Source organism: Pagrus major, chromosome 23 (assembly GCF_040436345.1).
Source record: "Pagrus major chromosome 23, Pma_NU_1.0".
NCBI classification, from domain to species: domain Eukaryota; kingdom Metazoa; phylum Chordata; class Actinopteri; order Spariformes; family Sparidae; genus Pagrus; species Pagrus major.
In genome coordinates, this window is record NC_133237.1 from 25065092 (window position 1) to 25198081 (window position 132990).

Sequence of the window (132990 nt, forward strand, 5' to 3'; positions counted from 1 at the left end):
AGATGTTGCCTACGTTGACAATAATGGAGACAGAAGAGACTTTTCCCTTCACAGAAGATAAGAGAGCAACAAATGTGACAAAGCATGCAGACTGAAGCAGAGCTCCTCCTCCTGTCAGTCACTCTCAGTTTCAGTGTTGTATTAAATTGCTCCTCCAGCACCTCCTCTCCTCATCCTCCAAAGCCTCTAATCTGTCAGCAGTAAGCTCACTTTCCAAGTTACAAGGCCATTCTCAGCACACACTGACAACATGCTGGAGACCCTCTGCACTCTCATCACTGCTCTAACATGTAAGGAGGCTGACTTACTGCAGCTTTGACCTCATGTTGGATTCATCAGTCTGTGTTTCTCTTGACTCCATGTCATCTTGTTGTTTCCAGGTGTGAGTGGTGTGACGGTGGTGACACAGAAGCCTCCTGTTGTGACGCTGAGGAGAGGAGAGACAGCCACCATGGACTGTAACCTGGGGACTGTTAATGACCGAGTTGCTCTCTGGTACAAACAGGTTCCAGGAGGAGTTCCTCAGTTTGTTGTATATTTTCATCACAGCTTTAGCTCTCCAACCTATGGTTCTGGTTTCTCCTCTCCAAAGTTCACATCTATTGATCAGTCACAATCAGATTATCGTTTGAGCATCAACACTGTGGAGGAGGGAGACTCAGCAGTCTATTACTGTCAAACATGGGATGACTCTGTTAAGGAGAACGTATCACAGTGATTTACACTGTGACAAAAACCTCCTCACTGATACTTCTGCTTTTTGAGACTCTGACACTTGTCAACTGATCATAGAGCCATCAACCATTGCTCTGTGTAACAACATACACTTTGTTGAATTCCTACATGAATCTTTAATTGTATTTAATTGTACTTTGTACTCATGCTTTATTAAAAGGAAACAAAAAAAGCAATGCACGAGTAAATATGCACCACCTTCATGCATAACATCTGAGATTATTCTATAAAACAACACATTTGCATGAAAATATAATAATATATGTTTTCATACACAGGATGCAATTCATAACAAAAAAAGAAATCAGGTGGTGTCGGGGCCGGAAACATTATTAATCCTGGAAATAAACCACAAACCTCAGTGGGCCTGTATGGACGATGAGCTCCTGTCTTCTTTGACCCTCGTTTAAACTGTCCTACCCTGACAGCTTCTTTGCTCACATGTTAAACTGTCCTAACCTGACAGCTTCTTTGCTCACATGTTAAACTGTCCTAACCTGACAGCTTCTTTGCTCGCATGTTAAACCATCCAAGTCATCTGATTAATTCTCACTTTTAACTAAACAACAATATTTTTCTGACTCTAACAGAGCGGTAGACTAGGTTTCATTACATAAGAGTCTGCTGTCATGATTGACTGTTTCCAGGTATTAGTCAGGCCCCATGTAGTCCCAGGGGAACGGAAATAAGACAAGCATCAGGAATACATTTTGATTACATCTTTAATTTTGTTGCTAACTGTTGTGTAATCACAATACTACACTGGAGGGTGAGCTGTATGGTCATTAATGACACTTCACCACATCACTGAAGTGTCAATAATGACGGTAAAGCTCAAGTGTAACAGTGCTTTATTAATGATGTTTTTCTAATAGATTAATAATAAGTGATTATTAATATTTAGCATGCTTGTTATGTGCACTTTACATCCTGTTTATCATTGTCAACCTGTCAGTGGATCATACACTTCCTGACAGAAAGGAGGCGGCAGGTGAGACCGGAAAAAAGTAATCAAAATGTATGATGTGAAAACTCACATACATGATGTAGTTTATGGGTATAAAGAGTGCTGAGTGTTGAAACTCCTCCTCCTCCTCTTCTCCTCTCCTCAGTGTCTTTATAAGCTTCAGTCTCTCTTCTCCTTACACTCCAACCCTGCTCACCTCTCAGCTGGACAGTAAGGGACGTTTACACCACACACTGACAACATGCTGGGGACCCTCTGCACTCTTATCACTGCTCTAACATGTAAGGAGGCTGACTTACTGCAGCTTTGACCTCATGTTGGATTCATCAGTATGTGTGTTTCTCTTGACTCCATGTCATCTTGTTGTTTCCAGGTGTGAGTGGTGTGACGGTGGTGACACAGAAGCCTCTTGTGACAGTGACCAAAGGAGAGACAGCCACCATGGACTGTAACCTGGGGACTGTTACTGACAAAGCTGTCTGGTACAAACAGGTTCCAGGAGGAGTTCCTCAGTATGTACTGAGGTTTTATCATGGCTGGAGCTCTGTATTTTATGGCTCTGGTTTCTCCTCTCCAAAGTTCACATCTACTCATCAGTCAACATCAGATTATCGTTTGATCATCAACAATGTGGAGGAGGGAGACTCAGCAGTCTATTACTGTCACACATGGGACGATTCTGTTAAAGCAGAAATATCACAGTGATTTACACTGTGACAAAAACCTCCTCACTCAGTACTTCCCCTTTTTGAGTCAGACTATTGCCTGAAACTGAAGATCATCTAAAGCTCTCTGTAACTATGTGCTGTAGCCTAAATGAGTACTGTTTGTTCTACTGCTTGTACAGTGATGCTCAGACTTTAATCCCAATCACCATTACAGGAAGTAGTTTGTCTTACCTATAAAACTGAAAACAGTATTTTCATTCACAGTGACCGCAACATTTTCCTGTATATATATTTTGAATGCCTGTAGTGTATATGATAGAAATGATTAGGGTTTGGTTCTCTGATTGATAGGGATGGTTTGATTGATGGGGTATAAACAGGGGCCAAATGCAGTCCTGACTCTTACTCTTGTGTTCCCCTCTGAAATACTGACACGATTTTGCAAATCATCAGCACTGGGCTGCCTTCCAACTCCTCCAGATCACCCTGAGGATTCACCACAGTCATTGCAAGAGCCTCACACCCCTCTTTAGACTTTCTAATGTACTCCATCAGGGCCTGATACGGAGCTTGTGGCTGCAGCCCTGCACTCCTGGTGTTGAACTCAATGTTGGGTTCTGGTGGTAATATCAAAGCCTTGCAGGGTCCAAAGTTGTGTTCCCTCTCTCCATCACTGTAGGTGTTGTAGAGGTACTGGTTAATCTCCTCTTTGAAGCGTTCCAGGTGGCCATGTGTTCTCTGTGAACTCAGGGGGATGTGATGAATGATGACTGTCACTTGTTTCCTTGCTCTCTTTATGCTCCTCCTTCTGTGTGAACCTGCTTGAGCTTCTTCCTCACATTGTTTTAGAGATTTGCTCAGGTGGACTTTTCCTCCTCCCTCGCTCTCTTGCAGCCCCTTTATTAACTGGCAGAGTCTCGTTTCCTGTCTGATCTGAAAACTGACATTAACTGGATCTTCTGATCTGATTTATGAATACAGTCCAGGTTCTTGTCAAACTGAAGCCACACTCTTCTTGTGGGCAGTTGGATACTTGATGGATGTTCAGGTTTGTCTTGCGGAGTAACTTGCAGTGTGTGGAGGTTTAAGGCATGGTGGGGGGACTCTAGTCAAGGCTCCTCCTGTGTCTCGCCAAGGACAGAGAGTTTTGTAAGCTATGCAAACATGCTTTTACACAGAAAGAAACCCATCATGCACATGTGTGCAAATATGAGCTACTTAAAAAAGTCCTGATCTACAGACTGTTGTTACTAATGTTTGTTTCAGTAAATGTTCATGTCTGTTGCACCTCATCATCAAAGGTGCGAGTTAGCAGCAGGTTCTCATTCGCTGATCTTCATTTCCACACAAACTACATAGATATAGAAATAAAATATAATTATCATAACACAGAAAATTAATGCAATACATGTGTAGTCATAATATGACCAATGAAAATGTTAACAGTGCTGAGTGTTAAAACTCCTCCTCCTCCTCTTCTCCTCTCCTCAGTGTCTTTATAAGCTTCAGTCTCTCTTCTCCTCACACTCCAACCCTGCTCACCTCTCAGCTGGACAGTAAGGGACGTTTACACCACACACTGACAACATGCTGGGGACCCTCTGCACTCTCATCACTGCTCTAACATGTAAGATATTCTTCTCACTCCTTTTACAGCCCATATTTTCACACAGAAACCTTTCACTTATGTATTTTTCTGTGTATGTTGACAGATGTTGATGCAGCCAAAATGGTGACCCAGACGCCTGCTGTCCACACAGTTTCTACAGGACAACAGGTTGTTCTCAGCTGCAACATTGAGAGAGATCATGGACAGTATGTCAGTTGGTATAAACAGGTTCCTGGTGAAGCTCCTCAGTTTGTTCTGAGGTTTTACCATAGTCACAGTTCACCTAACAGCTTTGGAACAGGATTCTCTTCAGACCGATTCGACTCTAAAGCCTCATCAGACATAAATTATCAGTTAATCATTAAGAGGACAGAGACAGGAGACTCTGCTCAGTATCACTGTGCAACATGGGACGACTCTGCCAAGGAGTGGGTATCACAGTGATTTACACTGTGACAAAAACCTCACTGAGACACTCCTGACAGCTTCAATCAATTGTGAACAAAATCAAACACTTCAAATGAGAAAAATTGGAACAAAACATTGAAGGACATGAAATAAAGTCCTCTAAAGAGACAAGAGTGTTTGATTAAAGTCCAGCAGTGTTTGTGAATATAAGCAGACTGATGAAGTGAATGAGACGTGGACAGTGAAAGTTGGTCTCAACAGGATGTTTCACTTCCACTCCCCTCATTAGTGAGAGTCAGGAGGTTTTTGTACAGCCATGTGTACAAACTGAATCACTGTGGTATTCGGACAAGGCACCAAGCTGACTGTGACAAGTAAGTACTTTTAACTCATCATAAAACAGGAGAGATTTGATTGTTTCTCTTGTATATTTAAGTATTTCATGTACTTGTTGATTCTTGTATAAAGTGTGAAACATTTTTAGTGCAGATTAATTGTTTGTAGTTTTAACATCAGCTTTGAAACAGCACCAAGCTGTGCTTTAAAAGACAATGGACAGGTGAACAGCTGATTACAGGATTTTGTCCATAAGTTGTTTTAATTGTTGTGAGATTTAAAGACAGAAGATTATTCTCAATTATTATATTTAAATTTTAGTTCATATATTTTTACATTACGTCTTATTTTAACATTCATTTATTCATTGAGAAATTCAGATTACTACAACGGTTGATTGTTTATCTGGTGAAGGTGAAAATAAAATGAGAATATTTTCTATTTATCTTCAGTCAGTAGGGCAGAGTAAACATTGTTTATTGTGCCTGTTTGAAAATATAGATTATTTAGTGAGACAGTCATCTTTGAATCTGAAGTGATATCTGCTGTAATTTAACACAATGACTGATAATCAGAGATGATATTTAATTACTGTGGTTGAACAGAACTTCTGTATTTAAATTATAATGTTTCATTAGTAATCCTTATATATCTGAGGTCAGGGAGAAACTTGTAGTCTTTCACAGTGTTAAAAATAAACCCTGCTCATGATGTTGATGATTATTTTGACACTAAGTCTGAGAGTGTTTGTTAGTTTTCTCTTTTCTCTGACTTAATTTCTAGTGATGTGATGAATGTCCTTGATGTATTTTCAGGCTCCAGCCTCCCTCCTCCTGTCCTGACAGTCTTCCCTCCGTCCAGAGCTGAGCTCCAGTCCAGCGAAGCCTCTCTGGTCTGTCTGTCCAGTCAGTCTGTGCCTTTTGCAGATGTGAGCTGGTTTGCTGCTGGGAGTCCAGTGAGCAGTGGGATCTCTACCAGCACCGCTGTTCAGCAACCGGACCACACTTTCCAAATCAGCAGCTATCTGGCCATCCAGACGTCAGACTGGAACATGGAGAAGGTTTACACATGTAAAGTGTCTTTGGGCTCCCAGACTGCAGAGAAACACATCAAGAAGTCAGACTGTCCCACTGAAGAACAGTAGAGGAGCACAACGACCATTTCAAATCTGCTTCTTTACTGTTTGTGCTGTTTGCTCATTACAAGGTTCACATGTTAGAAAAGATGTGTCTGCATGCTTGTAATAAATGTTGTGACAGTTAGGTGGAGGTGTTGTATCAGCTTTGCAACTGCTGCATTTTTCAAAACTCATTCAATAAAAAAAACTCAACAAGAACAAGTTTGTAATCATTTGTTTTCCTGAAAACATCATTTAAAGCAGTAATATTCCTTGTGTATTGTAACTTTGGCAAGATTTTATTTTTCTCCTGACGTCCATCTCACAGATTTCTGCTTAAGTCTCACTCATATTTGTATATCTAAATTCAGAAAGCTACATTGTTTTTAAGTAGTAATCTTAAATAAAAGCACAACAGACAGATTAATATTACTCTGCCTGGTTTTAGTTGCTTGCAGACGTTAGAAAAATCAGATAAAATGAGCAAATGAAACTGAGTTTTCATCCTCCGTCAGTGAAGCGTCACCTCTCTGCTCCTTCCCAGGATGCACCTGCAGGCTTCCTCTCCTTATTTATAGCTCCATGTAAATGAAGAGGTCAAGTGTCAGCTCTCTGTAAAGTCAGAGGGAACTGAATTAAATCACATTCATCAGCAAGTGAGCAAAGAAAAAAAAATGTATGACAATAAAAGTCACTCAGTACTTCTCTATTATATTATATATTGCACAGAGCAGTTTTCTGTGATTATTTTGTGCATATGTCTTGTGGTATTTACTGGTTGTGATGGTCAGTGCTCAGATTCATTTCCTTCAATGTTCCTTTAATTGTAAATATTTTACAAATATACTTTACAGATGAGGTCAAGTGTGTGTGTGTGTGTGTGTGTGTGTGTGTGTGCGTGTGTGTGTGTGTGTGTGTGTGACAGAGAGAGAGAGAGAGAGAGTGAGAGAGAGAGAGAGAGAGAGGTGAAATATGTCTCACAGTTGCAAAGAAACAAATAGTATTTGACACTTCTGACCCCTTTTAGCCTCCACTTTGACCCGAACAGTATCCAGTAGTAATATAAACATGCAGGGGGGTGTTGCAAATATGTGAAATGAACCATTTTCATATTATATGTTGATTACACTTATTAAGCCAAGCTGAAGAAGTTTCATACCGAAAAAATACTTTTAACAATTTTTTTAAATTTTTTGACTTTAAAATGGGTCATTTGACCTGCAACATAACAGGGGGGTTAATTTTAAAAATTATTATTAATAATTATTAATTTATATTAACCACACGTGCCCTACCATCAATTCCCAACATCACCAATAATATAACAAGCATATATTCACTTAAATAACACCACAAAACAGAGATGGTCTGTTGTAATGCAGCTTTATTCAGCAGGATAGTTTTCACTATCAAGCAATTTTACATTTTTCAACATCAATTGGTGCTGTGACTAAAATCACTACATCTCAAAGGCTTCATGTTTACTCATCCAATTATTTCTTGCTTTGCAAAGCACAAAGATATAGCTCAAACTATATCTTCAAAATCAAGAACAGACTCAGTCTTGATAGTATCGAATCAATTTATCTTCGGCCACTTCATCTTGGGATCTTTCCCCACTGTTTGCATAACAAGACAGAGAAGGGAGAACAAAAGAGAGGAATCAGTTAGTTAAATTATCAACAGAGGTCGATCAACAGAAAAATATTTTAATAATTGAATAATTCTGCAATAATTTTTGGAGCAAAACTTGACAAAAATTCACTGATTCTAGCTTCTGAAATGTGTCGACTTGCTTCTTTACCCTTTTGTCTGTTTGAAATCAGCAGAAATATTCAGTAATATGTACCGTCTGCAGCGTTTCACTAAAGGGACAAAAAGCAGAAAATAAGATGAATAAACATCAGAATATCATTATCATATTTGAAAATCTTTGGATTTAAAACATTAATGATGCTGTCTTTACTTAGTTTTATGTTTATTATCTGAGGTACCAGGACTAAATAACAGATTTTAGCTAAACACAGAACTAAGTGAAGTTGTATGTAGTAAGTTAGTACAGTCAAGTGTGATTTGTTGATCACAGACTAAAGGAGCCTGATGTTTGTGTAAATCAGAGGTCAATCTGTTAATATCAACTCAGTATGTATGAAAGCTTGTGACTTACTGCAATTGTCCCGCACAAAGCCTGCAGGCTTTCTATACCAAGTTAGAGAAGGGGGAAAGAGAGAGGAATCAGTTAGTCAAATTATCAACAGAGGTCGATCAACAGAATCTTAAATGACAAATATTCTAATAATTTAATGATTTTGTAATCATTTTTGGAGCAAAAACTGACAAAAATTCACTGATTCCAGCTTCTGAAATGTGTCGGCTTGCTTCTTTACCCTCTATTATATTACCGTGAATTTAAATGGGTTGGACAAACTAAGGTACTTGAAGACATCAACTTGGAAACTGGTTAATATTGATGCTTGCTGTGTTTGATAGGTTTGAGGCATTTCACAAAGTCTTTTTATTTCTTTTATTTGTCTGTTTGAAATCAACAGAAAATATTCAGCATTACTTACCTCATGCATCTGGACCCTAAAGGGACAAAAAGCAGAAAATGCGATAAATAAACATTAGTATATTATTATCACATTTAAAAATCTTTGCATTTAGAACATTAATGATGCTCTCTTTACTTAGTTTTAGGTTTATTATCTGAGGTGCCAGGACTAAATAACAGATTTTAGCTAAACACATAAATAAGTGAACTTGTATGTAGTAAGTTAGTACAGTCAAGTGTGTTTTGTTGATCACAGACTAAAAGGAGCCTGCTGTTTGTGTAAAACAGAGGTCAGTCTGTTAACATCAACTCAGTATGTATGAAAGCTTGTGACTTACTGCATCGTCGCGGAGGGACCAAACCTCCCGGACGTGGTCGCTGACTCTCCCCGGGTTCAGCCATGAGGACGACCAGCGTCAACACCAGAAAGATCATAACACACTTCATCCTGAGGAACAAATCACAGTGGCCACATCCAGAATAATTCACTGCTCGTTTGTCAGAACCAAAAAAAAACTGGTGTCACAGACAGCAAAGTGAGCACTGTGAGATCTAGAGGTGATGTGGTGAGCAGTCGTGAGTTACCCATCTCTTTATGAGGATGGAGATGGAGTAATCTTATCCAGTCATTCTGTATTTCTCAATGTGTTTTGCAATTCTCTGTTTGTCCATTGACTGTGATGATGATGAAAGATATGAATAGTGCAATTTCTTTTACAATTTCCCTAACGAGACCACGCCACATTTTAACATTAAGGTAGTTCATTTAAATTGGTAGAAGATTTTGGGAGGATAGGAAAAGGGGGGTCAGGGTTGTTGGATGAAGGAAGGGGGGTTCGAGGTTGGTGGATGAAGGAAAGGAGGTTTGAGTAGCGCTGCGGATTGGCTGGACCGTCTAGGAACCATGGAGGTTGAGACTCAGAATGGGGGTACGTCTCGATGGGCGCACGTCTTGGTTGGTGTGGCTTCATTGTCCCCCCTGTGGTTCCTGTGCTGGAATGGCCTGGGTAACCGGTTCTGGAGGATCTTCTTGCCGTGGGATGGCGATGTCGAAGGCTGGGCTGTTGGTGATCCTGTGAGGGAGGATAGTGGAGAAGGAGAGGGCCTGGGGGGGAGGGTTGTAAGAACTTGAGACGAACGGGAGAGAAATGGTCAGGCTTGCATATATAGATTTTGCAAGTGATTGAATCAGGGTGACGTAGGTGGTTGGGTTAATGCTGCACAGGTGGTTAGGTTGACGAGACGCAGGTGGTTGGATTGATGAGATGCAGGTGGTTTGACTGGCTGGGCCTGGGTGGCAGATCAGCGAGGAGGCGTGGCGTGGTCCAGTTCCTGAACCTTAGTTATAACAACTCCATATCATAAAAATGCGTTGATATGTTGTTGAAAACACAAACAATTATGCTGAATGCATTAAATCTGCATTTTAATTATATTTTGGTACATTTTTAAAATAGTTTTGTTATTTTCAATGACATTATCAGCATATAGATTAATTTGATATCATTTTTTATGTATACTTATATTTTTAATATAAAATAAATACCCTCTGGACAGAAAATGTGCATGTTTTGTGTTTGACCTCACATGTTTCTAATGACAATGCTTGATGTTTCCTAAGACAGGAAGTGATTTATCAGTTTTATCAGCAACTGAAGAACAAACACGGTATTTCAGAACTCAAGGGGAACAAAAGTCAACTTCCTCTTTGTAAAGTTAAGAAATATACAGTATATAAGTTATTAAGCTTCTTGATTGTATGAATTAGATGATTTCTTTGCTCATTTTACATTTTAATAGCTTGAATGTCTTTGTCTCTTTTGGAAAAGGCCAACAGCACGAATGCCATTTACACAGTGATCATCTTGGCTCTTATAAAATTGTTATTTTGACTGTTTTTCTGATGTTTTATAGACCAAATGATTAATCTATTGATGGAGGAAATGCCATACTTGAATCATTTCCAAAGTGCTGCTTTACCAGACACACAAGTACAGTCAGAAACAGAAAGAAATAGGAAGACTGTTCATTTAATGAACTGATCACACCAACACACATTATTTAGATCTACTTAATTTAAACATTTACCTCTGACTTAATAAAAAACAATGTTCTTGATCATCATCACCAATAAATTTACAAGCATGTTCACTTAAATAACACCACAAAACAAAGATGGTCTTTTGTAATGCAGCTTTATTCAGCAGGATAGTTTTCACTATCAAGCAATTTTACATTTTTCAACATCAATTGGAGCTGTGACTAAAATCACTACATCTCAAAGGCGTCATGTTTACTCATCCAATTATTTCTTGCTTTGCAAAGCACAAAGATATAGTTCAAACTATATCTTCAAAATCAAGAACAGACTCTTTCAACAGTTTGCATAACAAGATAGAGAAGGGGGAACAAAAGAGGGAAATCAGTTAGTTAAACTATCAACAGAGGTCAATCAACAGAATCTTAAATGACAAATATTTTAATAATTTAATAATTTTGCAATCATTTTTGGAGCAAAAACTGACAAAAAATCACTGACTCCAGCTTCTGAAATGTGTCGACTTGCTTCTTTACCCTCTATTATATCATCGGGAATTTAAATGGGTTGGACAAAATAAAGTACTTGAAAACATCAACTTGGGATCTGGTTAATACTGATGCTTTCTATGTTTGATAGGTTTGAGGCATTTCACAAGTCTTTTTATTTCTTTTTTATTTGTCTGTTTGAAATCAACAGAAAATATTCAGTAATACTTACGGTGGAAATTGAGGTCCTAAAGGGACAAAAAGATGAAAATTAGATAAATAAACATTAGTATACTATTATAACATTCGAAAATATTTGCATTTAGAACATTAATGACGCTCTCTTTACTTAGTTTGGGTTTATAAGCTGAGATGCCAGGACAGAAAATGTACTTTTTTTTGGTTTGAGCCTCACACGTTTGTAATGACAATGCTTGATGTTTCCAAGACAGGAAGTGATTTATCATTTTTATCAGCAAAAGAAGAACAAGGTATTTCAAAACTCAGGTAAAGAAAAGGTCAACTTTCTCTTTGTTAAGTTAGAAGAAATATACAGTATATAAGTTTATTGTTAAGTCTTGTAACATAACAGTACATTTTGAAATTAAATATAAGCTAGAGACCATCTTGCAATGGCAGGCCCGTAAACATGTTCATATATATATATACACACACATTACACTGATCCGCAACTTAAAATGTGAAAAAGTTAATCACCAACGATGACTTTTGCGGTTTTCTATTTCATAAATTCCACAACCTCACACTATTATAAAGTGGCCAGTTGTGTCATCTAATGTAATGGTAGCACTGCAGCAGCAGTAAACAGATTTAAAGGTCTTATTTGTAAGAAAAGTGGATTTTTGAGTCTCATTCTCAACTTCTCAAATACTGACGCTGGGATTGTAGGTCGAGTTGGCCGCCATCCCAAAGTGTCAGTATTTGATGAGTTGGGAATGAGACTCGAAAAAAACTTTTCTTACAAATAGGACCTTTAAATATTATGATAAAACATATATTCATACTGCTAAAGCTCCTCCATCATTTGATGGTTCCAGCTTCTCAAATGTAGCTAATTTACATATAATTTTTATGTATACTTATACTTTTAACATAAAACAAATACTCTCTGGACAGAAAATGTACTTTTTGTGTTTGAGCCTCATGTGTTTGTAATGACAATGCTTGATGTTTCCTAAGAAAGGAAGTGATTTATCAGTTTTATCAGCAAAAGAAGAACAAACAAGGCATTTCATAACAAATGATGCTATCGTGTTGGCAAAGTCTGCCCACAGACGGACAGACAGACGGACAGACACACATGTTGAAAACAATAACTGCTGTACTTGAGCAGACAGGGATGACTGGAACTGGGTTACACTGACCTGCAACTTCAAATGTGAAACAATCATTCACCAACAATGACTTTTTGGGATTGTAGGTCGGGTTGGCCGCCATCCAAAAGTGTCAGTATTTGAAGAGTTGGGAATGAGATTAAAAAATCTACTTTACTTACAAATAGGACCTTTAATAATAATGATAAAAAAAATGAAATCTTACTGCTTATACTTGTCCCAACATTTGATGCTTCCAGCCTCTCAAATGTAGGGATTTGCTAATTTGTTTTCTCCTTGAATGTCTTTGGCTGTTGGACTGTTGGCCGTATCCAAAAGAGACATTTACACAATGATCATCTTGTTTCTTATGAAATTGTTATTTTGACTGTTTTGATGTTGTTTGATGTTGTTTCTGATGCTTTATAGACCAAATGATTCATCTATTGATGGAGGAAATGCCAGAATTTAATCATTTCCAAAGTGCTGCTTTACCAGAGACACAAGTACATTCAGAAACAGAAAGAAATAGGAAGTGTTCATTTAATAAACTGATCACACCAACACACACATTATTTAGATCTACCCAATATAAACATTTACCTCTGACTTAATAAAAAACAATGTTCTTGATCATCATCACTGTTGGGACCGTCCGTGTGGTTCTGACATCAGATCGGCCCGCGTGTAGCTCAATGCTTAAATGCGGCCTCCTTGCACTAACGAAGCCTGGTAAACAAAGGAAAGTGCACCGATCCTAATGTCCAGTAGGTGGCGCCTGCTTGTCACAGGCCCCCCAGGTTTGAAACTCCCACCTCCCATTGTCTGTGAGCGCACCTGAACATGATGGTTCCACTGTCACCGGAGGAGATAAATACAGCTGCAGGATCATTTTCATCGCAGTCCCAGATGTTACATGTTGCGGGAAGCATCAGCTTTCGTCTGCGCAACTGTACTCAAAGGGAGCACCCAGACGATTGGATTAACCCAATTCTAGACACATGATTCAGCAAAATCATTATCATTTTTGAATTCGTATTCACGCCTGACTTCTCCAAGTCACGTTTCGGCCATTTTTGTAGTCCTTTCAACGGAACACTCCGTCCAAGAGATCGTGACCGCCATATTGGCTCTCCACCATCTTGTCACTTTGACAATGACCACCATCTTGGCTCCTCTTTCTTTTTTCTCTCAGATACACACAACCACACACACACACACACACAAACAAATGTCTGCTGCTATCTGCCCTCTGCTGGTTGTCTGCAGTAAAGCAGACGGTCACTTTGTGGGACCAGAACAAATTGCCACCATATTATCTCAAGTTAAAAAGTGAAAATTCACATTTTTATCACATGTTGTATACATTTAGCAATTTTAGTTAATGACTGAAGAATCAGTTGCACTAAATGATAAAAATGGCCTTTAATATGTCCTGTAATATGTTCTTTGTATGCATTTCTTTCTATATATTTATTACATTGCGTAGCACAATGTGATGACAGTAAAGAAGGGAGCACATACGTTATACCACAGTGTGTTATTCTGTTCAGTGCACACTAGAGAGCAGCACTGGAACACTATTAGAAAAGGCATGCACACAGATTACAGACTCATTTTTCAACTCCTCTCTCTGATCTACAGGATGCACCTGCAGGCCTCCTGTCTTTATTTAGCTCCATGTAAATTAAGAGGTTCAGTATCAGTTCTCTGTAAAACTGTCCCTTGACAGGAAACACACTGATGTTTTAATAAAATGTTTAAGTTAGTCAGTCGGCATATTTCCAGCATGTTAGCTTTATTATTAAAACAGACCTTGTCTTCACACCAGTAATAATCTCACTAAGACTTTTTTACAAATGATACATTTTTGAAAAAGAAATCAGGAAATTGGATTCATACGATTTAAATAAGATCATTTTAGAGACTGTTCACTGAAGTCTTTCTGTCCAAGGTGTTTTAATATGTGCACATGGTACGGGCATCTGGGCGCTAAGTCATAAAAATAGCTGTTCAGAATCAAATATGGCCAGTAAATGAATTTGTAAAGTGCAGAAACAGCTGGGATGTACATATAAAACGCAGGTGAAACAAAAGGCCCAACAAATCGTGCACGAACCTGCTCATCCCATTTTTAAAGAATTCAGCCCCTCGAGCTTTACAGACGCTTTACAGCCACTGCAGCAACACCAACATTTACAAAATGTACTTCACACCAACCACTGCTTCCCTTGATTCATTTATAAACATCAGTCTAACTGGAACCTGTAAAGCTGAAGGCAAAGTTCCACATCAGTGGACACCAGAGATTATTTTCATCATTTGTAGTTTTTAATGTGTTGTTTTTTGTTTTTTTTACTGCAGCTTACATCCTGTAATAAGTGTCTCCTTGTAACTTGTGAAAAACATGTGAATCAGATAAAGATGATTTTTGTATCTCAAGAAAGATTTGACTAGTTTACAAACTTTGATGTCATGAATCCCAGGAACTTTTCAGATCTTAAATTTCATTTATAACATTTTTTGTGGTGTTGAAATAATTTAAATGTGACAAAGCATGCAGACTGAAGCAGAGCTCCTCCTCCTGTCAGTCACTCTCAGTTTCAGTGTCGTATTAAATTGCTCGTCCAGCACCTCCTCTCCTCATCCTCCAAAGCCTCTGATCTGTCAGCAGTAAGCTCACTTTCCAAGTTACAAGGCCATTCTCAGCACACACTGACAACATGCTGGGGACCCTCTGCACTCTCATCACTGCTCTAACATGTAAGGAGGCTGACTTACTGCAGCTTTGACCTCATGTTGGATTCATCAGTCTGTGTGTTTCTCTTGACTCAATGTCATCTTGTTGTTTCCAGGTGTGAGTGGTGTGACGGTGGTGACACAGAAGCCTCCTGTTGTGAGGCTGAGGAGAGGAGAGACAGCCACCATGGACTGTAACCTGGGGACTATTACTGTCAGTGCTGCTCGCTGGTACAAACAGGTTCCTGGAGGAGTTCCTCAGTATGTACTGAGGTTTTATCATGGCTGGAGCTCTGTATATTATGGCTCTGGTTTCTCCTCTCCAAAATTCACATCTACTCATCAGTCACAGTCAGATTATCGTTTGATGATCAACAATGTGGAGGAGGGAGACTCAGCAGTCTATTACTGTCAAACATGGGACAGCTCTGTTAATGAGGTCGTATCACAGTGATTTACACTGTGACAAAAACCTCCTCACTGATACTTCTGCTTTTTCAGACTCTGACACTTGTCAACTGATCATAGAGCCATCAACCATTACTCTGTGTAACAACATACACTTTATTGAATTCCTACATGAATCTTTAATTGTATTCGATTGTATTTTGCACTGATGCTTTATTAATAGAAACAAAAAAAACAATGCACTAGTAAATATGCACCACCTTCACACATAAAATCTGAGCTTATTCTATAAAACAACACATTTACATGAAAATATAATAATATATGTTTTCATACACAGGATGCAATTTTTAACAAAAAAAGAAAAATCAGGTGGTATCGGGGCCGGAAACGTTTTTTAATCATGGAAATAAATCACAAACCTCAGTGGGCCTGTATGGACGATGAGCTCCTGTCTTCTTTGACCCTCTTTTAAACTGTCCTAACCTGACAGCTTCTTTACTCACATGTTAAACTGTCCTAACCTGACAGCTTCTTTGCTCACATGTTAAACTGTCCTAACCTGAAAGCTTCTTTGCTCACATGTTAAACTGTCCTAACCTGACAGCTTCTTTTCTCACATGTTAAACTGTCCTAACCTGACAGCTTCTTTGCTCACGTAAAACCATCCAAGTCACAACACAGCAGTCACTGTTTCCTTCATTTGGCTGATTAATTCTCACTTTAAACTAAACAGCAACATTTTTCTGACTCTAACAGAGCAGTAGACTATGTTTCATTACATAAGAGTCTGCTGTCTTTATTGACTGTTTCCAGGTATTAGTCAGGCCCCATGTAGTCCCAGGGGAATGGAAATAACACAAGCAATAGGAATACATTTTGATTACATCTTTTATTTTGTTGCTAACTGTTGTGTAATCACAATATCACACTGGACGGTGAGCTGTATGGTCATTAATGGCACTTCACCACATCACTGAAGTGTCAATAATGACAGTAAAGCTCACCCTCAAGTGTTATAGTGCTTAATTAATGACGTGTTTCTAATATATTGATAATAAGTGATTATTAATATTTAGCAGGCTTGTTTTGTGCACTCTACATCCTGCTTATCATTGTCCACCTGTCATTGGATCATACACTTCCTGACAGAAAGGAGGCAGCAGGTGAGACTGGAGAGAAGTAATCAAAGTGTATGATGTGAAAACTCACATACATGATGTAGTTTGAGTATAAAGAGTGCTGAGTTTCCACACAAACTACATAGATATAGAAATAAAATATAATTATCATAACACAGAAAATGAATGCAATACATGTGTAGTCATAATATGACCATTGAAAATGTTAACAGTGCTGATTGCTTAAACTCCTCCTCCTCCTCTTCTCCTCTCCTCAGTGTCTTTATAAGCTTCAGTCTCTCTTCTCCTCACACTCCAACCCTGCTCACCTCTCAGCTGGACAGTAAGGGATGTTTACACCACACGCTGACAACATGCTGGGGACCCTCTGCACTCTCATCACTGCTCTAACATGTAAGGAGGCTGACTTACTGCAGCTTTGACCTCATGTTGGATTCATCAGTCTGTGTTTCTCTTGACTCCATGTCATCTTGTTGTTTCCAGGTGTCTGTGGTGTGACGGTGCTGACACAGAAACCTCCTCTCATGACGCTGAGGAGAGGAGAGACAGCCACCATGGACTGTAACCTGGGGACTGTTAATAAATTAATGCTTACTGGTACAAACAGGTTCCAGGAGGAGTTCCTCAATTTGTTTTATATTTACATCGCAGCCATAGCTCTCCAACCTATGGCTCTGGTTTCTCCTCTCCAAAGTTCACATCTACTCATCAGTCAACTACAGATTATCGTTTGATCATTAACAATGTGGAGGAGGGAGACTCAGCAGTATATTGCTGTAAAACAGGGGACAGCTCTGCTAATGAGCACGTATCACAGTGATTTACATTGTGACAAAAACCTCCTCACTGATACTTCTGCTTTTTGACCTACTGATACACATTGATGGAAGTGAAACCATCAGTGAATACTTTATTTTACTTCTCCACTCATATTCTTAAACATCTAAACTCTTCACTTGGATTCTCACACAAATCTTCAGATCTTTCTTAATGGTATTAAAACAAACTATTTCCTGTGTACATGCTGACGTTACAATCTGTTACTCTTTTCTCGGAATCAACTTTACACATAAAAATGAGAGATTTCTTACACTCATCATTAAAGAATCAAGTTATTAAAAGTTTGCTGCAGATTCTCATTTGCTGATTGAAATTCAGATAACATGAAACATCTTAATTGATATAAATCTGGTGCACATGTATTGATGACTGTTGCAAGAACTCTTGGATTAAACTGTAATCTAGTAACATTCATCCTTCTTCACAAACGAGTTCAAAGATCATCTGGTTTCAAGAAGTTTCCGACTCTTAAAGTTTTTTTACGTGAAGCTAAAACTCAGCCAAATGAAAATGTTTCATTCACCTGACGACATGTTGTAGATTCAGTGATTCATGATGTGTTTCCAATAAATGAAACACTGGAGCATCAGTTAATAAGGAGCTCCTTCAGTGATAAACTGATAGAGATGAAAAGTTAAGTAAACTCAACACCCTGCGTATTATAAAACACTCTATACTGTGATTTAGCATGTGACAATATCACAGGTTTACAATAACACTGATGAAAAGAACATCAGCATCAATGTGAAGAAACAAGCTTTTATTTCACAAACTATAAACCCATGAAGGAGCATTTATAGTGCGATCAGTGTTTAATGGAAACAAAGTAAAAAGAAAAATTCATGTGATAACACAACTGGAATTAAGACAATATGATGTGAAAACTCACATACATGATGTAGTTCATGAGTATAAAGAGTGCTGAGTGTTGAAACTCCTCCTCCTCCTCTTCTCCTCTCCTCAGTGTCTTTATAAGCTTCAGTCTCTCTTCTCCTCACACTCCAACCCTGCTCACCTCTCAGCTGGACAGTAAGGGACGTTTACACCACACACTGACAACATGCTGGGGACCCTCTGCACTCTCATCACTGCCCTAACATGTAAGATATTCTTCTCACTACTTTTACAACCCATATTTTCACACAGAAACCTTTCACTCATGTGTTTTTCTGTGTATGTTGACAGATGTTGATGCAGCCAAAGTGGTGACCCAGACTCCTGCTGTCCACACAGTTGCTACAGGACAACAGGTTGTTCTCAACTGCAACATTGAGAGGGATGAACATGTTGTGAGTTGGTATAAACAGGTTCCTGGTGAAGCTCCTCAGTATGTTCTGTACTTTTACCATAGTTACAGTTCACCCACCTTTGGAACAGGATTCTCTTCAGACCGATTCGACTCTAAAGCCTCATCAAACATAAATTATCAGTTCATCATTAAGAGGACAGAGACAGGAGACTCAGCTCAGTATCACTGTGCAACATGGGACAACTCTGCCAATGAGTGGGTATCACAGTGATTTACACTGTGACAAAAACCTCCTCACTGATACTTCTGCTTTTTGAGACTCTGACACTTGTCAACTGATCATAGAGCCATCAACCATTACTCTGTGTAACATACACATATTGAATTCCTACATAAATCTTTAATTGTATTTAATTGTACTTTGCACTCATGCTTTATTAAGAGAAACACAAAAATAATGCACTAGTAAGTATGCACCACCTGCATGCATAATATCTGAGATTATTCTATAAAACAACACGTTTACATGAAAATATAATGATATATGTTTTCATACATACGATGCAATTTGTAACAAAAAAAAAAGAAAAATCAGGTGGTCTCGGGGCAGGAAACATTATTAATTATGAAAATAAATCACAAACCTCAGTGGGCCTATATGGACGATGAGCTCCTGTCTTCTTTGATCCTCTTTCAAACTGTCCTAACATGACAGCTTCTTTACTCACATGTTAAACTGTCCTAACCTGACAGCTTCTTTGCTCACATGTTAAACTGTCCTAACCTGACAGCTTCTTTGCTCACATGTTAAACTGTCCTAAACTGACAGCTTCTTCACTCACATGTTAAACCATCCAAGTCATAACACATCAGTCACTGATTCTGTTTCCTTCATTTGGCTGATTAATTCTCACTTTTAACTAAACAACAACATTTTTCTGACTCTAACAGAGCGGCAGACTAGGTTTCGTTACATAAGAGTCTGCTGTCTTTATTGAATGTTTCCAGGTATTAGTCAGACCCCATGTAGTCCCAGGGGAACAGAAATAACACAAGCAATAGGAATACATTTTGATTACATGTTTTATTTTGTTGCTAACTGTTGTGTATTCACAATATCACACTGGAGGGTGAGCTGTATGGTCATTAATGGCACTTCACCACATCACTGAAGTGTCAATAATGACAGTAAAGCTCACCCTCAAGTGTTACAGTGCTTAATTAATGACGCGTTTCTAATATATTGATAATAAGTGATTATTAATATTTAGCATGCTTGTTATGTGCACTCTACATCCTGTTTATCATTGTCCACCTGTCAGTGGATCATACACTTCCTGACAGAAAGGAGGCAGCAGGTGAGACTGGAGAAAAGTAATCAAAATGTATGACGTAAAAACTCACATACATGATGTAGTTTATGAGTATAAAGAGTGCTGAGTGTTGAAACTCCTCCTCCTCCTCTTCTCCTCTCCTCAGTGTCTTTACAAGCTTCAGTCTCTCTTCTCCTCACACTCCAACCCTGCTCACCTCTCAGCTGGTCAGTAAGGGACGTTTACACCACACACTGACAACATGCTGGGGACCCTCTGCATTCTCATCACTGCTCTAACATGTAAGATATTCTTCTCACTCCTTTTACAGACCATATTTCCACACAGAAACCTTTCACTTGTGTATTTTTCTGTGTATGTTGACAGAAGTTGATGCAGCCAAAGAGGTGACCCAGACACCTGCTGTCCACACAGTTTCTACAGGACAACAGGTTGTTCTCCACTGCAACATTGAGAGGAATGATAGAAATTATGTCAGTTGGTATAAACAGGTTCCTGGTGAGGCTCCTCAGTTTGTTCTGGGATTTCACCATGGTGGATGTTCACCTGACGAATTTGGAACAGGATTCTCCTCATACCGATTTGACTCTAAAGCCTCATCAGACATAAATTATCAGTTCATCATTAAGAGGGCAGAGACAGGAGACTCTGCTCAGTATTACTGTAACACATGGGACAACTCTGCCAAGGAGTGCGTATCACAGTGATTTACACTGTGACAAAAACCTCACTGAGACACTCATGACAGCTTCTATCAATTCTGAACAAAATCAAACACTTCAAATGAGAAAAACTGGAACAAAACATTGAAGGACATGAAATAAAGTCATCTAAAGAGACAAGAGTGTTTGAATAAAGTCCATTCCTGTTTGTGAATATAAGCAGACTGATGAAGTGAATGAGACGTGGACAGTGAAAGTTGTTCTCAACAGGATGTTTCACTTCCACTCCTCTCATTAGTGAGAGTCAGGAGGTTTTTGTACAGCCATGTGTACAAACTGAATCACTGTGGTATTCGGACAAGGCACCAAGCTGATTGTGACAAGTAAGTACTTTTAACTCATCATAAAACAGGAGAGATTTGATTGTTTCTCTTGTATATTTAAGTATTTCATGTACTTGTTAATTCTTGTTTAAAGTGGGAAACATTTTTAGTGCAGATTAATTGTTTGTAGTTTTAACATCAGCTTTGAAACAGCACCAAGCTGTGCTTTAAAAGACAATGGACAGCTGAACAGCTGATTACAGGATTTTGTCCATAAGTTGTTTTAATTGTTGTGGGATTTAAAGACGGAAGATTATTCTCAATTATTATATTTAACTTTTAGTTCATATATTTTTATATGACGTCTTATTGTATCAATAAGAAATTCAGATTACTGCAATGGTTGTTTGTTTATCTGGTGAAGGTGAAAATAAAATGAGAATATTTTCTATTTATCTTCAGTCAGTAGGGCAGAGTAAACATTGTTTATTGTGCCTGTTTGAAAATAGAGATTATTTAGTGAGACAGTCATCTTTGAATATGAAGTGATATCTGCTGTTATTTAACACAATGACTGATAATCAGAGATGATATTTAATTACTGTGGTTGAACAGAACTTCTGTATTTAAATTATAATTTTCATTAGTAATCCTTATATATCTGATGTCAGGGAGAAACTGGTAGTCTTTCAAAATGTAAAAAAAAACAAACTCTGCTCATGATGTTGATGATTATTTTGACACTAAGTCTGAAAGTGTTTGTTAGTTTTCTCTTTTCTCTGACTTAATTTCTAGTGATGTGATGAATGTCCTTGATGTATTTTCAGGCTCCAGCCTCCCTCCTCCTGTCCTGACAGTCTTCCCTCCGTCCAGAGCTGAGCTCCAGTCCAACGAAGCCTCTCTGGTCTGTCTGTCCAGTCAGTCTGTGCCTTTTGCAGACGTGAGCTGGTTTGCTGCTGGGAGTCAAGTGAGCAGTGGGATCTCTACCAGCACCGCTGTTCAGCAACCGGACCACACTTTCCAAATCAGCAGCTATCTGGCCATCCAGACGTCAGACTGGAACATGGAGAAGGTTTACACATGTAAAATGTCTTTGGGCTCCCAGACTGCAGAGAAACACATCAACAAGTCAGACTGTCCCACTGAAGAACAGTAGAGGAGCACAACGACCATTTCAAATCTGCTTCTTTACTGTTTGTGCTGTTTGCTCATTACAAGGTTCACATGTTAGAAAAGATGTGTCTGCATGCTTGTAATAAATGTTGTGACAGTTAGGTGGAGGTGTTGTATCAGCTTTGCAACTGCTGCATTTTTCAAAACTCATTCAATAAAAAAACTCAACAAGAACAAGTTTGTAATCATTTGTTTTTTGCTAAAAACATCATTTAAACCAGTAATATTCCTTGTGTATTGTAACTTTGACAAGATTTTATTTTTCTTCTGCCGTCCATCTGACAGATTTCTGTCTTACTTGTATATGTATATCTAAATTCAGAAAGCTACATTGTTTTAAGTGGTAATCTTAAATAAAAGCACAACAGACAGATTAATATTACTCTGCCTGGTTTTAGTTGCTTACAGACGTTAGAAAAATCAGATAAACGAGCAAATGAAACTGAGTTTTCATCCTCTGTCAGTCAAGCGTCACCTCTCAACTCCTCCCTCTCTTCTTTCCCAGGATGCACCTGCAGGCCTCCTCTCCTTATTTATAGCTCCATGTAAATGAAGAGGTCAAGTGTCAGCTCTCTGTAAAGTCAGAGGGAACTGAATTAAATCACATTCATCAGCAAGTGAGCAAAAAAAACAAATGTATGACAATAAAACTCAGTACTTCTCTATTGTATTATATATTGCACAGAGCAGTTTTCTGTGATTATTTTGTGCAGATGTCTTGTGGTATTTACTGGTTGTGATGGTCAGTGCTCGGATTCATTTCCTTCACTGTTCCTTAAATTGTAAGTATTTTACAAATATACTTTACAGATGAGGTCAAGTGTGTCTGTGTGTGTGTGTGTGTGTGTGTGTGTGTGTGTGACAGAGAGAGAGAGAGAGAGAGAGAGAGAGAGAGAGGTGAAATATGTCTCACAGTTGCAAAGAAACAAATAGTATTTGACACTTCTGACCCCTTTTAGCCTCCACTTTGACCCGAACAGTATCCAGTAGTAATATAAACATGCAGGGGGGTGTTGCAAATATGTGAAATGAACCATTTTCATATTATATGTTGATTACACTTATTAAGCCAAGCTGAAGAAGTTTCATACCGAAAAAATACTTTTAACAATTTTTTAAAATTTTTTGACTTTAAAATGGGTCATTCGACCTGCAACATAACAGGGGGGTTAATTTTAAAAATTATTATCAATAATTATTAATTTATATTAACCACACCTTCCTACCATCAATTCCCAACATCACCAATAATATAACAAGCATATATTCACTTAAATAACACCACAAAACAGAGATGGTCTTTTGTAATGCAGCTTTATTCAGCAGGATAGTTTTCACTATCAAGCAATTTTACATTTTTCAACATCAATTGGAGCTGTGACTAAAATCACTACATCTCAAAGGCTTCATGTTTACTCATCCAATTATTTCTTGCTTTGTAAAGCACAAAGATACAGCTCAAACTATATCTTCAAAATCAAGAACAGACTCAGTCTTGATAGTATCGCCTCAATTTATCTTCGGCCACTTCATCTTGGGATGTTCCCCCCCTGTTTGGATAACAAGTTAGAGAAGGGGGAAAGAGAGAGGAATCAGTTAGTTAAATTATCAACAGAGGTCGATCAACAGAATCTTAAATGACAAATATTTCAATAATAATAATAATGATAATAAATTAAATAAAACAAAAATCTGACAGAAATTCACTGATTGTTTGATAGGTTTGAGGCATTTCACAAAGTCTTTTTATTTCTTTTTTATTTGTCTGTTTGAAATCAACAGAAAATATTCAGTAATACTTACAATTTGTCGCAGTCACTCCCTAAAGGGACAAAAAGCAGAAAATAAGATAAATAAAAATTAGTATATTATTATCATATTTGAAAATCTTTGCATTTAGAACATTAATGATGCTGTCTTTACTTAGTTTTATGTTTATTATCTGAGGTGCCAGGACTAAATAACAGATTTTAGCTAAACACAGAACTAAGTGAAGTTGTATGTAGTAAGTTAGTACAGTCAAGTGTGATTTGTTGATCACAGACTAAAGGAGCCTGCTGTTTGTGTAAATCAGAGGTCAATCTGTTAACATCAACTCAGTATGTGTGAAAGTTTGTGACTTACTGCATCGCCACCGCAAAGAGCTAAGTGGTAGTCTATACCAAGTTAGAGAAGGGGGAAAGAGAGAGGAATCAGTTAGTCAAATTATCAATAGAGGTCGATCAACAGAATCTTAAATGACAAATATTCTAATATATTAATAAGTATGTAATAATTTTTGGAGCAAAACTGACAAAGATTCATTGATTCCAGCTTCTGAAATGTATCGACTTGCTTCTTTACCCGCTATTATATCACCGTGAATTTAAATGGGTTGGACAAAATAAGTTACTTGAAGACATCAACTTGGAAACTAGTTAATACTGATGCTTTCTGTGTTTGATAGGTTTGAGGCATTTCACAAAGTCTTTTTATTTCTTTTATTTGTCTGTTTGAAATCAACAGAAAATATTTAGCATTACTTACTTCGCGCAATCGGACCCTAAAGGGACAAAAAGCAGAAAATAAGATAAATAAACATTAGTATATTATTATCACATTTGAAAATCTTTGGATTTAAAACATTAATGATGCTCTCTTTACTTAGTTTTATGTTTATTATCTGAGGTACCAGGACTAAATAACAGATTTTAGCTAAACACAGAACTAAGTGAAGTTGTATGTAGTAAGTTAGTACAGTCAAGTGTGATTTGTTGATCACAGACTAAAGGAGCCTGCTGTTTGTGTAAAACAGAGGTCAGTCTGTTAACATCAACTCAGTATGTATGAAAGCTTGTGACTTACTGCATTGGGACCAACTCTGACTCTCCCCGGGTTCAGTCATGAGGACGACCAGTGTCAACACCAGAAAGATCATAACACACTTCATCCTGAGGAACAAATCACAGTGGCCACATCCAGAATCATTCACTGCCTTCACTCACCAGTGTCAAAGCTCATCACAACCCATCTAAAAGACTTTGCATTTATTAAAGTAACATCAGGATTAAATTGACTTCTCACCTTTCCACAGCTTGTTTGTCAGAACCAAAAAAAACTGGTGTCACAGACAGCAAAGTGAGCACTGTGAGATCTAGAGGTGATGTGGTGAGCAGTCGTGAGTTACCCGTCTCTTTATAAGGATGGAGATGGAGTAAACTCATCCAGTCATTCTGTATTTCTCAATGTGTTTTGCAATTCACTTTTTTTTCACTGACTGTGATGATGATTAAAGATGAAAACATATATCACATAGTGCAATTTTTTTTCTTTTACAATTTCACTAACGAGACCACGGCACATTTTAACATTAAGGTAGTTCATTTAAATTGGTAGAAGATTTTGGGAGGATAGGAAAAGGGGGGTCACGGTTGTTGGATGAAGGAAAGGAGGTGTGAGTAGGGCTGCGGATTGACTGGACCGTCTAGGAACCAGGGAGGTTGAGACTCAGAATGGGGGTACGTCTCGATGGGCGCACGTCTTGGTTGGCGTGGCTTCATTGTCCCCCCTGTGGTTCCTGTGCTGGAATGGCCTGGGTTCTGGAGGATCTTCTTGCCGTGGGATGGCAATGTCGAAGGCTGGGCTGTTGGTGATCCTGTGAGGGAGGATAGTGGAGAAGGAGAGGGCCTGGGGGGGAGGGTTGTAAGAAGTTGAGACGAACGGTAGAGAAATGGTCAGGCTTGCATATATAGATTTTGCAAGTGATTGAATCAGGGTGACGTAGGTGGTTGGGTTAATGCTGCACAGGTGGTTAGGTTGACGAGACGCAGGTGGTTGGATTGATGAGACGCAGGTGGTTTGATTGGCTGGGCCTGGGTGGCAGATCAGCGAGGAGGCGTGGCGTGGTCCAGTTCCTGAACCTTAGTTATAACAACTCCATATCATAAAAATGTGTTGATATGTTGTTGAAAACACAACAACAAACAATTATGCTGAAGGCATTAAATCTGCATTTTAATTATATTTTGGTACATTTTTAAAATAGTTTTGTTATTTTCAATGACATTATCAGCATATAGATTAATTCGATATAATTTTTTATGTATACTTATATTTTCAATATAAAGTAAATACTCTCTGGACAGAAAATGTGCATGTTTTGTGTTTGACCTCACATGTTTCTAATGATAATGCTGATGTTTCCTAAGAAAGGAAGTGATTTATCAGTTTTATCAGCAACTGTAGAACAAACATGGTATTTCAGAACTCAAGGGGAACAAAAGTCAACTTCCTCTTTGTAAAGTTAAAAGAAATATATAGTATATAAGTTGTTAAGCTTCTTGATTGTATGAATTAGATGATTTTTTTTACTCATTTTACATTTTAATAGCTTGAATGTCTTTGTCTCTTTTGGAAACAGCCAACAGCACGAATGCCATTTACACAGTGATCATCTTGGCTCTTATAAAATTGTTATTTTGACTGTTTTTCTGATGTTTTATAGACCAAATGATTAATCTATTGATGGAGGAAATGCCATACTTGAATCATTTCCAAAGTGCTGCTTTACCAGACACACAAGTACAGTCAGAAACAGAAAGAAATAGGAAGACTGTTCATTTAATGAACTGATCACACCAACACACACATTATTTAGATCTACTTAATTTAAACATTTACCGCTGACTTAATAAAAAACAATGTTCTTGATTATCATCACCAATAAATTTACAAGCATGTTCACTTAAATAACACCACAAAACAAAGATGGTCTTTTGTAATGCAGCTTTATTCAGCAGGATAGTTTTCACTATCAAGCAATTTTACATTTTTCAACATCAATTGGAGCTGTGACTAAAATCACTACATCTCAAAGGCTTCATGTTTACTCATCCAATTATTTCTTGCTGTGCAAAGCACAAAGATATAGCTCAAACTATATCTTCAAAATCAAGAACAGACTCTTTCAACAGTTTGCATAACAAGATAGAGAAGGGGGAACAAAAGAGAGGAATCAGTTAGTTAAACTATCAACAGAGGTCGATCAACAGAATCTTAAATGACAAATATTTTAATAATTTAATAATTTTGCAATAATTTTTGGAGCAAAAACTGACCAAAAATCACTGACTCCAGCTTCTGAAATGTGTTGACTTGCTCTTTTACCCTCTATTGTGTCAAGAATTTAAATGGGTTGGACAAAATAAAGTACTTGAAAACATCAGCTTGGGATCTGGTTAATACTGATGCTTGCTATGTTTGATAGGTTTGGGGCATCTTTTCATTTCTTTTTTATTTGTCTGTTTGAAATCAATAGAAAATATTCAGTAATACTTACGGTGGAGATTGAGGTCCTAAAGGGACAAAAAGATGAAAATTAGATAAATAAACATTAGTATACTATTATAACATTCGAAAATATTTGCATTTAGAACATTAATGACGCTCTCTTTACTTAGTTTGGGTTTATAAGCTGAGATGCCAGGACAGAAAATGTACTTTTTTTTTGTTTGAGCCTCACATGTTTGGAATGACAATGCTTGATGTTTCCTAAGACAGGAAGTGATTCATCATTTTTATCAGCAAAAGAAGAACAAGGTATTTCAAAACTCAGGTAAAGAAAAGGTCAACTTCCTCTTTGTTAAGTTAGAAGAAATATACAGTATATAAGTTTATTGTTAAGTCTTGTAACATAACAGTACATTTTGAAATTAAATATAAGCTAGAGACCATCTTGCAATGGCAGGCCCGTAAACATGTTCACGTTCTGATCCATGACTACTCAGTAGTGATTACTACATTGTCACAGGAGTACTCATCACTCACACGGTTGTGATGCTATCGTGTTGGCAATGTCTGCCCACAGACAGACAGAAAGACATACAGACACAGACCACATTGTCCCTGTCCAGTGAAAACCACTAATATAAAAAAATGGCAATTTTTCATGAGCCAAGAAAAACAGATATGTTTTCAGCATTTGTCAGATGATTCGATGGCTTTCCAAATCATTTGTTTGGCTTAAGAAATAGGAGAATTGTTTCTTCTCATAAAAGGAACAGTTCCTTCATTTTTATCGAAAAATTCAAAAACACCAAATTTGCAATTAAGTGGTTTTCACTGGACGTTAATTAAAAGAGTAGACACAACATTAATTGAGAACTCCCCCTGGTTCTGTTCTAAACTTGTCAATTTATGTATTAATGACAAAAAAAACCAAAAACAGTACTGTTATACCAGTATGCATACATAAAATAGCTTATTGAATCGAAATATAAATATACATATATATATATATATATATATATATATATTTGATGATTATATATATTGATTATTTATATATTTCATAAATTCCACAACCTCACACTATTATAAAGTGGCCAATTGTGTCATCTAATGTAATGGTAGCCATATTGGCTCTCCACCATCTTGTCACTTTGACAATGACCACCATCTTGGCTCCTCTTTCTTTTTTCTCTCAGATACACACAACCACACACACAACCACACACACACACACACACACACACACACACACAAACAAATGTCTGCTGCTATCTGCCCTCTGCTGGTTGTCTGCAGTAAAGCAGACGGTCACTTTGTGGGACCAGAACAAATTGCCACCATATTATCTCAAGTTAAAAAATGAAAATTCACATTTTTATCACATGTTGTATACATTTAGCAATTTTAGTTAATGACTGAAGAATTAATTGCACTAAATGATAAAAATGGCCTTTAATATGTCCTGTAATATGTTCTTTGCATGCATTTCTTTCTATATATTTATTACATTGCGTAGCACAATGTGATGACAGTAAAGAAGGGAGCACATACGTTAAACCACAGTGTGTTGCTATTCTGTTCAGTGCACACTAGAGAGCAGCACTGGAACACTATTAGAAAAGGCATGCACACAGATTACAGACTCATTTTTCAACTCCTCTCTCTGATCTACAGGATGCACCTGCAGGCCTCCTGTCTTTATTTAGCTCCATGTAAATTAAGAGGTTCAGTATCAGTTCTCTGTAAAACTGTCCCTTGACAGGAAACACACTGATGTTTTAATAAAATGTTTAAGTTAGTCAGTCGGCATATTCCCAGCATGTTAGTGAGATTATTACTGGTGTGAAGACAAGGTCTGTTTTCATAATAAAGCTAAGACTTTTTTTTTTTTTTTTTTTTTTTACAAATGATACATTTCTAAAAAACAAATCAGGAAATTGGATTCATACAATTTAAATAAGATCATTTTAGAGACTGTTCACTGAAGTCTTTCTGTCCAAAGTGTTTTAATATGTGCACATGGTACGGGCACCTAGGCGCTAAGTCATAAAAATAGACTGTTCAGAATCAAATATGGTCAGTAAATGAATTTGTAAAGTGCAGAAACAGCTGGGATGTACATATAAAACGCAGGTGAAACAAAAGGCCCTACAAATCATGCATGAACCTGCTTATCCCCTTTTTAAAGAATTCAGCCCCTCGAGCTTTACAGACGCTTTACAGCCACTGCAGCAACACCTTTACAAAATGTACTTCACACCAACCACTGCTTCACTTGATTCATTTATAAACATCAGTCTAACTGGAACCTGTAAAGCTGAAGGCAAATTTCCACATCAGTGGACACCAGAGATTATTTTCATCATTTGTAGTTTTTGTGTTTTTTTGTTTTTTTACTGCAGCTTACAACCTGTAATAAGTCTCTCCTTGTAACTTGTGAAAAACATGTGAATCAGATAAAGATGATTTTTGTATCTCAAGAAAGATTTGACTAGTTTACAAACTTTGATGTCATGAATCCCAGGAACTTTTCAGATCTTAAATTTCATTTATAACATTTTTTGGGGGTTGAAATAATTTAAATGTGACAAAGCATGCAGACTGAAGCAGAGCTCCTCCTCCTGTCAGTCACTCTCAGTTTCAGTGTCGTATTAAATTGCTCCTCCAGCACCTCCTCTCCTCATCCTCCAAAGCCTCTAGTCTGTCAGCAGTAAGCTCACTTTCCAAGTTACAAGGCCATTCTCAGCACACACTGACAACATGCTGGGGACCCTCTGCACTCTCATCACTGCTCTAACATGTAAGGAGGCTGACTTACTGCAGCTTTGACCTCATGTTGGATTCATCAGTCTGTGTGTTTCTCTTGACTCCATGTCATCTTGTTGTTTCCAGGTGTGAGTGGTGTGACGGTGCTGACACAGAAGCCTCCTGTTGTGACGCTGAGGAGAGGAGAGACAGCCACCATGGACTGTAACCTGGGGACTGTTACTGACAGTGATGCTCGCTGGTACAAACAGGTTCCAGGAGGAGTTCCTCAGTATGTACTGAGGTTTCGTCACAGCTATAGCTCTGTATATTATGGCTCTGGTTTCTCCTCTCCAAAGTTCACATGTACTCATCAGTCACAAACAGATTATCGTTTGATCATCAACAATGTGGAGGAAGGAGACTCAGCAGTCTATTACTGTCAAACATGGGACAACTCTGTTAATGAGTACGTATCACAGTGATTTATGCTGTGACAAAAACCTCCTCACTGATACTTCTGCTTTTTGAGACTCTGACACTTGTCAACTGATCACAGAGCCATCAACCATTACTCTGTGTAACAACATACACTTTGTTGAATTCCCACATGAATCTTTAATTGTATTTAATTGCACTTTGCACTCATGCTTTATTAATGGAAACAAAAAAAGCAATGCACGAGTAAATATGCACCACCTTCATGCATAATAACTGAGATTATTCTATAAAACAGACTTTAAATGTTACTGTGTATAAATACTTAACATTTTTAGTCACAGAAATGTTTCAGAAGCTGTTCTGAGTGAAAAAAACAACATGTGATAGATATTTCTGAGACATACAGGTAGTGATGATTGTTACATTGGATCTACATGCAAGAGAGGGCAGGCAGGAATATTAATAGATTGAGTTTATTTAGGATCAACAGCAGGACCAGGTAAAAACAGCACGATCTGAGAAACACAACAGATGACTAGACAAAGACTGAACTGAAGACTGGACTTAAATACAAACTAAATTAATGATGGGAGGAGGTGCAGGTGGAGAGAGGCAGAGAAACACAGGTGAGAGTAATGAGTGGAAAAACACAAGGAGATGGGAAAGCTATCCAAAGAAATCCACAGTCCAGCAGCAACCAACAACTTAAACACCACAGGCTTATAAAGGCAATCGAAAGAGAGAGGGAAGATCTCATTATTCATGTCACGTTAAAATCCGCTCACATATGGTCAATAGAAAAGTGATTAATACATGTAAACTGCTACAGATTGTTATATAAAGCCCCTTTAATGTGAAACTGCGCATGATGTAGGTGGTTAATAAATGTTAACAGTGCTGAGTGTTGAAACTCCTCCTCCTCCTCCTCCTCTTCTCCTCTCCTCAGTGTCTTTATAAGCTTCAGTCTCTCTTCTCCTCACACTCCAACCCTGCTCACCTCTCAGCTGGACAGTAAGGGACGTTTACACCACACACTGACAACATGCTGGGGACCCTCTGCACTCTCATCACTGCTCTAACATGTAAGATATTCTTCTCTCTCCTTTTACAGCCCATATTTTCACACAGAAACCTTTTACTCATGTACTTTTCTGTGTATGTTGACAGACGTTGATGCAGCCAAAATGGTGACCCAGACGCCTGCTGTCCACACAGTTTCTACAGGACAACAGGTTGTTCTCAGCTGCAACATTGGGAGAGATGATGGACATTATGTCAGTTGGTATAAACAGGTTCCTGGTGAAGCTCCTCAGTATGTACTTAAGTTTTACCATAGTCACAGTTCACCCACCTTTGGAACAGGATTCTCTTCAGACCGATTTGACTCTAAAGCCTCATCAAACATAAATTACCAGTTCATCATTAAGAGGACAGAGACAGGAGACTCAGCTCAGTATCACTGTGCAACATGGGACAGCTCTGCTGGTGAGTGGGTATCACAGTGATTTACACTGTGACAAAAAGCTTCTCACTGATACTTCTGTTTTTTGAGACTCTGACACTTGTCAACTGATCACAGAGCCATCAACCATTACTCTGTGCAACAACATACACATATTGAATTCCTACATAAATCTTTAATTGTATTTAATTGTACTTTGCACTCATGTTTTATTAATAGAAACAAAACAACAATGCACTAGTAAATATGCACCACCTTCATGCATAATATCTGAGATTATTCTATAAAACAACACATTTGCATGAAATATAATAATATACGTTTTTAAACACAGGATGCAATTTGTAACAAAAACGAAAAATCAGGTTGTGTTGGGGCCAGAAACATTATTAATCATTGAAATAAATCGGAAACCTCAGTGAGCCTATATGGACGATGAGCTCCTGTCTTCTCTGACCCTCTTTCAAACTGTCCTAACCTGACAGTTTCTTTACTCACATGTTACACTGTCCTAAACTGACAGCTTCTTTACTCACATGTTAAACTGTCCTAACCTGACAGCTTCTTTTCCTCACATGTTAAACTGTCCTAACCTGACAGCTTCTTTGCTCACATGTAAAACTGTCCTAACCTGACAGCTTCTTAACTCACATGTTAAACTGTCCTAACCTTACAGCTTCTTTGCTCACGTAAAACCATCCAAGTCACAACACAGCAGTAACTGATTCTGTTTCCTTCATTTGGCTGATTAATTCTCACTTTTAACTAAACAACAACATTTTTCTGACTCTAACAGAGCAGTAGACTAGGTTTCATTAAATAAGAGTCTGCCGTCTTTATTGAATGTTTCCGGGTATTAGTCAGACCCCATGAAGTCCCAGGGGAACAGAAATAACACAAGCAATAGGAATACATTTTGATTACATCAGATATTTTGTTGCTAACTGTTGTGTATTCACAATATCACATTGGAGGGTGAGCTGGATGGTCATTAATGGCACTTCACCACATCACTGAAGTTTCAATTATGACGGTAAAGCTCAAGTGTAATAGTGCTTAATAATGATGTGTTTCTAATAGATTAATATTAAGTGATAATTCATGTTTAGCATGCTTGTTATGTGCACTCTACATCCTGTTTATCATTGTCCACCTGTCATTGGATCATACACTTCCTGACAGAAAGGAGGCAGCAGGTGAGACCGGAGAAAGGTAATCAAAATGTATGATGTGAAAACTCACATACATGATGTAGTTTATGAGTATAAAGAGTGATGAGTGTTGAAACTCCTCCTTCTCCTCCTCCTCTTCTCCTCTCCTCAGTGTCTTTATAAGCTTCAGTCTCTCTTCTCCTCACACTCCAACCCTGCTCACCTCTCAGCTGGACAGTAAGGGACGTTTACACCACACACTGACAACATGCTGGGGACCCTCTGCATTCTCATCACTGCTTTAGAAGATATTCTTCTCACTCCTTTTACAGCCCATATTTTCACACAGAAACCTTTGACTCATGTACTTTTCTGTGTATGTTGACAGATGTTGATGCAGCTAAAGTGCTGACCCAGACGCCTGCTGTCCACACAGTTTCTACAGGACAACAGGTTGTTCTCAACTGCAACATTGAGAGGGATGAAAGTTATGTTTATTGGTATAAACAGGTTCCTGGTGAAGCTCCTCAGTATGTTCTGAGGTCTTACCATAGTCACAGTTCACCTGACAACTTTGGAACAGGATTCTCTTCAGACCGATTTGACTCTAAAGCCTCATCAAACATAAATTATCAGTTAAGAGGGCAGAGACAGGAGACTCTGCTCAGTATCACTGTGCAACATGGGACAACTCTGCCAATGAGTGGGTATCACAGTGATTTACACTGTGACAAAAACCTTACTGAGACACTCCTGACAGCTTCAATCAATTATGAACAAAATCAAACACTTCAAATCAGAAAAACTGGAACAAAACATTGAAGGACATGAAAAAAAGTCCTCTAAAGAGACAAGAGTGTTTGAATAAAGTCCAGCAGTGTTTGTGAATATAAGCAGACTGATGAAGTGAATGAGACGTGGACAGTGAAAGTTGGTCTCAACAGGATGTTTCACTTCCACTCCCCTCATTAGTGAGAGTCAGGAGGTTTTTGTACAGTCATGTGTACAAACTGAATCACTGTGGTATTCGGACAAGGCACCAAGCTGATTGTGACAAGTAAGTACTTTTAACTCATCATAAAACAGGAGAGATTTGATTGTTTCTCTTGTATATTTAAGTATTTCATGTACTTGTTAATTCTTGTTTAAAGTGTGAAACATTTTTAGTGCAGATTAATTGTTTGCAGTTTTAACATCAGCTTTGAAACAGCACCAAGCTGTGCTTTAAAAGACAATGGACAGCTGAGCAGCTGATTAAATGATTTTGTCCATAAGTTGTTTTAATTGTTGTGAGATTTAAAGACAGAAGATTATTCTCAATTATTATATTTAACCTTTAATGAAGTTATTTTTACATTACGTCTTATTTTAACATTCATTTATTCATTGAGAAATTCAGCTTACTACAATGGTTGATTGTTTATCTGGTGAAGGTGAAAATAAAATGAGAATATTTTCTATTTATCTTCAGTCATTAGGGCAGAGTAAACATTGTTTATTGTGCCTGTTTGAAAATATAGATTATTTAGTGAGACAGTCACCTTTGAATCTGAAGTGATATCTGCTGTAATTGAACACAATGACTGATAATCAGAGATGATATTTAATTACTGTGGTTGAACAGAATTTCTCTGGTGAAATTATAATGTTTCATTAGTAATCCTTATATATCTGAGGTCAGGGAGAAACTTGTAGTCTTTCAAAATGTAAAAAAAAAAAAACTCTGCTCATGTTGTTGATGATTATTTTGACACTAAGTCTGAGAGTGTTTGTTAGTTTTCTCTTTTCTCTGACTTAATTTCTAGTGATGTGATGAATGTCCTTGATGTATTTTCAGGCTCCAGCCTCCCTCCTCCTGTCCTGACAGTCTTCCCTCCGTCCAGAGCTGAGCTCCAGTCCAGCGAAGCCTCTCTGGTCTGTCTGTCCAGTCAGTCTGTGCCTTTTGCAGATGTGAGCTGGTTTGCTGCTGGGAGTCAAGTGAGCAGTGGGATCTCTACCAGCACCGCTGTTCAGCAACCGGACCACACTTTCCAAATCAGCAGCTATCTGGCCATCCAGACGTCAGACTGGAACATGGAAAAGGTTTACAAATGTAAAGTGTCTTTGGGCTCCCAGATCGCAGAGAAACACATCAACAAGTCAGACTGTCCCACTGAAGAACAGTAGAGGAGCACAACGACCATTTCAAATCTGCTTCTTTACTGTTTGTGCTGTTTGCTCATTACAAGGTTCACATGTTAGAAAAGATGTGTCTGCATGCTTGTAATAAATGTTGTGACAGTTAGGTGGAGGTGTTGTATCAGCTTTGCAACTGCTGCATTTTTCAAAACTCATTCAATAAAAAAACTCAACAAGAACAAGTTTGTAATCATTTGTTTTCCTGAAAATATCATTTAAAACAGTAATATTCCTTGTGTATTGTAACTTTGACAAGATTTTATTTTTCTTCTGCCGTCCATCTCACAGATTTCTGTCTTACTTGTATATGTATATCTAAATTCAGAAAGCTACATTGTTTTAAGTGGTAATCTTAAATAAAAGCACAACAGACAGATTAATATTACTCTGCCTGGTTTTAGTTGCTTACAGACGTTAGAAAAATCAGATAAACGGGCAAATGAAACTGAGTTTTCATCCTCTGTAAGTGAAGCGTCACCTCTCAACTCCTCCCTCTCTTCTTTCCCAGGATGCACCTGTAGGCCTCCTCTCCTTATTTATAGCTCCATGTAAATGAAGAGGTCAAGTGTCAGCTCTCTGTAAAGTCAGAGGGAACTGAATCAAATCACATTCATCAGCAAGTGAGCAAAAAAAACAAATGTATGACAATAAAACTCAGTACTTCTCTATTGTATTATATATTGCACAGAGCAGTTTTCTGTGATTATTTTGTGCAGATGTCTTGTGGTATTTACTGGTTGTGATGGTCAGTGCTCGGATTCATTTCCTTCAATGTTCCTTTAATTGTAAATATTTTACAAATATACTTTACAGATGAGGTCAAGTGTGTGTGTGTGTGTGTGTGTGTGTGTGTGTGTGTGTGTGTGTGTGTGTGTGACAGAGAGAGAGAGAGAGAGAGGGAGAGAGAGAGAGGTGAAATATGTCTCACAGTTGCAAAGAAACAAATAGTATTTGACACTTCTGACCCCTTTTAGCCTCCACTTTGACCCGAACAGTATCCAGTAGTAATATAAACATGCAGGGGGGTGTTGCAAATATGTGAAATGAACCATTTTCATATTATATGTTGATTACACTTATTAAGCCAAGCTGAAGAAGTTTCATAACTAAAAAATACTTTTAACAATTTTTTAAAATGTTTTGACTTTAAAATGGGTCATTTGACCTGCAACATAACAGGGGGGTTAATTTTAAAAATTATTATCAATAATTATTAATTTATATTAACCACACCTTCCTACCATCAATTCCCAACATCACCAATAATATAACAAGCATATATTCACTTAAATAACACCACAAAACAGAGATGGTCTTTTGTAATGCAGTTTTATTCAGCAGGATAGTTTTCACTATCAAGCAATTTTACATTTTTCAACATCAATTGGAGCTGTGACTAAAATCACTACATCTCAAAGGCTTCATGTTTACTCATCCAATTATTTCTTGCTTTGTAAAGCACAAAGATACAGCTCAAACTATATCTTCAAAATCAAGAACAGACTCAGTCTTGATAGTATCGCCTCAATTTATCTTCGGCCACTTCATCTTGGGATGTTCCCCCCCTGTTTGGATAACAAGTTAGAGAAGGGGGAAAGAGAGAGGAATCAGTTAGTCAAATCAACAGAGGTCGATCAACAGAATCTTAAATGACAAATATTTCAATAATAATAATAATGATAATAAATTAAATAAAACAAAAATCTGACAGAAATTCACTGATTGTTTGATAGGTTTGAGGCATTTCACAAAGTCTTTTTATTTCTTTTTTATTTGTCTGTTTGAAATCAACAGAAAATATTCAGCATTACTTACGTCATGCATCTGGACACTAAAGGGGCAAAAAGCAGAAAATAAGATAAATAAAAATTAGTATATTATTATCATATTTGAAAATCTTTGCATTTAGAACATTAATGATGCTGTCTTTACTTAGTTTTATGTTTATTATCTGAGGTGCCAGGACTAAATAACAGATTTTAGCTAAACACAGAACTAAGTGAAGTTGTATGTAGTAAGTTAGTACAGTCAAGTGTGATTTGTTGATCACAGACTAAAGGAGCCTGCTGTTTGTGTAAATCAGAGGTCAATCTGTTAACATCAACTCAGTATGTGTGAAAGTTTGTGACTTACTGCATAGCCACCGCAAAGAGCTAAGTGGTTGTCTATACCAAGTTAGAGAAGGGGGAAAGAGAGAGGAATCAGTTAGTCAAATTATCAATAGAGGTCGATCAACAGAATCTTAAATGACAAATATTCTAATATATTAATAAGTATGTAATAATTTTTGGAGCAAAACTGACAAAGATTCATTGATTCCAGCTTCTGAAATGTATCTACTTGCTTCTTTACCCGCTATTATATCACCGTGAATTTAAATGGGTTGGGCAAAATAAGGTACTTGAAGACATCAACTTGGAAACTAGTTAATACTGATGCTTTCTGTGTTTGATAGGTTTGAGGCATTTCACAAAGTCTTTTTATTTCTTTTATTTGTCTGTTTGAAATCAACAGAAAATATTTAGCATTACTTACTTCGCGCAATCGGACCCTAAAGGGACAAAAAGCAGAAAATAAGATAAATAAACATTAGTATATTATTATCACATTTGAAAATCTTTGGATTGAAAACATTAATGATGCTCTCTTTACTTAGTTTTATGTTTATTATCTGAGGTGCCAGGACTAAATAACAGATTTTAGCTAAACACAGAACTAAGTGAAGTTGTATGTAGTAAGTTAGTACAGTCAAGTGTGATTTGTTGATCACAGACTACAGTAGCCTGCTGTTTGTGTAAATCAGAGGTCCATCTGTTAACATCAACTCAGTATGTATGAAAGCTTGTGACTTACTGCATTGGGACCAACTCTGACTCTCCCCGGGTTCAGTCATGAGGACGACCAGTGTCAACACCAGAAAGATCATAACACACTTCATCCTGAGGAACAAATCACAGTGGCCACATCCAGAATCATTCACTGCCTTCACTCACCAGTGTCAAAGCTCATCACAACCCATCTAAAAGACTTTGCATTTATTAAAGTAACATCAGGATTAAATTGACTTCTCACCTTTCCACAGCTTGTTTGTCAGAACCAAAAAAAACTGGTGTCACAGACAGCAAAGTGAGCACTGTGAGATCTAGAGGTGATGTGGTGAGCAGTCGTGAGTTACCCGTCTCTTTATAAGGATGGAGATGGAGTAAACTTATCCAGTCATTCTGTATTTCTCAATGTGTTTTGCAATTCACTTTTTTTTCACTGACTGTGATGATGATTAAAGATGAAAACATATATCACATAGTGCAATTTTTTTTTATTTTTACAATTTCACTAACGAGACCACGGCACATTTTAACATTAAGGTAGTTCATTTAAATTGGTAGAAGATTTTGGGAGGATAGGAAAAGGGGGGTCAGGGTTGTTGGATGAAGGAAGGGGGGGTTCGAGGTTGTTGGATGAAGGAAAGGAGGTGTGAGTAGGGCTGCGGATTGACTGGACCGTCTAGGAACCAGGGAGGTTGAGACTCAGAATGGGGGTACGTCTCGATGGGCGCACGTCTTGGTTGGCGTGGCTTCATTGTCCCCCCTGTGGTTCCTGTGCTGGAATGGCCTTGGTAACCGGTTCTGGAGGATCTTCTTGCCGTGGGATGGCGATGTCGAAGGCTGGGCTGTTGGTGATCCTGGGAGGGAGGATAGTGGAGAAGGAGAGGGCCTGGGGGGGAGGGTTGTAAGAACTTGAGACGAACGGTAGAGAAATGGTCAGGCTTGCAAATATAGATTTTGCAAGTGATTGAATCAGGGTGACGTAGGTGGTTGGGTTAATGCTGCACAGGTGGTTAGGTTGACGAGACGCAGGTGGTTGGATTGATGAGATGCAGGTGGTTTGATTGGCTGGGCCTGGGTGGCAGATCAGCGAGGAGGCGTGGCGTGGTCCAGTTCCTGAACCTTAGTTATAACAACTCCATATCATAAAAATGCGTTGATATGTTGTTGAAAACACAAACAATTATGCTGAAGGCATTAAATCTGCATTTTAATTATATTTTGGTACATTTTTAAAATAGTTTTGTTATTTTCAATGACATTATCAGCATATAGATTAATTTGATATCATTTTTTATGTATACTTATATTTTTAATATAAAATAAATACCCTCTGGACAGAAAATGTGCATGTTTTGTGTTTGACCTCACATGTTTCTAATGACAATGCTTGATGTTTCCTAAGAAAGGAAGTGATTTATCAGTTTTATCAGCAACTGAAGAACAAACACGGTATTTCAGAACTCAAGGTCACAAAAGTCAACTTCCTCTTTGTAAAGTTAAGAAATATACAGTATATAAGTTATTAAGCTTCTTGATTGTATGAATTAGATGATTTCTTAACTCATTTTACATTTTAATAGCTTGAATGTCTTTGTCTCTTTTGGAAACAGCAAACAGCAGGAATGCCATTTACACAGTAATCATTTTGGCTCTTATAAAATTGTTATTTTGACTGTTTTTCTGATGCTTTATAGACCAAATGATTAATCTATTGATGGAGGAAATGCCAGACTTGAATCATTTCCAAAGTGCTGCTTTACCAGACACAGTACAGACAAGTACATTCAGAAACAGAAAGAAACAGGAAGAGTGTTCATTTAATGAACTGATCACACCAACACACACATTATTTAGATCTACTTAATTTAAACATTTACCTCTGACTTAATAAAAAACAATGTTCTTGATCATCATCACCAATAAATTTACAAGCATGTTCACTTAAATAACACCACAAAACAAAGATGGTCTTTTGTAATGCAGCTTTATTCAGCAGGATAGTTTTCACTATCAAGCAATTTTACATTTTTCAACATCAATTGGAGCTGTGACTAAAATCACAACATCTCAAAGGCTTCATGTTTACTCATCCAATTATTTCTTGCTTTGCAAAGCACAAAGATATAGTTCAAACTATATCTTCAAAATCAAGAACAGACTCTTTCAACAGTTTGCATAACAAGATAGAGAAGGGGGAACAAAAGAGGGAAATCAGTTAGTTAAACTATCAACAGAGGTCAATCAACAGAATCTTAAATGACAAATATTTTAATAATTTAATAATTTTGCAATCATTTTTGGAGCAAAAACTGACAAAAAATCACTGACTCCAGCTTCTGAAAGATTCTTGAAAACATCAACTTGGGATCTGGTTAATACTGATGCTTTCTATGTTTGATAGGTTTGAGGCATTTCACAAGTCTTTTTATTTCTTTTTTATTTGTCTGTTTGAAATCAACAGAAAATATTCAGTAATACTTACGGTGGAAATTGAGGTCCTAAAGGGACAAAAAGATGAAAATTAGATAAATAAACATTAGTATACTATTATAACATTCGAAAATATTTGCATTTAGAACATTAATGACGCTCTCTTTACTTAGTTTGGGTTTATAAGCTGAGATGCCAGGACAGAAAATGTACTTTTTTTTTGTTTGAGCCTCACATGTTTGTAATGACAATGCTTGATGTTTCCAAGACAGGAAGTGATTTATCATTTTTATCAGCAAAAGAAGAACAAGGTATTTCAAAACTCAGGTAAAGAAAAGGTCAACTTCCTCTTTGTTAAGTTAGAAGAAATATACAGTATATAAGTTTATTGTTAAGTCTTGTAACATAACAGTACATTTTGAAATTAAATATAAGCTAGAGACCATCTTGCAAAGGCAGGCCCGTAAACATGTTCATATATATATATACACACACACATTACACTGATCCGCAACTTAAAATGTGAAAAAGTTAATCACCAACAATGACTTTTGCGGTTTTCTATTTCATAAATTCCACAACCTCACACTATTATAAAGTGGCCAGTTGTGTCATCTAATGTAATGGTAGCACTGCAGCAGCAGTAAACAGATTTAAAGGTCTTATTTGTAAGAAAAGTAGATTTTTGAGTCTCATTCTCAACTTGTCAAATACTGACGCTGGGATTGTAGGTCGAGTTGGCCGCCATCCCAAAGTGTCAGTATTTGATGAGTTGGGAATGAGACTCGAAAAAAACTTTTCTTACAAATAGGACCTTTAAATATTATGATAAAACATATATTCATACTGCTAAAGCTCCTCCATCATTTGTTGGTTCCAGCTTCTCAAATGTAGCTAATTTACATATAATTTTTATGTATACTTATACTTTTAACATAAAACAAATACCCTCTGGACAGAAAATGTACTTTTTGTGTTTGAGCCTCATGTGTTTGTAATGACAATGCTTGATGTTTCCTAAGAAAGGAAGTGATTTATCAGTTTTATCAGCAAAAGAAGAACAAACAAGGCATTTCATAACAAATGATGGTATCGTGTTGGCAAAGTCTGCCCACAGACAGACAGACAGACATGTTGAAAACAATAACTGCTGTACTTGAGCAGACAGGGATGACTGGAACTGGGTTACACTGACCTGCAACTTCAAATGTGAAACAATCATTCACCAACAATGACTTTTTGGGATTGTAGGTCGGGTTGGCCGCCATCCAAAAGTGTCAGTATTTGAAGAGTTGGGAATGAGATTAAAAAATCTACTTTACTTACAAATAGGACCTTTAATAATAATGATTAAAAAAATGAAATCTTACTGCTTATACTTGTCCCAACATTTGATGCTTCCAGCCTCTCAAATGTAGGGATTTGCTAATTTGTTTTCTCCTTGAATGTCTTTGGCTGTTGGACTGTTGGCCGTATCCAAAAGAGACATTTACACAATGATCATCTTGTTTCTTATGAAATTGTTATTTTGACTGTTTTGATGTTGTTTGATGTTGTTTCTGATGCTTTATAGACCAAATGATTCATCTATTGATGGAGGAAATGCCAGAATTTAATCATTTCCAAAGTGCTGCTTTACCAGAGACACAAGTACATTCAGAAACAGAAAGAAATAGGAAGAGTGTTCATTTAATGAACTGATCACACCAACACACACATTATTTAGACCTACTCAATATAAACAAATACTTCTGACTTAATAAAAAACAATGTTCTTGATCAACATCACTGTTGGGACCGTCCACATGGTTCTGACATCAGATCGGCCCGCGTGTAGCTCAATGCTTAAATGCGGCCTCCTTGCACTAACGAAGCCTGGTAAACAAAGGAAAGTGCACCAACCCTGATGTCCAGTAGGTGGCGCCTGCTTGTCACAGGCCCCCCAGGTTTGAAACTCCCGCCTCCCATTGTCTGTGAGCGCACCTGAACGTGATGGTTCCGCCGCCACTGGAGGAGATAAATACAGCTGCAGGATCATTTTCATCGCAGTCCCAGATGTTACATGTTGCGGGAAGCATCAGCTTTCGTCAGCGCAACTGTACTCAAAGGGAGCACCCAGACGATTGGATTAACCCAATTCTAGACACATGATTCAGCAAAATCATTATCATTTTTGAATTCGTATTCACGCCTGACTTCTCCAAGTCACGTTTCGGCCATTTTTGTAGTCGGACGAACGTGAGTTCCCAAATTTCATGTCGGCCATTTTTGTAGTCCTTTTACACTCTGGCTGTGTCCAAATTCAGGGGCTGCAGCCTTCAAGGACGCGGCCTTTGCGGCCCACGAAGACCGGGTCCTTCAGAGAGACCTTGAAGGCCTCGTCCACAGCTGTTAAATGGGACGGTCCAGCCTTTGGAGTATTTCCTGGTTGCATCACCAGGTGTTCATGCATTAAAGTTTGTTTTGGTTCAAATCTATCAAACGTGTACATTGATTTGTGTGTGTACAATGTGTCAAATCTAAATTGAATTATCAACATTACAAAATAAACATTAACCCATTGATGATTAACAACTATATTTACCATAGCAGTACCAGCGTCACGTATTTTAACTGAAAGTTAAACTTTGGAGGTTTTATAGTCTCTTGAAGTTTAACATTTCTGGCGTTGGATGTTCAAATGAGTAAAAACCGAGTATAAACCCATTACTTAAATTTAAATGTCATGTCTGCGCCACTTGATGTCGCCATTTTCTCTTGCTTCCTCTTCTGTTTCGGGACTGAGCAGCGGTGCACAAAGGATCTTGGGATATGTGAGGCCGCGAAGGACAGTAGCGGTGCGTCCTCCTAAACGAGGGTGGGGAAGGCTGCATTTGTGGGCTGCATGTGGAGAAGCCTTCGAATTTGGACAGCCTTCGCGCAGCGTTGTGACGTAATTGGCCTTCAAATGCGCCCTTCGTGGGCTGCAGCCCCTGAATTTGGACACAGCCTCTGTGACGTCACCGTCCAAGAGATCGTGACCACCATTTTGGCTCTCCACCATCTTGTCACTTTGACAATGATCACCATCTTGGCTCCTCTTTCTTTGTCTCTCCAACACACACACACACACACACACACACACACACACACACACACACACACACACACAAATGTCTGCTGCTATCTGCCCTCTGCTGGTTGTCTGCAGTAAAGCAGACGGTCACTTTGTGGGAACAGAACAAATTGCCACCATATTTCTCAAGTTAAAAAGTGAAAATTCACATTTTGTTGTTGTATACATTTAGCAATTTTAGTTAATGACTGAAGAATCAATTGCACTAAATAAAAAAAATGGCCTTTAATATGTCCTGTAATATGTTCTTTGCATGCATTTCTTTCTATATATTTATTACATTGCGTAGCACAATGTGATGACAGTAAAGAAGGGAGCACATATGTTATACCACAGTGTGTTATTCTGTTCAGTGCACACTAGAGAGCAGCACTGGAACACTATTAGAAAAGGATGCACCTGCAGGCCTCCTGTCTTCATTTAGCTCCATGTAAATTAAAAGGTTCAGTATCAGTTCTCTGTTAAACTGTCCCTTGACAGGAAACACACTGATGTTCTAATAAAATGTTTAAGTTAGTCAGTCGGCATATTTCCAGCATGTTAGTGAGATTATTACTGGTGTGAAGACAAGGTTTTTTTAAAAAAAATAAAACTAAGACTTCTTTACAAATGATACATTTTTGAAAAAAAAAATCAGGAAATGGGATTCATACGATTTAAATAAGATCATTTTAGAGACTGTTCACTGAAGTCTTTCTGTCCAAAGTGTTTTAATATGTGCACATGGTACGGGCACCTGGGTGCTAAGTCATAAAAATAGACTGTTCAGAATCAAATATGGTCAGTAAATTAATTTGTAAAGTGCAGAAACAGCTGGGATGTACATATAAAACGCAGGTGAAACAAAAGGCCCAACAAATCATGCACAAACCTGTTCATCCCATTTTTAAAGAATTCAGCCCCTCAAGCTTTACAGACGCTTTACAGCCACTGCAGCAACACCAACATTTACAAAATGTACTTCACACCAACCACTGCTTCACTTGATTCATTTATAAACATCAGTCTAACTGGAACCTGTAAAGCTGAAGGCAAAGTTCCACATCAGTGGACACCAGAGATTATTTTCATCATTTGTAGTTTTTATGTGTTGTTTTTTGTTTTTTTTACTGCAGCTTACATCCTGTAATAAGTGTCTCCTTGTAACTTGTGAAAAACATGTGAATCAGATAAAGATGATTTTTGTATCTCAAGAAAGATTTGACTAGTTTACAAACTTTGATGTCATGAATCCCAGGAACTTTTCAGATCTTAAATTTCATTTATAACATTTTTTGTGGTGTTGAAATAATTTAAATGTGACAAAGCATGCAGACTGAAGCAGAGCTCCTCCTCCTGTCAGTCACTCTCAGTTTCAGTGTTGTATTAAATTGCTCCTCCAGCACCTCCTCTCCTCATCCTCCAAAGCCTCTAATCTGTCAGCAGTAAGCTCACTTTCCAAGTTACAAGGCCATTCTCAGCACACACTGACAACATGCTGGGGACCCTCTGCACTCTCATCACTGCTCTAACATGTAAGGAGGCTGACTTACTGCAGCTTTGACCTCATGTTGGATTCATCAGTCTGTGTGTTTCTCTTGACTCCATGTCATCTTGTTGTTTCCAGGTGTGAGTGGTGTGACGGTGGTGACACAGAAGCAGCGCCGCCCCTCCCTACACGCAGAACACGCGCTGTGCGTAGGGCCCCACGATCCATGGGGGGCCCCATTTTGCGCAAGGGGACACATTCTCTGCAAATGCGCAAAGGATGCGCATCGCTGCCGTGAGGCGCGCGTAGAGCACCAAGTCAGCCCGAGGCAGGAGAGAAAAAAAAAAAACGAGTAATCTGACACCGCACACGTTGGCGCAATGATTGACAGCACGCAGCATCTGACCAATCAGCGGTCGGATGCGCCGACAGGCAGTTGGATGCAGGTGGAGAGATGGCCTCCAAACGGCAATATGAATCGGGAGAAAGCAAAAGAAAGACAAAGTCAAAACAAGAGGAGGAACACCCCAGCTGCTAGCCTGCTAATCATGAGACAGAAGAGAGGATAATTCTGGACTGGAGATTACATTTTCCAGCGGCCCTGATTATCATTTATTGAATGTCTTGTTAACTGCATATACATTCACCTCTGTTGAAAAAGGAGTGGTTAATTGACCAGTTGGTGGTCGTATGTTGGCTCAGGTTTATAGCCTATCAATCTATGCTATCAATAGAAGTTTTGGGCTATTTTTATGGAGGTAAAATGTCGCCATCTCTTGGTGAATTTAAGATAATCCTTTATTTGACCCACAATGGAGAAATTTAAAGCGTTGCAGCAGCAAACAGCAGTATAGGAATATAGAACCTAAGTACAAAATGTAAAAATAAGTATATAAAAATATTTAAATATAGAGGTATCAAATAGCGGCAATAGCTCAGTCCGTAGGGACTTGGCTTGGGGGCTCAGATGTGGCCGGTTCAAGTCCCGCTCGGACAAAAAAAAAAAAAAAAGTATGATGTGAACTAGTAATGGAGAATACTAGTTCACATCCTGGGCATTGCCGAGGTACCCTTGAGCAAGGCACCGACCCCTAACAATGCTCATTGGGCGCTGCCTTGTGGGATTAAAATAGTATAATCAAATCATAATGAATATAATTATTATTTGCATTAATTTTAATCTTTGTGAGGCTAGTGTTTACATTAATTTCATTGTGTAATTTACCATTAAGACCAAAACAAATCTTAATAATCTGCTTGTATGATGGATTTCTTGTCATAACAGGGTCAAAAATAAAATCAAAATAAAATTCTGCTTAGGGCCCCAATTTGGCCAGGGGCGGCCCTGCACAGAAGCCTCCTGTTGTGACGCTGAGGAGAGGAGAGACAGCCACCATGGACTGTAACCTGGGGACTGTTACTAATCGTCAAGCTGCCTGGTACAAACAGGTTCCTGGAGGAGTTCCTCGGCATGTACTGAGGTTTCGTCATGACTGGAGCTCTGTATCTTATGGCTCTGGTTTCTCCTCTCCAAAGTTCACATCTACTCATCAGTCACAGTCAGATTATCGTTTGATCATCAACAATGTGGAGGAGGGAGACTCAGCAGTCTTTTACTGTAACACATGGGACACCTCTGTGAATGAGTACATATCACAGTGATTTACACTGTGACAAAAACCTCCTCACTGATACTTCTGCTTTTTGAGTCTCTGACACATCACCTAAAGCTCTCTACTACTCTGTCTTTGAGACTGTAAAAGAACCATTTTGAATACAATTAGATAATTAAACAAAGACGACTCCAATAACCATATTGTTTTACTTCTCTGAGTGAATCTACAGAAGCTAAAATGTTACATAATCTAAATTAATTCAGATTAAACTAAATTCAATGTTGGACACCCTGGCCTCTTTAACAGCTCATAAAACATAAAACATAAAACTGTATCAAAATTGCTGATGAACATGATTTTGAACTAATGAATCATTTTATCTGCACCGTTAATTGTTGAAGCCCAGTTTGTGTGGAGGGTTACCACTTCAATATTTTACTTCCCCACTCATATTCTTAAACATCTAAACTCTTCAGTTGGATTCAGTTGGACTACTCATCAGTCACAAACAGATTATCGTTTGATCATCAACAATGTGGAGGAGGGAGACTCAGCAGTCTATTACTGTCAAACATGGGACAATTCTGTTAAAGCAGAAATATCACAGTGATTTACACTCTGACAAAAACCTCCTCACTGATACTTCTGCTTTTTGAGACTCTGACACTTGTCAACTGATCATAAAGCCATCAACCATTACTCTGTGTAACCACATACACTTTACTGAATTCCTACATGAATCTTTAATTGTATTAAATTGTACTTTGCCCTCATGCTTTATTAATGGAAACAAAAAAAGGAATGCACTAGTAAATATGCACCACCTTCATGCATAATATCTGAGATTATTCTATAAAACAACACATTTGCATGAAATATATAATAATATATGTTTTTACACACAGGCTGCAATTTGTAACAAAAAAAGAAAAATCAGGTTGTGTTGGGGCCAGAAACATTATTAATCATTGAAATAAATCGGAAACCTCAGTGGGCCTATATGGACGATGAGCTCCTGTCTTCTCTGACCCTCTTTCAAACTGTCCTAACCTGACAGCTTCTTTGCTCAAATGTTAAACTGTCCTAACCTTACAGCTTCTTTGCTCACATATTACACTGTCCTAAGCTGACAGCTTCTTTGCTCACATGTTAAACTGTCCTAACCTGACAGCTTCTTTGCTCACATGTTAAACTGTTCTAACCTTACAGCTTCTTTGCTCACATGTTAAACTGTCCTAACCTGACAGCTTCTTTGCTCACATGTTAAACTGTCCTAACCTGACAGCTTCTTTGCTCACATGTTACACTGTCCTAAGCTGACAGCTTCTTTACTCACATGTTAAACTGTCCTAACCTGACAGCTTCTTTGCTCACATGTTAAACTGTCCTAACCTGAAAGCTTCTTTGCTCACATGTTAAACTGTCCTAACCTGACAGCTTCTTTGCTCACATGTTAAACTGTCCTAACCTTACAGCTTCTTTGCTCACATGTTAAACCATCCAAGTCACAACACAGCAGTCACTGATTCTGTTTCCTTCATTTGGCTGATTGATTCTCACTTTTAACTAAACAACAACATTTTTCTGACTCTAAGTGGTAGACTAGGTTTCATTACATAAGAGTCTGCTGTCATGATTGACTGTTTCCAGGTATTAGTCAGACCCCATGTAGTCCCAGGGGGACAGAAATAAGACAAGCATTAGGAATACATTTTGATTGCATCTTTTATTTTGTTGCTAACTGTTGTGTAATCACAATATCACACTGGAGGGTGAGCTGTATGGTCATTAATGACACCACATCACTGAAGTGTCAATAATGACGGTAAAGCTCACCCTCAAGTGTAACACTGCTCAATTGACGACGTGTTTCTAATATATGAATAATAGGTGATTATTTATATTTGGCATGCTTGTTATGTGCACTCTATATCCTGTTAATCGTTGTCCACCTGTCAGTGGATCATACACTTCCTGACAGAAAGGAGGCAGCAGGTGAGACCGGAGAAAAGTAATCAAAATGTATGATGTGAAAACTCACATACATGATGTAGTTTATGAGTATAAAGAGTGCTGAGTGTTGAAACTCCTCCTCCTCCTCTTCTCCTCTCCTCAGTGTCTTTATAAGCTTCAGTCTCTCTTCTCCTCACACTCCAACCCTGCTCACCTCTCAGCTGGACAGTAAGGGACGTTTACACCACACACTGACAACATGCTGGGGACCCTCTGCATTCTCATCACTGCTTTAACATGTAAGATATTCTTCTCACTCCTTTTACAGCCCATATTTTCACACAGAAACCTTTGACTCATGTACTTTTCTGTGTATGTTGACAGATGTTGATGCAGCTAAAGTGCTGACCCAGACGCCTGCTGTCCACACAGTTTCTACAGGACAACAGGTTGTTCTCAACTGCAACATTGAGAGGGATGAAAGTTATGTTTATTGGTATAAACAGGTTCCTGGTGAAGCTCCTCAGTATGTTCTGAACTTATACCGTAGTTACAGTTCACCCAGCTTTGGAACAGGATTCTCTTCAGACCGATTTGACTCTAAAGCCTCATCAAACATAAATTATCAGTTCATCATTAAGAGGGCAGAGACAGGAGACTCTGCTCAGTATTACTGTAACACATGGGACAACTCTGCCAAGGAGTGGGTATCACAGTGATTTACACTGTGACAAAAACCTTACTGAGACACTCATGACAGCTTCTATCAATTGTGAACAAAATCAAACACTTCAAATCAGAAAAACTGGAACAAAACATTGAAGGACATGAAATAAAGTCCTCTAAAGAGACAAGAGTGTTTGAATAAAGTCCAGCAGTGTTTGTGAATATAAGCAGACTGATGAAGTGAATGAGACGTGGACAGTGAAAGTTGGTCTCAACAGGATGTTTCACTTCCACTCCCCTCATTAGTGAGAGTCAGGAGGTTTTTGTACAGCCATGTGTACAAACTGAATCACTGTGGTATTCGGACAAGGCACCAAGCTGATTGTGACAAGTAAGTACTTTTAACTCATCATAAAACAGGAGAGATTTGATCGTTTTTCTTGTATATTTCAGTATTTCATGTTCTTGTTGAGTCTTGTTTAAAGTGTGAAACATTTCTAGTGCAGATTAATTGTTTGTAGTTTTAACATCAGCTTTGAAACAGCACCAAGCTGTGCTTTAAAAGACAATGGACAGCTGAACAGCTGGTTACAAGACTTTGTCCATAAGTTGTTTTAATTGTTGTGAGATTTAAAGACAGAAGATTATTCTCAATTATTATATTTAACTTTTAAAGAAGTTATTTTTACATTACATCTTATTTTATCATTCATTTATTCATTGAGAAATTCAGATTACTACAATGGTTGATTGTTTATCTTGTGAAGGTCAAAATAAAATGAGAATATTTTCTATTCATCTTCAGTCAGTAGGGCAGAGTAAACATTGTTTATTGTGCCTGTTTGAAAATATAGATTATTTAGAGAGACATTCATCATTGAATCTGAAGTGACGTCTGCTGTAATTTAACACGATGACTGATAATCAGAGATGATATTTAATTACTGTGGTTGAACAGAATTTCTCTGGTTAAATTATAATTTTCATTAGTAATCCTTATATATCTGAGGTCAGGGAGAAACTGGTAGTCTTTGAAAATGTTAAAGAAATAAACTCTGCTCATGTTGTTGATTATTATTTTGACACTAAGTCTGAAAGTGTTTGTTAGTTTTCTCTTTTCTCTGACTTGATTTCTAGTGATGTGATGAATGTCCTTGATGTATTTTCAGGTTGCAGCCTCCCTCCTCCTGTCCTGACAGTCTTCCCTCCGTCCAGAGCTGAGCTCCAGTCCAACGAAGCCTCTCTGGTCTGTCTGTCCATTTTGCCCAGTGAGTCAAAGGGTTTTGCAGATGTGAGCTGGTTTGCTGCTGGGAGTCAAGTGAGCAGTGGGATCTCTACCAGCACCGCTGTTCAGCAACCAGACCGCACTTTCCAAATCAGCAGCTATCTGGCCATCCAGACGTCAGACTGGAACATGGAGAAGGTTTACGCATGTAAAGTGTCTTTGGGCTCCCAGACTGCAGAGAAACACATCAAGTCAGACTGTCCCACTGAAGAACAGTAGAGGAGCACAATGACCATTTCAAATCTGCTTCTTTACTGTTTGTGCTGTTTGCTCATAACAAGGTTCACATGTTAGAAAAGATGTGTCTGCATGCTTGTAATAAATGTTGTGACAGTTAGGTGGAGGTGTTGTATCAGCTTTGCAACTACTGCATTTTTCAAAACTCATTCAATAAAAATTTTGAACAGAAATGTTTTTGTATTCATTTGTATTCTTGAAAACGTCATTTAAAACAATAATGTTCAACCAAATATTGTCTATTTTATTTTTCTCCTGATGTTCATCACACTGATAATTACAGTTAATGCAGGACACATAGATAACAGACATATTTCTGCTTAATTCTTACTTGAATATGCATATTTAAATGAATACATCTACATTGTAATTAGATGTTAATTCTCAAGCAACGTCCAACAGACAGATTAATATTACTCTGCCTGGTTTTAGTTGCTTGCAGATGTTAGAAAAATCTGATAAAATGAGCAAATGAAACTGAGTTTTCATCCTCCGTCGGTGAAGCGTCACCTCTCGACTCCTCCCTCTCTTCCTTCCCAGGATGCACCTGCAGGCCTCCTCTCCTTATTTACAGCTCCATGTAAATGAAGAGGTCAAGTGTCAGCTCTCTGTAAAGTCAGAGGGAACCGCCTCTGACCACAAACCAACTGAATTTTCAATTAGTTGCATTTGATCAGTCATAGACAGTGTACTTCTTGTGTTTTGTGTTTTGTGTTTATGTGTGCAGATCCAAAACGAACATCCTGCAACAGACGTTCCTTGTTAAACTCCAAACTTGTTAAAGACAAATAAATATAAAAACTGTAGTGTGTGTACGAAACATTATACACAGTTACATTTGTGATTGTTGTCATTGATTAAGAGGTGAGCAAGGAAACAAAGCTAATATGATAAAACTGAACTCTGTTTCAAATCATGATGTTGTCATATTTGGGGGTCAGGGGGAGACATGGTGTCACTGAAAATAACTGACCCATATATATGATGTAGTCGGAGAGAGGAAGAGCGCCTGAGCTTGCAAAACTGTTGGTGAATGAAGTCAACTGAAGTCAGTCAGTAAAGAAACAGACTCCAGTCCTGACACAGCTGATGCTGCTCTGATCCCTGTTCAGTTGCTGCTCTCTAGCTGACATTTTTAGGTAGTGCTTATTTTTCTTAAGTTTCAGTTTCCATCTTGCATTTTGTTTCTAGTTGAACAAAGAGCAGCCTATAATAGACATCCAAAACAGTGTCCTCCTGTTGTTTAAGCCTTGTAGTAGATAAGTCTGTATATTTGTGTGCATTGAGTTTTTTCATTAGAAAACAATGCCAATAAGTGTACGGTTCATATGCCGATACTTACCTGCCATGTTACCTGTAAAGAGAAGTATAGAAAAATATGTATATGTCTCATTCATAATATAATTGTTTCAAAACAATGCAAGAGAAAGATAAAAAAATACTACTAAATACAGTGTGCCATTTTCCACCATTTCCAATGACTCACTACTGTATCATAATTGAAATGATACTTTACCAATTAGTATCAGTTTCACAGAGATCAAATACTCATTCAACATATAAGAATGTATACATGCCCCTCCTATGAGCTGCATGAATTCTGCTTCAGAGATTTATTGATTAAAGTAAAGAAGCTCATTCTGTCAGGTAGGATCGGACTACGACCTCAATAAATCTAGTTAATATGTATATTTCCTACTGCCTTTAAAGGCAGCATCAGGATATCAGCTTTGAGTAAATTAAGGTGTGCCGGTGTGAAGGTGTCCTTATATGACAATGAACACTTTCGTTATCACTACCACACATCGGTTCAACCTCGAAACCAAATATATCTGAGTATCACCTGGTGATGTTCTGTCCACAAACCAGTTGGTGATTTTGTTCAATCAGCAGATTTAGTCGAATGAGCTGTTGATCTCAGGCACTAAAATCGATCAGATTTCCAATTTTGATCTATTTCTCTTTTAACTACGCAGGTAATACAAGAAGAATCCAATAAGGAAGACTGCTGTGTGCAGTGCGCACTCACGGTAAGCTCTGGTTTCACACATTTGACTCACAGGCATTAAGTTATATGTTTAAATACAGTTTTCTTCTTTATGACAAACAGCATTCTGCCTTACTATCTTATTAGTTAGTGTTACAGGATGAAAAATGTTGAATCTTGACTTATTTTCCTTTTGCCACCACAGCTATCAGCCTACAATAGAGCCACAAGGAGTTGTAGACAGTGTGCCAAGTGGAGACAAACAGCTAAGGTAAAGTTATGTTGTTGTTTTTTACTAGTATTTATTTATTTATTTTTATTAATAATGTGTTACATTTACAGGCCCTACTTTAAACTAAAGAACTAGAAGCTCTGACATTGGAAAAGAAAGATGAGAAATGAATCCATAATATATAGACTTACATCATCTCTCCTATCTGTTTTATCTGAGTGTTTCCCTGAACTGGCAATTTATCATAACAGGACAGGACCAAGTCAGGGGAAACATAAAAAATACTGGAAACTCAAAAACTCTATAACGTATTTAAAATTCTGCCACAGCTTGGGTGTGGTTCATATGTAAGAGATAAACAAAAACAATGTATGTGCACGTTGAAGTTCTCCACAAAAGGTTGCTCACTTAGTGCTACAAACAGACATCTGTGTTTAAAGTCTGAAAACATTTTAAAATCTTGACCTTTTTTCTTTTTTTCCTCCGCAGCTAATAACAAGGAAACCATCAAGGGGATGTAGACAGCGTACCAAGTGAAGACGAACAGATGTCGGGGAAAAGGTAAGGATTATTTATGTTGTTGCTTTTCAGACTGAAGAGTTTATTCACAGCAAAGCCTAAAGTATGAGCACGGCCAAATAAGATTAAGTTATGTCCAGTGAAAGTTCAAATGCTTTCAGGCTATTTATTTTCAACAACAAAGATCATATTGTATTACAAAGCACATGCATGCAGCTGTCTGTGTGAAGGTACACCTAGGCACAACACTTAAACCATTTCCTGGAAACAAGGGTTGTTAAAGATTATTACCTTATGAAAGCCTTCTCATAACCTACCAACAGTCTTTTCACTGTGCTTGATAATTGACACATAAAACTGATGGTACAGTAATGATGAGTGGACAAAGGGCAAGGTAGGTTACAGATGTCATTTTTTAGATTTGTTTTGCAAAAGAATGTGAAAACTAAAGTGAAGCAAGAATCATTTTGGAGGTTGCAGTTTGTGGTGCTGTTGAATAAACAAGAGAGAGAGAGATGTTCATCTCCAAAGCAAAAACATTTTGACCTTCATGAAGGACAAATTTATTGAAGAACTGTTGTAATGCATTAGTTTTAGCAAGGTGTATCCAATGAACCAATGAACTGACCCAGGGTCTGGGAGGAGATCCCCCAGGACAGCACCCGCCGACTCATCAGGAGCTTCCCCAGGTGTTGTCAGGAGTGCAAACAGGCACACGGGGGCAATACACACTACTGACTCACATTATGAGTTGCTGTGATAAAATTCCTACACGTTGGATCAGCCTGTGATTTCAATCCCCCCGCAATATATATATACATATATATATATATATAAATAAAAGATCAATCTACAGACAGTGTTGTGTTTTCTTACAGAGAACAACTACAGGAGGCCTTGTACCGCTACACCACAGATACCCTCACTTACATTGACACAGTTAGAGGATTCTGTCAGAGGATCTCCTCATGGATGAATGCAAGGAATACAGAGTTGATCCACATGAGGGATATCAAAGACAGAGCTGACAAAGCTGACCTGAGCTTTAGTCATGTTACCCAGTCAGAGAGCAAAGGTAAGGCTCTGGGGGAATATATTAAGAACAAGGTAACGTCTGCAGACAGCAGGCGTGCAGAGCTGCAGAAAGAGCTGGCTGCTGTGTTGAAGTCCACTCTGGGAGGTCTGAAGAAGCTCGACCACTTCCTGGAGGCAGTGGAGAAGCTGGCGGTCACCTCACTTCATGTGTCCATGGAGGAGAACCAGGTGTTACACCTGCCCAAAGGGATCAGCCTTGAACAAGTTCAGGTTGTCATCTCTGCTGCACGACTAATCTGCCCTCTCCTCCTCGAGTTTAAAAGAGATGCAAGTGTCTTCTTCCTCCCCAAACTAGAGAATGTGGAAGTGCTGTCATACCAGCTGGACAAATACATAAAGACCACACAGATAATCTGTGAGAAACTAGAGAAAAGGTATCTCTTATTAGTATTTTCATTCGTACACCATGTTCTTCAGCTTTTAAATATGAATCAGAAACAATAATTACTTAAAAACAGAAACACCAGGGAATTTATTAATGAAAAAATATATATATTTAAAATTATTTACATAGAAAATGCCAACGTGCTTTACATACAAGATATTATAATCGGCTGTTTCTATTTTAGTCAGCATCTCCTGATAATGACAACAACAACTCTGGCAGACCTCGGTGTAAATTTGTCTGAAGATGACGCACAAAGAATTATTCGTCACATTAATCAGCAAGCTGAACTGGGGTAAGTATTTCCTCTGTAAGGTTTGTTTGGGGCCAAACTCATACAAGATACTAAAATCAATTGTTCCCTTTTCAGACAACTATTTCAGAGAGCGACCACAAAAACTGTTGTGGACCTTGATGTGGATTTGTCTGAAGATGAAATACAAAGGATGCTTCATCACATTAATCAGCTGGATGAAATCAGGTAATTATTATACAAGTATAAGTATATTTTGGGGGGGCAAAGTATTACATTATATATATATATATATATATATATATATATATATATATATATATATATATATATATATATATATGTACACACATATACACACATGTATATATATATATATATATATATATATATATATATATATATATATATATATGTACACACATATACATATATATATATATATATATATAGACCATGCAATACATTTGTAGGGAAGATTTGACTCAATTGCGGAAATATGGCGTTGATAGGAATTATTGTTTCATGGAACCAATTTGATTATCTGTCCATATGATTCATAGTCTGTGCTTAATGAGTCCACTTAATAATACTTACAATCTTGTTTCCTTGGTGAAAATCAAGGGAGTCTAACAAATACCATGTATATTAAAGATTTATTCAATGTAGGGTTTCTTCAGTCCTGACCTTGTTGTGTCAGAAAGCAGCATTAAAGTTCTGCTTTCAAAGGCGTCTTCAGCATCCCTTGTGAAAAGGGGGCTATGGTGTCATCGGCATGACACTTCTCCCTGCAGTAGAATTGTACTGTATGTATTCTGTATCTAATTGTCCCTGTAGTATTGTAAATGGATCAGCCAGACTTTGTACTTTAATATATAATTTTTGTATCTCATTATTTTATGTAAATGTATGTTATAGTTTTGTACAGTGCAGTTGTGGTTGTCATCGCCTACTGTTGACAACCTAATAAATGTTTAATGGGGAATCTGACTTTAGTGGATTATCTGCTAATCTGCACCTGATTAATCAAAGAAACACTTAATAGGGAGTTTTGGGTTACATTTGGCTATCAATAATAATTCATGATTATCAGGGATAATTATTGATTATGATAAATAATAAGATCCAATTGACATTAGATCACCTCAGGGAACCGCCCTTGAAGAAGGGAAAAGATAGCCAATTCACCAAATCAGTGTCATAAAAGATACTAAACTGTCAGTTTGTAACTCTGATTAATGATTAACTTTGTGGATATTTTTTTTTGTCTTTCCTCTTCATCAGGATGGACCAGAACTTCAGACTGGTGTTCTTGTTCCAGGATGTTTCATGTTCTAGCTTCATCGATGAGTTCAAAGTGCGACAACCCAGGATGCTGCAGTTTCTAACAGACCTGGAAGGGAGTGCTGTTCAGCTAGACAGGATGAACAAGGGGGCAAAGATCTCCAGTGTGGCAGGCAGCTCAATGGGAGCAGTTGGAGGTGTGCTTTCTATTGTTGGTTTGGCATTAATTCCTGTAACAGCAGGAGTGTCTCTAGGTCTGACAATAGGTGGGGTAGCGCTAGGAATAACCAGCGGAGTCAACAGTGCTGTCACCACCGCCACAGAGATTGGAGTAAACCGTACACAACAAAAGAAAGCCAGTGAAGTCTTCGAGAGCTTCATGGAGGATGTGCAGAGTGTCCAGGATTGTCTGGAGGAGGTCATTGGTCAATTACGCTCCAACTTAGAGGAAAGTGACATAGAATTGGTTGTTGGAGTAGGCAAGGTGCTCGGTAAAGTTGGTACTGTTGGAAAAGGTATTGATTCGCTTGTTGACGCTGTCTCTGCTGTGAAGTTGTTGAACAGTGAGGAGGTGATTGTAAGTGCTGGCAGAGTGGTGGCGCAGGAAGGCAAAGCATTACGCAACGTGCCCAGGGTGGCCTCGGATATCCCAGATATCGGTCAGGCAGCAGTCAAAGGGCCTCTTGCTCTTACTAAGTCAGCCAGAGCAGGTTTCATTGCACTCAATGCTCTTTTCCTTGGCTTGGATGTCTTCTTCATCTGTAAGGATAGCTACGGGCTGTCCAAAGGCAGCGAGACTGAAGTCTCAAAGTTCATCAGAGCCAGAGCTGCACTTTGGAGCTCAGAGATGGACTCATGGAAGAAGATCCAAGACTCTCTGTGCAAAGGTCAGAAGACATCAGAGGAACACCGAGCCGTCCTGGATGAGCCATTTTATCCAGAGAGGGCGATCAAGAGGAAAGTTTGATCAGCATCAAACAACACTCAAGTCTATCTTTGCTGGATCAAGATTACAAAAAAAAAGTTTGTGCAGCGCAGTAGTGCTCAGTGGGAGTCCTGTATTTGTGGCAACACTCACAATGTGCCTTTTTGCTAATCATGAAACAGTGTTTAGATCTAGTTACATAAATCCCAGATCATCCTCAATCATTCAAGCGTATATCTTTTGAAAAAAAACTTTAATAGCTTTGATTCTTATGAAGTAAACAATTTCACTGTCATTTTTTAAATGATTATATGGCCAGCATGTCTGTTTATATAATGTAACTTTTGCCGCAATTAAGATTACTTCAGTATGTGCACATGTCATTAAGTCATAAATGCTTTAACTGATTAACATTGTACGTGAAAATAAATATTAATATGTTTGCTGTTTATCTTAGAGGTGCCATTTGTAGCCACTTGCCGTAAATAATTTGATTACTGATCTGAAGATATACAAGCCCACATTGCTTTCATCATCAAACACTGAAGTCAATTCATACCAGCAATTGGGTTGAATGTTCATTTTTTGTTTTACATAACTATAAATTATATCTTTGAAATGTTCTATTGTCGCAGTGCTTTAAATTTATAATGTAATCTTGCCTCCTTGTCTGTACCACCCATTTAAACATGTACCTTACTCTCTTTTGTATCGCTGTGTAGATGAAAAAGATGTATCAACGTAATTAAATCAAAATGAATTTTAACTCTGAGCACACATTAGCAATTAATGTAATAAACAGACTTCTAAAGTAACAACAAAATGTCTTGCGTTTGTGATTCTGTTTTGTTTTAAGGCCTCTATCTTTAGATGAGGAGCTTCATACATTAAGAGGATAATAGTGACCTTCATACACGATCGTGAAATGGTGCTGACCTCATTCCTGAATACCGGAGAAGAATATGTAGTATCCAATCAACCACGATCGAGCTTTATTGTCATTATACAACACAGGATTGCACTATGAAATGCAGTCATAGTCCTCTATGCAAAGGGAAATGGTGTAAATTATTTCTGTCCTGCTCCATGGGATTATTATCTTAAAGTATTCAGACAGGGGAAAAGAGATCCAAACAAGAACTTCTGGTCAATCTTTGGTTATTCTGAGAGTTTGTGTAGCCATCAACAAGCACTAATGTTGGCAGCTAAAAGTATACAGTGCCTATAAAAAGTATTCACCCCCTTGGATGTTTTCCTTTTTTATTGCTTTTATATGATGTTTTTTTATATTTATATTTATGAGGATTTTTTCTTTTGAGATCTCACTTTTAACCATTAGGGGGCTCCAGAGACTGGATCAGCTTGAACACTGCAGTCCTGACCCAATATTTCCTGTGATGGCAAACATTTCCTGAAAAAGGCTGTTAAAGTCCCTGACACTCATGCTTTTAGTTTAGGAGTTCTGGTTTTAATGATAGAAATGATAAAGGCAGATAACAGAGGTAAATAAATCTGGGGAGTGAAGTCTGTAACTTAGTTTTCAAGAGCTTATTTTTAGTACAAAGCTGATACCTTTCTTTTTGTGATAGAGCTTTTAGCTGGCAGACACATACGCAGACACATAGTCACACACCGTATTTACAGTAAACTAACAATGATGCTAAGATTAGATTAACAGCCTTTCATACTACCACGACTAAATTGTAGGTTGATGACAGGTAATGAGTTCTGTAGCTGCCAAGATTTGCATTCCCTGTTGTGTCCAGCCAGGAAGGCTGGAAGTCACATTTATGAAATGCCCAAAACATGCGCTGGCAACATGATATGACTTTAAAGTGTCTCTAGAGAAATATAATAGAAGGGAAGCATAATGGGATGCATTGTTTGCCATGGCTAATTTTGGAGTTTAGGGGTTTAAAACATTGATGACTCAAAATGTTGAGAAACTAGACTTCAGATCACCTACAGTTATTGATGAACTCAACAAAGAAGATTATATTGTATTGTAGGGACATGCATGCAGCTGTCTGTGTGAAGGCAGGCCTCGACACAACACTTAAACCAGAAACCACTTCCTTAAACAATGGTGGTAAAAGATTATTACCTTATAAAGCCTTCTTATGATCTACCAAGAGTCTTTCCACTGTCCTTGAAAACTTGACACATAAAACTGATGGTACAGTAATGATGGGTGGACAAAGGGCAAGGTAGGTTGTGGTGCTGTTGAACAGACAAAACAGAGAGATGTTCATCTGCAGGGCAAAAACAGAACATTTTGACCTTCATGAAGGAAGGATTTATTGAAGACCTGTTGTAATGCATTAGTTTTAGCTAGGTGTGTCTGATAAACTGGCAACTGAGTGTATAAAGATATCATCTTTATTTTCACTGAGTTAATTACATGTAGCCATCATGCAGCAGCTGCTATGTACTTACACTGAAATGTTTTGAGCCACTGTCCACCAACACTGTTCAACCATATTGAATGTATATTGATGTATGTCTTGTGTCTGTCCCAAATACCAACGCTTGAAGTAAATGCAAGTAGTCAACTTGTGAGACATAGACTACTCTGGTAACTGCCAATTTTCTGTCTTAAAACAACGTGCTTTCCCAATAAAGCTGATCTAGGCCAAGCTTCAGCAGCAGAGTTAAATCAAGTGGATACCTTTGAAATGTAGTCTTTTTCATGTGAGACTTTCTTAAAAAGGCTGTAACTTACTGATTTCTTAGACAGTTTAAAACTCTTATTAGCAGAAGCTACATTTTGGAAAGTACTGTTGTATGAAATGAGGAATGTGGATCTGCTCAGTCTGGGTGGTGGAATGTCCACACACCTTGTTAGAGCAATCGATGTGGTTTGGCTCCTGATTAGTCGGCAAAGCAGCGCAAGGCAATTTCTGCATTTCCAGCAATGGTCATTTCAGCTGTCATCATTCATTTTCTAGGTATGATTATTTTCTTTGGACCCTCTCCACTGCAATGCACTCGCTGCAATCACTATTTTATAGGTCTATAGGCATATAATATGTATTAGAGTAGATGTCTTAATGTCAACCATAACCAAACCAGTTACATAATCCCTGGTTAACATAAGGTCAGGCATTTTGTCTGAGCTTCCTTTAAGACAGTGTGACAGCCCCTGATATTGGTTGACTGTTTGTGCAGGTTGGTCATTTTAGAAAGAGCAAAAAAAGGTGTATTTTTACAGCTGTTATTCCAGGAGCAAACATCTGCTTTACAGCCGATACCTTCTCACATGAAACAATAATGCTGATACCAACAATAAATAAATGCCTTTCTTGGTCCATTCTTACTTTCATTTTTATTTTGTTTGCCTAAACACATCTAAAAGTTTCCATGCACCCTGCACTGCTTTCACTTTCATTACAGTGCGGTCTTATAAACTGGCAGGAAGGGGAAGTAGGAGGAAGACTGCTGTGTGCAGTGCGCACACAGGGTAAACTCTGTTTTAACATATTTGACTCACAGGCTTGAAGTTGTATGTTTAAATACAGTTTGCTTCTTTACTACAAAGAGCATTCTGCCTTACTATCTTATTGTAGGTTATGTAAACAGACAAAAAAAAGTGTGTTAATGTTACAGGTTCATAAACTTTGAACTTGACTTATTTTCCTTTTGCCACCACAGCTATCAGCCTACAATAAAGCCACAAGGAGTCGTAGACAGTGTGCCAAGAGGAGACAACAGCTAAGGTAAAGTTTTTTTAGTTGTTTTTTATCAATAATGTGTATAATTTACAGGCACAACTTTAAACTGTAGAACTAGAAGCTCTGACATTAGAAAGAAGGAATGTGATATGAATCCATGATATAAACAGTCACATCATCTCTCCTATCTGTTTTATCTGAGTGTTTCCCCAATGTATCATATTAGGACAGGACCAAGTCAGGGGAAACATGAAAACACTGGAAAGTTCTCCACAAAAGGTTGCTCACTGATACAAACAGACATCTGTGTTTAAAGTCTGAAAACATTTTAAAATCTTGACCTTTTTTTCTTTTTCCACAGCTAATAACAAGGAAACCAGCAAGGAATTACGGACAGCGTACCAAGTGAAGTCAAACAGATGTCGAGTATAAGGTAAAGAATATTTATGTTGTTGCTTTCCAGACTAAAGAGTTCATTCACAGCAAAGCTTAAAATATGAGCAAATAAGATAAAGTTATGTCCAGTGAAAGATCTAATGCTTTAAGGGTGTAAAGATTATTTTTTAAATCTACTTTAACTGAGGTTAATTCTAAAACAGATATCTACCTATGAATACACATGATTTAAAAGAAGCTAATAAAAAGCTAAATTGTAGGTTGATGACAGGTAATGAGTTCTGTAGCTGCCAAGATTTGCATCCCCTGTTATTTCAGCCAGGAAGGCTGGAAGTCACATTTATGAAATGCCCAAAACATGTGCTGGCAACATGATATGACTTTAAAGTGTCTCTAGAGAAATATAATAGAAGGGAAGCATAATGGGATGCATTGTTTGCCATGGCTAATTTTGGAGTTTAGGGGTTTAAAACATTGATGACTCAAAATGTTGAGAAACTAGACTTCAGATCACTTACAGTTATTGATGAACTCAACAAAGAAGATTATATTGTATTGTAGGGACATGCATGCAGCTGTCTGTGTGAAGGCAGGCCTTGACACAACACTTAAACCAGAAACCACTTCCTTAAACAATGGTGGTAAAAGATTATTACCTTATAAAGCCTTCTTGTCTACCAAGAGTGTTTCCACTGTCCTTGAAAATTTGACACATAAAACTGATGGTACAGTAATGATGGGTGGACAAAGGGCAAGGTAGGTTGTGGTGCTGTTGAACAGACAAAACAGAGAGATGTTCATCTCCAGGGCAAAAACAGAACATTTTGACCTTCATGAAGGAAGGATTTATTGAAGAACTGTTGTAATGCATTAGTTTAGTTTAGTTAATTACATGTAACCATCATGCAGCAGCTGCTATGTACATACACTGAAATATTTTGAGCCACCGTCCACCAACACTGTTCAACCATATTGAATGTATGTCTTGTGTCTGCCCCAAATACCAATGCTTGAAGTAAATGCAAGTAGTCAACTTGTGAGACATAGACTACTCTGGTAACTGCCAATTTTCTGTCTTAAAACAACGTGCTTTCCCAATAAAGCTGATCTAGGCCAAGTTTCAGCAGCAGATTAAATCAAGTGGATACCTTTGAAATGTAGTCTTTTTCATGTGAGACTTTCTTAAAAAGGCTGTAACTTACTGATTTCTTAGACAGTTTAAAACTCTTATTAGCAGAAGCTACATTTTGGAAAGTACTGTTGTATGAAATGAGGAATGTGGATCTTTCTGCCATTTCTCACATTGAAGGTGCATTTGGAGGGAATGAGCAGTATGTATAGGATGAATAACTACAGCAAGTAAACAGTCATTATAAAAAAAAGTGGAAGTGCATTGTATTCAACAACGAATTTCAACAACTTCCTGATTACAATAAAACACTCTTAACAACATGATTACAGGTGTTACACTATAAACCCACAGATTCTGTAAACTAATTAGGATTTTCATTGTAGGAATGAGGTATTTTTGTAGGCTAACCCAGAAGGGTTCAATAAATCATTTCATGCTTGAAAGTCAGTATCTTGATTTTATTAATGCGTCCAGAATGCTAATGAAGTAAGTGGATCATGTACATTTCATGTACATATTCATCTGTGGTGCCTGAACTACAGGATCCTTTCAATGTGAAGCGCTAGCCTTTACGCTGGACTTTCTTTAATAGTTATTTGAAACTATGCATAGGTGTTTTTAGTGAAAGTTATAAAAACTCACTGTGCAGAAGATGCTCAGAGCCAAACATTTGACAGACACAGTTGAGACACTTATTGGAGCCTTTGGCAGCTTCAGAGCAGATATTTCCCTTAAGAGTTGGTTCACCATATTACATTAAAAGGTGTGGATGATACACTATGTCAATGTTGTGTTTACAACTTGTTTTCTGCTGCCCCCAAGAGGCCAAAAAAATCTGTTATTGAAGTTCAAATTTGCATATAGTGGTAAAAATCCATGGGGCGAAGGGTTCACTGTATATATATATATATATATATATATATATATATATATATATATATATATATATATATATACATATATATATATATATATATATATATATATATATATATATATGTATATTTATATATATATATATTTATATATATATATATATATATATATATATATATATATATAGATATATATCTATATCGATATATAGATATATAGATATATATCTATAGATATATAGATATATATCTATATATAATATATATATACATATATATATACACAGAGAGAGAGAGAGAGAGAGAGAGAATCTAGAGACAATGTTGTCTTGTCTTACAGTGAGGAACTACAGGAGGCTTTGTGCCGATACACCACAGATACCCTCACCTACATTAACACAGTGAGAGAATTCTGTGAGGGGATCTCGTCATGGATGGATGCAAGGGAGAAAGAGTTGACCCAACTGTGGGGCATCAAAGGCAGAGCTGACAAAGTTGACCTGAGCTTTAGCCATGTTACCGAGCCAATGAGAAACTGTAAGACTGAGTGGGAATATATTCAAGCTCTGCCGAAATGTATGAACGCTCTGTGGGAATATTTAAAGAACAAGCTGACCCAGGAGATTACAAAAAGAAGGCGTGCAAAGCTAAAGAAAGAGCTGGCTGATGTGTTGGAGGTCACTCTGGGAGGTCTGAAGAAGCTCGACAACTTCCGTGAGGCAGTGGAGAAGCTGGCAGTCACCTCATTTCATGTGTTCGTGGAGGAGAACCAGGTGTTACACCTGCCCAGAGGGATCAGCCTTGAACATGTTCAGGTAGTCATCATTGCTGCACAGCGAATCTGCCCTCTCCTCCTCGAGGTTAAAAGAGATGCAAGTGTCTTCACCCTCTCCAAACTTCAGAATGTGGAAGTGCTGTCAGACCAGCTGTACAAATACATAAAGACCACGCGGAAAATCTGTGAGGAGTTGAAGGAAAGGTATTTATGTCTTACTGTTATTTGCACACAATGGTCTTGAGCTTAATAGTAATTACTCTATAACAGAAACTTTAAATGGAAATTATTGATTTAAAGCAAAACATCTGGTAAACGTTGATGTGGATTTGTCTGAAGATGACGCACAGAAAATTCTTTGTCGTATTAATTACCATTTTTAATTTAAGTTTGTTATATGTATATAATGTATATATATTTGTGTATGTACATATATAGTAAGAGTATATATGTGTGTATATATATATTCACAGTATATATATATATACTCATATATACTCTTACTATATATATATATATATATATATATATATATATATATATATATATATATATATATATATATATATATATAGTACACTCAGGTGCTAAACATGAAACATAAGTGATTCTTCCTTTTACAGTCTACATGTCCAGAGTCTGACAACAGAAATTGTTGTGGAACTCACAGTGTCCGAAGAAGGTGTACAAGAGAGGCTTTGTGACATTAATCTGCTAAATGAAATTAGGTAAGTGTTATACATGGATAACATTTATGGATGTTTTGTTTGGGGCAATATGTTGCTACATATATCACATATATTTATACACTCAATGGCCACCACAGTATATATCTGACCTCTAAGCGGTGTTTACTAATTCTCCATCATTATATAACAAAAGATATATGCCATATATTCATAGGAAAAACATTTTCAACATTGGGGAAATTGCATTTTATTAGTGGCAAATTATTAGTTCACAGAACCACTTTGATTATTCGTTCACTGATGATCAAATCAATGGGGTCTATCACACACATATCAATTCTGGGGACAAATTAACTTTAAATTAGCGAAACAAGAAAAACATAAGGAAATGATACATGAGTTCAGTGACAGAATGTAAGAATATAGAACACCAACAAAACAACTGCATAGACAAATATTTATTACTAACACCATTAACAATGATGAAACAATAAGGCACAAACAACACATACAAATGAGGGAAAGAATTCAACCATGAATAAATGCAATAATTACAGCAATGTGATTGAGGACCAGTGTGTGGCAGAACACAAACTGGAGGAAGACTTAAAGCATGAACCTGGGTAAAGCATCATTCAGCAGCTGAGAGATGTACGATACAATATGATATACTTCATTGTCCCCTCAGGGTACCCCTTTCTTTGGTTCAGTGTAAACTACGATTGAAATTAAATGATCACATACATACCTTGTATGTACATGCAAGTGGCAAAAAAAGAGAAAAACATACAAACAAAAGCAACATATTGAACGTCTTTACACCACATTGCATATGGCAACAGATTGCAATCTAAAACAGTATTGCTCAAAACAACATATTGAACTGTACAGTAGCATCACAAAGAAGATCAAGTACTGCAGTATAAAAACAGAAAATCGTTGACATAGTTGCTGTCAGGCTCAGGCTATGCCTTACTGTTTAGGGTGTTATTGGACGAAGGCACAAATGTGTTTTTAAAACGACTGAGCCAACATGTTGGTACTATGCTGGGTCAGCCAGTATTCTCTGAGCTATCAGGCAGCTGACATGAACTCAAAATCAAGAGTGAGTGTCAAGAGTCAAGATCCATGGGAAGAGAGAGGGATCCTAGAATTTATTTTTTTGTCATATCAGATGTTAGAGGGTGTTACTGGGTTTTTTGTCCAGTTTAACAGAGTTAATGATGGTGGTCAAAGAACTGAGGGGGCTGATGAGACTCCTTTTCATATTCAATATAATAATTTAATAGATTGTTTTATATAAGAAGTATTTATTGGTCGATTAATTTGGTCTTTTTTGTCTAATTTTCATCAGGATGGGCGAGCACTTCCGAACGGTGTTCTTGTTCAAAGACAAGTCCTGTTCAGACTTCATCAATCAGTTCAGCGACTGGGAACCCAGGATGCTGGAGTTTGAGAGGGCTGCTGATTATCTGACCTATCCGAATTCAGTGGCAAAGGTCTTCAGTGTGTTAAGTAGCTTTGTTGGGGTATGTGGAGGTTTGCTTTCCATTACTGGTTTGGCACTTATTACTACAACAAAAGGAGTGCCTCTGATACAATTGGGGGCATATCTGGGGATTTTCAGCACAGCCATCATTGTTATTGCATTCATCATAGAGTTTTTTTGCAACCAAAAAAAGAACATCAATAAACACTTCCAGAGCTTGCAGAGGCTCCATGGTTGTCTGGAGAAGGTGACCAGTCACCCACCGACCCAAATACAAGAAAGTGAAAAAGATGTGGTTGTGGGAGTAGACGAGGTTGTTGTGGGAGAAGGTGAGGTGGTTGTGGGAGAAGACGAGGAGTTTGTGGGAGAAGACGAGGAGTTTGTGGGAGAAGACGAAGTGGTTGTGGGAGAAGATGAGGTGTATGTGGGAAAAGAGGAGGTGGTTGTGGGAAAAGACAAGGTGGTTCAGAAAGTTCCTGCTGTATTTAAATTTATTGACTTGCTTGCTGACATTGTAGGTGCTTCAGATATCCCAGAGATTTGTCAGACAGCAGTCAAAGGGCCTCTTGCTAATCTAATGTTGTTTGTACCAAACGTTATTTCCTGTGTCATGGATTTACACTTCTTCCGTAAGCATGGCTGCAGTCTGGCTAAATGCAACGAGACTAAAGTCTCACAGTTCATCAGAGCCAGAGCTGCACTTTGGAGCTCAGAGATGAACTCATGGAAGAAGATCCATGACTCCCTGTGCAAAGGTCAGAAGACATCAGAGGAACACCGAGCCGTACTGGACAAGCTATTTATCCAGGGAGGGCAATAGAGAGCAGAGACTCAAAAAATGAAATATCCATATGATCAAGTGGATGAAAATGAAATAAAAGTCTGTGTGTATCACTGATCATCAGAATCACACGAGTCATTTAAGTCTATCTTTGAGGGATTTTTAACCAGCTGTATTTCTTATGACAAACATGATTTATTGAGTCTCTGTATATTAACTATCACATGGTCAGTATGAGTGTTGTCACTATGAAGCTTGTCTCTCAACAGATTCTTTACTGAGTAAGTGGAAATATTTTACTATAAAGCTGCAGTGTGGTGCATTTTGTAATTATTCAATATATCTTTGAATATATAAAAACATTTTCTGTCTCATAACAAATAGAACTAAGTTTGTAGATTTTCTTCATTTTCTGTATTAGACACAGAGAAGCCTGTGAATGTATATCAGTACTTGGATGGTTGTTGATTTGTTTCAAACAATGTGGAATTGTGTTTTCCAAAGCTGTAGTGTCAGTAGAGGTACCTGCAAAGTCTCATTTTCGTGATGTTTAAATTTTATTGAAATGGTATCACTATTTTCACTTCTTTGTTCAGTACAACAGTCTTTTCTTTTTCTTTTCTATTCGCTGTTGTGAGGAAAGAGCTGTATTCAATGAATGTATCTAGGTTTAAGACTGTTTGACTTACTTTATAAGATATCAAGAAGAATAAGAGTGAAATCATTTGTTGTGCCTACTTAACTTTAAATAAAGAGGATTCTTCCGTGTCCGTGGTCTGACAAGCCTGTCTTTGCTGGATTCCTGGGTTAGCTGTATTTCTTATGACGAATTAGATTTATCGAGTCCATATTGAAACAAACAAATGGACAGTATGTTTTTTTTTTCTTAATTTAAATGATATATCATTTTTCAGTATGAAGTTTGTCTTAATATATACATTTAGGTTGTATTAAGATGATGCTCTGTTTCTTTTCTGCTTTATTGATTTGACACTGAGAATCGCACATAGATAATTGTTTCATACAGTGTGTGAAGAATTTTGTTTCAGAGGCTGGACCCAGTTTTCAAAAGCTCTGGTATCAATGGAGTTATCTGCTTTACTCATCTTTGCACTGTCTTATTTCTGTAATTTTTTAATTTTACAATGAAACTGCAACACTGTTTTCACTAACTTTACTATCTTAATTATTTAAATAGTTTCTTCTATTGGCTGTTATCCTTATGAGGAAAGAGCTGTATTCAATTAATGAATCTAAATTTGAGTTTGACTTCAGTTGTGTGATTTGTATAAAAAAATAAGAGTGAAATGATTTTTAGAGTGTATAGTTAATGTATAACTTCTGTCTCTTTTTTTATGTTTTTAGTGTGTTGTTTTTATTATGGGTTGTCTTTGAGTACCTTGAAGCACTATAAAAATAAATGTATTATTATTATTATTATTATTACTACAGTTAAAAATAGAGAAATCTCCCATGTCGTCTGAAATGAGGTCTGGTCATTAATTTAGGAATGTATCAAATAAAGAGAAGATTTTCATCACTTCTGACACAAAAGCTATGTCTACAAGTTTTAAATACACATTTTACACCAACAAACATGGATATAAACATAAAGACTTGTTACCTGGAGTCAACTGAATGTTATCAAAAGGAAGCAAGAAGATTTAGTGATTCTGATCTCATTAAAAATATCAAAAATCCCCTCCAGACATGTTTAACACATAGAAATAGTCTAGATGGAATAATTAAGAGTAAATCAGCAAGAAATCATGAAAAACTCATAGAGATGATCCTGTCAAGTATAAACAAATGGGAGTGTCAGTATATTGAACATACTTAAGAATGAAACATTATTAATACTTTGAAATAAAGACCAATTGAGAAATGTCAACATGTACTGTATATATTTTTAACCTAAACAGAAGTTGATAAACAAATTAACGGAGCCTGCTAGAAGAAATATGAGTGCTTTCATGTTTGAGTTCGAGTCACAGGTTGGTCAACTTTTGGATCAACCAGAGGAAAACAGAATGAGTGAGCGTGTGTGTGTGTGTGTGCGTGCGTGCGTGCGTGCGTGCGTGCGTGCGTGCGTGCGTGTGTGATAATGCAGCTCTGCTATTGTAAATCAAATGTAATTACAGTATCTACTCATTTTATTTGTTTTCATAAAAAAAAATTATCTTTTATTTTCTAGGTTTTTTCCCTACTTTTGCTTTTTTGTTGTACGGTTTGTCTCATTTTCTGCAGCTGCACTTGTAATATATTTTTTACAAAATGCTATGAACAAGAAAAACATGAATAATAAGCTGAAATAAAAGAAAAATCCAAAGTCCATATTGTTCATTTTTGTTGTTTATGTGAACAGAACGCTTCAAGTTTTCACATCACACTTGTAAGTTGCTTTCAAACTAGTTTTGATGTCACTAAAATTAAGCCTCTAAGTCTTAACTCAAGCCCCATTCACATTGCCTTTTCAGTGTGGGAATCATGTGTCCATATGTCCGCTTCGTCGTCTCTGTGGAAGTTACAGATGCGGAGAGGGGTTACAGTTTTCGCTGTGGCTTCGATATGCCTCTGGAGGTAGTATCAAAGCCGCAGCAGAGCGAGACAGCATCCGTGTGAATGACAAAGCCGGCAGCACAGGATAGGGGTGTGTCGGTCTGATGTTGTTCCTAGTCTGACAGCTAACAGATCCTTCACTCATTAAATAAAAGAGAGATCTCCCACACGTTGAAAAACACGGATGTCACCGTCATGATGTGTACCGTCATGCCACTTTTGGCTCCGCAGGCCCGGCATGCTGTATGAATTGACACACTAGAGCGTTCATGGATGATTTCCTACCAGTGTCAGAGAAAGAGATAAAGTCACTTTTATGCAGTTAGCAATAAAGGTTGGTAGCTTAAGGATAGCATTTCTCTCATTACCACAGGAATGTTTCAGATATATATATTTAAAATTATTTACATAGAAAATGCCAACGTGCTTTACATACAAGATATTATAATCGGCTGTTTTCTATTTTAGTCAGCGTCTCCTGATAACGACGACAACAACTCTGGTAGACCTCGGTGTAAATTTGTCTGAAGATGACGCACAAAGAATTCTTCGTCACATTAATCAGCAAGCTGAACTGGGGTAAGTATTTCGTCTGTAAGGTTTGTTTGGGGCCAAAATCATACAAGATACTAAAATCAATTGTTCCCTTTTTCAGACAACTATTTCAGAGAGCGACCACAAAAACTGTTGTGGACCTTGATGTGGATTTGTCTGAAGATGAAATACAAAGGATGCTTCGTCACATTAATCAGCTTGATGAAATCAGGTAAGTATTATACAAGTATAAGTATATTTTGGGAGGGCAAAGTATTACATATATATATATATATATATATATATATATATATATATATATATATATATATATATATATATACATATAGATAGATAGATAGATAGATAGATAGATAGATAGATAGATAGATAGATAGATAGATATATAAATTTGATGGGTTAGAAATTTGATTGATAAATCAATTCTCACCACACTGCAATTGTTTGCAAGTACAAATCAACGTCTACTCCTGTAGTAAACTAGTGGGGTTAAATGTAAAGACTTTTGGCTAAAGTCTTCAAGATGTGAATCTCAAATTTTCACACTGTCCAAATTATGCTGAAATTAATATTGAACATTTATGAATGATTGCCATCAGTACACTGCCTCACACGGGGCACCGTATGTAGTGCTTCATGCAACATTAATAGGGAATTTTGGGTTACATTTGGCTATCAATAATAATTAATGATTATCAGGGATGATCATTAATTATGGTAAATAATGAGATCCAATTTACATTAGATCCAAACAAGAACTTCTGGTCAATCTTTGGTTATTCTGAGAGTTTGTGTAGCCATCAACAAGCAGTAATGTTGGCAGCTAAAAGTATACAGCGCCTATAAAAAGTATTCACCCCCTTGGATGTTTTCCTTTTTTATTGCTTTTATATGATGTTTTTTTATATTTATATTTATGAGGATTTTTTCTTTTGAGATCTCACTTTTAACCATTAGGGGGCTCCAGAGACTGGATCAGCTTGAACACTGCAGTCCTGACCCAATATTTCCTGTGATGGCAAACATTTCCTGAAAAAGGCTGTTAAAGTCCCTGACACTCATGAGACCGTGTGCTTTTAGTTTAGGAGTTCTGGTTTTAATGATAGAAAATATAATGGAAGATAACAGAGGTAACTGATTTCTTTCAGTTTCTTTCTTTCTTTTTGTGAGAGAGCTTTTAGCTGGCAAACACAACGGCAGCACCGACACATACGCAGACACATTGCAAACAATAGTCACACACCATATTTACAGTGAACCGACAATGACGTTAAGATTAGATTAACAGCCTTTAATACTACCACGACTAAGGCAGCCTTAACAAGAACTGACCGGTGTGTTCAGTGAAGAGTTGCAGTGTCACTAGTAGAGCAGTAATTTTGCTGAAGCAGCATATTGCTGCCACAGGATCAGCTCCTCATCTCCTACCTTCAGGAAAAAATGTCCAAACTAGAACAGCACACAGAGCGTTTACCTCAACCGAGGCCTGACAGTCCCCTTTTTTACTCTCTCATAGATACCACCCAACTAAATACAGTATTTTGCTCATGTTCATCAAGATCCATCTATTATTCCCTGAGAAATGACCTTCCGGGTGGTGAAATGGTGGATGGTGCTCACTGGCAATGGTTAGCATATTTATCACGTCCACACACCTTGTTAGAGCGATGGATGTGGTGGTTTGGCTCCTGACTAGTCGGAAATGCAATGCAAGGCAATTTCTGCATTTCCATCAATGGTCATTTCAGCTGTCATCATTCATTATTTAGGTATGATTATTTTCTTTGGACCCTCTCCACTGCAATGCACTCGCCCCAGTCACTAATTTATAGGTCTATAGGCATATAATATGCATGAGATTAGATGTCTTATTGTCAACCATAATCAAACCAGTTACATGATCCCTGGTTTACATATGGTCAGGCATTTTGTCTGAGCTTCCTATAAGACAGTGTGACAGCCCCTGATATTGGTTGACTGTTTGTGCAGGTTGGTCATTTTAGAAAGAGCAAAAAAAGGTGTATTTTTACAGCTGTTATTCCAGGAGCAAACATCTGCTTTACAGCCGATACCTTCTCACATGAAACAATAATGCTGATACCAACAATAAATAAATGCCTTTCTTGGTCCATTCTTACTTTCATTTTTATGTTGTTTGCCTGAACACGTCTAAAAATGTCCATGCACCCTGCACTGCTCTCACCCGCATGACAGTGTGGTCTTATCAAAACAATCCAACTGGTCAAATAGCAGGAAATGCAGGAAGGGGAAGTAGGAGGAAGACTGCTGTGTGCAGTGCGCACTCAAGATAATCTCTGGTTTAACATATTTGACTCACAGGCTTGAAGTTGTATGTTTAAATACAGTTTGCTTATCAGCCTTCAATAGAGCCACAAGGAGTCAGAGACAGTGTGCCAAGTGGAGACAAACAGCTACGGTAAAGTTATGGTTTTTTAGTAGTATTTATGTATTTTTGATTAATAATGTGTTAAATTTACAGGCCCCACGTAAAAACTAAAGAACAAGAAGCTCTGACATTAGAAAGGAAGAATGAGAAATTAGTCCATAATATAAAGACTTACATCATCTCCCTAAACTGGCAATTTATTATAACAGGACAGGACCAACATAACAATATTGGAAACTCAAAAACTCTATAAAGTATTTAAAATTTTGCCACAGCTTGGGTGTGGTTCATATGTAAGAGATTAAAAAATAAATTATTCAATGTATGTGCACGTTGAAGTTCTCCATAAAAGGTTGGTCACTGCTACAAACAGAAATCTGTGTTTAAAGTCTGAAAACATTTTAAAATCTTGACCTTTTTTTCTTTCTCCACAGCTGATAACAAGTTAACCAGCAAGAGTTGTAGACAGCGTACCGAGTGAAGTCGAACAGATGTCGGGGAAAAGGTACAGAATATTTATGTTGCTGCTTTCCAGACTAAAGAGTTCATTCACAGCAAAGCCTAAAATATGAGCAAATAAGATAAAGTTATGTCCAGTGAAAGATCTAATGCTTTAAGGGTGTAAAGATTTATTTTCTGTGTATTTGAAATCTACTTTAACTGAGGTTAATTCTAAAACAGATATCTACCTATGAATACACATGATTTAAAAGAAGCTAATAAAAAGCTAAATTGTAGGCTGATGACAGGTAATGAGTTCTGTAGCTGCCAAGATTTGCGTCCCCTGTTATTTCAGCCAGGAAGGCTGGAAGTCACATTTATGAAATGCCCAAAACATGTGCTGGCAACATGATTTGACTTTAAAGTGTCTCTAGAGAAATATAATAGAAGGGAAGCATAATTGGATGCATTGTTTGCCGTGGCTAATTTTGGAGTTTAAGAGAAAGAGAAACATTGATGACTGAAAATGTTCAGAAACTACACTTCAGATCACTTAGAGTTATTGATGAACTCAACAAAGAAGATTATATTGTATTGTCAGGACATGCATGCAGCTGTCTGTCTGCAGGCAGACATAGGCACAGCACCACACACACCCCTCCCCTCCCCTCCTGCGCTGCCTGCCAGAGCAGAGACAGACTGGCGAGATAGCAGAGAGGAAGAGGAGTGCTGTTTGGAGTTATTTCACAGTTTCAGACAGAGAAACTGCTACCTGTGATGTATGCGGGAAAGCAATACTTGTATAAGCATTTAAAAGCAGCACACCCAAAAGTTAACGCTGAGCTGCAAAGCAAATGGAGGGAGGAGGAGGAGGGAGCTCCCCAAACCCGAACCAGACCCCTGGGACAGAGACAGACGTCACTGACAGAGGCCTTTCAATATAAACCTCAACAATATCCAGGTAGCAATTTCTAGAAGTGAAAGTTATTTCCAGCATTAATTAATGTTGGTTTTTTTAAAGTGTAATTGGTGGTCAGAGATGTAATTTTAGCAGAGTGATTAAACTATTATCATATATTCAGACAGTTGAAATAAATCTTAATTGTTTTACTGGAACTCAAAAATATATACTTATATTAAGATATATAGCCTACCTCAAACCTGAAGTATGAATATGGCAGAATATAATAACCCTTTTGTGTATCTGCTGAAGGAATATTAGTATTCCCATTTAGGCTACATGCAGATTTTCAAGTAAAAAGTATCGGTATCGGCAATACTGGCCCTGTAATTACTTGGTATCGGATCGATACCAAAATTTGCAGTATCGCCCACCCCTATTGCGGGGATGTTGCCGCTTTATCCCCCCCTTTCAGGGGGTTGCAGTGGTTACTGGAGCCAATCCCAGTTTTTCATATGGGCAGAGGCCATGGTATATCCCTGGACGAGTCGCCAGCTCATTGCAGGGCCCTTCTGATGACACAAGGTGCCAACTGCACGTCAGGAGCAATTTCGGGGTTCAGTATCTTGCTCAAGGATACTTCGGCATGTAGCTCAGTTCCGCCCAGGGGAGCCGGGGTTCCAACCAGCGACATCCGGTCACTGGTCACCTGAAAGTTATAAAAACTCACTGTGCAGAAGATGCTCAGAGCCAAACATTTGACAGACACAGTTGAGACATTTATTGGAGCATTTGGCAGCTTCAGAGCAGATATTTCCCTTAAGAGTAGGTTCACCATCTTACATTAAAAGGCGTGGATGATACACTATGTCAATGTTGTGCTTCTTTTCTGCTGCCCCCAAGAGGCCAAAAAAAATCTGTTATTGAAGTTCAAATTTGCATGTAGTGGTAAAACTCCATGTGGCATTTTGAGCAGGATCACGGCTTCTGCCTACTGTTTTAAAACATTGCAAGATCAAACGTTAGTCAGATTTTTGAGTAATTCTTCCTTCATCCAACATCTTTTCAATTGTTTTTGGATATATATATACACTTATACACTGTATATATACACTTATACACTGTATATATATGTGTGTGTGTATACATACACACATACATACATTCAAAATGAATACAATGACGATGTTTTGTTTTTTTAAAGAAAACAACTACAGGAGGCTGTGTACCGCTACACCACAGATACCCTCACTTACATTAACACAGTGAGAGGATTCTGTCAGAGGATCTCCTCATGGATGGATGCCAGGGAGAAAGAGTTGATCCACATGAGGGACATCAAAGACAGAGCTGACAAAGCTGACCTGAGCTTTAGTCATGTTACCCAGTCAGGGAGCAAATGTAAGGCTCTGGGGGAATATATTAAGAACAAGGTAACTTCTGCAGACAGCAGGCGTGCAGAGCTGCAGAAAGAGCTGGCTGCTGTGTTGAAGTCCACTCTGGGAGGTCTGAAGAAGCTCGACCACTTCCGTGAGGCAGTGGAGAAGCTGGCAGTCACCTCATTTCATGTTTTCATGGAGGAGAACCACGTGTTACACCTGCCCAAAGGGATCAGCCTTAAACAAGTTCAGGTTGTCATCATTGCTGCACGACAAATCTGCCCTCTCCTCCTCGAGTTTAAAAGAGATGCAAGTGTCTTCTTCCTCCCCAAACTAGAGAATGTGGAAGTGCTGTCATACCAGCTGGACATATACATAAAGACCACACGGATAATCTGTGAGAAACTGGAGAAAAGGTATCTCTTATTAGTATTTTCATTTGTACACCATGTTCTTCAGCTTTTAAATATGAATCAGAAACAATAATTACTTAAAAACAGAAACCGGAGAATTTATTAATAAAAAATATATATATTTAAAATTATTTACATAGAAAATGCCAACGTGCTTTACATACAAGATATTATAATCGGCTGTTTTCTATTTTAGTCAGCGTCTCCTGATAACGACGACAACAACTCTGGCAGACCTCGGTGTAAATTTGTCTGAAGATGACGCACAAAGAATTCTTCGTCACATTAATCAGCAAGCTGAACTGGGGTAAGTATTTCCTCTGTAAGGTTTGTTTGGGGCCAAAATCATATAAGATACTAAAATCAATTGTTCCCTTTTCAGACAACTATTTCAGAGAGCGACCACAAAAACTGTTGTGGACCTTGATGTGGATTTGTCTGAAGATGAAATACAAAGGATGCTTCGTCACATTAATCAGCTTGATGAAATCAGGTATGTATTATACAAAAGTATTATCCATGTATATATTTGGGGGGCAAAGTATTACATAAATATACACTCCTGAACAAAATCTTTGAAAACTGCATTTAAACTCAAACAGGCTGTTCATCAGCTCATCAAAAGTTTAATACCACAGCCTTAAAAAGTCCAAATCTGTGCTAAAATCTGGCTTTCATGTCATTTTCTGTCAGACATTCACACTGTCATGAGCCAAAAAGGCTTTCTGTCTTTGAACGTGGCAGGATTGTTGAGCTGCACAAGCAAGGCCTCTCGCAACGCACCATCACTGCCAAGGTTGGACGCAGTAAGACAGTCATTTTAAATTTCTGGAACTGACGTCCGTTTTTGTAAATTTTCCTTGCCATCCATCCCCAAACGTTCTCAATGGGATTTAGATCAGGGGAACACGCAGGATGGTCCAAAAGAGCAACGTTATTCTCCTGGAAGAAGTCCTTCATCAGGCAGGCGTTGTGAACTGCAGCGTTGTCCTGTTGGAAGACCCAGCCATCACCGCACAGATGAGGGCCCCCAGTCAAGAGGGATGCCCGCTGCAACATCTCCACATAGCCAGCCGCCGTTTGACGCCCCTGCACAACCTGAAGCTCCATTGTTCCATTGAAGGAAAAACCACCCCAGATCATGATGGAGCCTCCTCCACTGTGCCACGTAGAAAACATCTCCAGTGGGAGCTCCTTGTCATGCCAGTAACATTGGAAGCCATCAGGACCGCCCAGGTTACTTTTTTTCTCATCAGAGAATAAAACTTTCTTCCACCTTTCAATGTCCCATAATTGGTGCTCCCTTGCAAATTCCAAACGGCAAGTCTGTGGCGTGGGAGGAGACGTGGTCTTTGAAGATGTTTTTTGTTCTTTAAGCCCTTCTCTCGCAGATGCCGTCTTATAGTAATAAAAATGCATTTTATTTAAAAGGCGCCTTTCAAAGCACTCAAGGACACCACACATAACAACAACAGTACATCAAAAAATAAAATCAGGAAACCTTTTAGTGTAATTATGAAGATGCAATTACATAGTGCAATAACACAGAATAGGCAGGAGTGTGATTGTATGATTATTGTGATACAGAGTAAGCCCTCGGAATAAGTGTGTTTTCAGGCGGGATTTAAAGGTGGAGACAGTGTCAGTGTCAAAAGTGCATATGTGCATAAATGCTTATGGTTATTGGGCTGCAGTCAGCATCAGTAAGGGCCTTAATTTGGGTCGAGGCCCGTTGGATCCTCCAGCTCAGCTAAAAAAATTTTGGGTCTACCACTTGACTTTTTTGTCCCATAAACCTCAGGATCTTTTAAGAAATTTAAAATGACTGTCTTACTGCATCCAACCTTGGCAGCGATGGTGCGTTGTGAGAGGCCTTACTACTACTCAACAATCCTGCCACGTTCAAAGACAGAAAGCCTTTCTGCCATTGCCATCAGGAGGTCATGACAGTGTGAATGTCTGACAGAAAATTACATGAAAGCCAGATTTTAGGGCAGATTTGGACTATTAATAAATTGCCTACTCTTTTTTTTCTCTTGCTCCTGTTTCTTCTTTTTGCATTTTGAAGCTCTACTTACAAACTGTTAAATATCCATCGCGCGAAATGCAAATACTTGTAATTTTCCCCTGGTCTTAAGACTTTGTTCAGGAGTGTATATACATATATAGACACACACACACACACACACACACTCACTGGCCACTACTGTCGGTCTGACTTCTACGCAGTGTTAACTCTACATCAATATGTTACAAAAGACACATGCCATACATTTGTATGCTAGATTTGACTCAATATTGCGGAAATATGGTGTTGATAGGGATTATTGTTACATGGAACCAATTTGATTATTTGTCCATCCATATAAACTAAGCACAAAAAGTAAGGAAATTTGTGTTTGGTAGATTATTTCTTTGTTGTAACAAACAATTTGAAGAAAAAAAGACAGATTTCCATATTTTTTAACCTTGGAGATGAAAAATATTAAAATCAGTGGTACACACACCAACTGTGTAAGTTAAAGCCATACTGATATTTACAGAGTCTTGAGGGGGCTTGCCCAGACTCATTTTCATATTCTGCAGAATAATTACATAAATTGTTGATATAAAAAGTTTTGATTAGTGGAAAAATTTTGTCTTTCCTCTTCATCAGGATGGACCAGAACTTCAGACTGGTATTCTTGTTCCAGGATGTTTCATATTCTGGCTTCATCTATGAGTTCAAAGAGCGACAACCCAGGATGCTGCAGTTTCTAACAGACCTGGAGGAGGTAGCTGTTCAGCTAGACAAGATGAACAAGGGGGCAAAGATCTCCAGTGTGGCAGGCAGCTCAGTGGGAGCAGTTGGAAGTGTCCTTTCTATTGTTGGTTTGGCATTAATTCCTGTAACAGCAGGAGTGTCTCTAGGTCTGACAATAGGTGGGCTAACGCTAGGAATAACCAGCGGAGTCAACAGTGCTGTCACCACCGCCACAGAGATTGGAGTAAACCGTACACAACAAAAGAAAGCCAGTGAAGTCTTCGAGAGCTTCATGGAGGATGTGCAGAGTGTCCAGGATTGTCTGGAGGAGGTCATGGGTCAAATATGCTTCAATTTAGAGGCAAGTGACATAGAATTGGTTGTTGGAATAGGCAAGGTGATTGTAAGTGCTGGCAGAGTGGTGGCGCAGGACAGCAAAGCATTATGCAACGTGCCCAGGGGGGCCTCGGATATCCCAGATATCGGTCAGGCAGCAGTCAAAGGGCCTCTTGCTCTTTCTAAGTCAGCCAGAGCAGGTTTCATTGCACTCAATGCTCTTTTCCTTGGCTTGGATGTCTTCTTCATCTGTAAGGATAGCTTCGGGCTGTCCAAAGGCAGCGAGACTGAAGTCTCACAGTTCATCAGAGCCAGAGCTGCACTTTGGAGCTCAGAGATTAACTCATGGAAGAAGATCCATGACTCCCTGTGCAAAGGTCAGAAGACATCAGACGAACACCGAGTCGTACTGGACAAGACATTTTATCCGAGGAGGCAGATAGAGAGCAGAGAAAAAAAATGAAAAATCCATCTGATCAAGTGGATGAAAATGAAATAAAAGTCAGTGTGTATTACTGATCATCAGAATCACACGAGTCATTTAAGTCTATCTTTGAGGGATTCTTAACCAGCTGTATTTCTTATGACAAACATGATTCATTGAGTCTCTATATTAACTATCACATGGTCAGTATGAGTGTTGTCACTATGAAGCTTGTCTCAAAACATAATGCTTATATATCATTCAGAAACAGATTCTTTCCTGAGCAAGTGGAGATATTTTACTATAAAGCTGCAATGTGTTGCATTTTGTAATTATTCAATATATCTTTGACTATATAAAAACATTTTCAGAATTTTTAGTTTTTCTTAATTTTCTGTATTAGACACAGAGAAGCCTGTGAATGTATATTAGTACTTAGATGGTTGTTGATTTGTTTCAAACAATGTAGAATTGTGTTTTCCAAAGCTGTAGTGTCATTAGAGGTACCAGGTTTTACCTTCATCTTTGCAAAGTCTCATTTTTATAATGTTTTATTTTTGCAATGCAACTGTATCACTGTTTTCTCTGACTTTACAACCTGAATATTTCACTTCTTCTTTTATCCTGTCGGTAGATATTCTTACAAGGAAATAGTGGTATTCATTTATGTTTAAAACCATTTGATTTCATTTATATAGTATCAAAAAGAAAAAAAAATGTACTAATCTTTACAGTCAATAAAGAGGATTATTCCATCTCGTATAAAATGTGGTTCATCAATTTAGGAAAACAAAGTTCTTGTCAGACAAAGAGGAGATTTTTATCACATCAACACAAAAACAGCTGATGTCTACAAGCCCGTATGTATTTTACACCATAATATGACTGATAAACATTTCCTGGAGCAAATTTTGTGTTATAAGAAAGTTAGTGATTCTTGTGAATCTTTGAACAAAAGTTTATTGTGTGGACAAAGCTAAAATAAGGTCCATCCAATAGTTATGGAGACATTTCACACAAAAAAATTATACACGAAACTCATGGTGGTACTGTGCCAATCCATCAAGTAGACACTGAGATATTTCTCTGAGGATCATGAACAAAATTTCATGCAGCTAACATGGCTCAACCTCACTCTTGTTGGCATTGCATACCCTGCTGGCAGTATTTCAGATATAGACCTAAAAAGGAATAAGCAAACAATCATTAGCATGCACAAGTCCAGAGTCCAGCCACTGTACCTGGTGTTTATCCTCTTCTCTCATCCCATATGAGAACAATCTCCTACTTTTTTCTGTATGATTCAGAAGTAACATGGAGCAGATCACAGACTATCTCTTCAGGTACAAAAACTACAACTTTCCCATCAAGTACACAACTGCAGAGTACATCGACTCACTGCAGAGCTTTGAAATTCGAGATAGTGACATATTCCTTGTCACCTATCCAAAGTCAGGTGAGTGCAACAGACTCTTCAGTTCTTCTGTTTTTGCATTTATAGTTCTGTTCTGGCTGGGAACAGATTGTATCTATTAGTGATGTTTCATAACTTAACGTCTGTCCCCCCACAGGAACCATATGGACTCAGCAGATCATCATCTCCATCTGTGAGTTAGCTGGAGGTCTGAATGAATATCCAAACAACAGTGAGCAGATGCCATGGCTGGAATTCCTGGAGGGTAGAGAAGATTACTCTCTACGACCCTCTCCGCGACTCTTCTCCTCTCACCTCACCCCGGCTCTCATGCCTCCAGGACTGAAGGACAAGAAGGGAAAGGTAAGTATTTATGCAGGATCAATCAATCCTGCCAATAAAATAAGAGTTTAAAAAATAAAGTGAGAAAGTTATAAATTCTAAATCTCAACAAAAATATAAATGCAATGCTTTATGTCCACAAAATATTAATTTCTTGCAGATTTTGAGCACAAATTTGTTAAAATCTGAGTAGTGTGTACCTTATCCACCTGACCTGACAGGTGTGGCATATCAAGATGCTGATTAAACAACATGATTATTGCACAGGTGTGCTTTGGACTGGTCACAATAAAAGGCCACTCTAAAATGTGCAGTTTTATCACGCAACATAATCCCACAGATGTTGCAAGTTTTGAGGGAGCGTGCAATTGGCATGCAAGCTGCAGGAATGTCCAGCGGAGTTGTTGGCCCATGAACTGTTTCATTTTAGTGAATTACATTTCAAAATAGTTGCTGATTAATTTACTCTTTATCAGCTGTGTGATGAGATACAAAGTGATTTCTGTGAAGATACAAAATAAGATACAAAAATACAAATTATAAAATAGCAAATTCAGATTTGTGACTTTAAGGCAGGCGATTCTGGAAAAAGATAGCTGGTTGTTGAGTCTCATTCCAAGGTTGTCAAATACAGATGCTATATTAAAGGGACAACCTTTACCTCTGGTCTGATTGCTGTTTGTTTTGATGTCAGATTATCTATGTGATGCGGAATCCAAAGGACAACATCGTCTCCTTTTACCACTTCAGTAGTGTCATCACCGACATAGAGACGCCCAAGAGCTTTGAGCAGTTTCTTGAGGACTATTTGACAGGCAAAGGTGATGTACCTCAGAGTCTGGTTCACGATGACCAGATTAAGAAAAAAAACATATGATCATGAAAACTTGACAGAAAAATTTAAAACATTTTTTTTTATGCAAAAAATAAAAAAGATTCTGGAATTGTGGAAAAGTCTGGATTGTGTGTGTGTTGACAGCACCTGCAGATTTGCATCGACAATTTAATAATAAAAAACAGTTCAAAAATTAAAAATATTGTATATGCAAGCTGTTGGGATTCAAATATTCAACAGACACCTCATTTTTCCATGATACAGTTGTGGCATCATCCTGGTTTGACCACATCAGGGTGTGGCATTCAATGACAGACCAGTGCAACATCCTCTTCCTGACCTATGAGGACATGATTTTGGTAAGATTTGTCCCTACAGTTGGACTGTAAAATGATGCTGGTAAAAAAAAAAAAGACAAATTCCATGAAATCCATTAAATTCTGTTTTCCTTTTAGGACCTGAAGACGGCCGTGACCAAGATCTGCACTTTCTTGGGTAAAAACCTGAGTGAAGCAGCCATTGAGCAAGTTGTAGAAAAATCTACGTTCAAGAACATGAAGAAAGACGTAAAAGCCAACTACGAGTTTCTGCCAGAAACGAAGGTGAAGGGAGACTTCATGCGCAAAGGTAACGTAACATAACTGTAGCACCTGCTCAGAAACATGAGGTCAGATATCAGCTGTAGTTTTTGTTTCTTCATTACAGGTCAGATCGGTGACTGGAAGAACATGTTTACTGCAGCTCAGAGTGAAAGAGTTGATCGACTGCTTCAGGAGAGACTTGGTGACATGTCTCTGAAGTTCATCTTTGAATAAGCACAACATGTACATTAGCCAAGGCTGAATAGTAATAGAATACATGTAATCAGGATTATGTTATGAGACTAAAAAAAATTTACAGATTACATTTGAAAAATGTGTGACTAAATTATGGTTACATTGTAAAGAAGCACTTGATTACGTCTTTTAAATATTACAGTTTTAAGTAAACATTTTTTGATGGTAACCAATGCTCAGAAATTCAGAAATACCATGTCAGACAAACAAGGTTTCTTAGACAAGTGCTCCACTTTGTGGTGGACATACTACACTTCAGTATAGTTAAACACCACCCTGACTGCAGCTGCTAATGTGTATTGTAACTGCATCACATAAAGAAGCTTTTATGATGAAATGATTTCTGACCCATGTTTGAACTTCTGTACAGAAAGAAATGAACACTCCTGAGCAAAAAACAGGAATAAATACAGTTGACCAATCTGTTGTCCTTATTTTAAAAGTCAAATGTCAATCCTTTAAGGCGACAAGGAGAGGACGCACGCAACCTCTTGTTTTTGGATTAAGATGCAGTGCCCACTGATAATGTTTTCTACTGTATACATTTCAACATCTAGCTGACCAGTTTGATGTTTACAAAACAAAATAAGTCTTGTTGGGCTCAGGTAAAGCCCAACAAGAAAAACCACCACAGTAGTTATCTAAAATACTCTCAAACGCCTGTCACAGCTGTTCGACTTAGTACCAGAAAGAGACATCCAGCCCTTATACTCTCTCTTCTATTACAATGTAATGGTTTAACACAACATAATACAGCCCGTGATTCATACTTAGTGTCATTAACCAATGTTTACCATGTAATTCCTCTGAAGTACGGTGTCAGTTTTGGTATCGGTAGTGAATAATTAGGCCTACTGGTTCCTGCTCATAGGCTAATTAAATGTCCACATCAGGTTTGTCAGGGGAGTATTCGAACAGAGTGTTCCGATTAATAGATAATTATTATACCTTCTGATTTACAAATTAAGCACTGCTGGGGAGCATGAATACCCGTAGGTCTATCCAAAGAAATACAAATGTGAAACTCAGTCATGCTGTCTATTTAATATTGTACAAGAGTGAATGTTGCCAACCTCTACTCTGTCAAGGACTCCAAAATCCTTCAACCATTACTAGCTGTTATGGTAATTTTGGTTGTAGTTAAGTTAATTATTAATCAGAGTTAGAAACAGTTTAGTTCCTTTTTTCTGAGACTGATTTGATGAATTGGCTATCTTTTCCCTTCTTCAAGGGTGGTGCCCCGAGGTGATCTAATGTAAATTGGATCTCATTATTTACCATTATTAATGATCATCCCTGATAATCCTTAATTATTATTGATAGCCAAATGTAACCCAAAATTCCCTATTAATGTTGCATGAAGCACTACATACGGTGCCCCGTGTGAGGCAGTGTACTGATGGCAATCATTCATAAATGTGCAATATTAATTTCAGCATAATTTGGACAGTGCTTAAATTTGAGATTCATATCTTGAAGCCTTTAGCCAAAAGTCTTTACATTTAACCCCACTAGTTTACCACAGGAGTAGACGTTGATTTGTGCTTGCAAACAATTGCAGTGTGGTGAGAATTGATTTATCAATCAAATTTATAACCCATTTGATTAATCAAAATCTTTTAGGTTATTAACTTTGAGCCATTTGCTGTTGCTGCTTAAGTGTCTTAAAGTGCTCTGTAGAAATTGTAAGAATTTCAGTTCAGCATTTGAATATGCTGTATTTGTTGCATTCTAGTCAAGCTGTCATAATTCGGTGACAATTTGATGCCAATTTAATTATTTATCATAATTAATCATTATCCCTGATAATCATTTATTATTATTGATAACCAAATTCAACCCAAAACTCCCTATTAATGTTGCATGAAGCACTACATCAGTATGCTTGCTTTATCCTCTAAGGACCGTGAATCTCTATACAACAGGTCATGCTGCAAACATTGCTAAAAGAAGAATGTAACACTTTTGAAGTCCAGGTTATTTTTTGCAGACTTTGTACACGTTCATATTTGTCCTTGTTTATCCCCTTTCGTTGTCCTTACCCCACCTGAATGGTAAAGTGATAAAATGATAATAAAAAAATAAAATAAGCCAACAATCATTGACATACACAAGTCAAGCGTGTAGTCCAAAGTCCAGTCATTGTACCTGGTGTTTATGTGCTTTTCTCATCCCATATGAGAACATTCTCGTATCCCTTCCGTGTGATTCAGAAGTAACATGGAGCAGATCACAGACCATCTTGTTAGGTACAAAAACTACAACTTTCCCATCAAATACACAACTGCAGAGTACATCGACTCACTGCAGAGCTTTGAAATTCGAGATAGTGACATAATCCTTGTCACCTATCCAAAGTCAGGTGAGTGCAACAAACTCTTTAGTTCTTCTGTTTTTGCATTTATAGTTCTGTTCTGGCTGGGAACAGATTTTATCTATTAGTGATGTTTCATAACTTAACGTCTGTCCCCCCACAGGAAGCATATGGACTCAGCAGATCATCATCTCCATCTGTGAGTTAGCCGGAGGTCTGAATGAATATCCAAACAACTTTGAGCAGATGCCGTGGCTGGAGTACCTGGCTGGTCGAGAAGATTACTCCCTACGACCCTCTCCGCGACTCTTCTCCTCTCACCTCACCCCGGCTCTCATGCCTCCAGGACTGAAGGACAAGAAGGGAAAGGTCAGTATTTATGCAGGATCAATCCTACTTGGTAAATAAAAGTTAAATGATGAATCTGAACAATGTATACTTGTGTAATTTACTATTGTTCTTTTTTTTTTTTGATGACTTGACTGATTGTTTCAGTTGCGAGATGATGGACAAAGTGATGAAATAAGTAATCAAAAAATAAAATTAATTGTAAAGATACAAATACAAAATAAAAAAGGTAAATAGCAAATTCAGATTTGTGACTTAAGTCCTATTCTTACAGGCCTGATATTAACCAGGGACCTCATGTGATTAAGAAAAACTTCTGTGTTTTGTTCAACACATTTGCAATGGAGTAACAAAACTGTATTTTGTTGCAAGTTATTGACAACATTTTGTTGCTCCTAACCTGTTCAACCTTATATAACCTTATCAATAATTTTAAACATCAGTAGAGCTGAGCTCAGCTGTTCAACATATGCGCTGTCATCAAATTTCATGATTGTTCATTTGTCTGACAACAGAAAGCATGTAAAAAAAAATTAAAAACAATAGCCGCAAATCGCAGAGATGGCGGTTTATTATTGTCCTCTGTGTTTGGTGAAATTTGGTCATTTACGTCAGATTGTCTACATTACAAATTACAGACATGGCAGATTTGCACGTGATTAAGATTCTAGACGACCTCCGCAACTATTACAAATTACTAGAGGTCCCCAAGAAATACTAGTCCAGTGTGAATAGAACTGAAGCAATACATTTATTTTACTAGCGGAAACAGACTTCCATATTTAATATATGCCTGAGCTCTAAATCAATGTTTTCTTAAATAGTGAAAAATCTGAACAGAGTTTGGCAAGGGGGAGAGAAAAGTATACTTTGGTTTCTACTCTGGGTTGATTGTTGTCTGTTTATGTATCAGATTATCTATGTGATGCGGAATCCAAAGGACAACATCGTCTCCTTTTACCACTTCAGTAGTGTCTGGGTCGACATAGAGACGCCAAAGAACTTTGAGCAGTTTCTTGAAAACTTTTTGACAGGCAAAGGTGAGGTACCTCAGAGTCTGGTTCCCGATGACCAGTCCAGGTTAAATGATAACTATGTGACCATAAATACTTAACTTGAAACATCAGAGTGAATTTTTAACCTTGTTTAAATAAAAAAAAAATAAAAAAAAGTCTGTCTTGTGTTTGTGTTGAAAGTACCTGCAGATACAGAGCATCTGATTATGAACATTTTCATTAACATTATTGTAAAGAGTTCAAAATTAAAAATCTTAAAATCATCTTTGGCCAAGGACACTTATTTAGGCATGTATTGGTTCCTTCAATGCTGAAAGATCAAGGCATCATTGTAGTATTTGTAGTGTTTCTGTTACTTCAGGCCAGTAGATTTTCTAACTCTCCAGAAAAATTAGTGTGTAGAAGTGATAAATGTATTATTTGTCGTCAATATTACTTTCTGCTTTTTTACCATGTTGTATTTGCAAGCCGTTAGGATTCAAATATTCAACAGACACTTCATTTAAATGACAATGTTAAACTAAGGGATACATTTTTCCATGATACAGTTGTGGCATCATCCTGGTTTGACCACATCAGGGAGTGGCATTCAATGAGAGACCAGTGTAACATCCTCTTCCTGACCTATGAGGACATGATTTTGGTAAGATTTGTCCCCTCAGTTGGACTGTAAAATGATGCTGGTAAAAAAAAAAAGATGAATTCCATGAAATCCATTAAATTCTGTTTTCCTTTTAGGACCTGAAGACGGCCGTGACCAAGATCTGCACTTTCTTGGGTAAAAACCTGAGTGAAGCAGCCATTGAGCAAGTTGTAGAAAAATCTACGTTCAAGAACATGAAGAAAGACGTAAAAGCCAACTACGAGTTTCTGCCAGAAACGAATGTGAAGGGAAACTTCATGCGCAAAGGTAACGTAACATAACTGTAGCACCTGCTCAGAAACATGTGGTCAGATATCAGCTGTAGTTTTTGTTTCTTCATTGCAGGTCAGATCGGTGACTGGAAGAACATGTTTACTGCAGCTCAGAGTGAAAGAGTTGATCGGGTCCTTCAGGAGAGACTCGGTGACATGTCTCTGAAGTTCATCTTTGAATAAGCAGAGCAGCCGCACCCGACACAAGCACTGTGTCTCTGAGCGTCTTTCACAACGTATACAGCAGCTCAGGTTGGACTGTAAGGGATTACATGTAATCAGGATTACATAAGGATCTACCGGATTACATTTGAAAAAATGTGAAATTATAGTTGCATTGCTTGAGTGCAGTTTTGATTACATCTTTAAATATTGCAGTTTTAAAGTAATTAAACTTTTTGTCATGGTAACCAATGCTCTATTAACATGTGAAAAGCCTGTCCGACATGTAGGATTACTTAGACAAGTGCTCCACTTTGGGGCAAACATACTTATCAATTAATGCTGGGCGATATGGCCCTGAAATCGTATCACAATACATGAAATATATCTCTACCTCCTGGGCAACAAAATCAAATATCACAATATCTTTAGTCAGTAATGTTTCAAATTGAAAAAAAAAATCTTTTGAACAGAATATTTGTGGCTGCATCCATTTTTTTTTTAATAAACTGTTTTATTTCTGCAAAGTATGATTTAGAATTAATCCAAAAGTATTCAGATTCAGTCACGTTCTTTTGTAATCCGATGCCATTTCATTTGTATTCATGAACTGACTGCATTTCAACATAATCACACACAACCCCATCTGCACCTGCTAATGTGTAAGCTGCATCACATAAGTATGATGAAATCATTTCCGACCGATGTTTGGACTTTTGTACCATCAAGAAACACTCCTGAGCCAAAACAAAAGAAAACAGGAATAAAGTCAGTTGGCCAATCTGTTGTCTTTATTGAATGTCAAAGGAATTAAATTGTTTATGTATGGTGAAGGCTGCTTTGGTCTCGGGGGCCGACTCAGCACTTCAGTTCTCTTCGTCTAGAATGACAAGAGCAGGAGAGAAAACAGGATTTAGATATTTAAGAAGAGAAGAATTCATTTGATAGATCCACCAGCAGTGAAGTGAATAATAGTTTCATGCAGTTGATGAATGTGAAATTGCCGTTTGCCATCTTTGCAAACCTGTTGTTCAATTTAAGAAAAAAAATTTCATTTAACTCGCAAGAACTGAACCCTCACCCTCTTCCTCCTCATCCTCTTCATCTTCCTCTTCTTCCTCCTCTTCATCGGAGCTGAAGGTTCCATCGGGCAGGCTGTACACCCGGATCACTTGCTGTTGAACAAATAAAAATGAGCATTGGCCCGTTAGCTCAACATTTCACACCTGCTTTTAAAAACAGGAAGTCTTTATCGTCTTTGCAGCACAAAGCATGAGCAGAAACAGCGACGGCTCACCTTGTTGGGGTCCTTGAGGATGAGGTACTTGCCCTCGTCCAGCTTGCGGCAGATATCGATGACGCAGCGGAGGATTCCCCATGCGTTCTCCATGCTCAGGTTGATCTGGCTGGCGAACTCGTTGGGTTTGAACTGCTGGGTGCCCAGGATGACGTGACGAGCAGAGTCCTTCACGTGGTACCGAGACACGTACCTGTCCGACACAATGATGCAGACGTCAGTTAAAACTTTAACAAACAAACCACTGCTCTGTTTGTGTTTTTTGTTACTATCAGCTGACAGAACCAGGCGAATGTGTTCACATGAAAGACATATTGGTTTGTATCATCGAGTTAAATCCATTGCTGGTTGTTTTTATTAGGAGATTTATTTCATTTTTGTAAAAGATATTTGAATGCAGAAGGTGTACGGCTATATTTTTTCTTTAAAAATAAAAATAGGAGTAAGAACATTTCCTTTCTTTATATTTTATTTATTAGACTAAAGACTATCCCTCGAGTTCACCATGTCTGCAACCAGCCGACCTCCTCCAGACGGGACAAGAATGCTTTTCAGAGCTGAAATTTCCACATTATATTCCTGAAGAAATCAGAAGTGCTGTAACATAACTGTCCAGTGTAAAGCTTGTTTATCTGATGTGAAAATCCTGTCAGCATGTCCTGAGGAAACATCTAGAGTTAAGTTAATGGAACGTACCTCGCAATGATGAAGTAATTAAAATAGTTACATCTGAACAGGGTATCTAGTAATCTGTAACCCGTTCCTTCTCAAAATAGTAGTCTCCAATAGTAACTTTTTAAACAAACTAATTTAATTCTTAGAAATATTTCTGGGATTCCTCTGTGTACCACTAGAGGGAGCCTGCGTACCACCAGTGGTACATACAGTATACCTTAGTGTGAGAACAGGAGTATGACAGTAGACTGCAATACCAGGTGGACCTTACAAAGTGGCAACTGAGTGCATCTACAAATAATCTATGAATACTCAGTAAATCCACTGTGAATTTCTTTCATAACACAACTGTGAATGTCCCTGGTGTCTTAGTCTTACCTGCTTGTTGGTAACAGTACTGTAGAAGCTAAAACTTGGCTTGCTTAAGCTAAATGCTAAGACAATGATCTGGCCTCTTCCATTTATAGTCTGACAGAATCCCTCGTGTGTGTTCCTCACCCCAGTTTGAGGTACTCTGATCCAGCCAGCATGGCGCAGCAGGTCCAGCGGGCCAATTTGTAGCTGTTGTTCTTCAGCTCGGTGGCCAGAACGGCTCCTCTCTGAGAGTCCAGCTTCTGACGCCAGTCCACCCCGTTACAATACTGACGACAAACAGAAGTAACAGTAACACTTTAACTGACACTCAAGGTAAAGGGTCTGAAGAGGATAAAAACAACATCTGAATAAAGCTTTTTTTCAGATTGTGTTTTCAGGCCTGGTAATATTGTATTTTTCATGTTTCCCCTCATGCTTCCTCTTACCCTGGAGTCCCACTCGTTCAGGGTCTTGACGTTAATGAAGGACACTTCTCCGTTGGCACCGGTCATCACTCCATCATGCTCACAGCGGACGATCAGATCGATGTCTTCCCCGAGCTTCCAGTGACGGTACCTGAAATACAAAAACAAGCCGTCAGCCTGAGAGGAAGCAGTTATTACACCTTGCAGAGACTTACAGATGTCATTATGACACTGGACATGATGGAGGTGACAGTAAACTAACCAGCAGGGTTCAGAGTCTCACCTGTAGGCTACAGATGCCACCTCACTCTTGTCCATGTCCTCCTCCACAAATGGGTTGGAGTTAGGAAACTTGTGCCGCTCTCCACCCTGAACAAAGGAAAATAGAACAGCTCTTCATTAAATAAACACATGTGGAAGGTTTCAGTGATCCCTACCTTCATGTCTTAAGGGTAAGGAGGTGTAGGGGTTTGCATCGTGTGCCTTCTTACCATACGTAAACACTGCTGGCTGAAGTTGTGGTTGATGTATGTGGCCTCCATCGCCAGGTTACGAGGAGAGTTGAAGGAGTTGCCTTCATCCTGCGGTGGCTCGTTGGCAGTCTCGCTCACAGTTAGCAAATCTGAGAGGAGCCATTACAGATGTTAGAGCAGCCCAGCAGGGAGGTAACATGTAACAGAGCACTTCAGTCAACTTAAAAAAAGGTACCTAAACCAACGACAACTTAAGACCAGATTAAAAATCTCTGGTGTCCGTAGATCTCTCAAAGACTCACCAAAGTCAGAGTTGTCTCTCTTGTCAAAGAACAGCTTGTTGCCGACTCTCTGCACGATGATGTCCCAGGAGTTGACTGAGCGTGTGCAGCACATCAAGGTGGCCAAGATGGCATCAGTGGCAAACACATTACCCTGAGTCTTAGCCAGCTGTAAATGCAACAAAAAATACCTGTTAACATACAGAAAGAAACAAACAAACTTCTGACTGTTCGTGTTGTGTTTAGCTCATCATGTGAATGACCTTGCGGATGACGGGGTCGTCAGTGGTGGTGACGGTGTGGAAGATCCTCTTGATGCTTTTGAGCTGCTTCTCATTGCGGGTGGTGATTCGGTCAAAAGCTTTATCGTAGTACTCCAGGGCTCCGCAGCACTCACTGCAGGAAACAGGAAACAAATGCTCGTCACTTTCTGTGTTTCCCCCTCAGATTAACAAACAGCAGGTCTGTTTCACTTACATGTCAAGAGGGTCAGCCACCTCCATGTATCTCATCTTCATCAGTCTGGGGAAGTCCATTTCCTCCTTCACCTCCCAGTCGCTCCTAACCTCCACTGATGAGTCTCTTGGTTTCAGCTGAGCCTTGAACAACAAAGACATAGTGAGGGACGAAGGGATATTTCCCTAAAACCCTCAATACAACTCTTTTCACAATCCTGGGATCAGAAATGACTTCCCCTTACAAATGATCCCTAAAGATTCATGCCTGTCTTGTGGAACTGCGACGATCAATAGATTAGTCGCCAACTACTTTAATAATCTATTTAACAGCTTGAGCAATTTCTTTATAAAAGTAAAGTCACAATTCTCTAAATTCCAGCTTCTTAAATGTAAATATGTTCTGGTTTCTTTCCTCCTCTAATCCAGTAATAAGAACCAATTAAACGATCAAAGACCTGGGATTTCTGGTCCCACTTCTGACGGACACCAAACTGCTTTTGGAATTTCTTCTGCAGTCTCATACGATCCCTGAAAAAGACACAAACACAAGGTTAAACTGAAGCCTTTGCAACACGATCAGCCATCTACACAAACTATGCAGATCTGATCTCGTACTAGGATTCTTCGTGCCTTTGCTGAGCCACAGGAAATCATCTAAAAAGAGAACAGGAGTTGCGACAGAATCTCACCTCTCCTTCTGCTTGGCGCTCTTCGGCAGCGTCTGCATGTTGAACTGGGTCAGGTTCCTGCGGTCCTTGTCCCTGCGCAGGTTCCTCTGTTCAAACAAACATCATCATGTTATTAGTTAAAATAAAACACGTGTCACTTAAGACTTTAAAATCAACTGACACATATATGGCAAAGGAGAGCATTCAGTGCGTTTGCCGTACCTGAGCAAACCTCATGCGGTTCCTCTGGTAGGCCGTCTTCTGCGTCTTGGCAGTGTCCACCAGCTGGAAGCTCGTCTCATCCTCCTCATGAAAGTAGGCGTACTGACTGCCGCCTCCGAACTGAGAGGAATACTTATCTGAAGACAAAATAATCACATAACTGCATAAGAAACCATCTTGAAACAATACGATGATCAGTGTTTTCTTTTATTTAACCAAATAATGATGTTTGAATAATTCTAACGTTTCCATAAACAGCTGAGAAAAGCATAAATGTCTCAATTTGCTGTTAAAATACATTAAATCACAAGTAAATAATAAAGTTTTCCATTGCCTAATATTTTAAGATGTTTAAATGTGTTTGGTGCCTGATCAACAGAACGATCAGCTGCATTAAAATAGTATCTTGGACAGTTATTAATGTGGCCAGATGTTTCAATCGATCTGTATTTTCAATTGCATCATCACACAGATGTGAAGTAAAAAAAAAAAACTCTAGGTGGAGGCACATCTGGGTGGACAGCTGTCTTACTCACTTGTGTATCTCTTGTCTTGATAAGTCGCTCCAGTCCAGTCAGCAACCTGACAGAGGGAACACACAGCGTGAGGAAAACATTGTGTCAAAACACTGAAGACAAAGAAAACTTGGTTCTTCCAGTACATACATGTATAAGGCGGTAATGTCTGAAAACAAACCTTTCCCAGGCGGTCTCCTTTGCTGAAAGGCTGGTAGGGCATGTCTTTAAACTTCTCTGGGACCGCACACGGACCCCACCCGGATGGGTTGTCCTGGATCACAGGGGCGTTGAACTTGGCCATGGCCTGAAGTCAGAGTGGAGAAGACTTCTGTCACCAAACAGTTCAAAAAAAGTATCTCCAGACGAGCAGATGACACACGATCTACACCTTTTTTTTTTTACATGCACAGGGTCTCAGCCAAATTAGCAGCACTGATTTCTCCAGCAATGCACTAAAACAAATAGGCACTGATCAGCTTGCGCAGTGGGCTAGTCATCATCGACCCCTGAGTATCCAACAACAAGACAAACACACTGAAACCTGCACATAACCATTTTGTATTGGTGCAAAACAGAGAAGATAAGAAGATCTTCACATCTAAGACACCGGAAAAAAGAAAATGTACATCTTTTTTTGCTTGATAACTGCACTGGTTCACACTGCTTTCAACTATTACGCACAGTGAGTTATAACAAAAGGAGTCCAGGGATTATTAATCCTGAATTTTCATTGGAATAATAGCAACTTTGTGGATTTAATGGATGCCGAATTTATCTTTTGACACGCAGGTTTAAAGCAGTGTAGGAGCTGATGAGTGGGACTTTAACAGTAGGAAATTGTACGCTTCAGATTTTAAAAGTTAACGTTTTCCGCTAATATGTAATAACCCTGCTAGCAGAAGTGACAGAAGTCCATTAGGATCACACTCAAGTAATCAGTTGTTACATTAGTTTCTGACGCCATTAACGAGTTTACACTGAAAGTGTGTGCTGTTCAGTAAGAAGAGATGTTCGGTCAACAAGCTCAGCACAAAAAACATCGATATATTTGTACATTTTGAACAACATCTGGCACCACTGGCTAACGTTAGCATAGCGTTATCGTCACTTGTTAGGTCACATGCTAACCGATCGGGCTAATATACAAATAACCTCGACTGTGACACATTACGGATTAATTACTGATACATGTGTGATATCAAAGAAAAAGAACGGAACTTTCTTCTGGATCATCTCGGGTTAAATTCAGAATTCAGACTCAGTGAGCTAAAGGTGGCTAATGCTAACGCTAGTCATCTTGCCAGGTGGCCGCGCTAGCAAGGCTAAGCTAACTGGGTGGCCAGCTACATACGCCTTCACAGGACTCTCCGCGATTTAACTACAAACACGACTGGAAACGGCCGCTTTTCGCGCGTCTGTACATGTTTTACAGCGATGTTACCGTGAATGATGTGACACTATCAGGCCTTTTAATCCAACCGGTCCTTTAACGCTGCAAATCCCCGACAGAGCGCCGGTGTGAAAGGAAGTGGAGGGCTGCCGTAAAGCGGAAACTGGTTCCGGCCGTATTCCGAGTGCAGCTGTCGTAACGTCAAACATGCAGCCCACTAATGGCTACGCGGCTAATATGTTTCTTACAAATATATTATTATACATAATTTTACATTCTCTTTTTTCTTTCCGTAACTTTAATTCACCTAAAGCCTAAAAACATGTTCCAGGCAGCATTTCACCATAAAGGCTGCTGTACTTGTGTAAAATAAATAATATAAATATAGTGAATAGATTAAATTTTACAACAAATAACTAAATGTAACGAAAGGAAAGATAAACAAAGAATAAGAACTGTTTGATAAACAAATAGAGTGAATCAGACATGTCTAAATAATCTAGTAGTTTTAGCAAATTATGGTTTTTGAGTTTTAAGTTTACAATAATTGTCAGATATGTTGAAAAATATTAAGGAGGGCAATTGCATACTAATTTTTATGGTTAAAACTGTCAAAATAAATTAAACACATGACAACAAACTCAGTCACTGGCAACAAAGCTTTCAGACAGGAAGTAGCCTATAATGCAGTTACTGCGAGAACCCCATTTATCTATTTAAACAGATAATAATAGCAACAATAATAATAAAAATAATAATATATATTCGTATTAACTTGCAAACTTGTAGTTTCACGACCACAAGAAAACAAAGAGAGAACAGAGAATGATTGTTTCAAGATCATTTACGCCTTTTCGTCTCTGGTTCAAATTGTCTTTGTTTTATTTTGAAAGAATTGAACGGAAGTGCTTGCAACGCTATCGTGTCTAGCTTGACGTCGTTTGGTAATGTAATTCCACATTGTGACCACACGGGGGCAGCAAACACTCATGTTTCTACACCAGCAGCAAGGCAGAAATTGTTATTAATATAATAAATGATATAATAACAATTAATATAACAATAAAATCATAATAATAAATGATTATAATTATTATTTATTATTAAAATTATTATTATTTACTACAGCTGTGTTCAACCTGATGAGTTTGATATAGAAAAATTGTGGAAAAGACAAAAAATACTCCCAGAAACAAACTGGGAATAAATACATTTCCTTTAAAAATCTTTTACTGAACATAACGAGGTTGTTTATGATGGATGAATGTGGATTTCTTTGAGTACATGTTGTTAAAATCACAGAAAAGTGTCTTTATCTCATTAAATCTTCTTTATTTTCCTTCCGCTTGATTTGCACATGAAACACGAAGTCAGGAATACATCATTCAAGCTTCATTCCTTCAACCACGTTTGCATTTTAATTTGCCTTTTGAATGCCATGTCATACAGTTAATTAGGCTGTATTCACCCTCCACACACGCACAGACAGCCTGTCGAGGTGTCCAGAAGGATAACCGAGCATCTCGTTTGATCTCGACGGGACAAACACTCTGATCTTCTCTGCTGTCACGCATCAGGACTCGTCGAGAGCGTTTTATAACCCCCTGAATCCATTTAATTTGTTATTCACACACTGCAAAGGTCAGTAAATCTGATTAATACAGATTCAAACGTGTGTGTCTGTGTGAAGGATGTCAGTCACACAGTGCAGATAGTTGACCGACAGCAGCAGCAGCTGTTGTCATGTGATGAATGATGTCAGTGCACATCTGGTCCTTTAAACATCTGTGTCCATCTACACATCGCTGAATCGAATGTAACCAAGTACTTTTACTTCTCATATGTTTATTTAATCTTGCTGATTGAATAACAAGACTTTTCCTTACGTGATGCAGTGACTTTAACTTGTAATGGAGTATTATTCTCAGTAAAGTATCTGATTACTTCTTCCTCTGCAGCAGAGAGCAGAGTTCTGCCATTTTAAATGTTCTCTCCGCTGCGTCGTCACCTGGCAGCTCGGCTCTGACTCATGTCCGACTGTCGTCCTTCAGGGATCTTTGGAGCAGCAGATGGTAAAAACGCAGTGCGTCGTGTTCATCTTGAATATTAATGAGGATATTATTGATTACTTCTATAAACTAGATGGATTGCTTTTTTACTTCATTACTGTGCAGCTTCGATGTACTGCCACAACTAGTAGGCCGTGGCTCGATGGACGGTCTCTTCACTTCGCTCCAGACAGAAATATCTCGACAACTGTTGGAGGGTTTGCCATTAAAGTTTCGTGCAGACGTTCAAGGTCCCCAAAGCATGAATCCCCCCGATGACTGTGACGATCCTTCACATGCAGTTCCTCTCAGAGAAAGGTGTTTAGTATCAGGAGGAACTTCAGAAATGTAGCCTGAAGTGTACCAGAGCACAAAAACTTTATCAAAAAAGGACTGAAGTTTTGACACCACGTGTGTCTTTAAGCAATACGGATTATCAGATAATCTGATGAAGATGCACACGGCGTTGAATCATCCATTAACACGTGTGTTGATATTTGTAGATTTGTGTGAAACGTCTCAAATAACTGTCGGATCGATTGTTATGAAGCTGACTACAGACATTGACGGCCCCTTCAGGAGGAATCGAAAGGCTTAATGTCTCTTTAGATGCATTTTTTGTGTTCATATTGTTGAAACAGAGACTTCATGTCCTTTTTTTGGTAATACAACTTGTCTAGTTGCTGTATAAATACTGTGAAAGTATCAAAAAACGCCTTTATTCAAAAATCTGTGCCTTTAAATGAGCCGTCAGGACTTCTGTAACGTTCTGATGTCACAACTATACAGTCCCCGCCCTCAGACACGCCCCCCAGCACAGCCCACAGCTGCAAAAACACCGGCAGAGTTTAATTATACAGCACCGATCAGACACGAGGCAATCGAAAGTGCCTGAGATGCAGAAATACTCCAAAATAAAACATTACTTACATGTTAGAATTGCTAAAACAAGCAATTAAATAGTTAAAAATAACAGTAAAAACAATAACAATCAAGTAAAAAGTTACAGATTGAAACAAAGTGATGTATCTCGTTTATCAGAAGGCAGTAAAGTCATAATAAAATACTCAATAATAGAGTAATTTTTTTCTAGCATGTGTTGCTTCGGGGGTATTTTTGTAATTTGTTTACTGTTTTTAATGATGTTTGCACTGATTGCTAATGAAGCAAAGCCTGTTGTGTGTGCGTGTCCTCATTAATTAGTACACAAACTGATGTTTTCATGCATTTAAGCCTTTGGCCCTCGTCACCTTTTCATGAAACATGTCACTCTTCTGTGTTAATTAAAGATCCTTAATTGTATTTTTTAATGAACAGGATGTTTGATCGCCGTCACAAACACTTCAGCTCTGAGGCTGTTTTTTCTCCCTTTGTCTCCTCGTTCTGTTGCTACAATAATCCAGTGATTTTGAACAGAAACCGGGAAAAATTAGAGGACAAGTTTGAAGAAATAAAGCTGATTTTGTGCAGCAGAATGTGTTCTGATTATTATGATCAGGAGGTAATTGCTAACACCTGTGTTCAATCAGAGAGATCCTCCCCCTCACTCACCAGTGATTACAGCAACGTCTATTAATACCGCGTGTGTGTGTGTGTGTGTGTGTGTGTGTGTGTGTGTGTGTGTGTGTGTGTGTGTGTGTGTGTGTTTTCAGTTTCTTCACACTAAGAAAAGCCTGATACAATTAAAACACTGCTGTAGCAGATGATGGACTCCCAATGTTGAACAGTGTATTTTATACATTTTAAAAAGGAAATATTCATCACTTATTCGCTTCTATGCCGAGTTACATTTTTATTTTATTGTAGGGACAACGCACAACACATGTTTTGTACCACATGTTGCTAAAAGCTCATTTCCATCTGTAATCCCTGAGCCAAGACCACCACCGCTGTACAGGTTACAGGAAATAAGGATCAATTATAGTAAAATCAAAAAGTTTATGGTTAATACAATCAATACAAACAAACCAAAAGAAGCATTATGAAAATTGAACGATGATACAACTACCCTGACACAAAATACTACTGCTACAACAACAATGACGACAATATCAACAACAACAAATTCCCATCAGCATTCTCAACATCTGTTAGATCATTAGTGCAATATATTAAGTAATGTCTGTTAGCTTAGCTCAGCACAAAGACTGGAAACAAGGGGAAACAGCTAGCCTGGTTCTGTCCAAAGGAAACCACCTTCCAGTGTGGATCAAACAAATAAGATGTTGGTAGTAAAATACTTACAGACCGGCCCCGACCTACATAAAGATATAAACTAAAAACATGTAAATCTAGAGGGGGATGCCCAATGTCAGCTTCTGGGACAATAAACCAGTAAACAAATGTTTCTTCATGGGATGATCAAACTGAAATGTACAAGCTCTCAAGTCCCCAGTGAAATACAATGTCAAACTGAAGGTGTATAGGAGGTTATTCAAGAATAATTCAATGAGTCAGGGACAGATTCAGAATGAGTCTGAGAGCCACCTGGGTGTCATTCCCCTCCTCTTTTAAGCCTTCACAAAAAGGGCGTCGTCACACCCTGATTGGCTGGAGTCAGTCTCTCCACCTGCTGCACAGGTGATCTGAATCTCCTGCAATCAGTCCAGAGGGATTTTAAAAAATCAGCCCAAAACAAAGAAAGATAGAAAGTCTTAAAAAATTGGACTGCTACAATATAAAAATCAGGGAGCTTTACAGCCAGGCTAGCTGTGTCGAGTGTTTATGCTAAGCTAAGCTAAGCTAACTCACTGCTAGCTGTAGCTTTATATTTAACATGAGAGTCGTGTCAGCGAGAAAGTCAACAAAAGTGTTTCTCAGTCTTTACTACTGCTTTAAGTAATGTAAACTAATTAAAAGAAAAACAAATAAAAAAGACTAAATCTACACCGACAGAATCACGCTGCACATTTTCATCCCAAACGATTTACTGAGCAGAGACGTGAAACATGTTTTTAATGAGGTTTCATGTCCCTTTGGGGGAAACCGTGTCTGCTTTTTAAATCACCACCGACACTTCAGCTGAAGTGATGTTTGATTTTTTTGAAAACACAAAGTAATAAAGACTGAGTGGGATAATTGTCCGACTCCTCGTGCCTCCTGATTACACTGTGGAAATAAAAACGTGTGTTATTCTCGAATAAATCAGGAAACGTAATCCAATGAATCCGTTACATTAGGATCATGTGTTGCGTTCGTCCTCTTCAGCTGATGTCAGTGTGTGTCTCTGTGTGTGTGTGTGTGTGTGTGTGCAGCGGGGTTTCCATAGTTGCTCCTGCCAACAAAAAAAAAAGTGAATAACAGCCTATTAGAGTTAACTTGAGTCTTGTCCATATTGTACGTGGGAGAGAGCCTGTGGGCAGCGAATCACAGTGAGTCATCCTGAAGCCACCGGCAGACCCGTCGACTGACTATCGCCTCTCTGTGTGCGCCGAGCACAGGTGGGTTATCACTGAGGGGAGTCTGGGATCACACAGGCAGGAAGCTACGAACCAACACATATTTATAGCTGAACACACACTCGCACAAACACTAGTAAACAACTCACACACACATAAACACATAAACACACACACACAGGCCTCCGCTGCAGCTCTACTCGCCCTGAACAAATCTCCGCTCTCATCAAACTGCCGGGCCTCCAGGGGCCGGGCAAATAAAGTTTCAGCCCGGCAAATCCCTTTTTAATGTGGCTTTAATGATGGTTTTATGCTCCTCGGAGGATCTTTGCAGGAAAAGGGTGTGCGTGGGCGTGTTGGTGCTGAAGACCAGCAGCAGCAGCAGCAGCAGCAGCACGGTGATGCGGAGCAGAGGCATCGTTTCACAGCCGGCTAAATATAACGTGGCTGCTGTCAGAGTGTGTGTGTGTGTGTGTGTGTGTGTGTGTGTGTGTGTGTGTGTGTGTGTACTCATGAATGAACAGCGCTGAGGTGAGTTTTTGATGAATGATGCAGAGTTTGTGTTAGAGGCTTTTTTCAGTGATGGAAAAAATACTGATTCTTACCCAGTCGCCAGGATATAATGTCAGAAGTTAACGTTTCTGCAAACAACAGCTACGTCCGAGGTTGATATTGATACTAACCGTGGCAATGTCACGTTCACATTATATGCTCACTAGCCAGAGGATTGTGTGACGTTGTTACAAACCAACAAGGCTGCCATGGGGACATTTCCAGCTGTTTTCGGTGATAGTGCTTCTCCAACACCGGGCTGATCTGTAAATCTGGCTGACAGTCGAATATAAGAGGGCTGTCGTCTGACTTTATACGTTTAGAGATCCTTCAGTATGTCTGGTAAAGATAACAATGTGGTGCCATGTATGTAAAATGTGTTGTGTTGTGCGCTCCGCCCCAAAGTCAGTGTTTGTTTTACACGATAACTGACATTCCTGACATACATCACCCGTGTTAAGCACCACCTAAAAGTGTTTTCCTGATAAAAACATGTTCAATTATTAACTTTTTAATTGTTGACAGTGTTGTAAGTGTACAGCACGTGACAAAGAAGTTATCTCAGTGGCTGTTTTATTGTTGCCGGATACACTGACGCTAAACGATAATACCACAAAGCAATATTGTTTCCCCTCCGTCAGGCAGCACCGGCTCGTTTATTGTCATCAAATGTGCAGTCGTTACTCCTGAGCTTTCATCCGGAGTGCGAGGTTATCGCACACAACTCTGCGCTTTCAAGAAATAGTGACATTTTCAAACGGTAGAATAAAGAGAAGGTAAATCCTTCAGCACAGATCTCAGCTACATTTTAGATTCATTCAAAAGGAAGAGCGAGGTCAGCGCCTGAATGTGAGCTGTACACATAAAAGCTAAAAACCAATTACATTTGTGTGAGTAATATAAATATAAGAGCATGTGAGGGTATGCAACCCTGTCTCTTAGAAATGATGCTCATAAAGAGCGAGGAAACACGATACTGCCTGAATCGTACAAACAGATTTATTCATAAGTTTCTCGTACAAATGTTTTAGGAGAGTTTGTGGAATTCATTTCTTGGTGGTTCAGAGCTGTCGAACAAGTCACGGACAGATTGTGGTTTGTCTAATAAAAAGGGCACATTGGACGTGAAATGTTAATGAATTTGGAGTTTAATTAAACGTTTTTCTTCAGCTTATCATTCTGAAGTAAATACTGATTGCACAGTGTGACGGCTGCAGAGAAATGACACCATTTGGTTCCCTATAAGCCTCAACTTCACTGCTATTCCAGTGTTTCCCACACATATAGTTTACTTGGACGGTCCTCCCAGGTGTATTTGACGACCCATTTAAGCATTTTGTAGGCCGCTTTTACTTTTAGATCCATCCGCGACTAACTAACTCGGCTCCTCCCGTCGGTTGTCAATCACACGTGCTCTGCAGACGCTCGTCTTGTACAGACTTGTAAGTGCATTGTGATGTCTATATAACAAGCTCCCTCCACGTGCAGCTCACCTGCGGTCTCTGTCCCCAGGTGTCGGTGGAACAACTGGAATAACTGTGGAGACTCTACTGGACGTTCACTCGAGAGTCTGTTTCCCCATTGAAGTGTTTCCCCTTAAAACCAAGTTGTCTATTTCCACTTTAAGTAGACCAACTAAAATGTTAAACTCTGGTCCATATCATCATCATGGCATCATGACTTATGGATGTCAGTAGCTGCCAGGACAGTTCTCCCACTCTGACAGCTGTTTCTGGGTCTTTCTGATCAGGATCTTCCTCTGAAGCACCGACTGTAACGTCGCCTACTGAAGGATATAATATTCTCTCATCTAATATCTGTGCGACTGTCACCTCCCCTCGTATTTCATATAAGTACCGCTTCAATTAAGAGACGTTCTTCGCCTCTGACCTCGTTTCAAATCATCCCCTCTTCATGTCTCCGAGTGTCTCCGAGTGAAGCTGCTCTGATGACACATCAGCAGCTTCATGGTGAGATTTTCTAATAGTTTCAGGTCCTCTGACCTATTTCCACAATGTTTACAAAACCCTCTGGCTTGTTTGTATTTCTTTAAACCAATCACAATCACGTCTTGCCTCTGCCTGAAAAACAGCGCAGTGACATTAAAATGACTAAATCGCTGCAAAATAAAGTTGAGAGCTGCTTGTTTAGGCTCGTACGGTTAGCGACCAGGTAAGTGTTTCTGGCTCAGCAGCTGTTGTTGTTGTTGTTTTCCATATTGACGGGGAAGCGAAGTGAATGCAGCCTGAAATTTGTACCTCCAGTCTACAACCGGTGACTCAGTTCACAACTATCCTGACACCACTTATTCACAGTTTTTATGAATGAAACCTTCCCCGAAATGTAACAAACAGGAAGCCTTATGCGGCAATTTTAGGGGCGTCAGTTATGACTTTGGCATTCATGAGGCTGAAACGAGCCATCTCCAAAAGTTTGGCTAGTTCAGAAAGATGATGGAAGCAAAGTAAAGGGGGGTTCAGATAAGATTACCACATGTTCTTGCATGCATAGCTGCTTCTTTAAAAGTTAGGGAAAGTTTGTGGTCTTAGTTTGATACAAGAAAAGTCAAAAGCAACTTGAAGTGTGAGACACGACAGGTTTATTAACATTTTTTTAATATATATATAATTTTTTGTGCTGGCTTTATTTTACAGGACAGTTTAAGAGTGACAGGAAATGGGATGAGAGAGGTGGAGGTGACATGTAGCAAAGGACCAGCAGAGGACACAGCCTCTGCACACGCTCCATGGTTTATTAACATTTAACTGAAACTATGATGTTTCTTTAACCTCCACTAAAATGCTTTTCTTGCCTAAACCCATCAGATTTGAAACTTCTCCTATGCTTTGTACACCCGCTATCCACCTCCGATAATAATCCTGGCAGCAATTACATTCCCCTTAAATCGTAACCGGCAAGTAGCACATAAACACAATTAATAGGAGGCTTGGTATTCCCATCTAAAGTAAAGAAATAGCCGTGTCATGAATGTTAATGTGTAGATGGTTGCAGTGAAGGTCGACTTAAAGCTTAAATACAGTTAAATTCAAGCAAATGATTGTCATATTGTGGAAATTAAGCTACAAGTACAACAATCAACAAGAAACGTGTGATAAAATTAAATAAAAGGCACCACTTTGTACATTCAGCCATGCATATGTACACAATATAAACAGTAATACATTCTGTGTGTTGGTAAAACTTCTTTCAAATGAGTCCATTGATCAAAAATAGCGATTCTAAGGCCCGTCTGAGTGTTTCTAAAGTGTTCACATGTATACTTGGCTCCATTATAAACAGCTCAGTGCTGTGGATTAGAGTCAGGCCGCCCTGTGTCGTAATACTGAGTTCAGTTCAAGTCAAACACGGTCCATATTTTATACTATAAGTAACTTATCTCCAGTGACGTGCTCTGTTCCAAGTTTTCCTCTGGCAGAGTTTTAATGCTCCCGTTTTTGGTTCCATTGAGAAGCAACGGTACAGTCAGTGTGGACCCGTTGGCTGGATCTTTCCCTTTCGTGTCCCCAGCTTTGTCCTTCCTGTCTGGTGACAACGGCTCCGTCGCTCCGGGAGTCGCTCCTCTTTCCAAGAACAGCGGCTGTGAGCTCTGCGGCTGGAAGCTGCTGTTGCCGTTTTGGGCGATTCTGTAGATCTCAGTCATTTCCGAGACGTCTTCCTCGTCGTCCTCCTCTTCGTTCTTGATTGCTCGTCTCAGGCTCTCCCTGGGCATGAGCGCCATCCTCCCCTCGTCCTGCTGCTGCTGCTGCTGGCGCTCCATGGGCTCGTGGTTCTCCACCTTCCTCGTGGAGCGGCAGAGGGCTTTCCGGAAACCCCTCTTGAAGTTGTCTGACAAGAAGCCGTAGAGGATGGGGTTGGCACAGCTGTTAGCGTAGCCGAGCACTACGACGAAATAGTAAAGACCCTGGTACTCGCCAGGCAGGGACACCATCAGGTTGACGATGTTGAGGGCGTAGAAAGGCAGCCAGCAGAAGACAAACATGGCAACGATGATTACAACCATGCGTGTCACTTTCCTCTCCGACTTCCTTCGCTTGGTTGAGGTGGCGTGTACCTTTTTACCCGAGCTGCGGATCTTGAAGACTATGAGCAGGTAGCAGAGGCAGATGATAAGAAGAGGGCAGACAAACCCAACAGTGGAGGTGTAAATTATGAAAGCTGCTTGCCAGATGTTAGCCGGGTGTGGCCAGGCAATGTTGCAGTTACCGCCAGGCTTCTGGACGTTGGCGAAGATGACCACAGGCAGAACAACAAGAAATGACAGAGCCCAGATTGTCCCATTCACCACTTTGGCCACCTGAGGGCGCCTCCACTTTGAAGACCGAATGGGGTGGACTACAGCGAGGTAGCGATCGATGCTCATCACAGTCAGGCAGAAGATGCTGGTGAACTGGTTGATGGAGTCGACAGTGTAGACCAGGCGGCACATTAAGGAGCCGAACGGCCACGACTGGAGAGTGTTCTGAACCGCCAGGAAAGGCAGACTGAGCATGAAGAGCTCGTCAGCGATGGCTAAGTTGAGGATGTAGATGTTGGTCACAGACTCTATCTTCGAGTAGTGCAGCACAATGTGGATCACCAAAGTGTTTCCACCCAGGCCGATGATGCAAACGATTATGTATATGAGTGAGATGAGGACGCCCTCCACGGTCGGACCAGAGGGGCCCTCTGTGGCGGTGCCGTTGGTGTTGTTGAACAGCGTCTCGTTCAGATCGCTGTCGTTCAACACCAGGAGAAACAGGGGGAGTCCCGGCGAGGGGCTGGCGAAGCTGCCATTCTCCCACATTTCGTCCGTCATCTCCATCAGCTCGGGCAGCGAGTTTCAGTTGCTTTGTCCTTCTGCTGTCTCAGCTCCCACCCATCTGTTCTGTCGGAGCAGAAAAATCAATTAGTTACCCAACCAAAGAGTTGACATTTATGTTAGACCCCAGATCAATTGGAGACCAGAGCTCTGATGCCATAAATGGTCATGACATTAGACAGGTCACTTCTTACAGATATTTAGAGGTCAGCGTTGATAGAGAGATGAGAATCCATCAGTGCCTCTTTTTTACTTTTCTGTTGCCTGAAGTAATATTATGTTTAACTTCTAGAGTCCAACTTACATTATGGTTTTAACAGCTGGTTTGGAAACTCAAGTTTTAAGCTCAAATAATTACTTTGGTTAAGACAGAAGCGCCCCAAACCCTCATTCCCCAAAATATTTTTTAGCACTTCTATATTACAAGGCCAAACTGAAATTGTTTTTTTACCCTTCCCATGTGTTGAATAATGTGCTAATGAACTCTGGAGATACAAGGTCCCCTTGTGCAGCACAATTTATTCCCTTTGTCAGTAGTAATGGGAAAATGAAATGTCTTCATTTTTACACTTTTCTTAACTTGTTATTTTTTTAAAAGAACAATCCTAATTTTTGTCAATAGCTTCCAGTTTATGTAACCCAACAAAGTTTGAATGAAGTTTCTCGTTGAATCCACGAATGAGTAGTTCAGAGTTAAAAATGCTTAAAAAAGTGTGAAAATGTGGGATTTTGGATCATTCCGCCGTTCATTTTAAATATTGCCGAAAACACTGAATATTTTGGAAAGTATGAAAGATATCAATGAGTAACAGCAATCATCTCCAAGCTGAATATGTTGATGTTTGAGTGGAGTGAAGGAGTTCGGTGCCAAAGAAAGTGTCAGGAAACATTTGTAGAAGAACATATGTTGTGAATCGCATCTCATCGCAGTTTTACACATCGTCTGCTATTTGTTGTCGTATCTGGTCAATAATTCATCATTTAGTTAAAGTACATTTTCAGCTCAGTGTAGGAAGCCAATATATGGATGTGATCCTGGTTATGAAAGAGTCCTTCAATGGCTGCATGAAGCACCAGGCTGAGACTCGACCTGAGCTGTTATTTCTTTGTTATCTCTCACTCATCACAAAGGACCAGCGGAGTATTTATTCTTTTCTCTCTTTGAAACACTTTCAAACGAGCAGAGAAGAGAAGAGATGAATCTTGCTCTTGTGTTCCTGCCATGTGTTGCCGGTTATTTGCTCGCATTTGATTTACGACACTGATCTCTGGGTTTTCTCATTCTCTAGTTTCCATGGTGATCCAAATTGCCAAATTGAATGTGAAATGTCCGTAATCACGAGGAATTAGAAGATATTGAAAAATGATTAATGTGACAATGTGCTGAAATCAAAGAAACTACTCTGGTCTCATAAAAAGACGTACAGACGGTTGTTGGTATTTCTTGCTTGTTCAGGTTGTTTTGTTTTCTTTCTATGTGTCTTTTAAATTGAACTCCAGGAAGGCAGAGAACTCGAATGCCTTTTTATAATAGACTCTGTAGCCGTCGTCACTGAGGTGACAATAACCTTCTATCAGTGAAGCTCAGGGCACATCTGTGTTTTTCTCACAGCTGATTTTCTTATTTTTTTAAAAGCAATCTGGGGGAGAAAAAATAAAGGAGATGGTCAGAAATATTTCTCAGATGACTTTCTTCTGAAATGGTGCTCGTGATGGTTTTATTGGGATGTGACATTTCCTTCGGGACAGCTGTGTAGCCAGTGAAGAGTGAAGTGAAATGAGACTCCTATATGCCCTAATGGTGTGCCATCACAGTGCGCTTCAAATGATGTTATGGATCTTTCCTCACATCAGTGTTAATGCATGTCTGAGGAAATGACTCCATCTGCACCGTAAACAGTGTTCAAGATTTTGGGGGGAAAAGATTTGGGCACTGATACCACTCTCATGTCTGTAAGCTAAATATGAAGCTACTGCCAGCAGCTAGATTAGCTTATCTTAGCATAAAGACATTAAACAGCAAGACTGTTAGCAAGGCCTAACGCTAAAAGTGTATTTTTCTTGCCTAACCCTGACCAAGATGCGAGCGTACGCTGACGATTCCACCATGTGTGTCACAGTTACGCTGGTAAATTCATTTGCATTTAGCCTCTGGGGGACATGAATGCACAAAATTCATTTTAAAAATCCATGTAATAGTTGTTGATTCATTCCAATCTGGACAAAAGTGGATTTACATGAACATGGCTGTGTGAACGTGTGGGCGAGTGCACCAGCTGTTGCTTTGGCAGTCTGACGGTGGAGAGTAGATGTTTACCAAGCATGAGTCTCCTGAGATCACAGTCTCACCTCCACTGCCTTCCAGCTGACTCTCCGCTCCCCATGTTCCCAGTACAGGTTAACCACACCGCTGCTGGGTTGCTAATGAAATGTCAATTATCAGCACAGGATCACCCATGTGTGGGAACACACTGTGTTTAATCTGCCTGCTCTATCAATAGGGCCAAATATAGCTGCTATGGTCAAATCAATCTACCTGCAAACATGCATCTTTAATTGTTTCCGGTCTGACTCATCAGCTCATTTCCACCATTATCCCGTCTGCTTTTCATCTTTTTATCTGTATCCTGTCAGTGTTATCTTTACCTACTCCCTCTGTTTTTCATTGTAAACATGTTTTTTGGTCACCAGGATCAGACATTGCAGTATTTTTATGATTGCTGTGGCTCAGCTCTCACCCGAAGAACCAAACTGACTTAACAATAACAGAAAATTCTGAACTCAGACACATTTCACTATATTAAATCACATGCTTTGTTTTCATACACCACATTTCACCACAAGTTTTATTATTAAGCAAACAAATCACTGAACCAGTGTGTGTTTGCAGCATCATTACCCTCATGAGCACTGCTGCAACATCGCTGCTAATTACTTCCTCAACCGCTACCGCACATCTGAGATGTATGGGAAGGGGAAAAAAAATCAATTTCATCAAATTAAATCAGTTTAATTTATTGTGTTTTGAACCATGTCAGTGTAGAAATGTATTGAGAAAATGAGATAAGATTTTGGAGTACAATAACAACAATCACTTTGTGTAAATGTAAGATTTACTGCAGTGTAAAGTCAGATTTATCATTTTAGGGATGCACAATATGGATTTTTTTTTCCAGGCGGAAATAATTACCTGCTACTCATGGCGAAGATAACCAATAGAAGAAGTTCCTATCCTGTAGTTTATGCACACCTGGGGTTAAGAGAGGCAAAAATATAGTGGGCAAAGATGGGTTTTTTTATATTCCTCAGCACCTTCCTTTTTTCTGTTGTGAAAATTGATCCAAGTCAAATCGTGAAAGCAAAAATGTCCTTAATGTCTTTAAATGGCATTATAATTAAAACTTTATAATTTTCTGTTGCTTTTAAGATCAGAATATGTTTTTTTTACTAGTTGTTGTGAGTTTTGAGTTAAAATATTTGGGCAGCTTTTATGGAATTTGCAATCAAGGAAACCTTCGACATGTTTTAAAGACTAAATTACAGCGAGTCATTTCAATGTAATTTGTATTTGGCTCAAAGAAACGACCAAAATGTGTCTAAAAATGAAAAAACAACGTTGTAAAATGACTTTGTGCGACACAAACACCTTGAAGATTTCATCAGAACAAAGTCAACATTCCCGCTGATGCTTTTCAAAGCTGAAATGTACAAACATGCCGTTTTTCCAATAAACAGAAATGTGCTATTGACGTTAGCAGGCCTTAAGCATTGTGAGTCAGCTGTGTGGTATGTGTATAAAAATCTCAACACTTTCTCATGTCCTTGGAAAACAAGCGCTTTTTCTTGGGTAGTTAAGTTTTTTTGTCTCCCTGAGGAGAAAACTGTCTGAGATTTAAGAAACCGTTGCATCGAAACAGACATCGCAATAAAAAGACAAAAAACACAAAAGGAACGAAGGAGCGGATTAGTCTCAAAGCCGTTAAAACTTTCGAAGGCAGAATATAAACATCATGGTTCATAAATTAGAGGCAACACATCTCACTTTGCATGCTTACAAGAAATTGGTGGGTACTGCTGCAGTTGTCTTAGAGCCTCCCTGTAGCACCCAAACCATCATCTTCAGCTCTTATAGTCTCTGGTCTGATGGGCCATCCAGGCACAACGACCAATCTGTATGGGTGGGTTCATTTCACACCGATAGGTATTTAGCTGGGTGCATCTTTGCTTTATAACAAACCATTTGCCATCAAATTTCGAACTCAAACATGAAATCGGTGTCAAATCTTCATGTTTTGAGTCGGCTAACATGACAGCAAGAGTACAAAAAGTTAAATTAGCCGTTCTCCTTGTTCCATTAATGTGACGTACGATCTTACAGAAGGAAAACCGAGCTGTTGTCGCGTTAATCTGATCCAGGATCAGTTTGCCCGCCGACTGTGCTCTCAACCATAGTCTCGATCTTAGCTCGTGAATGCATTTCTTCAGTGCGTTTGTGTTAGTTTTGGATAGTTGTCGGGTAACTTTGTTACCGCTAACTAATATTGTTTTAACTAAACTGCAAAAGTAAAGTAGTTTATTTTCTTGTTTTGCAGTTACCAAACAACATAAAGTGCTTTCAAGAGGAGTGGGTCGATCTTGATGTTCATGAAGCCACAAACAAACAAAGACAGGATGCTAGCAGATTTGTGATGTGGCTTACTGAGATATAAATGTGGCTAACTGTAAACTAAAGTGTTTTTTAAAAGATAATTGAAATGACAAGTGTAAATGGGGCCATAGAAACATTTTCAGCCAGTAAGTGCATCTCCAGCCACCTGTTTCAATTTTCAGGTATTAAAAAACCTGAAAGGATGAAAGATTAAGGCAAAAACTTGTTTTAAAAAGTCGTACTCAATAATATTTTTATGATTGAATTTGAGTGGGGCCTCTAGCTTCTTTCTCATCTCTGTTGAACAAAGTCTGTAACTTCAACGGGCGTCTTAACGTCGCACCTGAAAGGAGGCTAAAAAAAACAAAGCGCCAGAGCTGGAGCCAAAAACAGCTACGACTACAACAGACCTTGGAGTAAATGCCAGTGTGAAAGGGGTGTATAACAAAAATCAATGCTTTTTTGACATTTCACAGACCTAACAATGAATTAAGACTCAAGGAAACAAGGATGAATGGCCTCAGCATAAAATGAATCTCTTTCAAACCTTCACTGTGGTGCAGCTGTCACATCAATCACATTTCTTAGAGCCTCAGTGAAATCAATTTATCAACCTTCCTGTCTGCGTCTCTCATCTCAAACAGCCTGAAGTTTAATATCTGTATTGTATTTGCCATATTTCATTCCATCTCATTAATCTTATAGTAAACAGAGCCGGGGACCTTTCAGGCCTTTCAAACCCGCTCTGAAAGGGAAAATCCATTCAGTTTGTAAATTGAGGTTCTGAACTGCTGCCAGTGTCACACAGCAGCAAGACATCCTGTGATCAAAACGTCTCCTCACCTGTCTTTCTGTTCTTCAGCTGACACGAGGCGAGTTTCTGCACAGAAACAGCAATATAATCTGAACACCGACAATCAGACGATCAGTACCTTTTGTGTTTTTTAATGGAAAATCAGAGACGACCGTGTGCAGCTAAAGGCAGAATACTTGGTGTCAACAACATGTGAAAAACGAGGACACCCAGGATAAATGATCTATATTTGTCTCCTCTGATGTCTGCATCTTTTGATTGGCTGACGGCCTGAGCTGTATCGAGGACTCATCTCTTGTGGTCATGCTGTTACCGGTGACACATTCATGCCACATCGTTTACTGATTCACTCCTCGACAGAACTGCATTTTTTAATGCCTCGATCAAGATTCAGATTCAGATTCAGACAGCTTGAAGTTTTAAATCATTAGCCAGACGCTGTTTGTTTATATACGCCGAACTGCAACAGTAAATAAGACTTCAAAGCATTTAATGCCAGCTGAAGAAATGTTGAACATATCAGTAAAATGTTCAATAAAAACATGTCTAATTTATCTCTCCAAATGTAAGGTTTTTATGTTAGAAGCATCCAGGTTTGTTTACTTCTGGAGGAGGCGGGTCTACAGCAGTTTGTACCGGTGTATCATTACTGCAAAAAATAAGTATTGAAACTGTTTCAAATATTCAGAATCGATATGCATCATATCCCCCTTTGTTTTAATCTATCAAAGTACTTTGTGACCCTTTATTCTTTCTTTTTGATTGACTTGTGCACAGATCTGATCTTTTTACTTTGTCAATGTGATATACAGGAGTCATTCGCGTTGCATTTTTTGGAAAACTTTCGATAGCAATTAATAAGCAGCGATATTTAATTATTGTTGAACAATGCAGCGTGTGATCCAGCTTCACCGTCAAAACATTTCCTGCTGCTTTAAATTAAAAGACTTCATCTGTCAAAACACTGGGTGGCTTTTATTGTGTGTCAATTAATGTAATTAATGTGATTTGTTTGGGCTGAACTGTAAACAGATTAGCTGCTCAACAAGTGTTTAAACCTGCCTGTTAGAGGAAGGATTACAGCTTTAAATCATTATGGATGAACATAACGTCACTGTTTATTCAAACAATCTTGGACGACTCAAACAAACTATGAGTCGCTCTATATTTTTTCTTTTTTTCCGTCAGCTATCAGAGCTGCTGAAAGGGAAATCTGCCTTATCTGAGACATGAAGGCGCCGCTTATTTCTTCTTCCTTGGAAATTTCAACAACTGGAAAAACGGGAAGCACATTTTTTTTTCCACAGTGGAGTTCTTGGTGTTAGTGGAATAATTATGCAAACAGCATAATGTTTTACTGTTAGCTGTAAATGCTTTGTTCAAACAGTAAAGGTGCTATTTTGAATGAGCTCACCGTCTGGAAATGATTGCACACACACCGTTCACGATAAACACGATTATACTGGATTTAAAATTGCCCCAAAAATCAGATTTATACGACAACTTTTTATTTAATCTTAGAATAAATTGTCTTAGAATACTTATAAAATATGTCAAGAACTACTTAAAGTTAAATTAGTTGTAAGAGTCAACTTAATCCTTCATATTTTAATGAAGAATTTGTTTCATCACTGGCATCCGAAGGGACCCAACTAAGCATTTTATGATTTGCCACCTCACGATAAATAAAGTTAAGTTTGAGGAAACTAAGAATACTTAATAAAGAAGGACCGTGAGTGGGAGAGACATGAATCTTTCTTGATAAATTCAGACTCTTTGAACGTCCAACAGTCGGTGTTTGAAATGACGGATGCCGTTGTCTCAATAAAATCTTAAATCATCAAACAAAATGTTAAAAACTAGCCAGGTCTGCTGAACCTTAATGATGAATCAGAGGATAATCAGATAATCAGATTATTCTCACGTATTTCCTGCCTTTATCTTCCACTCTTATTTACTTGGCTTCTCAGTCTGCTGCTGTGGTTACTTTATTCAGCTCAAGAGCTCAATTTTCAGGAGGTTGCTGCAGAGTAAACTCATTTGTTTTGAAGAGAAATCTAATTTTACACTTTAAAAACACTCAACAACATCTCCGAGCTTCATAAACACTTCACTTTATAAACACGCTCCGTCTCGACACTGTTCCCACTCATCACAATGAAAACAGATGAGCAGAATTGAAATGAGCGCGTGTCAAAAGTCTTGTCGTTGTAATTTGGCTTCACGCAGCTGAAGTGTACAGCCTTTGTTTTTCCATAACAGCCTCAACTTTACTGAAATTCTTATATTATGTCCTCACTTTTGCTCTCTTTTGTTCACTTTGAGCTTTTTGTCTTCTTTCTTTATTAAGTGCCACATTAAAAACAAGGTAACACTTCACTTTAAACCCTCCTCAACATTTAATAACTCTTTAACGAGGTTGAAGCAGCTATGAGTGTTTATTAATGTGTATAAACTATTACATTTTCAGTCAGATACACTTATTCTTACTTAATTCCTCTTCTTTAAACACCTACGATGCATATTTCAAAAAAGGACTTCAATATTTTCTACACAATTTGCAGGCAAGTAACCTCTTTCACATTACCACAACATATAGGAATACCAGTACATTAATAGACAATAATAGTAATAATAACAATGTTTTAACAGGTTAATTGCAATACAGTCCTAGTATTATGACAAAGGCAGTAACAGACACAACAAAATCTCCTTTTTCAAAGCATCTCAACAGTCTGAATTTGTTTTTGTGTGTGTTTTCTTATCTTTTTTCCCCACGGGAGAGGTTGTAATTGACAAAAACAGTAATATAGTGCATCATAAACTATTCATTAAATGTTTGTAGTGCTTATTGATCTAAACAGGGGGCTTAAAGTAAAGTGTTTCCACTCAGGTCTCTTATTACTGCCTGTGCTGATGTAAAAGGGACAACAGACTTCATATAGTCACATTAATCAACACCAGAATGCTGTTGCTGATAAGCTGAAGGTGAGGAAATGTTTGTACCTCACACAGGTTTTTAACTGCAGCTCGCTGCAGGAGCGGAAATGCCAACATCTCGGCTGTCAGGCGCTGCTGCACCGCTGAGCCGAGCATCCATCACAAAGGTCAGAGTATCTGACAGCGGCAGCACTTGAAAGGTTCGGAGTATTTCAGGGAGGAGCAGCGTCATCCTGACATCTCGGCTCCGATCAACACAGGCGTTCAGGTTCACAGAGTTTACACCGAGGGGGCGCGGGTTTGTTTTCTCAGTACAAATCTGAAGTACAGTTACTTGCTCTTTGCCGAAGTTTCATCTTCGTCATCTAAAAAACAGCAGACGAGACGAGCTGGTCGACAAAGCAGCTCAGTCTTCAGGATGAAATGTTGGCAGTTAATGTCTCTGCAAACATCAGACACGTACCATGTCGACACGTCTACGAAACGTGTCATATCAGATTACGTGTTTATTACCTGACTTTCAAGCCAGCGACCGCGGCCTGTTTCAGTCTGAGTTTCAACATTTGTAAATGTGACACTGGCGACAAAAAACAGATATTTTTGACAGGAAGTCTGACCATCACCAGCCCATGCTTGTAGCAACGAAAACAGGTATTTTAAACCAAAACATGACGTTTTCCTCACCACCATCAAGTGGCGCTGTGTCTAAACCTAACTAGAGCGTTAGAACAGCCTTGTGATAGGCATGAGATGATATCAAAGTTCATGTCATGATTATCATGTCCAACATAATTGTGATTCACAACAATATCCCACTAATCATCTTAACATTTTTAAAACTTTAAAATAAAAACTAAAACATACTTGAGTCACTTTAATTTTACATTTTGTTAGGGAACAGGATTTTCATTGCATCACAGATAGGATACACATCTCTTCGTCATAAATGAGTAATCATAAATCATTAAGTCCTCCTGCACAAATAAATGATAAATAAATGTATGTTCATGTAATATTTACACACATCCAATTTAACTTGTTAGCAGGACAGCTTTGAGGATATTTATGATTATCCCAATAATGAAAATTCACCTCAATCATCATACTGCGAGTGTTGTTTTATCATAATCCGCGATAGAAAAATTGAAAGTTTTACCTAAAAAGGTCAACAGAAAGTTTAAGCTGCGCCAGCATATATTCTGGTGATTGGGTCGAACAACGTGGAGCGTCGAGCAGCCAGAGACGCAGATAATTCACTCAGGAGTTGGTAGAGACCAAAAACGGAGCTAAAAGAGGGTGAATGTTGGACACAAGGACGACTCTAAACGAATGCAAATGTTGCTCCAAGTTAATGTTTACAGCTCGTTTCCACTGTCCCAAAGTGGCCCAATAAAAAAATGTGTTTGCTCAGTTAAACCCAAAGCGATAAAGATCAACTCTTCTCTGACTTGCAGCAGATGTACAGTAAGAGAAAAATAAAACCAACACTGTAAAAGTAGGTTTTTAAAACGTGAGAGGAACATGTGGACGTTATTCTCCTGCTGTTTATGATCGTTTTATTTTCCCTGTGACGCAGACGGAGCAGCGTGGACGCCGGTCTGCGACACGAGAGGTCAAAGATTGAAGCCACTTTAAACTCATTGTTCAGATTTATTCTCGTTTCAGAAAAATCCAATCACACTCGGACTGATAACCACTCAGAGCAGCAGTGAGAACGCGGGTCGGGTCAGGGTCGTGTTTAAAGGACGTTAGCGGAGCTGTTTGAACAACGTATTTGTTTTGGTTTCTTTTGTGTTCTTCTCACCTTGAAAGCTGAGAGTCGACGTTTAGCAGGCCGGAGCACACGTGAGCGGAGCTGAATGGAAAATAACGAATGAAGAATCAAGGTTATAACCACGTGTGGATAAAAAGTATACATGTATCGCACAAAATAAAATAAAGACGTTGACCTTTAAGTTAAACGGCAGTGCATGAACAGTGTATTTTTATATTACACTGTTTCTATATAGTAATGTTGGACCAAGGCGGTCGAGAATACTGTGAATAAAGTCAACAGGTTAATAAACGGCTTTAATGAAAGGCATATTAATCTAGTAGTAACCATGGCAACAACACAGATGCTTCATTTAACTCTCACTTTAAAATCTTCAGTCGTCTTTTTTTCTTTGTTCAGTGTCCTGATATAGAGAACTCCACTCTTTGTTGTTCACGGTCATATCCAAAAATATTAAAGCTTCAGGCAACATGAAGCTAATAACACGTGAAATGAAACGCATGTTTCATTTTACTTCACGTGACAATTATCTTGATGCTGCGTGTATTATTCTATTCCTGCAACACAACACAGAGACGTCTTTGACGTAACACTGTCGTTTCTTCACTTTATGTTAATAATGTTCAGTTCATTTTTATGTTTTCAACTCAAATTCTGGTCCAATCTTACAAATTGCTCCCTCAAATTCTTCCCTTTCCCGTAACATTTCCAGGCGCTCTATTAAAACTGATGTAGAGAAAAAAAACAGTAACTATGTTTGAGTTTCCATAAAGGCATTTATAAAAAGGTGATTTCATTTTCACTCCTCATTAACTGCACAGCTGTGGCTGTACAACACATTCAGCCTTACATCAATATAAACATCATGAGGTTCAATAGTCAGGAATATTTGTTGACCATCTCCTTCGGTAAAACTTTTTGTCTGATGTTGCTTTCAGAAAATCAGCGGTGAGAAAAACGCTGCTGTGTCCTGAGTGGTATCGATCTTTTTTTTATTCAAGTCTCCAGAAGAGAAGCTTCTTATTATAAATCTTATTATATTTGTGCTTTTCATTTTAATGTTTCTGTCATTAGCGAGTACAACAATGTGCCGTTCTCATCTCCATCTGTAGCATAAAAAAACACAAGACTTTTGACACTTTCTGTGATCAGTGTGTCAGATTGTTCTGGCTGAGAGTCTGTTCAAGGCTGCGCCGCCGACGCGTTTCACACCATGTGTCGCCTTTCACACATCAAAATGAACATAAGCTCAGCGGTATCACACTTTGTTTTGTTTGTGGGTTTATTTCAAAAAAGGTTAACACTGTTTGAATTATATGCCCATGGAGAGGAGGACAAGGTGCAGAAAGTTTGTGTGTTATCGCTTTAATTATTCCCTCGACACTGAACGGGAAGTATTGTTGGTACTTTAAAAAGGCTGCAAAGATTTTGTCTGTTGTGGTTCAGGGATGTTTAATACTTTGTGATGCTCTGAGTCGTGTTTTAAATAATTCTTTTAAAAAGCCTGCAAGACCTGAATAACTGGAAGGAAAGTACTTTTCTAAAAAAGGAACTTTTACAGGTGTAGCTGATTAGCAAACATTTTAATAATTGGTCCATTTACATTCATTTTTCTAGAAAAAAAGCCAAATATTCCCTTGTAACAGCTTTTTGATTGTGTTTTTCCTGTTTTTCTCGGTTTTATATCATCGAAAACTGGGGTTTAGGACTAAACAGGGCATTTGAAGACGTCAATCTGGGGTATTTTTCAATGTTTTCGGTGAATTTATTTAAAAAAATTGGCAGATTGATTGATGACAACTGTAAGTTTCGGCCCTGAAAACAAAAAAGTATAATAGGTCTGACATGAATGCTTCAAAGCTTCACGTGTTGTCGTGGTAGTTGACATCCAAATCTGGATTCGAACATTTCGTTTTTATGATGAAGGCGACATTGCCCAAACTGCACGGCGAAGGAGGCAAAAGACTAGAACTGCTCCTCTATAGTATTTAAATAGTCTCATGACCCATGTACATAAATAGCAGAAACGCGGAAACAGTCGTCTTCATCAATTAATCTTATTGATTATTTGGTCTGTAAAAAGTCAGAAAACGTATCCACGGCTTGCAGAAACGTCCAATTTTATTCTCACAACTGGGCTGAAAACCTTCGACGATGATATGAAAAGAAAAACAGTCAATCCTTTTAATTAATCACACAAAGACTGAAACAATTAATTTATTACAATTGAATAAAGAGTTTTCAGTCCATTGGTTCATTGTTTAAGCTCGACAGCACACCGCCTACAGTTGTTGCCATCACAACATGCAGATTTCTGTGTGTCTGCATGTGTGACCACTTGTTTTATATCTGCGTGGGAAGTGCTTGTCTTAACACGTATATATATATATATAAAAAAAGTAATAAAAGAAAAATATGGTACACAAACACACACAGGTCCAGTTTGTGTGTGGGCTCGCTGCCGAGGATCACAAGAGCCCCTGAATCTGTTCCAGTCATTATTCAGAACGAACCCTGAGTCCTTGAATAAGTCAGAGACTTGTGGCGCAGCATGTTGATGGATGAATATTTTAAAAGGAGGATGCTCTTAACTTTTCTTTTTTTTTTTTTTTTTTTTTAGACCTCCTCTCCTCCGAACCCAGCAGGAGGTCTGTCTGCTGGAAGCCGCTATGCTGCTGCAGCTGCTGTGGACGACTTCGCTCTACAGATTAAAGAAGCTGTTTTAGGCTAAATTTATTTAATGCTTGGATGATTTTAAATTGGACTTTTTATTATAAGAGGATGATCTAGTTTTCCTTTCTGAGCGTAAGATGAATGTGATTAGTTTGTGGTGTAATCAGCAATACATCACGACTAATGCATTACAGAAAGAAAGGTTAGGCTCAGTCACTTTACAATGTATTAGTGTCTTTCCTGATATTGAACTGTGCTGCAAGGATATGTGGATTATAAGAATCTAAGAGTGTAGACACCACACAGGACAGATATTGCTCCTGACATGGACCGAGCACCAGGATCAATACAACCAAAAGGTGAAATGTTCTGAATTGTCCGACCAAAATGGCTGAGCACATTTCTTTGTACAGCTCAAAGGCGATTCAACATGATTTATGTCAGACAGAAAGGCACATGAATGATTTTTATAAGAGCAAAACAAGACAAAAAAGATAAAAAAATAAGGACAAATAGGATAAGACAAGTCATTCTCTGTCTGAACATGTAAGACTTCTCCTTTTCAGTCGGCTAAAGTGCTGTTATAACGTCAGTTTCACAAAACCAAAATTTGTTTGATCATGTTGATAATGTTTTCACTTGTAGGTTGAAAGAGAAATGATATTGATTTAACGTGAAGGTTTCAAAGTCATCTTGCATGTTATGAGGAGTTCAGACCGCACACGAGGTGAATTCTTCACGTGTCTAAAAAAAAACAGGATCTAACCTTTTTATTATCTAATTAGTTACCTTTAGACAGTCTAGTTCATTCATACCAATGGGAACCTCCATGTTCCCTGATGTGTTTGCAAAACTTCTCCATACAGGTATTTTTTTCCCCGATCCATAACATTCCCAGAATACATTGAGAAATTTTAACTTTTAAGACGGAGTTCGGACAAACTGTATCTATTTGTACATTTGTTTTCCTAAGTGAGACGTTTAACGACATATTTAGCTGACACTGATAGCGTGCTAGCTGTGAAACATATACAGTGCATGCATATCGTTAGTGCTGATTTAAAAATCGTTAAACCGTTTTGATATGAGGCTTAATACCAGACCTGTAATACCGAATCTCCCCAGCAGCTGACACACGTGAGTTAACTCTACCCAAGAGGAACATAATGAAAACCCATGAATGACAGCATCACTACAGTCCATCATGTCAACTGTGACACACTTTTCGTATTTTAAAGTTTAACATCAAAATACTAAATAAAACATGACTTCAGCTCAAAATCAAAACTGCTGAGGCTCGTACAACCTACACAACCTTATTTATATGTATTCTAACAAAATATTTAACAAAACTGGCTGCACACCTGGCAGCCCAACCTCCTGACTTATTTGTTTCCATGTATAATTGGAAAATTATCTTCTCTCCTACACTTGTGGAGGCGTTTCTAGCCATCCGTGGAAGAAATGCATTTTTCACATTAAACACACTGACATGAGACAGTCAGTCAGTAACGATGCAGCCTGAGCGAGAGCAGAAAACTCTTTTTGCTTCACATCATTTAACTTTTCAACTCCGGCACCATTTCTCCAGCCGTGACGCTGCTTCATCTTTCTCACCAGGTGTCAAAAAGCACCCGAGCACTCGCCTCTTAAATGTCCCTCCATGACTGAATAACACTGCAAGGAGCATTTACATAAAACAGCTGTAACAGCCTGATGAAGCCCGTGATGTCAGATATTTTCAAGAACAGCTCGACCTGTTTAAATGTAGTCACATACAGTAGTGTCGTTACTCCTGAACGCTGATTTTTTTTCCTTCAACGAGGCACCAGACTGTGAGATTTAACAGCCTTTTCTGCCTCGTTCACCTCTTAAAAGGCAATTCTGCCTGAAATTATGCAGTGGGTTGTGCTGATTAACTTCCCACCTGTGGTGACTGTGTGTGTGTGTCTGATTCACTCTGAATAGATGGATGATGGCATAATTTTGTTATTGTGCAAATTCATTATAATAATCTCAGCTGCAAGGATCACACTCTGAATAACATTTAAATATTTCATACTTTTTACTATTCTTGGTGTAAAATGCAAAAAAATGAAGATGCAGCATTTTACAACATTTTGTGGCTTCACATGGAGGAGACGTGATATGTTCTGTTCTGTTCTGTTCAGTTCAGACGAGCGCAAACACATCACGTCAGCTGGTAATCTGTCATAAACACAGTGGGGAACATTTTTTTCCAGGAAAAAAAAAAAAAAAAAAACTGTTTTCTCCCACAAGCTCATGATACAATCCTCAAACAAGATACAGTGGTTCACGGTCCTTGAGTCTAAATGAATGATTAATTAAACAAAGCATGCTCGCAGCGTTACTGTAAACAGAAAACATGAATAATTGAGGGTGGAGCTCGGTGTAATAACACTGACTCCATCCTTATCGTCTGTGGTGGAGGCTGAAGACACATCATCTGTCTCGTATCATGAAAAGTGGTTTGAAAAATCAAACTATGATTTTTCAGTTACATCTGTACATTTTGGTCGAGGTTGAACACAAACCTCCCTGCAGCTACGGGAACATTTTCACTAATGTTATTAATATTATAACAGTAATATTCTTTGGGTTTTCTTCAAATAAATGCTGTTGAGATGTCTAACTCTGAAAATCAAAACACAATGCATTTACTGATTGCTGCCAATAGAGTGAAAACAGGTAGAATCATCCCTTTAAAGTTTATACGACTGTGATTTTAGTTCATATCATCGCCCACCCCCTTGCTTACAGGAAATCATAACGTGAAGCGGTACCATAATATATGTACACAGATAAAGTCAATGTGCCAGTTTCTTTAATTCAGTTTGACAGTGAGATGAGTTGAACTCACATGAAAGTATCCATTAGTCTGTCTCTCATAATTAATGCAGCATATATTCATTTAGATATGTGCTTTATTGAGAGAGACAGGCTAATAACATTTTTATAATGCCAAACCTCCTTAAAATACATTAAAACAGTTATCAAAAGGAAACTACATCGGACAAGGGCTCTTAAGTCGACGTTAATCAACTCAGTTTTTGACTGCTTACTTGATTAGAAACGATCGAGACTTGATATGAAACCACTTAAGTTTCAAAACCCATCATCTCTCGGTTCAGTCAAGGGTTTATTAAGAGGTCTTTCAAGTAGAAAGAGATGCAGAATGGTCACAAAGGATAAAGAACACACACAAAGAGAAGAAAATGACCACAAAGAGACTCAAAACGACTAAAAAAGAAACACAAAGACACCCACAAAGAGATGAAAATGGTTCAGTGAAACCACAGAAACCACAAAGAGACAGTGGCTGCATTGTTTGAGGTCTTGTTCCCATGTTGAAGGGCTGGACACCCTTGAATCACAATCAGTTTTATCAGCTAATATTGGCCTGTCGCAGATATAATATCAAATATGTGCCGACATGAACTATAGACCCTCATCGTCCACACAGATGACGACTACAAATACAGGTTGGAGAGACATTTGCTGGAAGAACTCGGAGGTTCTTCATAACCCCCGAAAATAAAATCAAACTGGACTTTATAACCACTGCTGGAGACGACTTAACGGCAGAACACACTCGTATCTTTTTGGTGTCATCTTGCAACCTTTCTCGACTGCAATGCCGAAGCCACTAAAAGCATATTAGGATTCAATATTGAGTTCACTTCTCTCTCTCTGTCTCTCTACTTAGGAAATGTGCCTAAGAAACTGATATCAGAGACAAATATTTACTCAAGTCTCATGGTAGCAAGTAAGAAGGCAATAACAAGCCGTCCACCCCTGAAGCAACGGACAGATATTGTAAAGATAGAGTATGGAGTAAATAAATGAATCAAGGAGTATGGTTTAAACCTGCTCAACTTGGAAAATAGTCATGAGATGACTTTTGTTGTGAATTGGTGCTCGACAAATATTTTCGACAACAAAGATTGATTCAGATATTTGTTTATGCTAACGCCATTTGTTCAAGTTTGGAGCGAGCGAGTGAGATAGCTGAAAGAGACACGCCTCTAATTACTGATTATACATTTATTCTGTGTCATAGCAGCAGCAGAAGATGCAAAGCAACACAGCTGGGAAATGAATCATTTAAAGGTAATGATGTATATTGTGCTCATCTATGCAGATGATATGCTATTAACAGCATTTAATTTATGTAGTTAGAGAGTCGGTACTGAAACGTGAGACAAGCTGAGATCATATCTTTTTAACATTTTTTGTTACATTTGATGAATTTACATGAGGGGACAGATGGTTAAGAATCTGCCACAGACTGTGTTTGACAACAACGTTTATATATCCAAGTTTCCATGAACACAACTCGCAAAATGTTTTGGGATTTTTTTAAAGAGAATCTGAGGCTGATGTCCCACCACCTCAAATCATCATGTAAGATTTGTCCAGCTGACTAATTCTCCATTACTCCAAACAAAAAAAGGACGGCATATCACTATATTAACTGCTTACAGTAGCTGCTGTTAGCTAATTAGCTCTATTAGCCATGCATGTAGCTGTCCGGACTAGGGGCTCATAAACACCAGGTCAGTGTAACCCGCCCACAACACTGATTGGTTACATGTCACAAATAAATCACCTTTAAAAAAAACACTGAATAATATAAAATCTGACATAAATGTAGTGGAGAGGAAATATTAAGTAGCAGCAAAAAGGAAATACTCAAGTAAAATGCCTCAAAATTGTACTTAAAAACAGTACTTGAATAGATTGTGGCTCATTTCATCACTGGTTGTTTTAAATCCCGAGTTTACTGCAAATGTATATGATTATTTGTCTTTATTTTTTTAATCTCAACACATTTTAACTAATTGTACAATCTTCCCCCCCCCCTTGGCCCCCTTTAATCAAACGTCTCCTCACCGCCCCTGGCGTAATTAAACACATTTAAATGACATTATTGTGTTTCTGTTGTCGGTTCGGATGTTAAAACGATCCTCAGGTGAGAGAGGAGACAGTGAAGCAGCAGTCGGACTAATGTGGACTGATGATCAATCTCTGCAAACGTCCAGCGGATTGAACAGCGCATAAATATCAGTGAACCTGGTGGAGGATAAATAAAAAAAACTACATCTGTTAACTTACCTCTCAGATGAGACTTTCCAAACCACAGCTCTCTCCTTCTCCCTCTGGTCTGGTCCGGCTGTGATTTATGATTCACTGGTGAAACAACGCGAGAAGAGCAGGTGCAGTCGTTTTATTCCCTGTCAGGACGGGTTTTATCTTCATCCTGAGCCGTGACACGGTCCTGCCCCGGTTCTCCTCTCCTCCGGTGTGTTTGTCGGACTGACTGATGCACTGAGACCCGGCAGAGCTGCAGCAGGTCGGCTCCGTCTCTCGCCTGTAACTAGGTAACAGCTCAGCCTGCTGCACCGAGTCAAGTAGGAGGTGTTAAAATCCTATGGTGTGTGTGTGTGTGTGTGTGTGTGTGTGTGTGTGTGTGTGTGTGTGTGTGTGTGTGTGTCCTCCTGCAACAAGCTGGAGAGGCTCCACTCAGAACATTTATGATCCAATAGAGTTACACTCTTTTTTTTTAATCATTGCTATTTAAAAAAAAAAAAAAAAAAGCTCATATCAACTTTTTATTTTTTATTTTATTTTTAATAATACATACATACAGAGGTTGGTGACAGGTGCAGAATAATACCACTTTTCCACTGGTCAGAAATCTACCACCTAAAAAATCAGGCTTTTGTGTGCAAATCTCTGCATTTACACCGGGGTCAGTCGATTCTGCAGTAGACCCGGGTTTTTAATCACCTCGGCTCGGCTTTAAGACCCAGGTGAACACCTTAAATTGGGCCACGGGAAGTGGTGACTCGTTATCAACGTCCAGAGGCGGCGCGTCAATAAGGAAGGGTCTAAGGACAGAGGATATCGTTCACTGTACAGTTTGTAAAGTCCACTGAGGCGATGTGATTGTGATTTTTTAAGGACGTTTTATTACCGGACGCAGTGTTGGAGGTGGAGCCCCTTGCGACCGAGCCGGCTAACTTACAGTTTAGCAGCCGGCTAACTTGAAGGGGGATAAACTAATTTAAATTCGTGAAGCTCTTCTAGACTTTCCAAATGTAAAAAAGTGGATGAAACCAACTGTAGCAGTTATTGTTTTTAAACACATAAGTCCATATATAGTCCACACAAAGACAGTAAAGGACAGGCAGGAAGATCAACGGATGAAGTTTTATTCCACATCAGGGGAAACTCAACGGGATCGGGGGAAACCTCAACGGGATCGGGGGGAAACTCAGCAGGATCAGGGGAGCTGCCAATGCTAACAGAACATTTATCGCTGCTGCTTCATATTAAAAAGCATCCAACCTATGAAACACGGTGGCTTTTATTTTTAAACGAGTCACAGGAATGCAGTGGTCAGAACCGTGTTCATCAGAATCAGTCATGTTTGCTTTTGACTGAATCTGATGGCAACACGAAGCCGTCCACAGAGACCAAAGCTAGTTTTTCACAGAGACCTAAAGTGACCCAGTTTTCTGCCCCATTCTGTCTCAAACGCAGCGGGATTGTTTTTTCTACATCAACTCAACTCTTCATTCAAACCAACAAAGAGAATGGAAAATCTGCGGAGGGTCGACAAACGGAGCCATGAGAGTCATAATGGCGCCACACGGATGAAAAGAGATCCTCACGCTTCCTCTCTGCATTTTCATCTTCAGAATAATTTACACACTTTGAGTTTTGGGATGAGGTGCCCGAGTTAAACAACCTCATCTGACTCTGACATATCTTTTTACCTCATGGTGGGTTCAGTGGAAATCCACTTTCCACATGCAACACAAACTTTGAGCAAACTATTTTTTCGTGCAGTTGGACTCTTTGAAGCTAATCCTCCAAAATCAGGTTTTGCATTAGTGATGGAGGAAGTATCCAGATCAGCCATCAATATAACGATATAAATATACCTGCAATCAAAAAGTAAAATGTATTATCAGCTAAATCTACTTTAAGTATCAAAGCAAAATAATTAAATCTGTATTAAAATGTGGCACACAGAGCACAAAGCTCTTCTTCTGATGGAAACTTACTAAATTCTCGTACTGTAAGGTTTGTAGCTGTCCCATTTTTTTTGGTACTTGCTATCTTTTTATTTATATCTGAATGTCAGAATCCCTCTGGATTGATTGCAGTGGATTCAGATCACCTGTTGCAGGGTGTTGAGACCGGCTCCCTAATTAACGAGTGAGAGCAGCTGGGCGTGACGACGCCTTCCTGTGAAGGCTTAAGAGAGGTGAGGAATGGGTCGTCCTGGTTCCTACATGCTGCAGAACCTCTGCTCTGTTTAGGCCCTGTTCAGACTTTTGAGCATTACGCAGCCAAAGTTGAGAGACTATTAAAACGAGGTCGCTGTGCAACAAGGTTACCTGCCTCAGGGCCGTGCTCAGTGTCGAGCCCCTGAATACATAGTTCATTGGGAAACTTTAAAAAAAAAAGGGAAATATATTTCAGTTTTATTAATATTGAAGAGGCATTTGTGAGATTTGGGAACCCCAGTGAATATTTTTATGGTTTGGAAACTGACTTCTTCGACTTCTTGAACTCACCAAGTGATCTAAAAAAATAACATCAGAAAACTAATAAAGAGAAAAGACATCAAATGAGACTCAAAGGAACACAGAGTGAGAAAATATGATGTAATCTCTTTGAGGTTTTGGATTTAAGAACACATCATGTTTTAGATCTTATGGCGTTTTAATGGCCAAAATGTAAAGTTGCTTGTTTCAGCTGTACCGTCTTTCAGCCTCTGCAGGTTTGGAAACATATTAAATTGTACCTGCACAGCCTCGACCGAAAGATCAGAGCTTTTATCTTTAAGATAATTCAAACAATTTTCTCTTTGATAAATCCGTCGAGATTCAATAAGAAGAATGAAATGAAAAAGTTTTCTTTGCCAGCTGCCACAAGGTCTCCAAAATCAGACACATTTCAGACTGTTACCTAACGTCCTCACGCAATGTTTTCTGTCTCCAGTCGGCTGTCAGAGCGGATTTGTTTTATTTTATATTTGGTCCTTGAAAAGCAATAAAGATAAATCACCAAATGTTCGTGAGATTGCCCACAATCTGGATGAAATTGTTTTTAACGTTGGTGATAAATAAGAGAAGGCATTTTTCTTTCCTTTTTATTTTTTTCTGTCTCTCTGTATGTGAGAGTATTTTACAGCCTCTCGATTGCCGTCGTCACTGCTGCGCCTGCTGTGGATCCGGCTGATTGTTACCAGGGGTCTCATAAAGCAGATGCAACATTTTCTTCTTCAGATGTATAGACTGTGCAACCGTGCTGCAACAGATCAATACATCGTTAGCTACCGAAGCTCACATTGTAACACGCTATTATCACTTCTCCCACAAACAGACTGTTTTTCTACTATAAAGCTTTTCTCTCCCTTCGGGGCTGCAAAAGAAGCATCGGTGTCGTTAAAATGGCCATGACAACGGGGATGATGAGCCCATCTGTTTCTGCAACTGTGTGTGTGTGTGTGTGTGTGTGTGTGTGTGTGTGTGTGTGTGTGTGTGTGTGTGTGTGTGTGTGTGTGTGTGTGTGTGTGTGTGTGTGTGTGTGGTCTGCAAGATGACGAATTATTCCACATTTCACATGAAATTCGCATTTCATAAGAGCTTCCTCTGTAGTGAACGCAGTTTTAAAAAAGTGTATCCTGCAGACGTCTCACGAAAACACAGAGGCTTTCCTTCTTTTTCTTCCTTCTTTGTATAATGCATCAGTATAGAAATAGTATATTCTATGTCTTAAAGTCTTCAGGGCTGTTGGTAAAGACCAGCAGGAAGCGGTGTCACCGCCTCACCATAAACTAATAGTTGCAACAGTGGAGAGGGGAAGAGCAGAACTAGAAAACCTCAAAACCACAATTACAACAAGGCTCAGGAAGAGAAAACGTGTTAACTTGTCCAGGATGAAGCGAGAGGTCAAAGAGGAGAGGGTCAAGCAGAGCGGAGTAATGGGAATGGACACCGGTGTGCCTGGATAAGATATGAACAAGTGAGAGGAAGACAGCCCAGTCGCCAGGATATAATGTTGCCATTTAGTCTTTCTGCACACCTAGATCATGTTCACATTATGTGCTTATTAGCCACCTTTCACATCAGGAGGTGGGCGGATGTGGCGGCGTTATTACAGCCAACAAGGCTGTCACACCACTGGATATTTCTAAGGACACCTGGAGACGTTTCCAGCTGTTTATCTGACGAGAAAACGAGGTATTTCAAGCCCAACCAAGTGGTTTTTGTGTCTAAACCTAAAGACAAGAGAGAAATGGGAAACATAAAACTGCAACATAAAGAAACGTAAAGCTTGAACTTATTTGTGGTTTATTCTCGCGATTGGGTTCATTAGACGGGCCTCTGGTGGGTACAACCAGACTGTATCCAGTTCTTAGTCCAGGCCGTCTACGATTTCCACCCCAGCCCGTTTAACCGACAGCATCGGAGCACAGCTGAGTCACCACGATGCCCTGTTTGCCAACGGACAGGACATTCTGAGCTGCTGCCCGAAGCCTCAAGACCATCACAGAGACCGTTCCTTTGGGTTATCATTGACTTCCGGAGGGCAAAACCAGTGAAACCAGCCATCTGCTTTATTAAAATATGAGTGAGCCCAAGAAAAACACCCAAGGCAGCAGCACCAGGGCCAGTCTGGCCAAATATCACTGAGACTGCAATTACACTGCGAACAGGAGCCTTTTCTCAAATGACATCGAGGGACGAGTGATAACTATTAGTCGTTTATCTACTCTCTGAAGTGTGTTCTTTCATTTTCTGGAGGCATTTCTTCATCAGAAGTCAAACGACACAGATATGTTGGGTTTTAGACTGCTGTATCTACCACTGACTTCAGTACAGCTGTCCCAACAGTCCCTTCCTCCTGTTTTTTAAGGTTCCTTGGTGCCAACCTTGATGTCAATCTCTTGCCGTCAAGAATCACTGAAAATCGTTCTGCTTTTGTCTCCAATCTCTTTCAACTGGCTCTGCCAAGAAAAAATCAATTAAGGCTTCCCATTTAATTATTCAGTCTGGAGTCCGCAGAAGATGTCATTATAGCTTTTGTATCACACTTGTATAATGTACCACCCATGTGTAGAGTGGGAGTGGTATAACACCTCAGGGAATGGACTCCTACAGCGTCAGAAAAGGTCATGAACAGTGCCCACGTTGATCCTGCCTGCCGTCATCATTACAAATAACATTGCTGTAAATGGCAAACCGGTTCCCTAAAGGAAAAAAAAATGAACGCTTAAATTAAAACCTCCTCTGAAAGCCTTTTCCCGGCCGCAAGTACGACTCTTTGTCTCCACCGTCGGTTCATTACCAGATGTAAGGTTTGTCTAATTAAACTGGCAGCCTCAGAAAAGAGAGATTGGCGTGCTCGGGTGTACGTGAGAGATTATTAAATTTAATGCAGAGTGGATGAGGATTCATCAAGTACCAGCAAAGATTCCCACAACATATAAAGCATCATGTCTCAGAGCGGGAGAGGCTCTTTGAGTTTTACCATTTTCAGCCATTTGTTTTTGCTCTGCATAAACTTAGATGAGTCAGACAGGAATGATGAGGTGTGGGCGAACGCACAGCCAAAACAAAACAAGGATCTTCTTAATGAGATCACTAGTTCCTCTCTTTGAGTGGATTAATGGGCTTCAAGGCCTCAGCAATTCATCGGCTAGTCCAGGCTTTTATGCAGTTTGACGTTGCTGTTTCACAAAAAGTAACAGCCAATTTTACTCAAGCTCTGTATTAAAGGTTATTTTAGGATACCAAAATGCCCAGTTATTGTTTGATAATATTATACACGTACACATACACATATTATACACGGCACTGCAGTCCGCCGTCTTTATTGAAGACCCAGTTCAAGATGCAAACAAACGTTTAAGTGTCCTGCGTTAAAGCGGGGCGTAGTCTCCTGTCCAATCAGAAGTCTGTATTCCCTGTCAGACATGTTCTCCTTTACAAAGTTTTATTGGTACTTTTACTTGCATTAAGGATCTGAACAGTTGTTTAACTAAAAGGCAGTGAACTGAAGTCTAATACAGAGCTCGTGTACTGTCTGATTTGTGCTGATGTTCAGTTAACGTACAGCACAGTGCCGGTGACTCATTAAGAGCCATGGATGGTCAACTCATTTAATGCTGAAGGTTGTTTACCCTTTTGTGCAAGAGCAGAAAAACAGATACAAGGAAAAATACATGGTGCTTTTCTTTTTTTAATGAGACCTATTAATAGGCGCTGAAGTATTTTCTCTTTGTCTGCTGTTTTTTTTCCACCGAACAGTTAATGGATTCCTCTCTCAATACAAAGAGTGACAACCAGAAGAAAGCATGAAATGCAGCCTTGTATAATGCAAAACCTTCACCTTCGTCAGGTGTCCTTTGTCATCATACTAAGAACAATAAATGTGGTTGTGGAGGTGCTAGTACATCTAGATAAAAGCAACAAACCGCTTGTTAAAGGCACCAGAATACAGGAAATAACCATAGAAATTTAAGGAGGAATTAAGGAAACAAACTTAAGGATAAAAGGGCCATGTGATCACTCCAGTTGGAGGTGTAGTTAATTGACAGGAAGTAAACGGACGTGCAGTTGGTAAAAACAGACACACTACATTGTGCAAGTAGAGGATTATTGAGCCAGAAGTGCCCAATTATTAAGAAATATCCACCCACTGAACGTCAGTTTGTTAACAGAGCTGCTTGTCAGATGGTCGAATAGCTTCGGAAACCCCGCACACCTCCCAGTGTCGGCACTGGGAGGCTGTGTCCGACAATTTCTGTAATTTTCTGAAACAGACAATCCAACATTCACACCGCTCGGTCAGCTGTGTGGAGGTGAGAAAGGTGCAAGATGTTTAATTTTGTTTGTACTGATCTATATCCGATATAATCAGCCCCCCGTCCTACCCCTCTAATACAGTCTAGTTGGACTGTCAGTCACAACACAAGTCACCACTCCCTCCTTTAACGCCGCTAAATGAAAATAAAAATCAAAGCTGCATCTTGTGTGTTTTGTGTGTATTCAGGTGTGGCGGGCTGCTCATGCAGAGTGCTTATCACTCGCTCCTCTAAATGAAAAAGTGAAGCGGTTTCCCATGCTCCCTTTATCCGCTCTGACGGGAACCAGCTGCTACTCCGATTAGATAAGTGCACTCTTTTCAGGCTGTCACCTTCACAGCGCCGCTTCTTGGTTTCATTTAATTCCAGATAGACCCCCTTTCGGTCTTCGGCAGCTCACGTCGGTTTGTCAAAACATTGTGCATAAAAGCAGATATGCATGCTCCATGTCACGATTCACTACATTCTTTATATGTTTACAGTCCATGTGATCTTAAACTCCTATTAATCAATATTTCCATATGTGTTAACACATTAAAAAATAATCACAGTTTAAATAATTAAAACTGTTTTTCCTCGCAGTCAACATATTCACATGTAAATTCGCTTTACACGTGAGAGACGATATATCTTGCCGCATGTTTTGCTCAGATATGGCAGCGTTTTCTTATTTTGCTGCCGACCGAGAAGCAGCGAGAAACTCTCAGCAGATTCAACCCTTTCTTTGTTTACAGCCAGGTCAGGGCATTCATTATCTCCAGTTGTGGCCGAAAGGAGCTCTTTCTTTGATGCAGAGATTACGAGTTCGCCTCTTCATCTTCTTCTTGACCTCAGGTGTCAGTTCTTATTGAGGAAAGTGTCAAGAGACATTCTTACTGCTATACTCCTGCTGCTGTGCTTCTGGTTGTCATGACTCGATCAGCAATGCAAAGGTTGAATAATTAGCCTTCTTTGAAATGAAACGAGCACGACCGCTTTGATTCGGTGACCTAAATGGTCATATTTTCACTGGTTCAACTTTCCTGTCAGGAGCGGTAAAATCTCTCATTGACCTGTTATATTTTCATGAAATCGAACTGTGAAAAAATATCGTGGGTAGAGCCACCGTGACATCGCCTGGAGGTTTCTGAAGAGCCAGAATGAAATAACCAATATCTTCCACATAGCATCCACATTGTCGGGCCCACAGAGCGTGCACACTGGAGACTTCGGCTGGCTCACTTCCACTTTAGTCTTCTGCTAACTTGTATTGTGATAAAATTATTTAATTGTGCAGCTGAAATTCTACAAAAGACGCTCAACAAGATGTATTCTCAGTTTTACAGAAACTTCTTCCACAATGTGAAGGTCTTTTTGGACCCCTGTGCATCATGCAACATGACTGTCAAATTGCCAACGTATATAATTTTAGTTATTTTTAATGTGTCTTGGGTGTATCTATCTATCTATCTATCTATGCATCTATACATATATCTATCTATATCTATACATATATATGAAAATGAAAGAAGTCGTATTTTCACTCTGAGCCCTGCCTTCAGACTGAGCTGCAGCACTTTGATAGTGGATCAAGACACTGAGGAGTCCTCGTGTTCGCTCTTATCTTTGGAGAAAAACCAGCATGACATTTCATGGCGAACAGAAGACGAATACATGAATTTAATGATGCCTGACGACGTTCAGGCCTTTCATGTGCGGGGTGACGGAGAGAAGAAGTGGGATGAGAACAGTGAACGAGCGCATGAACCTGCTGAACTTCAGAGGCTGCCCTCCAAGCTTTCGTTCAGCGACAGTTTGGGTCTTCAAGGACCCGGCGAAGTGCTGTTACTGAAACACCACAGATAAATTTGAACTCACAGCCACAGTCAAAGGCAAAATTAATACATGTAAATGTTTCTCCTGGGTTTGAATGGTGAAAAATAGACATGAAAAATGACTGTTTCCTGAATTTCATCAAGAAGCTTTAGACCTCCGCCAGAACTCAAGAAGAAAATGTAATAATTGGATACAAATTCCCAAGGCAGTTTAAAATACTGATCGAGAGCAGAGTCCTTTCCTTTCCAGCAGACTACCATCGCACCTTTTTTTAAAAATATGTATGGTAGTGACTGGCATGAGGCAAATAATGGTTAGATTCTGTTTAAATGCCGAATTTACAAAAAGGCCCAAATAATAACAAATTATAAAGATTCTCCTCCTCTTTACCTTTTCCGCCTGCTCGAGTGCAAACCTTCTCTACTTGTTGTTAATATCTGTTGGATAGAAGTTATCCTGACTAACTAAGACTAATGCAAAAACATGGACTAGCTGCACAGCACCCCCAACTGTGACTGAAATCCTGCGTCCCTGGTTGACTAAGTGACGTCTTTCACAAAACACCGACCAGAAACCGTAATTGAAACCTTGCAGAGTCGGTTCCATGTTATATATCTGACTTACTCTCCTTTTGCTTAACTGCAGCTGTCTATATGACCAGAATTGTTGTGTTTCTCATCTTTTTTTAACACGTTTTCAAGTGGAGATTCAAACTTTATCTCAAGGAATGATAACACCCTCTTCACTGGGCTGAGAAAATCCAAAAAACAGATAGAAAAAGTTTTTGAGTCGAAAAGAAATTCAACAAGTAAGAAGTCATCGTCATCATTTCGGCATTGAAGCGTCTCAGATGATCTTGACATAGTTTTACCACTGAAGCTACTGAAACGCAACAGAAATAACACTCAGTGAGTCATCAAACAGTCATAATTGATGAGCTCATTCGGGGGCATTCAAAAGTCCCCCTGTGGAAATTAGTGTTTTACAGCCCCTAACAGAGCAGCTGAACAGTGATCGAGAAGAGACCATCAAAACCGGAGCGCACATG

The 132990-nt window shown here is 38.7% G+C and overlaps 10 protein-coding genes, 2 long non-coding RNA genes, 1 pseudogene and 1 gene segment (V, D, J or C); 10 read left to right on the top strand and 4 right to left on the bottom strand.

Moving 5' to 3' along the window:
* Window positions 1–250: 250 nt before the first annotated feature.
* On the top strand, window positions 251–2407 carry LOC141019987 (T cell receptor gamma variable 4-like). The segment is given in 3 exon segments: window positions 251–290; window positions 381–505; window positions 2195–2407. Coding segments are annotated over 3 exon segments (378 nt in total).
* Window positions 2408–3895: 1488 nt separating this feature from the next.
* LOC141019587 (immunoglobulin lambda-1 light chain-like) lies at window positions 3896–6041 on the top strand. Its single transcript, XM_073494549.1, has 4 exons — window positions 3896–3997; window positions 4083–4410; window positions 4727–4761; window positions 5539–6041. The coding sequence occupies exons 1-4, from the start codon at window positions 3958–3960 to the stop codon at window positions 5865–5867; spliced, it is 732 nt and encodes a 243-aa protein (XP_073350650.1). The 5' UTR covers window positions 3896–3957; the 3' UTR covers window positions 5868–6041.
* Window positions 6042–14974: 8933 nt separating this feature from the next.
* LOC141019691 (immunoglobulin lambda-1 light chain-like) lies at window positions 14975–22298 on the top strand. The gene is made up of 4 exons (XM_073494676.1): window positions 14975–15014; window positions 15107–15429; window positions 20972–21008; window positions 21776–22298. The coding sequence occupies exons 1-4, from the start codon at window positions 14975–14977 to the stop codon at window positions 22102–22104; spliced, it is 729 nt and encodes a 242-aa protein (XP_073350777.1). The 3' UTR covers window positions 22105–22298.
* Window positions 22299–23416: 1118 nt separating this feature from the next.
* Window positions 23417–25273, bottom strand: LOC141020079 (uncharacterized). The gene is made up of 6 exons (XR_012180796.1): window positions 25185–25273; window positions 24966–25051; window positions 24648–24663; window positions 24246–24277; window positions 23925–23943; window positions 23417–23671 (listed from the first exon to the last, which is right to left on the bottom strand). It is a non-coding gene; the product is annotated as an uncharacterized lncRNA (long non-coding RNA).
* Window positions 25274–30149: 4876 nt separating this feature from the next.
* LOC141019704 (immunoglobulin lambda-1 light chain-like) lies at window positions 30150–35548 on the top strand. The gene is made up of 4 exons (XM_073494693.1): window positions 30150–30189; window positions 30282–30607; window positions 34212–34245; window positions 35026–35548. Exons 1-4 carry the CDS (start codon window positions 30150–30152, stop codon window positions 35352–35354), a joined length of 729 nt encoding a protein of 242 aa, XP_073350794.1. The 3' UTR covers window positions 35355–35548.
* A 1130-nt stretch (window positions 35549–36678) lies between these two features.
* Window positions 36679–38495, bottom strand: LOC141020125 (uncharacterized). Its single transcript, XR_012180797.1, has 6 exons — window positions 38439–38495; window positions 38220–38305; window positions 37902–37917; window positions 37500–37531; window positions 37182–37197; window positions 36679–36931 (listed from the first exon to the last, which is right to left on the bottom strand). It is a non-coding gene; the product is annotated as an uncharacterized lncRNA (long non-coding RNA).
* A 6718-nt stretch (window positions 38496–45213) lies between these two features.
* LOC141019739 (immunoglobulin lambda-1 light chain-like) lies at window positions 45214–51075 on the top strand. The gene is made up of 5 exons (XM_073494738.1): window positions 45214–45253; window positions 45346–45369; window positions 46556–46853; window positions 49796–49833; window positions 50612–51075. Exons 1-5 carry the CDS (start codon window positions 45214–45216, stop codon window positions 50944–50946), a joined length of 735 nt encoding a protein of 244 aa, XP_073350839.1. The 3' UTR covers window positions 50947–51075.
* Window positions 51076–53730: 2655 nt separating this feature from the next.
* Window positions 53731–57686, top strand: LOC141019988 (uncharacterized). The gene is made up of 4 exons (XM_073495023.1): window positions 53731–53744; window positions 54563–55169; window positions 55542–55663; window positions 56720–57686. Exons 1-4 carry the CDS (start codon window positions 53731–53733, stop codon window positions 57684–57686), a joined length of 1710 nt encoding a protein of 569 aa, XP_073351124.1.
* A 4660-nt stretch (window positions 57687–62346) lies between these two features.
* Window positions 62347–67491, top strand: LOC141019989 (uncharacterized). Its single transcript, XM_073495024.1, has 4 exons — window positions 62347–62352; window positions 64006–64697; window positions 65099–65221; window positions 66537–67491. The coding sequence occupies exons 1-4, from the start codon at window positions 62347–62349 to the stop codon at window positions 67489–67491; spliced, it is 1776 nt and encodes a 591-aa protein (XP_073351125.1).
* An 8020-nt stretch (window positions 67492–75511) lies between these two features.
* On the top strand, window positions 75512–80231 carry LOC141020168 (uncharacterized; annotated as a pseudogene).
* A 631-nt stretch (window positions 80232–80862) lies between these two features.
* On the top strand, window positions 80863–83458 carry sult3st1 (sulfotransferase family 3, cytosolic sulfotransferase 1). The gene is made up of 6 exons (XM_073493770.1): window positions 80863–81066; window positions 81182–81387; window positions 82061–82187; window positions 82466–82560; window positions 82657–82828; window positions 82907–83458. The coding sequence occupies exons 1-6, from the start codon at window positions 80925–80927 to the stop codon at window positions 83014–83016; spliced, it is 852 nt and encodes a 283-aa protein (XP_073349871.1). The 5' UTR covers window positions 80863–80924; the 3' UTR covers window positions 83017–83458.
* A 1716-nt stretch (window positions 83459–85174) lies between these two features.
* Window positions 85175–87905, top strand: LOC141019015 (amine sulfotransferase-like). The gene is made up of 6 exons (XM_073493771.1): window positions 85175–85399; window positions 85515–85720; window positions 86613–86739; window positions 87264–87358; window positions 87454–87625; window positions 87704–87905. The coding sequence occupies exons 1-6, from the start codon at window positions 85258–85260 to the stop codon at window positions 87811–87813; spliced, it is 852 nt and encodes a 283-aa protein (XP_073349872.1). The 5' UTR covers window positions 85175–85257; the 3' UTR covers window positions 87814–87905.
* A 656-nt stretch (window positions 87906–88561) lies between these two features.
* On the bottom strand, window positions 88562–94723 carry eif3d (eukaryotic translation initiation factor 3, subunit D). 2 transcript variants are annotated; one of them, XM_073493769.1, is made up of 16 exons: window positions 94605–94723; window positions 93342–93467; window positions 93182–93227; window positions 92646–92782; window positions 92445–92530; window positions 92211–92283; window positions 91775–91890; window positions 91561–91693; window positions 91319–91466; window positions 91035–91165; window positions 90827–90912; window positions 90565–90694; window positions 90263–90405; window positions 89090–89282; window positions 88874–88967; window positions 88562–88672 (listed from the first exon to the last, which is right to left on the bottom strand). In XM_073493769.1, the coding sequence occupies exons 2-16, from the start codon at window positions 93462–93464 to the stop codon at window positions 88659–88661; spliced, it is 1653 nt and encodes a 550-aa protein (XP_073349870.1). In that variant the 5' UTR covers window positions 93465–93467; window positions 94605–94723; the 3' UTR covers window positions 88562–88658. The 2 variants fall into 2 exon arrangements, with proteins under 2 accessions (XP_073349870.1, XP_073349869.1); XM_073493768.1 differs by having other exon boundaries at window positions 91775–91896; window positions 94605–94692.
* A 9210-nt stretch (window positions 94724–103933) lies between these two features.
* sstr3 (somatostatin receptor 3) lies at window positions 103934–105373 on the bottom strand. Its single transcript, XM_073494705.1, has one exon. The coding sequence runs from the start codon at window positions 105371–105373 to the stop codon at window positions 103934–103936; it is 1440 nt and encodes a 479-aa protein (XP_073350806.1).
* Between the last annotated feature and the right edge of the window lie 27617 nt (window positions 105374–132990).

Excerpts from the sequence above, each read along its gene's own strand:
- LOC141019587 (XM_073494549.1), top strand. The coding sequence starts at position 3,958 with ATGCTGGGGACCCTCTGCACTCTCATCACTGCTCTAACAT. Across the intron at positions 3,998-4,082 it reads TCTCATCACTGCTCTAACAT|ATGTTGATGCAGCCAAAATG; the intron begins GTAAGATATTCT and ends GTATGTTGACAG. Across the intron at positions 4,411-4,726 it reads GACGACTCTGCCAAGGAGTG|GGTATTCGGACAAGGCACCA; the intron begins GGTATCACAGTG and ends CTGAATCACTGT.
- LOC141019691 (XM_073494676.1), top strand. The coding sequence starts at position 14,975 with ATGCTGGGGACCCTCTGCACTCTCATCACTGCTCTAACAT. Across the intron at positions 15,015-15,106 it reads TCTCATCACTGCTCTAACAT|GTGTGAGTGGTGTGACGGTG; the intron begins GTAAGGAGGCTG and ends TGTTGTTTCCAG. Across the intron at positions 15,430-20,971 it reads GGGACAGCTCTGTTAATGAG|GTGGTATTCGGACAAGGCAC; the intron begins GTCGTATCACAG and ends AACTGAATCACT.
- LOC141019704 (XM_073494693.1), top strand. The coding sequence starts at position 30,150 with ATGCTGGGGACCCTCTGCACTCTCATCACTGCTCTAACAT. Across the intron at positions 30,190-30,281 it reads TCTCATCACTGCTCTAACAT|GTGTGAGTGGTGTGACGGTG; the intron begins GTAAGGAGGCTG and ends TGTTGTTTCCAG. Across the intron at positions 30,608-34,211 it reads ACAACTCTGTTAATGAGTAC|GTATTCGGACAAGGCACCAA; the intron begins GTATCACAGTGA and ends TGAATCACTGTG.
- LOC141019739 (XM_073494738.1), top strand. The coding sequence starts at position 45,214 with ATGCTGGGGACCCTCTGCACTCTCATCACTGCTCTAACAT. Across the intron at positions 45,254-45,345 it reads TCTCATCACTGCTCTAACAT|GTGTGAGTGGTGTGACGGTG; the intron begins GTAAGGAGGCTG and ends TGTTGTTTCCAG. Across the intron at positions 49,834-50,611 it reads CACCAAGCTGATTGTGACAA|GTTGCAGCCTCCCTCCTCCT; the intron begins GTAAGTACTTTT and ends ATGTATTTTCAG.
- LOC141019988 (XM_073495023.1), top strand. Across the intron at positions 55,170-55,541 it reads TCTGTGAGAAACTAGAGAAA|TCCCTTTTCAGACAACTATT; the intron begins AGGTATCTCTTA and ends AAAATCAATTGT. Across the intron at positions 55,664-56,719 it reads AATCAGCTGGATGAAATCAG|GATGGACCAGAACTTCAGAC; the intron begins GTAATTATTATA and ends CCTCTTCATCAG.
- LOC141019989 (XM_073495024.1), top strand. Across the intron at positions 64,698-65,098 it reads TGTGAGGAGTTGAAGGAAAG|TGATTCTTCCTTTTACAGTC; the intron begins GTATTTATGTCT and ends ATGAAACATAAG. Across the intron at positions 65,222-66,536 it reads AATCTGCTAAATGAAATTAG|GATGGGCGAGCACTTCCGAA; the intron begins GTAAGTGTTATA and ends AATTTTCATCAG.
- sult3st1 (XM_073493770.1), top strand. The coding sequence starts at position 80,925 with ATGGAGCAGATCACAGACTATCTCTTCAGGTACAAAAACTACAACTTT. Across the intron at positions 82,188-82,465 it reads GGACTATTTGACAGGCAAAG|TTGTGGCATCATCCTGGTTT; the intron begins GTGATGTACCTC and ends TCCATGATACAG. Across the intron at positions 82,829-82,906 it reads GGGAGACTTCATGCGCAAAG|GTCAGATCGGTGACTGGAAG; the intron begins GTAACGTAACAT and ends TCTTCATTACAG.
- LOC141019015 (XM_073493771.1), top strand. The coding sequence starts at position 85,258 with ATGGAGCAGATCACAGACCATCTTGTTAGGTACAAAAACTACAACTTT. Across the intron at positions 85,400-85,514 it reads TGTCACCTATCCAAAGTCAG|GAAGCATATGGACTCAGCAG; the intron begins GTGAGTGCAACA and ends GTCCCCCCACAG. Across the intron at positions 85,721-86,612 it reads TGAAGGACAAGAAGGGAAAG|ATTATCTATGTGATGCGGAA; the intron begins GTCAGTATTTAT and ends TTTATGTATCAG.
- eif3d (XM_073493768.1), bottom strand. The coding sequence starts at position 93,464 with ATGGCCAAGTTCAACGCCCCTGTGATCCAGGACAACCCATCCGGGTGG. Across the intron at positions 90,695-90,826 it reads GTGGCATCTGTAGCCTACAG|GTACCGTCACTGGAAGCTCG; the intron begins GTGAGACTCTGA and ends TTTGTATTTCAG. Across the intron at positions 89,283-90,262 it reads TCAGAGTACCTCAAACTGGG|GTACGTGTCTCGGTACCACG; the intron begins GTGAGGAACACA and ends TGTGTCGGACAG.
- sstr3 (XM_073494705.1), bottom strand. The coding sequence starts at position 105,373 with ATGGAGATGACGGACGAAATGTGGGAGAATGGCAGCTTCGCCAGCCCC.